A 139,636-nucleotide genomic window follows, 5' to 3' on the forward strand; every position below is an offset into this window, starting at 1 on the left:
TATTTTTATGTGGTGCTGAGGATCGAACCCAGCGCCCCGCGCATGCCAGGCGAGCGCTTGAGCCACATCCCCAGCCCCTCTTGAAATTTATAAAGCTTTAAAACAATTTTATTTTGTAATGGGCTTTGCAAATTCTGTAGCTGATCCTAACTGAGGTGGCGATTTGGGGCATCATTGAATCTGGAGAACTTGGATGACTCCCGGAGAAGGTTGAGGGGACCAGGATACACCACCTCAAATGGGTTTGCTGGGCATATGGATGACCTTGAGCTAAAGGCGACTGAGAACCAGCAGGAAAAGCTTTAAAAACCAGGCTCCGGGCTAGGGTTGTGGCTCAGTGGTAAAGTGCTCGCCTCGCACGTCTGAGGCCCTGGGTTCGATCCTCAGCACCACATAAAAATAAAATAAATACATCGTGTCCAACTACGACTAAAAAATATAAACAAATAAATAGGCACCACAGGAAAGCAGCTGTGCCTGCGACTCCAGGCTCCTGACCCCTCCCTGCAGCATGCCCAAGGTCCACGCTCCAGCTGGGCTAAGGTTCTCCCTCTGCTCCTCCTCTGGCCAGTCAACACAGGGGAGCGCATGGCTCAGGAGGAAATAGGAACCTTGAAGGAGTTGTACTTTTGGTCTCACTTCTTTAAAACCTTCAGAGAAAAGTGCCATTTCTTCCGTTTTGGATTTTCTCTGGTCTGAGACTTCAAACTGGGGCCTGCTTTGGTAAGTGACCTGGCAGCTGCCCCTGACCCTAGGATGCAGTAGGAAGGAGAGGATGGGGAGCCAGAGGGTACTGGCATTCACATGCGCCCCCTTTGCATTTTGGCTTAAAGCTATCGATGTACTTCTTTTTTCCCCCCAATAATAAGTGTGTGACTAAAGTACATTATTAAAACTTTCTCAGGGGTTGTGGCTCAGTGGTAGAGCACTTGCTTAGCATGCGTGAGGCACTGGGTTTGATCCCTGGCACCACATAAATATTAAAACAAATAAAATAAAGCTCTGGTGTCTGACTGTTGTAGGGACAAAGGAGGCAAGGCACCGAAGATGGCAGGAAACAGTTTTATTTGGCTGCAGCCAGGTTCAGGGGGCACAGCTTTTACTGTAATCAATTAATCCTCTGAACCCCGAGTTCAGGGAGTTTCAGAGTTTTATACCCAGCATTAAGGGGAGGGGCCTCAGAAGTCCACAGTCTGCAGAAGTTCACATAAAAGCAGCTTTTTCTTTCACTGTTTTGGGCAAGTTAACTCTTCAAGGACAACACCTGAGAAGGGGAGAGCCTCTTCTCCCCTCTCTCTCCTCCCCCTGCCAGCTGTTACCATGGAGCCCATTTGTAACTTATCTTTAAAATGTAGACATCTCTGTGAAGCCCAGCTCAAGGCCAGAGGCCTTGTTTGCACATTTCTTCAAAAGTCCTATACTGGATAGTTTTGTGAAAACTAGTAAGGGGGTGTCCAGCACCTGGAGGGCTGGTATCTTCTCGGCCAGTGGCCAAGTAAACAGGGTGACAGGAAAATAGGAAGTTTATCTACCATGGACTCTTTTGCAGAGACTCTTTTGCTGACAGTCCTAAAATCAGCCATGGTGAAGAGGGCTTTTCTGTGGAGAAACGGGGTGCCACTTCACGACTACAACTAAAAAAAAAAAAAAAAGTCAGACACCCATCAGGATCCCCCAGCTCTGCATCCTCTGTGGGGAGGACAAGAGAGGAGTCCTGTGCTTCTGACAAACATCCCCCCTTACTGACCCTGCAGATCAATGGGAATGAGCCCCGGGGCCTCCTGCTGTCTGCTTGGGGCTCACTGTCCTCTTCTTAGGAGTGTCACGGGAAGATGGGATCCCACTCCAGACTGTCAGGTCTCAGGCAGCCCTTGTGTGTGAGTGTGGAGTGACTCAGCCAGAGGGAACGGCAACGCAGTGGCACCCGCCCCCACCTCCTGGTCACCTGGACCCCCACATGGCTGACTCTCGGCACATCTCTTTTTACATTATGTAAATTCTCAGTCCACCTGTTGTTCAGATTGTAGGCACCATTGTATCTGAGATTATTGTCACTACTGTGTGATCAATAAGATTCCTCTAAAGATACCGCTTTTTATAAAACATAACACTAGGCTGGGGTTGTGGCTCAGCAGTAAAGCGCTCGCCTAGCACGTGGGAGGCTCTGGGTTTGATCCTCAGCACCACATAAAAATAATAAAATAAAGGTATTGTGTCCATCTGCAACTAAAAAAATAAATAAAAAAAAACATAACACACCGAGAGGGTGACTTTTATTCTAGGATCTTTAAAACAAGTATGTTTTTAATATATTTAATAAAGGCATATGTAACAAAAGAAAATAGGGCAAACATTTGCCTTTTGTAAAGAAAATTTACATTTAGAAAAGGTGTCTCTCTCCCACCTTTTATAAAGTCTGATTATTTTATTTTACTTTAGCTGGGGATGGAGCCCAGAGCCTGGCCCAAGCTCAGTTTGAGCTCTCCCACCAAGGTGCACCGCTCCACAGCCCCAAGAGGTCTCTTAACAATGGAGAAGGCTCAGGTGTAAATCAGCAGAACAACTCTCACTAAACAACCCTTGTTTACTGTACTCTTCCTGGTTACCTTCCCTTAATTCAGGCCGCCTTCCCTTTGGTTTAGCCTGAGGTGGTATATAAACCCAAATCTGCCCGCCCTTGCAGTTACTCATCTCGGGCACTCCCTGTGTACTCCTGGAACATTCTTGTAAATTTGTGTTTGTTTTCTCTGGTTAGTCCCTCTCTGCCCAAGTAATTTGCAGGGCCGCAGGTAGAGAACCTAAGACAGGTAGAGGAAGAAGGTTCTTCCTGCCCTACAAAGTTGTATTCAAATACTGAAGTGCCCGCAGGGAAAAGTAGAATCCAAGTTCTTCAGAGCAACCCAGGCAAGCAAAACCAAGGCTGGTGGCCTGGTGGCAAGGAGAGCAGGATTGACGGGACCCCAGAGCAACTCACTGACATGAGGCACCTCGCTCCCCACCACTGGGTGTGCAACTAGAGGCTGAGGACCTCTGCTGACAGATGCCAGTTGTCACCAGGACTGGATACCTGGGACATCCCCGTGGGCCATCTGGTGAGGGCTTGAGAGTTGGCCTCCTGAGCACCCACAGCTGGCAAGGACATGCCAGGTGTCCTGAGCCATTCAGAGCCACCCACTCAGTGCCTGGCTTCATAAACAGAAAGTCTGACCAGCCACCTTCTGTTTTTTGGGACGGTCACCTTCCTCATACCCTTCCCCGCGTGGGAAACTGGCAGGCTCCCTGGCAGGCTCCCAGCGTGCCCTCTGGCCCTGTCACCAGCTGCGCTCGTTGTTTTATATGTAGCCTTGCTAGGCCCTGGGACTCAGCTAAGTTGGCGCCTCCCGTCTGACTGCTTGGCTATTAAAAGTAGGCGGGCACCCTCCCCAGGTGGGCTCTGCTGGTGCTGGTCTGTCCTGTTTGCATGGCTGAGATGAGCCCGGCAGGCCAGAGACTTCCAAAGGGGTTACAAACCAACAGAGCCTGGTTGTTTGGGAGCTCCTGGGAACCTTTCTTGGGACTTTTCTTTGGGTCTTGAGGTAGCTAGCGTCTGCAGGCCGTTCTAGCTCGCTCAGTGCATCTGGAGCAAAGAGGACTTAAGAGTAAGGGAGGGAGACCCCAGAATGAAGAGTGGCATTCTTCCCTCATTTCTCAGGAGCTGCTGTCCCGGGTTTCCCAGGCCCATCTTGGATCTGTCACTGAAAGTCCCACGTTGTGAAAACCTTTCCGTTGCTCTGGCTCTATGACCTGGAGTGGGTGTGGGGCTCTGGGGGAGGGAGGGCTTGTCCTTAAAATGTGCTCCTCCACGCACATAGTTTAAGTTTGGCTTCCTACACACAGTGCACTGCAACCTAACTCCGTGTGTAAATGCACCGTAGCAGAATTGCCCTCGGAGCTGTGTTAAAAGACAAGACTGCAGATCTAGTTTTGGAGATCTTAGTTTACTTTACTTGAGATTCTAAAATCAGCAGCAGTCCAGTTCAGAAGGTTCCCCCACCTCACGGGCAGGTTGTCCAGAGCCAGAGAAAAGGAAGTGATTCAAAGAAAAAAGGAAGTGCTTGAGGAGGGAGCACTTGTTTGAACCTGGTTTGAACAGTTGGCTGAAACCTGTGGCAACAGCCCCACAGCCAATAGCGGTGCCAGGAGCAACAGGCTCCGCCTCCCAGGAGCCTCTGCCCTGTCCCCAGGGGGAGATCCCTCCAGACCCCCCCCCACACAAACCTTCCCTGTCCCTGTCTCCAGGCCCCTCACTCAGAGTGGTGGGAACATGAAATGAAGAGGTCATTCCACAGCCCGGGCCTGTGCTCCCTCCACGCACTTTCTTTTCAGAAGCGATTTACCTGAGACCCTTCGGGCCCTGTGCTGGCTTAAGTCAATAGGATGTGACATTCCTTGACAAACAACCTGTACCCTTAGCGCTGTTTCCCAGGTGAGGAATGTAATGTAATGGTCAGAACACAGACTGTCCTGAAAGGGGGCTCTTGTGGCTTTTACCCAGACCACAGATTCCAAGACCCAGGAACCCAGGATCGTTAAGAGCAAAGCCCACCAACATGAAATCTATACAAACAAGGGCCCGTTAGAACCAGTCAGCACAGGTCACTTCGCATCTCATTTCAATCTCACTGTGATGGTAAAGGCCACCCCACACCTGGGTTTCACTTGGATACCTGTGGAAAAACCAGAGGCAGGAGGGACTTGAAAATCTAATGCCATCCTACTGTCACTCAAAAGTTGAGAGGAGGTAGCTGGGCAAAACCCTCTAGAAACTTCCCGAAGACTCCAGCAAAACTGGGGAATGCCAGGTCCCTCTCCTCTTTGAGACAAACCTCCTCTCCTTGAGGGGTCATGCCTTTCTCTCTAACGGACCTTGCTGTACCTCTACTACATCCGACGTCTTGCCTGACGTCTTCTCCTGCGGGAACACCAGCGCCAAGGGACACGCTCGAGCTGTGGATTCCCAAGATCACCAAGCAACAACTCCACACGCCACCCAAGCTCCTGAACCATGAGGCATCTGGCTGGCCTGTGTCCACAGAGCGGGGGGCATAGGCCTTGGGAAGCCCCTGGGCAACACAGAAGTCCTTGCTATCCGTGGTGGGCCCTGACCACACCTGGATTGCTAGGGAGGCCACTCAGGGAGATCCCTTGGTAGGTGTGCTGACCTGACAAGACAGTAACTCAGGGTGGGACTTGTCACTCCAGAAAGGAAAACCGGTCATTGGATGTTGTGGGGCTTTGGCCACAGTGTCGAACCCCACTTAGCGGGAGGGACTAGCGGTGAGTTCAACCACATGGCCAGTGAGCCATCATTCGTGAATATACAAGGAAACCCCAACAAACCTGGGCTCCGAGGCTCAGGCAAACGTCCCTGCCTGGCACCACTCCACAGCGTCACACTTCAGTTCAGAGAGGGTGTTGAGACCTCAGGGAATACAGCAGCTTCACCTTGGAACCGCCCTGATGTCACCTTCTTTACCTCTCTCTTTCTTTGCCCAGTTCTGATTTGTGTCCTTTGCTATTTAAAAAAAAAAAAAAAAAAAGCAGAACGATGACCCTTAAGTATGGCACTTTCTTGAGTTCTGAGTCATTCTAGGGGATTGTTGGAGGTGAGGGGCATGTATGGGGACCCCTGAAGGTATAGCCAGTTAGTTTAAAGCAAGGGTGGCCTGGGATCCCTGAACGGACATCTGTGTCTACGTGAGCTCACCGTGTCGGGGACAGGCCTGTCACCTTGAGTTTGGCTGCTCCAGGTAGCTCCCCTTCCTGAGGACTCATTCTCTGTCCTACTTCACAGTGACATTGACCCCTCGCTGGCTTCATGCCCTCTGCCTCCTCCCCGAGGCATCCTCCTCCAACCTGTAGTGAGAAAGGTCTCCTAAAACTCAAATGTGACCCACCCCCTCCCTTCTTCAGCCCCTCCTCAGCCATTTGCCCCTGAGTGACATCAAAACTCCCCAGCCCCTCACACACAGACCTGCGACTTGGCCTCTCGCTGACCTCTCTTCCTTCTGACCCCAACTAGGGACCTTCCCTCTGGCTACACTGCTGTCCTGGTGGCTGCCTGAACTTGTGGGCATAACGCAGGTCACAGCTCCACTCTGACCTTCAGAATTCAGCCAGCAGCGCGTTTCCTCCTGGAAGTTCATCTGGGACCCTTTTCCCATGACTCATGACCCGTCCAGAGCCCCCGCCCTGCTGTCAGCACCCGCCACCCCTTGATGTGATGGGCTGGGACAGGACTTTGGTTTGCCCTCTGGACTGATGGCCGAGCTGTGGGAGTCTTGAGGCCGAGGACTGGCTCACATCCGTCCTGTGGTTTCAGACGCTCTCCCATCAGCTCTGGAACCCAGAAAGCTCCCGGTGCATGTGTGTGGGATGAAGCCCGACCAGTCCCTCCACCTCAGGGACTCTCCATACCTCTGTTTCCTAAGGAAGTAAGGCTTACAAACATTTATCACTCAGATTGACAGCAGTCCTCATTTGGGCTATGGGTCAAGCTACGCCCACGCACAGAACCCTGGGGAACTAGCTCTCACCCACATCTGTCCCTTCTTACTGTCCTGTGACATTTACGCACCACTGTCCTCAGATGAGAGGACTGACTATGGACAGATGGGTTATACTACTGGATTTTAACTTAGGTAATTGTTTTAAAATGAAGTGGCTTTGAAACAATCCATCAGGGGCGTGGAGTGCAGGGGTAGAGCACGTAACCTCACGTGTGCCAGTCCCAGGCTTGCGTCCCGCACCCCACAAACAAAACAAAATGACCTGGGGGAAAAGATCCCCAAATTGAAAATAATCCTAATATCCAAGCCCACGTGAACAATAGGTATGTTTTAAAAAAAAAAAAAACTTTAAATTAAAATATATATATTTTTTTATTTTTACCGCCAGTTCCTGGCACAGTTCTATTAAAACCTTTGAACTCTTCTGGGTAATGGGTCTTTTGATGCCCGTGAATGAGCCATGGGGTAGAAGGGGACACCTAGACAGCTTCAGAGTGGGAGCTGGTCACCAGAAAGACTAAGCCATGATTAGGGGTTGGAACTTTCAGCCCCTGCCCCCAGCCTTCAGGGAGAGGAGAGGGGCTGGAGCTGGAGTTGATGCTCAGAGGCCAATGATTTCATCACCTGAGTCTCTGCATGAAGTCTCCATAAGAACCCTGAGTTAGGGGGCTTGCCAGTCTGTGAACACGTGCACGGGCCAGGAGAACGCCACCTCCATCTCCGTGGGGACAGACACTCCAGCTTTGGACCCTTCCAGACCCCGCCCCACACCTCCCATCTGGCTTTTCATGTGTCTCCTTTGTAATAACTTTGACCCAAAGCAGCCCCTTTCCTGAGTTCTAAGTCTTCTGGAGAGTTACTCTACCAAACCTGAGGGGTGGGTGTGAGCTCGTGAATTTATCGTCAGCTGGGCAGAAATGTGGGTGGCCTGGGGACCCTGTTGGTGGCTGGCATCTAAATTGGGAGAAGTCTCATAATTTGGGAGTCTGACCCAACTCCAGGCAGACAGTATCAGAACTGAGTTAAATTGCTGATCATCCAGTTGGTGTTGGAGAACTGGTTGTTGGTGAGGAAACCCACCACACACTAGCTGACGGAGCTGGCAAACACAGGCAAGCACAACGGGGACCTCATCGGGTAGGACAAGCCAGCGTTTCCATTGAGGTGGGTTTGTATGTAGTGCAATTGCTGCGAAGCAGCCTCCCTCTCTGCTCTGCGTGGGGGTAGCTCAAGACTGCAGGAGGCCACTTCCCTCAGCAACACACTGGAACTAAGCACCCAGAACCCAGGACCAGCCTCAGCCCTGAGCGTGGTGTTTAAAGTGTCCTCAAACCAGTTCTTCTTTTCTTTTCTTTTTCTTTCTTTCTTTTTTTTTTTTTTTTTAAGTAAATGAGGGGCAGCATTTATTTCATAGATTTGTCCCCAGAGTTAGCAATATTTGGACATAGGACATGTTCAATAATCATTGTCTCTGCGCCCTCACAGTGACCCCTGATTGTCAAAAACTTCATCCCCGTGACCCTCTGCCCTTTATTTTTAAATTTTATTTGTCAGAGCTGACAAGTGAAGGCCATCTCTCCACAGACGGACGGAGAGAGGCCCTCTCCCCTGTAAGAGCTCCCTCTCTCACTCTTCTCCTCAACCCCATTTCCATTTCTTGGGGTGGTGGATCACTCAGCTCTTTTTGCTGCTGTAACCCAGAGTCCCGACAAGAACAATTTTAGAGGAGGAGACTTTATTTGGCTCTCAGGGTTTCAGAGGTCTCAGTCCATAGGCTGCCGGCTCCATTCCGGGGCCCAAGATGAGGCAGAGCGTCATGGTGGAGGAGTGAGGTGGAGGACATGGCACTGGGAAGCAGAGGGAGACTAAGCTTCGCTCACCCAGGACAAAATACATACCTCAAGGCCACCCATGACTCCTCTAGCCACACCCCACCTGCCTACGTTACCACCCATGTGTCCATTTGACTAGATTAGTGCACTGGTTGGGTTGAGGGTCTCATGACCAATCATCATTTCACCTCTAAACGTTCTTGCATTGTCAGACACAGGAGCTTTTGCAGGGGGACACCTCATATCGAAACCATAACAGGTGGTGATCACTGATCACTATCAATTCAGTTCTTGACAAAACATTTTTTTTTTTTTTTTGTAGTGCTGGGAATCGTCTTGTGCATGGTGGGCAAGCGCTGTACCCCTAGCTCCACTCCAGCCCCAGGCTTTACGAACTCTCAACAACTTAGTGGAAAATGTTTAGGAACTCCTTTTGAGGGTTTTTTTTTTTTTTCAACAACAACAAAAAGTGTCTAAGAGGCAGTATCAGTGGGCAAATGCTTATATGGAGTAAATAATGGAATACGAGATGGTAAGACACCAAAATGCACTCCTTTGTCAACAAATACTGCTGGAAATGCCCAGAAAATACTCAAACATTTGGCTGTTCATTAGAAATTTTCAGTGGGAAGTTTGCTCGACTGGATAAAACTACAGATGCTGTTACTGTGTCCAAAAAGGTCAGGTATCAAGGTTGAAGTCCATGAAGAACTGCTTTTCTTATGAGCCACTAAGGAATGATAACCAGATCTACAACAGTAGATCAGCTGTAAATGATCTCTTCAGGTAAAACAATGTGTTATTGAAAAAACTCAAAGTTGCTGGAGCTACATTTGACTTGGAATTAAAAAAAAAAAAAAAGGAATTCAGGATTGGGCTACCAAGGTAGTTCAGACTGGGAGCTCACTACCTACACCCCCAAAGCAGGGAAAGGATGAGCCGGAAGTGCAGCCCACAGGAAGTGGTTAGCTTGATTAAAAAGCAAACAACACCACAAAAAACGGGACCTTTAAACAGACAAGGATCTTTTCAATGTTTTGCAAGGAATGAAGAAAGTCTTTTGTTCCAGAAATTCAGTGGATCATGTGACAGACATTTAAAAGACCCATTGAGTTTAAACAAATAGACCTAGAATAAATGTCCCAAATCTGTTGGCCCTTTGTCCACAGCAAGTGGTTCTTGGCACAGCTGTTGGCTCCCCAGCACATTCTTAAAAACGTGAGCATAAACGTACGTAGGTATGTGCGCACTTGCGTACACACACACACACACACGCACATTCTGACACTTCAGGAAAAAGTGACATGCTCATCATCCTAAGAAAGTAACTGCTTTATCTTATGCAATGGACCATTTCCAAAAACCTGTTAGGAAATGTTACATTGTTGCATGGGATTTTAAGGGAGTGAGTAGCTAATAATGTGTCAATTAAAAACTCTTTCATATCTGCACATTTTAAACAACAACAACAAACTTGGAACAGAGTCTCTAATCTAGAAATCACCCCAGAGAGAGAAGTGGTGGATTTTGAAGACATTATTAAAAATACTTTGCAAAAGTAGCAGTTGACAGCACAAATAATGGAAAGTTATTCAACATATTTTGAAAACAAACAAAAATTGGTGAATTTAAAAGAGAAAGATAATTTTCTGTGGGTGAACAAGAGAGCCCTCTGCCTTCTGGCTTCCATATCGGGCTGTGTATTCTTCAGCTATGATGTCCATCAAGTCCAAATATTAAAATAAGGAATATATATATATATATATATATATATATATACATATATATATATATATATATATATATAAACCTCAGCTCACTAAGCCTATTATTACAGCAGGATTATTTTAAAAAGAAGAATGAGCCATACTCAATTGCATTATTTTCACCAACAAAATTTGATCATTGACATATTTGAGAGAAAAGTTTTTGTACCCATATTGAGAACAAAAATTAAAATAATTTCAAAATGTTGCTAACCGTATAGTAAGTCTGTCTAGTTCCATTTTTGTGCAAGTTTTATAAACGCATAATGGGTCAGAACAATAATGCATGAGTATAATTTACAAATAAAGTAACATGTTTGGCATAGTGGTGCAGACCCTGATCCCAGCTACTCTGGATGCTGAAGCCGAGGCGGAAAGTTGCAAATTCAAGTCCAGACTGGGCAACTTAGCGAGACCTGTCTCAAAATAAAAAATTTAAAAAAGCTGGGGATGTGGCTCAGTGGCAGGATGCTTGACTAGCCTATGCGAAGCCTTAGGTTTAATCCCCACCAGGAAGGCAGCATATACACATATAAAAGTTGCTCCGAGGACCTGGGGTTCTGGCTGGGTGGCAGAGTTGTTGCCTAGCATGTGCAAAGCCTTCAGTTTGATTCAAACACCAAAAAAAGCAAACTTTTTTAAAAAAGTTGGTCCAAGACTTTTTCTGGCCAACAATCCCTCCTCTCTTTACCCATCCTTTGCAGAGCGACCTGGCCTCTCTCTCTTTAAGAGGCAGGCTTTTTCCTTCCCTCTGAACTTGGATCAATAGAATGGGTGGCACTAACGCCCTGCGGTTTCTGAGGTTGTCTGTAAGAGTTATGCAGTTCCTGCCGTGATTGCTTGGGAAGCTCCTGCTTTGGGCCTTTCCACCACGTTACTGATGTAGGGAGAAAAAGAGAGGTCCTCTCCCATGCATCCCTGCGATTGCCAGACCAGAGTGAAACCATCTTGAACATCCCAGGCCTAGCTATCATCTGGCAGCAATGACACGGGAGACCCAAGCCAATTCCACATGGAGCTAAAGAACTCCTCAGCGGGGCCCCAGGTCCCTGGCCCACAGAACTGGGAGCAGAGGAGTTGGTGGCTGCTGGTGGCCGCCAGGGTCAGAAGTCTTGACCGCACAGCAATAGAAGGCTGAGGGGTGAAGTCCACACTCCGCAGCATGTGGCATTTACTCCTTCAAAAGATGTCCACTCCTTCCAATCTTCTAAAAAGCTTTTATTTATTTAAGAAATTGTGGTTAAGTATACACAACAGAAAACCTGCCCTTTTACCCTTTCAGGTGCGGGCTCGGTGCCTTGGGTACTTCTTGGTGCAGCCATCCCACCACCGTGTCCAGAATTTCCTCAGCCCAAACTGACGGCCACTAAGTGCCCCCTCCTCCCCCTCCGCCAGGCCCCAGGACCACCACTCCACCTTCCAACTTTATGACTCCCACTCCTGGGGACCGCGTGCCAGCGGCGTGGGGCGTTTCCTTTGAGTCTGGCTTAGCGGGCTTGGCCTGGTATCCCCAAGGTGTGCTCATGTGGAGCAGGCGTCCGAATTCCCCTCCTTTTAAAGACCGAATCAATTCTATTTGTACTTCCCCAGCTTCCCTCCTCTGGCCCGGTCACCACCTTTGCTGTTCCAGACGAACTCATCTGCTGTCCCCAACGCGCCTCCCACACGTCTGCCTCGGAGCCTCCACTTCCCTCTGGCTGCTCCTCTGTTCGTAGCCTTCTCAAGCCCTGTTCACGCCTCAGAGCTCGTTCGACCCCACCTTCCTGCAGGGAATAGTCCCCCCCCGCTGGGCTCCCACACACTTACCAGGTGCACCCGCAAAACTCCCGCGCCCCTGCCTGCCAGCCCATGCCAGCTCTTGGGGGGGCCCTGGCATTGTTCCTCTTACGCCTCGAGGAGGTCAGTGCCAGGCCTTGCGCTCAGCAGATGCCTGGGAAGTAAACGCAAATGTAGGAAAACAGGGAAACTCATCTCCAGTGGCCCCGGAGCTCCATCCACCCCGCAGCACACACTGTGCTGCCAGCCGTTCCGCTGGCCGGGCCAGCTCCGAGTAGACGGTGTCCAGATCCAAGGACCGATAGGCAAAAAGTCAAATTCCAACGGGGCCATTCTGGGGCTGCAGGACCTTGGCCAGCTTCGTTTTATTCCCTGAGGAATGGACAGATACCATGGGATTCCGGGGTCAGCTGAGCAGTCGGCTGTGGGAGGCCAGCTTTGCAGTCGCATGGCACACATTGGGGTTATGGGACAGTTAATTTTATGTGTCAACCTGACTGAGCAAAGGGACACTCAGCTGGTAAAATACAAATTCTGGATGTGACTTTGAGGAGGTGTCCAGAGAGGTGAGCATTTGAATCAGTAGACAGACTAGGGAAGCCTTGGCTCCCGGGTGTGGGAGTCTCATCCCATCCACGAGAGCAGAGGAGAGCGAGGCAGAGGGAGGGCGAAGTCACTCTCTGCTTCAGTTGGGACGTCTGTCTTCTCCTGCCCTGTGACATCAGTGGTCCTGGGCCTGGGGTCTTCAGACTCAGACCAGGATGGACACCTCGGCTTTCCTGCCCCTGCACCTTACAGACAGCCGAACACGGGACGTCTCCGTGATCACAGACTAATCACATCAGATCAATCTTTTTCTGTATTTTTCATATATTCTGTTTGTCCTGCTCCTCTGGGGAACCCTGGCACTGAAGGGAGGTCCCTAGATCTGTCACCTGGTGGAGGGCAGGCTGCCCCACCACCCTGTGTTGACATTTTCGCCCAAAGCCAGGTCCTTGTAACAATTGGAATTCCCAATGTTTTTCTCACCAGGGACCCTTTTCTGATAAGCCACATGGTTGTAAACAAGTCCCATTCCCAGAGAAGGCAAAGGGCAGACGTCCCTTGCCCTTTTATTTTATTTTTTAATTCGTTTTTTAATATTTATTCTTTAGTTATAGGCGGACACAATATATTTATTTTATTTTACATGTTGCTGAGGATCGAACTCAGTGCCTCTCACATGCTAGGCCTGCGCTCTACCTCTGAGCCACAACCCCAGCCCGGGGTTTTATTTTTATTCATTTATCTATTTCCTCTCTCTCTTGCTCTCTCTTTTTATTTGTATTTTAATAATTATTTTTAGTTGTCAATGGATCTTTTGTTTTATTTATTTCTTTCTATGTGGCGCTGAGGTTAGAACCAGGGTCTCACACATGACAAGCAAGTGCTCCACCATGGAGCCACAACCCCAGCCTCTCTCTCTCTTTAATCTCCTTCCTTCCTTTTTTTCTTTTTGGTGCTGGGGATTGAACCCAAGGATGCTCTACCATTGAGCTACATTCCAAGCTCTTTTTATTTCTTACTAAGTTGTCCAGGCTGGCCTCAAAGTTGTGGTCCTCCTGCCTCAGCCTCCCGCATTGCTGGGATTGCCAAGTATGTCCCTGCACCCAGCTCTTCTTTCTTTATCAGAATTTTTGTTTCCATTTAAGTGACAGAAGTAAGCAAATACATTTTGAAAAAACATAAACAATACAGATAACATAGCTATGTATCCAGAAAAATGTAAAATATCCCCTTTTCCTGACCTTCTCTCCAGCAATACCTAAGAGGAAACCCAGGCCAGGGAGAAATTGTTGCTATAGGTAGAACAGGACACCACTCTCCCCTTGAAAATCCCACATAAGAGGGCAGCCGCCCGTGGCTCCCTCCCGGAGTTACCACCTACCTTCCCACCCGAGTTTCCTCAGCAAGGGCCGCGTTCTGGCTGCTTTGCTTCCTTGCCCCGCCCTTTCTGGGCGCTGGCAGCCTGACTCTCGGCATCTATCAGAGGACCTTGTCCAGGGTCACGGCCCGCAGCGGAAGGCTGCCTCCCCACCTGGGCTGCATCTGCCGGCTGACCCGGCCCTTCCTTCCTGGAAGCCCTTCCTCTCGGTGACTCTGACCCCACACGTGGCCTGGCTCCGACGCTCGGTTGACGTGCAAGGAGCTGCCCAGAGTGGCCTTCAAGGTTCGACCTAAGAAGTGATATAATCCAGACCAAGATCAACAGAAATTGGGTCAAATTGAGCATGGCCTCCCTCAAAAAGGCTGGAACGTCAAAGAGGCTGTTTTCAGGAGAGACAAAGGCCAGGACGGTGAGACAGCAGGAAGCCGGGTGCTGTATAGAACTCCCCAGGCAGCAGGATATTACAAGTTTAAATCAAATCAAATTGCTTACTATGTGCCACATCCTGAAAGGAGCACAAAGAAAAGTAAGGCAGTGCTTCCCTTTAAGGAAAATCACAGCTACACATACTCTGTCATTGGATATATTAGCTATTAGATCTGTCATTCATGAGGTGGTAAAACCCAAAGTGGTGTCCTCTCACATCCGGGCACACTGAGCCTAGTGCCGTGGCTCACATCTGTAACGCCAGCTACTTGGAAGACCAAGGCCAGGACCATCTCAAGTTCAAGTTCAGCATGGGCAACTTAGCAAGAACTTGTCTCAAAATAAAAAATACAAAAGGCTGCGGATGTAGCTGAATGGTGGAGTACGCAGGACCAAAGTGAGGGGTTGGGCTCCTCCTGCCTTAAGTGCCTTCTCCTTGGCCCAAAATGGCTGCTGGAACTTGGGCCATTACATTGACATTCCAGCCACTGGGGAGGAGAAAGGGGACTGGAAGGCACATTCTCTCCTTAAAGGAACATGACTCCCAGAAGTGGCACACGTTACTTCTGCTGTGTCACCTCGTCCATGACAGAGAGACTTGGTTGCATCCAGCTGGAGGGGCATGTGCTTAGGTGTGGGAGAAGCGGGGAGAGGCATGGGGCATGACAAGCACTGAGAAGTGACACTTGGGGCGCAGCGCTACACTTGCTGGAGCCATGGCTGCGTGGAGGCAGCTGGCATGGGAGAGGCTGGGCGGGGCAGGGTCCCAGGTTGCTTGTCCCCACTCCCATCTTCAGGCCGACCCATCCAGGGTACTGGTTCCAGCCTGTCTGGACAGTGGCGGTTCTCGACCTCCACCCATAATAATTACACGCAGCAGCCTCAGGTCCGTTCTGCGCCAGGCTGAAGGGGGGTGATGGCGACAGTACTTTAGAGGGTGACAGATGGCAAGTAGGTCCTGCACCCATGGGGAGCACCCAAGCCCTGCTGCAGCTTGAGGGAGGGGCGAGCTGTGCGCCGAGGGGCAGGGGCCTGGAGGAGCACCCTCAGGTGCACATTGCTGCAGGCAGTGGGGCCCCTGCAGCCCTGAGTGATGTGCACTTTGTCCCCGTGGACCCCACAGCTCCCCAGTTTCTCCTGCCTCCATGGTGGGGCCAGGCTGCAGGGAGAGGCCCCGGGAAGGGGTACCTGGGGCTACTCCTGGCCCTGCAGGGCAGGCCACGTTCCGGGCGTGGCCACACCTCTGGGGCAGCCCGCCCCACTTGCGGCTTTTTCCATATCTGCCCTGAACTTTCCTTCAAACAATGAAGAGGAAATGCTCTCAACCCAGCTGGCCAGGATACACGTGTCCGCGGCTATTCGCGGGGAGGGAGCTGCCGTGCCAGGGCTGCTGCCCCGGGAAGGAAGCCCGACCCACGAGATCCAGGAAGCAATAATCCAGCACCCGCAGCCCTGGCTGCAGGCCGGTCACCTTCAGGCCACGACAGGCTGGGCGGCCTCCCTCTGCAAGCCCTGGGGTTGCCCTTCTCCATGCACCATCAGACAAGCCCACGGAGCCGGTCTGGGGTCCACGGGTCAGGCTCTACGGCATGGGTGTCCCTGACCACGCCTGGGCTCCCTCACTGCCTGACCTGGGCGGCCCTGGACTCCCCCTTGCGGGACCCTCCCTTGCCACCCTGACTTACAGGACCAGGCTCCATGGGCTTCACAGGATTGCTCCTTCCACCACCCCAAATAGGGACACGAAATGCTACGGAGACCGGGGATTTGTCACTGTGGAGACCCCCTGGCCCAGATCAGGGATGGGCAGAGTAGAAACCCCCCGCTCTGGGGTTCCAAGCTCTCCCTGAACAAACCAAGTGGCTGTCACGAGGGTCACCAGGTGTGCGGGAACACAGCACTCACACTGGGTGGCCTAGACCACAGGAAGCCAGGCAGCCAGGAAGGGTGGGCTGGCTCCCGGGGCTGCGAGGGCAAACCTGTCCCAGGCCCGTCCCAGCGTGGGGCGTTTTGCTGGCATCTTGGACACCCTTGGAGTGTGGACTGACCCTGGTCTCCACCTTCGTGTTCACATGGGCTCTCCCTGTGGGTGTGTCTGTGTCCTCAGTTTCCCTTTTAATGAGGACATAAGTCATATTACTTTGTCACTCACACCTTAATGACCAGATTTTAATTGGATCACCTCTGTAAAGACCCCATCTCTAAGTAAAGTCACACTCGGAAGGACTGGGGGTTAGAACTCCAACATACAGCCAGGCGCAGTGGCCACACCTATGACCCCAGACCTTGGGTGGCTGAGGCAGGAGGATCTCGAGTTAAAGCCAGCCTCAGCAATTTAGTGAGGTGCTAAGCAACTCAGCAAAACGTTGTCTCTAAATAAATTATAAAAAGAGCTGGGGATGTGGCTCAGTGGTTTAGCACCCCTGGGTTTAATCCCTGGTACCATACAAATTCTGGGAGCAACACAATTCAGCTCTGTCACATGTGGGAGTCCCAGGCAGTAATCGGGACATACCTTTAATAAAAAATAATTTATTGTTTGTCTGAAATTCAGACTCAACTGGGCATCTATATGTTTTTAGACTGGCAGCCCTGCTTTGAGCAACACCCACCTGTGAAAACAGCTATTCCCAACAGAACAGCAGAGATGGCTTTTGCTTTATGAAGTGATTAATCATAGGATGTCCTTAAATAGCAAATTCCTCCAGAGGCATCAAAGCAACAGAGTAAGGACCAGGCCACACTGCTGGAGCGGAAGGCCCATGTGTGTTCTAAATTTAGGACGGCAGTTGAGGGTCAGTTTACAGGGGGTGAGCTCCAGGCTTCCCTGCTGCTCCTGGGCCGGGGCTGAGAGGGGCCCACATCAGGGATGAGCTGGTGCCCCAAGCCCAGCCAGTGCTTTCTGGGGGATAAGCCCGTCTTGCCGGCCACTGCAGGGTGACAGGGAGAGGCCATGGGTGGCAGAGACAGGCAAGTGTGGTGGGAAGTGCAGGCAGGAAGGGCGGCCGCTGGAGAGAGCTCATGTCCCCTCTCTCTTGAAGACAGAGGCTAAGGACCCAGACCCACAGGACACGAGGCTGACAGTCCAGAAGCTGAGCAGCCCAGGCTTCGCTCTGGCCAGAAGGCAAGGCATGCCCACTGCAGGCCTGGTGCCCACTCTGTCCCTGCAGGCCTGGCTGGCCTCCCCCACACCCAGTGGTTCCACATCAGGAAGGCAGAGCTGGCTGGCCGGCCGGGGCTCTGCTGACGATAGAGCTTGTCTGTGAGAGGCCTGAGGACATGTCCATGGAGACAGGTTCAGTCTTCTTCGACTCCAGAAACCACTGTGGCCCACATCCCACTGGGAATAATGGCAAGCAGGTGACTCAGAGAGATAGCATCAGATGCGGTTAGAATTCGCCCACAGCGGGGGGATTAGCTGTGGTGTCTAATGGGCCTTCTGCAGTGGGACTTGACAGCAATTAAACCAGGGCCAATTAGCAGGACCAAGCAGAAGCTTATGGGAGAACAGGGTCCTGGCACCTGCACCTGGAGCCGGGCCATCTCAGCTGTTCTGCTCTGCACTTGGGCTGACCAGGGAGACAGACAGCGTTCCTGCCACGCAGCCACGGAGGCCTGTGTGACCTGGGCCAGCTGTCACATTTCACTCCAGGAGCAGGGCCAGCAGGGCTGTGTCATCCTCTCACAGATGGCTCACTCTCCCCCCTGCCACGCTCCTGCGAGTCACCCCACCCAGGAAGAGCTTAAATCCCAACAATGGCAACCAAGGTCAAAATCCCTGGAACTCAACTCTGGTGGCAAAGATCCATTCAGTGAGAAATTGGGATGTTTGTGCACTTGGGAGTTGGGCGTGACTGGCGTGGGTAAACCTGGGGTGTCCTCCAGTTACACATGTGTGTGCGAATGCTCCTGTGGACGCCGCCCCCCCTTTCACATCATCTGGCGTCCACACTCGTTGCTTCCTTGAGTGAAGTAACTCACAGAGACAAAACCTCGCAGACAAAATTCCTGCTCCTAGAGGTGACGGGTGTAGATGGTGATGGTGTAGATGATGTAGGTGATGGTGAGCATTCAGGAAGGGGCTGACTCAGGTGGGCAGCAGCAGGCAGTAGGGGGCTGGGAGTGCTCACCAGGGTGGTGTGAGGGCAGGAGCCCGATGCAGGAACACCGGATCGGAGCGAGGTCTCCAGAGAGGTGGGACGGTGGCTTCCCTTCCTCTGCAGGCTGCTGAACCACCACACAAGCCCACGGATTCAGCACTCAAGGGCTCTCAAGCCACAGAGAAAAGACTGAGGAGCCTAGTTCAATGCTGAGGGTGTCCAGGGTCTTCCAGAATGTTCCCTTGGGAATGAAGGAAGAGGGGGGCTCTTCAGAGGCTGGCTTTGATGTTTTTGTTTCTAGGCTGCACAGAAGGCCTCGTGTTGTTCAGACACACTGCAGCCAGCCTTGCGCAGCACAGCACAGGGCGTCGGTTCCTGCCCAGGGGAAGCTGAAGGTTCTTGGGAGAAGGCGGCTGGCAACCCACAAGGCGCATGTCAGAACGGCAGCTCCAGAGGTCCCAGCAGCAGGGCTCTGCAGCAGGGGCCCCAGCACCCCGATCTTAGCCACTGCCTGCACGTCCTAAGCCAGGGAAATGCCTCCTGCCACCAGGCCCTGGGCCAGGGCACCCCCTGGAGACTGCCTGATGAGCAAGTAGGTCCTGGAGGACTCAGCCCATCCTCCTTAGGGACCAAGGAGATAATTCCCCACCGGGGCCTCTGCCAACGTGGGACAGCGGCTCTGAGCACTGGGGCAGGCAGCTGTCCTCAGTGTCCATTGGGAGGCAAGTTCAATGACTCATGGCTCAGAGTCAGAGCCCAGGGCCAGCCACACCGGGACCATCTTATCCCAGACGTACTTACCACAGTGAGCAGAGGAACTCCGGCTTCTCGGACGTTGCTGGGACGAGGAAGGCAAGCCTCCCAGGCTGGCTGGAGTGCTGCTCCAACGAGGACCACATTCCCCTTCAGGAATGTCAGCTTCGCATTACGCTTGTCACTGAAGCTACCGGCAAAGTGAGGAGCGAGAGGACTGGAAATACTGTGGCCTGAAGAAAGAGCCTTTTGTTTCTCTCACATAATGGTCTGGAAGGAAGCAGCCCGAGCTGTGGGGTGGCTCCAGGAAGCTGCTTGGGGACCCACATTCTTTCGACCCGTGGTTCTTCCCTGTCCTACAGAGATGTCCTAGTCTGCAGGGCTGAAACGGCATCACTCCATTTTGGTGGAGATCTCAGAAGGGAGAAAGCGGGAGAGTGCCCAAGTCATCGCCCGTCAATCCAGTTACATGGTCTCTGTCACATCATATTGGCACTAGAGTGAGTCAACTGTTCGTCACTGTGACCAAAGTGCCCAAGAGGAACAAATTAGAGGAGGAAAAGTTTATTTTGGCTCACAGTTTCAGAGGTTCAGTCCATGCTGGGCCGACTCCATTGCTCTGGGCCTGGCGTGAGGCAGAACGTCAGGGTGGAAGGGCTGGGGGAAGCTGCTCTGCTCACGGCAGCCAGGGCCACGGGGTGGGGGGCCGGGAAGGGGCTGCAGGACAGATGCTTCCTTCCAGTGACCCCCTCCTCCACTACCTCCCACTGCCTAGTCCCTGCCCTGTCAGTCCATTCAAACTAGGATGGACTGGCTAATGTCACAGTCTGTCCATTCACCTCTGAATATTCCTGTATTAACACAGGAGACTGGGGGGACACCTCAAAGCCGCTCCACAGGCAGCCTGGGCCATGTTGTGTGCCAAGCTAAAACAGGGGGTTCTTATATCCATGGAATAAGGAGAGAAAGGGCTCTGGACAGTTAGCTGTCTTGCCCCAGGTGGAGACCCCGACCACTGGCCTGGTCCCCAGCCCACCTCGGGCCCTGAGTCCACTGACAACCAGACAAGTAGCCACTTAGCTTCCACTTTGCAGAATGACATGCTGGCATCTGCCTCCAGTCCCCGGGGGTTCCACACTGGCAGGGCTGGAATATTCTAGGCTCTCCGTAGTGTCGAGGAGAGCTACCAAGCCTGGTGTTTACCCTCTTGACCTCCCACACGGTCTGGTCAGGCCAGGAGAACTAAGGTGGGTGCACGCAGCACTGCAGAGACCACCGCGGCCGCGCCAGTGCCCTCACCTGTCGACACCTGTTGACGACCTGTTCACCAGGTTGTTCCTCTCTTTAGACGCTGAAAGGGCTCCATAGGATTGTGCCACTGCCCCACGGTGGAGAGCTCATCTGACTCCTGTCCCATGCCTCCCCCCGCCCACCGCCTGCTGCCCCCTAAGCCCAAACCCAAATCTGCCAAATCTGAGGTGAGGCAGCACATCATGGTGGAAGGACAAGGCAAGGAAAGCTGTTCTGATCGCGGCAGCCAGGAGCAGAGAGAGAAAGGGGAGGGTCCTCATGCACAAAGGGAGCCTTTCTGGCACCTCAAGTCCAGCACCGTCTTGTAACATTACCAGGAAGACCCTTGAGCAGACTTTCCTCGGCTGGTGTGAAGAGTGGCAAGGTCCCAGCCCAGGGCTCTGTTAGTCTGAGCGCACACGCAGTTGCCTTTGGCAATCCTGGGAGCCCTTCGCTGGAGACTCCGAAGGAGGCTGGCTCTCCAGGAGGCCCTGGCGGCCCTGTAGGCTCACCTGTCCCTGAAGATACCTCCAGGTGGTGCTTTGCAGAGATCAGTCTTTCCAGAGATGTGAGACCATGGCTGGAGTCTCCCACCTGTCTGGCCTCTGACTTCATTCTCTGCATCCAACTAGTCTTTGGGCCACCCAGTTAACAGATGCCCTTCCTGGAGCATGGAGTGGCCAAGACCCGGTTCCAGCCCACTCCCCAGCATGTGAATTTCCGCTCCCAGGTATATGTGCATGGACAGGTACAAACCAAACAGCAGAATAGGAGATGAAGGTCCTGAATATATAAATAACTCCTAGAACTCAACAGTGACAACAATTTAAAAATTTTTAAACGGACAAAGGACTTGAAGAGACATTTGTTCAAAGAGGATAAACAAGTAGTCAGTACACACATGAAAATATGGCCATAACTCATTAGGGAAATGTAAACCAAAACCACCAGGAGAAAGCCCCTCAGACCCACCAGGATGCTACCGTCAAAACAATAAAGATATTAGTGATAATTAATAAAAACAGAACAAGAGGTGGTTGGGAGCGGTTGGAACCCAGGTGTCACTGGTGGGAATGTAAGTGGTGCAGCTACTGTGGCCAAGGGTTCAGCTGTTCCCCAAAATTCTAGCCCAGGCTGCCACGCAGGTGAACCCTGAGGACAAGGTCAGGAGAAATTAGCCAGATGATAAAGGACCCAGTTGTGCAGCGGCACTTCCTGATGTGCTTACACCAGGCAAACTCAGGGGTGGCCGGGGGGTGGTGGCTGCCACACTGGGAGAAGGGAATAGGAAATCAGTGTTGAATGGGTGCAGTTCCAGCTGGGAAGATGGAAACGCTCTGTGGTGGACGGTGGTGACAGAGGCACAACACTATGAATGTTCCATGCTCATTGACAGATTGCACTTAAAAATGGCTAAAATAAGAGTGACACCCTCAGCCCCCAGGAAGGGACAGGCTATTTTTCTTGTCACATGAATGGCTTTTCATTAAGCGCATGCAGGACAACATGAAGGGCTGGGCATGCGGCTGGCCCGCCAGGCGCTGGAGCAGGAATCAGAGACGCAGCCTGGCTCCTCCGCGCCTGCAGTCTCCCCAAGGCTGGCTTCACGCATGGAAACCACATTAGTGAAGGGAGGAAAACTCCGGTTGAGTCATTTGCAGGATGTGGGAGTCCAGGCAGGACTTCCAAACTTGGCAGCCTGGGAGGAAATGATTTGATATTTTAGCCTCCCCTGTCACCTAGGTGCTCAGCGGGGACGACTCTGCTTCCTATCTTAAGACGTTTCCAAACAGCCATGCTCCTGAGCACCTCCACAAACGCACGTCCGGGAAGGAACAGGCTGCCCTGGCCCCGAGCCCACGGCCTCAAGTGCTCTCACAGGAAGCAGGCGCGTGATCTCGGGGCTGCGATTGGGCACTGACCTCACGATGAACAGCAGTCAAAACAGGAGGCCGGGAGGCCATGGGGGTCACCCGCAGCGCTGGCTCGGGCTGGGTGTCTCTCCATGGCAGCCCTCTCACCCGGCCCACACAGGGGCCCCGGAACCAGAGCCACAGCCCAGCCTCCCCACTTTCAGCCCGTCGACCCTTCTCGCTACCCAATTCTCTCTTGTCCCCCTTTTTTGGTGTGGCATTTCCAAGGCCACAGATGCCACAGAGCTGACTGACCAGGGACCTGGCAGGAAGGATGAGGACCATTTACAGATGGGACACTCGATTCCTCTGTCCTGAAATATCCACTCATCTCCTTTGTCCCCCCCCCCCCCCGGGGCTGGGAAGGCCAGCTGGGCCCTCCCTCTGGGGTCTCTGGGTGTGCACATTTGGGGTCCAGGCCTAAGTCGTGCTGAGACCAAGCTGTGGGCTTCCTGTCCCACAACAAATATCTCACTGTTTGCCTATGCATGTCTTTATTTTTTTAAGTGGACTTTAATTTGCTCCAACAGTTTTAGATTTACGGACAGAATTGAGATGACGGCACAGTTTTCGGGTGCACCTCACACCCAGCTTCCCCTGTTTCAACATCCCACCTTGATATGGAACATTCGTTACCATTGATAAGCCGGTATCAGTGCAGAACATTAAGTCTATAGTTTGTTCCTATTTCCTTAGGTTTTACCCAAAGTTCTTTTTCTGTCCAAGGTCCCCTGCAGGGTACCACATCCCACCAAGTCTTCTTAGGCTCCACAAGGCTGTGGTGGTCTCTTGTGTCCTCTCTCTGGAAGCTTCTTAAGGGTGACATAGTCTCCCACCCTCTGCCCTTGCGTCTCCTCATAGTGCCTAGCTGGAATTTCCTGTGACATACCTCCACTTTCAATGTTGACAACTCAATCAGACAAAAGGGACAGCTCCTGGGCTGAGTTACCCAGGTCTGTGGACAGGCTTTGTCCAGAGGGAGGACACAATGAGGCCAGGAGCTATCCTGATCTAATTCAGTGCAACCTGGGGGAGCTGGAGGAAGAAACTCCCAGCCACTTGGTTTCCACAGTAGCAGGGCCTTGCCACTCACACGTGGAGCCTGCTCCCTGACATAGGGCCTGGGACCTCGTTGGAAGCAGAGTCTCCACTGTGGTAGCATCTCGTCACAGTTTGATGACTGTCCTTGTGGACAGAATTCACTAGAACACATTCCTGCTGTCCTCATAGCTACGGTTAAGCTGGGTCTGCCCTGGACCAAAGCATTGGCAAGGCTGGGCAGAGCGGCAGGTGAGCACCCAGCCAGAGCACACCTGTGCCAGCACCACCAGGCCCTTCACCCACTTTATCTTATCCAGTGCCCCTGAACCGTTTGAAGGTAGAACAATGACGTCCACTTGACAAAGAAACCAGAGATGGTAACGTTGCCACATTTCAGATACTCTCAGAGGCACATGGCTTCAGAGCTGTTCATCTCGCCTGAGCTGTGTGGTGTCTGGGCCTCCATGGTCACCAGGCTCCCAGGAGCCTGAGGTGGGGACCCTGGTGGTGGGCAGAGGTCTGTGGGCCACAGGGTTTCTGTGGCTGCTGGGAACCAGACTGCAGCCCTCTCCCACACGTTTGGAGACATTCACCAAGACCTGCAGGGCTGCTGGGGCTGGGACTCAGGACCTCCTGTGGACAGGAGTGGCTAATTTGAGGCGAGATGGGAGGGCCGGCCCATGCTCTCAACCAGTGCCACGTGCCTGCCCCCTGTCCCCAGCAGAAGCTGCCTTCCATGAGCAGCTTCCCTCCACTACATGAAAGGTGATGACCCTGTTTGCTAGGCCAAGCCCCGAGGGAAAATAATTATTTTCCAGCAGAAATGTCTTAAAAATGACTTCTCAAAGCTCCTCCTGGTCCCTCTCATGGGTGAAGGGAAGCCCCCAGGTCTGGAATAACGCACCATTAGTGGGAGCTGCCCCTCAGCAGGCCTGCCAGTAGGCGCTGTAGGTGACCAGGAGGAGGGGTGGGGGCAGCTCCCAGCTCGCTGTGCCCAGGGCTGGTGGCGGGCAGGCCGGCCCGGCCGCGTGTCGCGCTTGTGCCTGTGCGTCTCGCGCTGGTTTCTTCTCATCTGCGAAGAAGTCCCTGGCATGAGACCCCAGTCACTTGTCGCCCGTCCAGTTCTCCTTCCAGCTCAGCTCCTCTTGATGAGGTGGCCCAAATCCCTTTGGTCCCCAGCTGCCACTGCGATGCCCAATATGCGAGGACTTCTGGTTGGCCTCACTGCCTTCAAATTCTGGCTCTGCCTCCCACCGTGCAGGTCTTCACCCCTCGGCCCTGGGCTTCTTTGGCATACTCCCATCGTAGGTGGACGTCAGGGCCCATGAAACCAGATTTGAGCTTAGCACCCAGCTGACTCGCCCTGTTATCCTGGACCTTCCCCTCAGTCCTCCAGCACCCTCCCCTTGAGTTAGTAGTGGTTCAAAGCCTGAGTCTCCTAAGTCTGCTCCAACCCACCTTCTCAAACAGATACAGAGGGGCAACTCCTCATCGCTGCCACTGAAGGTGGCTGGAGGGCTCCCTAGCTGGGAACGGCTACAGCAGCTGCCTCTCCACCTGGATTTTCCCCGACTTCCTTGTGCTCATGATTCCATGAATACCACTAAATGTGGGTGCTCATGCTCCTCCTTCTGCTGGGGTGCCTGTGAGCACTGTCACAGTGACTGGGCAGGGATGTCAGCCCTAAGCACCACTGGGCCCAGGGCATCTGCCACCTGGTGGCAGGACAACAGGACCCATGGATCAAGGTTTGTGAAGGAGCCATGGACCTTGGGCGGGGCTCTGAATCCTACCTGTGAAAAGAGGATAACGAGGTTCACCAGACTTGGATGACTTGTGTGGGGGTCCTGTTGTTGATGTTATCTGTGGGGTAGGGACTATTATCACTCCCATCCTACAGAAGAGGAGACTGAGGCCCAGGGGGGAAGAACTGTGCCTTGGGTCAATGAGCTAGCAACCAGAGGAGCTCAATCCAAACCTAAGAATCAGATGAGATAACAGAGCCTTTAGGACCAGCTTCTCAAGGCGCATCATCAGGGTATAGTACATGTTGGGGGATGGTTAATTCTGGGCCAGCTTGACTAGGTCATGTCCACAGACTGAGCAAAGCAGAGAGCTCCTTGCAGTGCATGCAGGTCTTACCTAACTCCTCGGGGGTCTGAACAGAAGGCGAGGTAGAGTAAGGGGGAGTCTGCTGTCTCTGCCTGACACTGAAGCTGGGACACTGGCCTTTTCCTACCTTCAGATTTGGTCTGAGACATTAGGTCTTCAGCCTGGTATGGTAGGAGCAGAACCTACCTGTTGGCTCTGCTGGGTCTCCGGCTTGTGTCTTAGGACTTCTCAGCCTCCATAATTTTGAGTTCATTCCTTACAATAAATTTCTTCCTATACATATGTCTCCTGTTGGTTCTTTGGAGCACAATCAGCATCAATACCAGGACTGCCTTCATGCCATGCAGCCCAGAGTCACCCTGAGCCTACAGAGTAAATTCACTGGTTCGACAATGCTTACAATGTGCTCAGGAGGGTGACCACAGGTCCTGCCCCTGCAGGATGCAGAGACAGAAGTTAGCAGCCAGCAGCAACAGCTAGCTTTCGCCATGTGACAACTAGTAAGGGACGATGTGGCTCCCAATTAAGAGAAACCAGTGAAATTCACCTATTATGGAGAGATTTATGGCCATGTCTTTTAAATATGCGTTTTTCAAACAAACATGTCGTCATAGTAACCCTCTTAAAACAAGATGTGACCTGGCTTGGAGAACCTGAGAGCTAATTATAACAGAGCTTTGTATTTAGCTACACCTTTCTTCTGAGCTTAATGGGCCTCACTCATTAAGCTCACAAACATCCTCTGAAGTCCTTAGGGGACAGATACTATTAAACCCATTTTACAGATGCAGACACCAAGGAACGGGTGAGTTAAGTGACTTTGCCACTAACTGGCAGATCAGCCATGAGCAAGTCCAGGCCAGATCTAGGTCTCCTCTATTTCCTTCTGTTTTTACGAATCAGACTCCATCCTGAATTTTGAAAGTCCTCCATCATTAAAGGATTAGCGTTTCCCAGGGTTGGGGATCAGCCACGGCTGGGGATCCCAGACTGTGCGGTCATCTGTGTGCGAAGGCTGCTGGGTCAGGAGCTGTGGAGGGAGCAGAGGTGGCAGTGGTGGGAAGCGCTGAGGTGGACGATCTGTGCAAAGAACCCGGCATGCAGGGTGGCAGGACCAAGACAGACCCCGCAGAGGCCCAGGAGGCCAGCATGTACCCTTGTATTTCATGGGACAAGAAACTGAAACCCATCTGCACCTGCCCTTGCCCCTGCCCCTCCTATGAATCCTCCACCTGTGCCACCCAGAGTGGTCAAAGCCCATTCCTTAGCATAGGTACACCTTGTCTTGGGCCTCTGCTGCAGCCTCATGGCCCTCAGGAGGCGGACCCGGGCCAGCCGTACTGTGCGTGACGTTAGACATTCTCATTCTTTAGACCCACTTCAGACCCACTGAGCCAGAACCATGTTCCACAAGCCCTTGAGGGCTTCTGAGCAGCTCTAGTTTCCTGCCTAGAACATTCTCCTTGGCCTTGTGGCCACCACGTTTTGCCTCCAGCCCATCCTGGTGCCAGCACGATTCATTCAGGCCCGTGGCAGCTCTCCTCACCCGCAGCACCCATCGGCCCTGCGACGAAAGAACATGTCTGTCTCCCTGTGCAGAGGGAAGCTCCAGGAGAGCAGGGCCCTCTGCCCAGCCACCCGACAGCGCCTAAATGAACCGTGCCTTTTGCCTCAGGTCATCGGGGGCCAGGAAGAGAATGAGTCTGGAAGTGAGTGGCAGGAAGACTTGTTCTGAGGACACTGAGATTGAGATGCCACCGGCCACATTTGGCAGGTGGAACACTGGAGAGGTGACTCCAGGAGGACGAAAGGCCTAAGGAAGAAATCCTGGAGCACGACGGGCTGGGGGAGTGAGGAGCCACAGACGCCGGATGGGAACCGAGGACAGACAAGCGAGCAGACAAGAGGCCAGTGCTGCGGAGGAGGAGGCCAGGCAACCCTGCTCCCAGAGCTGGAGTGGACGCTGGGGACCCAAGGTGGGCTACCAACAGGGATGGAGCAGCCACCGGGAGCAAACGTGTCCGTGGAACCCTGAGGGGTGGGAGGAAGGGAGATGAGGCATGAGGAGAGTTCCCGTGAAGGTCTCTGGTCACCTAGGGAGCGTAAGCAGAAATGGAGTCCAAGAGTTACAATCAGTCTATTCGGGTAGTAAGCAGAGATCCTCAACTTGGGTTTGGAGCCATTTGTGATTGCGGTCTCCTTTTTAGCTATTCTCTTTTGGAACTGGGGATTGAACCCAAGGCTTCCTGTATGTGAGGTAAGCATTTTGCCATGGAGCTACATCCCAGCCTTTAAAGCCATTTGTGGGATGTGAAATCAATTTAATGGGTGAACTTGGTGGTGGTGGGGAAGGAGGCAAAGGATTTAGAACAGGGAAGAATAAAAAATACCTCGAGTCAGAACCATCCAGCTAAGCTGCTCCTCAGCTCCTGACCCACTGACCCTGTTACTGCAATCTGAAGCCACTATGTTCTGTGTTGATTTGTTATGCAGAATATATAACCATTTGTGGATGTCACTAAAGGAACTGTCCTCCCTCACTCTGGTCTTCACCTTCTCCTTCCCTGGATCATTCCCAGTGGATATGAGCATGCTGGAATTTCTCTCATCTTAAAAATGCTCTCTGGACCTCAGTCCTATTTTCTGTCCCCATGTATCTAAAACTCCTCTTGATCATTTCTGGTTCCTTTCCCCCCATCCCTTAACTATGTCAATTTAGGCTCTTCAGCACTCCAGCCTCTCTGAAACAGCTCTCAAGTGAGAATTGACTCTTTGGAATAAAATTTAATACCTCTCTGGTATTAAATCCCCTAAGGACCAATTCAATCCTTAGTCCTCTTTTAACTTATCTGAGTTATTCACTTAGTAAATATTCACTAAGGAGCTACTAGGTGCCTGGCATTGTTTTAGATATCAGATATCTAACACTGATTAGAACAGACCCCAAATCCCTCCCCACCCTTGCAGAATATCCAAAGAGAAACAAGAGAACTCTGCAAATACTCATGGTGAGACCACTGATGTCTGAGACCAAATAAGTCAAAGTGATGGGCAGTGGGGGGAATAAAGAGGAAATAGATCAGCCATGAACTACTGACACTGGTGCCGGGGACAGGGAAGCCATTAAACTCTTCTCTACCTTGGGTATGTGAAAGTTTTTTTTAAAGCACTGTTATGTCAGGCATCATTTGCAATCCAGGCAATGGTGCATGCTGGCAGTGTGGTGTGGCCACTAAAATAGGGTGGTCCTGGCCTGAGGCGGGTCAGAGAGCCACACGAGACAGATGGGGAGGAAGAGCACTCCAGGCAGAGGGAATTGTAACCACAAAGGCTCTGGCTTAATGCCCAGAATGTTCTAGAAATAGCAAGGTCAGGACCCTGACTGCCAGCAGGCAGAGAAGAGCCCAGTAAGGGGCTGGATTCTGCCGTACCCTGGGGAATTCTGGAAAGACAGACACGCTCTGACTCAATCTCTACTGAGAATCCCTCCTTACCCCCAACCCCCAAAGCCTGCTTCTGCCAGGGCTTCCCAGGTGGTCAAGGGCAGCTCCCTGTCCCTGTTAAGGCCATGCTGTCACGCCTGACTCTTCTTCCTTCCTGCATCCTCCACATTCATGCCACAGCAAATCCTGGAATGCCATCTTCACTCCCCACAGGGCCTGCACCGGCTCCCCGAAGCCAGGCTGCCTCCGCTCCACTGGGCCTTCCTATACTGCACCCGCCATGGCCCATTCTTCTCTGGGCCTTGAGAATAAATGCTGTGGGCCATTCACAAGAGATGGGGAAACCCAGACAACTGTCTTAGGAACCTCAATAAATTCACTGCAGGCAAAACAAAACACCCCATAAATGCTACTTAGATGTTATTAAGATTAGCTCAAGTATGTTACAAAATTCTGTTTCTGCTCTTATAACAAATGATGGATGAAAAAGAAGCCAAATAACGGAAATTCTCTCTAAAATCTGACTTACAAAGGGGAAAGAAAATGAAAACTGAAATGACATTTTCATTGTTTTACCACATACTGATGTTTTCTAAAGTTACTATGTTCATTTTTGAAAAAATAAGTTTTACTCATTATACAAGGGATTTTTAAAAGGTCTTTTCTTTACATTTTTTAGGGTGAATCATAAGCAGGCAGAGTTAAATTACAGTTCAGTCATATAGTGAAACACCCTGAAGCTCATAGAGAAGATTGAGGCAGGATTCCCAATATAGGTTCCAACTTGGGAAAATGTACATTAGTTACAAAATCAAGTTGCAGAACAGCACTCATAAGGTGACACCATGTACATTATCAAAACAGATGTGTGTCCTGTTGTCTATAGAATGTATCTTATTACCATGTTACAAGTTACCTCTGGGGAGGGGGATGAATTTATGATGGGTACACGTCACTTTGATAAAAATAATTCGTTTTCAATGACACTATTAAGTACAAGGTGCACATTGTAGAGAAAGGCCTGCGAGTCCAGAGCAGACCTTGAGGGTCTGAGACCGCCAACTGCAGGGAGATCAGAACTAACCTGGGTCCTCATGTCCCGCCACGCCCTTTCCACCATCTTCCCCTCTCCCAAAGTCAACAACTGGGGTAAATAAAGAGACTCAGGTTCCAGGTGTGTGGCGTCAGAGTCAGCCATGGCTCTGAGGCAGAAAAAAGAGTGCCACTTAGAACCCCAGCAAGGTGCTAACACAGGAACCCAGCCCCTGCGCCCCCAGGTTTAAGGCCGAACTTCTCCTGCTGCTTCATGAACACCCCTGGGGGCACCTTGCTGATACAGACCCAGGAGAAACAAGGCCATTTTCTGGGGCTGGCAACTAATGTATCACAGGCATAGAAAAATGATGCAGCAGGGTACAAAATGTGCCTAACAATTTTAGAACAGGAAACGTCAAAGGCCTGTGGATTGCCAGCCACTGCAGGGATCATCCTGAGGAGGAGGTCTGTTTTAAGGGATCAAAAGGTAGAAAAATCAGGGCAATAAGTGGGAGCAGTGGGGCCTGGAAGGCATATTTATGGGACTGCTGGTCAGCAAGTTCTCAATTGTCCACCACAGACTCGGCTCAGTCCCTCCAGCTGCCCTTCAGGGATTCCCCAGAACCAAAGCAGAAAGGAACTTCTGCTCTTGAAAACCCAGGTTTTAAAGACCGTTGGGGGCTGGGTTGTGGCTCAGAGGCAGAGGGCTCGCCCAGCACGTGCGAAGCCCTGGGTTCAATCCTCAGCACCATATAAAAACAAATAAATAAAGATACTGAGTCCAACTACAACTAAAAATATTAAAAAAAAAAAAAAAAAAAAAGACAGTTGGGCTTAGAGGTGCATGTGTGGCCTGAGGTAGGTGGAGGGTGTGGGAGGTGCTTCTGGGGCTGGAGCATGGTGGGCTGTACAGGGTGCTCCCTCTGCGGCCAGAAGGCCTCTAGCCTCATCTCCTCTGCGGTCAGGGTGCCTTCACAGGTGCAGAGGTGACTAAAAGAGCATCCTTAACAAAGCTGGTTCAACCCTGGTCAGTGGGGCCAAATCCCAGCCTTGCCCATGTCACCAGCCTCCAGGTCCAGAATCAGTCCTTGAACTCTGCTGCTGGTCTGTCCCTGATTCACAGGAGCCTCTTGAACGGAGTGGACGCATGCCCTCTGCTAAGTGCAGCACAGCTCCTGGACCTGTCACCAGAGAACAAGGAGGTCCCCAAGGAAGGAGGGAGAGGGCCTGGGAAGAGCCTGGGCTTGGAAACTGAACCTGCAGCACCGTCCCACCCTGCGACTCCCTCTCCAAGGTCTTCTAAGCTCCCATCCCTGGAGGAAGCCATGCGGGAAACTGAGGAGAACTGGAGGCCGAGGTCCTGTCCTCTGGGGTGGATCGTGGATAGGAGCTCCAGGGGAAGATGATGGACAGGAAAGCAGTGGCCGCAGGGACTGAAATAGCCAGAGGACTCCAGAACTGCAGCTTGGGCGGGTGGTCTGGTGACTGCGCCTGTCCACACCCCCACTGTGCCAGACAGTACTTCACAGGCCATAGAAGTGGACATGTAACCCACATGTCCTCTACCTGGGGAGCCTGCATGCAGCAGCAGAGATGACGGGGAGGAAAGAGAAGGGGACACCTAAACAGCAGAGAACCACACTGACTCACGAGGAAGGAAAGACGAGGAGAGGGCCGACTGAGTCCTACAGCCTGCCCGAGGGGCTCCTGAAGCCACGCATCCCAGAGCATGGGGACAGGCACGAACCCTGCCCTCGTGGCCTGCGCCATTTCAAGGAGAACTCTATCCACAATAGTTCAAAGACTCACACAATTTTGCTTGTACATAAGAACAAAAACAAAAACAAAATCTCCATAAAAACATCTTTAAGACCACAACATGTGAAGAACTACAGAACCAAAATTAGCTTCAAATTAATTTAAGGAATGGGTCTTTTTCTAAAAGAAGCTATCTGAATGAAAATATTTTATTTATTTTATTCTGGTTCTGAGGATTGACCCCAGGGATTCTCTACTACCAAGAGACATCCTTAGCCCTTTTTATTTACTTGTTTGTTTTTGGGGTGCTGGGGATGAAACCCAGGGCCTCAAGCACGCTGGGTAAGTACTCTACTGTTGAGCTATGCCACAGTCTCCTTTTTCTTTTTTATTTTGAGACAGGGTCTTACTAAGTCTCCCAGGCTGGCTTCGAACTTGCAATCCTCTTGCCTCGAGCTGCTGGGATTTCAGATATGCTTATTTTTTGACATGTTTCCTCCAGCAAGCTTATCTCTAATTGTACGGGGCGGGGGTGGGGCGGGGGAACCTACTCAATCTTGTATCAAGTTAAAAGAATAACCAGTAGCTTCCATTTCTTTTTATTATTATTGAAATTAATTTATGCTGTTGGTATAAAAATAGTTTTAAAATATCCCAAACTAATATATAAGCCAGAAAATGACCTGTCAATACCAACTTATCAACTCAAACAGGGTCAATACACAGGCACCAGGTAATATGGGAACAGTCTTTCCAGGTGGCTAACTGGAGAATGGCAGTACACAGGATGAGAAAAAAATCCCTAGAACATGATAAATCTTTTTTTCTGCACAGGAAAACGGTTAATTTCATGACACACCTTTAAAAACATTAAAAACAACCACCTGGTTTACTTGATTAAGCATGAAAAGAACAATATTATAAGGAGTGACAACTTAGAAAAAGCACCCTGGGGGCTACTGAGTGGCAGAATGGTAGACCTGGCATCAAACTTTGACCAGCGCACACCAGCCCTGATGTGCGGCTTGAGCACTTGCACTCCCTCATCTGACTTCATGTTCTCAAGAGGATCAGTTAGGAAGACCCTCCGAATCACACGCAGGCCATTTCCACGCTCAGTGCCGCGACCGACCTCTTCTGGGTTTGGACCGCAAGTGACCGGCAGAACGACGGAGTTTCTTCCTCTCTAGTCGATGCAGCTTCTCAGCCTCCTGCTGCTTCTTCTGCTGTTCTGACTAAATGGAGAAAATAAGATGAGTGGAGAAAAAAAAAAAGGCCAGTGCCTCTTCTGTGACCTCAGAATGCAACAGCAGAACCCCAGGGTAAGGGCCTGCCTCCCAGCTAAGGCTGCCCAGCCACTTGGTGTGGCTGCTGGACCTGGTTCCAACAAGTGCTGGAGCTGACTTTGCAGACAGGAGTGGCAGGACAAAGTCCAACTTCTCACTATGTTTTTTTTTTTTTTGCTGGGGGTGGGGCCTGGGGGGCATGTGCTGGGGAATGAACCCAGGGCCTTGCACACTGCAGCCAACCATCTTCCAGTGTCATTTTGAAAGCAGAAATTCTAAATTCCAGGCAAGAGGAGAAGTGCCCCATCACACTAATCTGATGAACCCACATGAACATTCTTGGTGTGCTTTAAAAAGGCCCCAAGAGCTATTAGAAGAAGGTACATTGCTTCTCACAGGCCTCCTCTCCCAGAAGCCTTCTGCTAGAAGTTAGAGCAATGAGCTCATACATAGCCCCACATCTTTTCTTTTTAAATATTTATTTTTTAGTTGAGTTGGATATAATACCTTTATTTTATTTAATTATTTATATGTGGTGCTGAGGATCGAACCCAGGGCCGCGCATGGGCTAGATGAACGCTCCACTGCTGAGCCCCAGCCCAGCCCCACAGCCTCACATTTGATGGGGCTGGGGATGCAGTTCAGGAACAGAGGAGTAGCCTGCATGCACGAGGCCCTGGGCTCAGTCCCAGAGCTGCCTCACATTTGACGGCTCAGATGACACAGACCCTGTATGGGAGCCCAGCTAACCCAGGCAGCTGGTGGAAGTGTGTGTCTCTGCCTGAGGAGGCTCTGCCGAATTGAGGGTGCAGGGGAAAAGGCCGTCCCGCAGTCACGGGAAAACTACACACCTACCTAGCTGCTCTCTTCTTCCTATCCTGACCACCTTCCTGCTGTGCAATACAAAACGATCCCAATCCAACTCGGAGGTCATTTTAAGAAATTCTTACGATTTCTTCTATATAATTTAAGAGCTATCTTATTTTAAAAGTGACAATCACCCTAGTACCTTCCAATTTAAAAACAGGAGGAGAGGCTTAGTCTCCTTCCTCCTGAAAGCAGCTGTCCCTCCCTCAGCACAGCCCAGCAGGGCTGCAGTGCTTCTCCTGCGCTCTCCCACTCGACTTCTCCCACTTGACTTGGCTGAATCGAAAAGGGAATCAGCAATGTTCAATGGCACTAAGAGAGTTTACATGAAACTCGGAACAGGCACCAAGAGTCACTCTGAATGCAGTTCTGGCTTCAGGAATAAATATACGAGTAAACTGAAGAGGTTCTTGTCTGAGAAGAAAAAGCTTTTATCACTTGGCCAGCCTTCTGGCTGCAGGCAGGGAAAGCTCCATAGATGAATGGATGAAGGACAGGGAGACGTACAAATGGCTGCTGAACATGAGATGAGACATGCAAAATTCTGAGTCAGTAGGGAGCTGCAAAACAAAACCATAGCGGGATGCCACTTGCCCTGTGGAATGGCTATTAGAAAAGATAAGACAATAACAAGTACTGGTGAGGATTTGGGAAAAAGTCTGTTTCTCAAAAAGTTAAATAGTTAACCACATGAACCAGCCATTTTACTCTTAGATATGTATCCGAGAGAATGAAAAATGTTCATCTAAAAACACAGAATTTTCAAAGCAGCATTATTTGTGATAGCAAAAAAAGGGAAATATCCCAAATGTGTGTCAATGGATGAACAGAAAACCAAAATGTGGCATAAACATACAATCCAAAAAGGATAGAAGTTCTGACTCATGACACACCACGAATAGACCTTGAAAACACTGTGCTAAGAAGCCAACTGCAAAAGAAAACACTGTATAGCCGAGCGCGGTGGTGCGTGCCTGTAACCCCAGTGCCTTGGGCAGCTGAGACAGAAGGATAGTGAGTTCAAAGCCAGCTTCAGCAAAAGTGAGGCGCTAAGCAACTGTCTCTAAATAAAATTTAATAAACAAATAAATAAATTAAATTTAGAGACCCTGTCTCTAAATAAAATACCAAATAGGGCTGGGATGTGGCTCAGTGGTTGAGTGCCCCTGAGTTCAATCCCCGGTACAAAAAAAAAAGGAAAAGAAAACACTGTATGATTTTATTTATGTGAAGTGTCCAGAACAGGAAAATCTACAGAGACAAGTAGGAAGTAGATCAGCACTCACAACCAGGGGTAGGTGGGATGGGAGTATGGGGCTGCTGCTAAAGAGTACCTGGTTTCTTGTTCAGGTCATGAACATTGTCTAGAATCAGTGTGATGGTTACACAATGTAATGAGTCTATTAAAAATTAGTGACCTTTAAAAGAGTGTCTTTGGTATATAAATTGTATTTTAAAGAGAGGTAGAAACTCATTCTTCTCTACTTGGTGCCTATATTTAGGACAGAGTATGAGTGAGAAAATTTTTCAGAGAAATAAAACCATGTCATTTCACCCATCAGATAACAGAAAAGTATCTGAGAAACTTATTTCTCCCACAGTTCATAACAGGCCTTCCTACAGCTGGTTAAAGACCTCCATCTAGAAACAACCCAGAACAGAATCACCAGTGGCAAGAACTCGCCTTGGGAAGCCAGGATGCCCTAGTGAGCAAATGGATCAGAACTAGCTGCTTCCTGGTCTTCTCTGAAGTTCACCAGAGTGTCAGGTGGTTCATACCCTTAGGCGTTAGGACTTCTGCTTTATAAGGACACACCTCAGGCCCGGCAGCTACCGGGAACACAAGATGGTGGCTCAGCACCATCACAGCCAACTCTGGGTCACTAAGGCCTGCTTGCCTCAGGCCACCGGTAATTTCCCAGCACTGCTTCTCCTGGCTGTCGACCAGCAGGGGCTCTGGCTGTAGGGAAAATTCTAGAAAAGGCAAAATATAGCTTCCTTCTTGGGGAAAGCCTGGGAAGACAGGCCTGAGGACAGAGCACACAGGACACTACTGGAGGCTGTTTTTCCTTTGTAAATTAAAAACAAACAAACAAACAAAAATGATCACAAAACTCAAACTCACCCTCTTTAATGTGAATGTCAACTGTTTGCTGCCAACAGTGGTATCTGATACATTCAATGTCCCATTTTTGGCTTCGAGTTTCAAACGATCTTCAAGGGTTTTGCTGTAGGAAGTTTAAAAGAATGACATATTAATTAACATTATGTTCCATTTGAATCAAGTGTTAATTAAGATCGAGCTCATGAGGAAAAGAACTTTTAAGGAGACTAACAAAAAAATACACCCTAGGAACTTCTACTTCCTTCCCTTTGAAAGTCGGCTTGCTGAACGTGGCTGCTACCCAGCGGTTTAGCGCTTTAGCACTTTCTGCTTCAGTGGCTCTGGTGAGAGCTGACTTAAGAGGGAGACAGACACCTCTGCAGAAACCCCTGGGGGAGCATAGTAAGGAGGACCACTTGCCTTCTGGCCCCTCCTGCTTCTCCAGCCCAGACTCCAAAAAATTGTAAGTGGCAGTACCAAAGATTTCAATGATTGCTACTTATCGTACTAAAACATATTGTGAGGCCAAATAAATGCAAGGAGCAATCTATTTCTGAAGCCTGTAACTTACTGTAATGGTTGGTGGCATGCTGATTCCAAGCATTTTTACTTAGGCCATGCACAATGGAGGTATTTGAGTGTTCTGGCAACTTGCCAGCTTTCTACAATGGAATGAATGCAATCTTAGGCCTCCAGGTCAAGCCGCTGTGAAGAGCTATGGTCCTTCTGACTTCCCCTTCACTCAGCCCTGACAAGTCATCGTCTCATATGGAGAGCAGCTCAGACACCGCACGCCGACTACACAGAGAAAATGGAGCAAGCACACTCCGGACAGACGCTACCTGATCCTGTTGTGTGCGCTGCTGGCTCCCTAGTGTCTTTCCTTTCAGTTGTTTTAACTTGAATTATTTTTCCCAACATACTTTATCCTAGAGTTAAATAACACTTCATTTCTTGGTCATGTTTTCCAGACTCTTCTGGGCCACTTCAGACAACCCATGCCTGTAACTGTCTGTTGTGCCCTTCAGTTCATGATCACTAGAGTAATTGAGGAGGACTGCACTTTCTAATAAAGATGTTAAATTTGAATGTCAAACCAGTTATACCATATGCCATTGCATGCTGCTATAATAATGCTTAATTATGAATCAGAACTTTGGCCTTTTTGTTAACTTCCTTGAGAGGAGAAGAAACCTGAATGAAGCCTAACAATTAGACAGCTGATTCTTCTAGACTAGCTAAAGCGACACATGTCCATCCCTGTGATGAGACTGGGAGAGGACAGGAAAGAAAAAGGGGAAGAATGTAATTTTCTTTTCTATCTCCTCTTCAGACAAACACTTCCCCCTCGTCCCTACTCCCCCCTTGTGCCAATCCAAGCTGAATGAGCCTTTCAGTGTCGGGAATAAACACTAAAAAACTTGACGGAATTAAAAAAAGGGCTGATTTGTGTGAAATGGTTGTCTTTTCCCTGAAATATGACTTTCCTAACTAGTAACTGAGTAGAACACAGCTCCTAGAGGATCCATGGGACAAAGCAACGCTCCTTTGAAACTCTGAAACTGATGTTTGATGTTCACACCATGAGAAATTTATTTCTAGTTTATAACTACGAGTAATGTACTAAACACCTTCTTTATGTAATTTGAGACATAAAGTGGTTAGCATAAAAGTGGCACTCTTTTCTAAGCAATAATGTTATTAAGAAGCACTTTTAAAGCACTTTTCATCTTCAAAGTTCTTTACAGGCAAACTAATTAATCCTTTCAACATCCCTGAGACAGAAGTATTTATCCTTTATAGATGGAAAAAGGGAGGTAAAATGTGAAATGACTCGCCCCAGGCCACGCAAGGATCTAGATTCTAAAACCAGGTTCCAATGGCAGGACCTCTCCTTCCCAGTACTGTCAGACCATACTTGATTTATAAAGTTCTGTTCAGGAAACTTGTCCACTAAGTGTTCTAAATGACAAGTTTCCACATGACTAACAGAACAAAATTAAGATTTAATGCAGCCTTTTTTTGTTTTAAAACAAGAATTCAAAAGTGACGTGCTGGGCTGCCCGCAGCGCGAGGGTGCACTGTCAGCCTCAGCAAATTCCTCAGCCGGCTCATCTCATTTTTGTTCTTTCCTTTAACAGCTATAAACTCTGAGCTTCAAAGCTAACAGGGATCCTGAACAGCTATGGAGCCACTGAGACAAAGTGGGACACAGAGAACACTAATTTGGGAAGAAAAAGACTTTTCAAGTAAATTGTGGGAAATTACTACTCTTTTAAGAATGACCTTATTTCCTCCATGATAGAGCATATAAATTCTCGTTTTCGCTCAATGTGCTTGCGACGTGCACTTGTAAAAACTTGTTCTGTCTAGGCTGCCTGGAGAGACAAGCGAGTGTTAGAATGAGCCATGGCAGGAGATCAGACACAGACGGGGACTGTGTGGAGATTTCTACATAGGAAAGTTCTACTTCCTCCCTTTGAAAGTCGGTTTGCTGAATGTGGCTTCTACCCAGTGGCTTGGCGCTTTCTGCTTGAGTGGCTCTGGTACAGGTGACTTAAGAGGAAGACAGACACCTCTTCAGAACCCCCAGGGGAGCACAGTGAGGAGGACTGCATGCCTCCGGCCCTCCTCCTGTCTCCTCCAGCTCAGGCTGCAGGTCAGCAGGCAAGTGGGCACTCTCTACTTGATGGTAAAGTATGTTAGGGAAAAACGTAATTGGCACAAGGTGGATGACAACAAAACCCCTTCAGATTGATGGTGACACACTAAGAAAAAAGATCTGGGTTTAAAAGGCTGCAGGAGAAGTAAGATTATTCAGTACCCAACGAGAGGGCTTCCCGGGCGTAGGGCTGTCTTAAAATAATAAGGAAAAATGGGCATCAACTACAAGAGGAAAAAAGTCAAACCAGATACTAGATGCCCCAGGAAAGCTGAGAAATTTAATTAAAAATTATGCTCCTCAACGAAGTTTTTAATCACTTTGCAGGGAAGAGGAAGCAGAGGAGCAGGAGACAACATAAAAGTACATTCTTCAGAATTCAGGGACTTAAGTGGAGAAACGAAATCCACGTTTTAAAAATTTAACCTTAAGTAGACAAATCTTTCCCTATGCTATAAAGGCTGTTCAAAACTCTTTTCTTTAAAAAAATTTTTTAATTAAATATATATTTTTTTAAGTTCTAGTTGGACACAATACCTTTATTTATTTATTTTTATGTGGTGCTGAGAATGGAACCCAGTGCCTCCCCCATGCTAGAGCGCTCTACCACTGAGCCACAACCTCAGCCCCCAAAACTCTATTTCAATGCCTTCAGTCTGCACAGGTACTTCAAAGGCTCTACTGAAGAGATGTAAACTCAAGCGACCATGGAATCTGACCCTCATCTCTGAGCATAACTAAAATTTGCCAGGGCTGCTAATGCCCACTGCTGGGAGGAGGGGATGCTGCACTCTGCTGGGAGTGCACAGGGCATGAGCCCCATTGGAGGGTGACTGGCGGCATCATACCCCTCTTTTGATCCAGCTAAGTCCATCACTGGAATAGACTGCAAAGAAATACGCTGTGAATTCACAACTGTGAAAAAGGTAAGAGAAAAACGAGAAGCAGCCTGACCACTGCAGCTAGGGGAAAATTACCTCAGTGGGGGCACACCCCCGATGGAGTATGTGCAGATGCAGTAGACCTCATCAAAAAAACGTGCCATCAAAAAAGATGTCCAAAGCTTTTTTTCTGTGCGTGATTCTGGGATTTTCTGTGTGTGGACCCTGGGATTGAACCCAGGGTCTTATGCGTGCGAGGCAAGCACTCTACCAACTGAGCTAGTCCCCAGCCCTAAGTTTTACTTTAAATGAAAAGGGCACGTTAAACAATATGATAACCTGATGCATTTGTCATAAGAAAGAAAAGCCACAACTACACATAGGTGGGTGGGGATCTGTGTGGCAGTGCATGCAGCTGACAGGCTGGGAGAATGGCCACACATGGCAAGGACTCAGGAGAGTTCACCATTCAGCACACAGGCTGACTGCTGACAGATCACTGTCCACACTAACTTGACAGAAGATTCTCTTTTTTGAAACATTTAAAGTTTTGAATTAAATTATTTTCAAAATAAGATGTTTAAAATGCTTTATACATAACTTCAGCTTTATCCACTATCAGTGTGGAAAATGAGCTGAGGAGTAAAACGTGCCACCAGGAGCTGCTGAGCTCCCCAGTGAAGACAGGTCCTCAAAGGCAGGAACTGTCTTTAAAATCTTTGAATTTCTAGGACCTACCACAGGGTAGACACTTCAAAGACTGCTTTCATAAGAGAACTGAAGGGGCCACCCAGCAGCTAGTATTTACTACCCAGGAAGAGGAGACAGGCTCATTGACTGCAATGCTGGGCATTCTAAGGACGCGTCCTTGGTTCACCAACACAGGCATCATCAATGCTACCTGCAGGTCCCGCGAGGCTGCTCCAGGACTGCTAATGCCCATTGCTAGGAGGAGGGAATGCGGCACGCTGCTGGGAGTGCACAGGGCACCAAAAAGGGCCAAGTGCCCAGACCCTAACTCAGGCCAGCAAGCATGGACTTGCCAATCCTCGCTCCTTGACATGATTATTTCCACACGTGCCGACTTCTCTTCCCTGTGGCTCTGAAGAGCTATACCTCTATTGGTGGCCGTCTCCCTGGTTAGGGCTGCTGGGCTAATTTCTACCTGAATCCTCACCAAACCCCACCCTTTGTGGATTCCATTCCTTTCTCCACTTGCCCCTTTACTATGGTGATCCTCTCAGCCCACTGGCAAATCACCTCCCTCAAGTCATTGGATTGACTCCTTTTTCACTTCTAGGCTTTTGGGAAGCATCATGTACACTAATTGTCCACAACGTTCTTTAAATCTCCCACCTGTCGTCAGACTTGTGGTCTGCCTGAGAAATGGTCTCGAGGAGCTGATCCTCCCCGCCCTCAACCCCTCTGCACAGGTGCTTGCACGGCTCTCTCCTGGGAGACCACACTCCATGTCCCCGTGGCCCCCGGATAGCTCCTTAGGATTCACTGCCCATCTACTCCTCGGCCTGGCCTCTGAGACTGAAGTCAGCTCTAAACAACCAGTAGCTCCGAGATTCAATTCACTACTCTGCACGCACCTGTACTGTTCTCAAGAGAAGTAAATGGCTTACTGGACTCCAGATTGCATTTCTGTCTCGGCTTCTCCCCAGCTCACCACTGAGCTTCAGGCCTTTTGTCTTTCTCTATCTCTTGTTCTCCCATGGTTCTGTGATCAATGTGTTCCACACCCCTACCCCACAGTTCAGGCCCCCTATCTTCTGTCTAGGACTACTGTGACATCTGTGAGCTGATCTCTGTGTGTCTAGTTTCTCTCCCTCTGTTTTTCTAAAACTGAGATATTTTGCTACAGGTCTCTTGGAAATAGGGACCTTTTGCACCTCTGTTTTTACAACAAACACATACTGTGTTTATTATAAAAGTCTCTACATGATTGGCAGAGGGCTTGGGACAGATGCAACCATGTTACTCTTGAATAGTCTCATGGCTTTCCAGGACGGGCCAAGCCACTGCTGCCCAAGCTCCTGCTCTTCTCGGGAAAGTTCCTCCCTCCCACCTCCTACCCTGTGCTGAGTGCTCAGGCCTGAGCCTCTCAAAAGACCATTCCAATGTGACCTCTCACAAAGACTTCCTTAATTTCCCCCAAACTAAGTCCCCTTTTCCCTCTGCCCTCCCCCCAGGGCTTCTCACAGTTCTGAGTATACCTGCTAAGGCATGAGTCCCTGGGTCTAGGATGGCACTGGGCTCATGAAGACTTCCAAGGAATGTTTCACAGGGTGGGTGGGGAGGCTGAGAAGTGGATACTGTTACCTAACTGCAAGGCACAAAAACAAGTGCCGACAGACACATGGGTTTATCTGAAGGCACATGAGGATGCTGAGCAGAGAGGACGACTCACTTGAGCCACCATGTGCTATTTGCTTTTCCTTCACAGAAATAATTTCCAAGCTGGGCAGGTCTGAGTGAACACTTACACACAATGCACTCAACTCCATGCTGCCTTTTGTTGTCACCTGTGGTAACTCGCAGAACACACATACTTCAGTTCTCTGAAGGATAATAGCTCAATGCTTCATTAAATAATATTAAGATACTGCAAATTCAGGATCTGCCACAATAATCCAGTCATGACTAGACTTCAATAAGCAGTTTGTGCCAAAGGCTAGTAAATGGCAGGCTATTCATACCAGAGGGTTGTTACTTCAAACAACAGGATTTTTCTTCTTGGCTCACGGAAGTATCATTTCTTAAGTAGCTCTTCTTCTCAAGAAGAGTGCTTAACTAAGTAAGAGTGCTTAATTGCAGAAGGTTCACTCAGCTATTGTTTATTCTTAATATGACACTTTTATCTTGCTTATTTTTACATTAGTATTATGCTCCAACCCATAGGCAGAAGGAAGAATGTTGTGTCAATAGTCACAGCCCCATCCCAAATACCAGTACCATGGCTATGCTCCATGAGATATCACCCCAAATACCAAACTTTGTCTATCAAAGCTCCGCCTAGAGATTTTCCAACGGACTTGAGGACCTAGCCTACTCCTTGCTGAGACACTGACAACTGAAAATTGTTCAAACAATACCACTTCTTTTTGAAATTAGATTTTTTTTTCCATGATGACAAACATTTATAACATACCGTTTTAACCATCTCAAAGGGACAGTTTGGTAGCATTAGTCCTCTGCTGTGTGGCCATCACCTCCATCTGCTTCCAGAACACCTCCAGTATCCCAGACTGCAATGCTGTGTCCCTGACACAGAAGCCCCCAACACTCCTCCTCCAGCCCTGGGCAGCCACCCTCTGCTCTCCATTGCTATTTATTTGACTATTTTAGAATACTGGTTTGTTTTTTTAAAAATCTATTTTCCTGAAAAAAGCTTAAAATTTCTAGCAATTTTTCCAAGTGAACTTTTCAATAACCAAAAAAGCTGAGATGGGATAAAAATAACTGTGGTTCTGGTTTTTAAAAATAACTTTGTGTTAAGAGGTAAATAATTAGTTACCACTATTTTCAAAGGTTTCAAACCCTGGGTCTGTAAAACTTGGAACAAGACAAAAATATCTGTAGGTTAGAGAAGCTGATGGGAGAAAAGGACAACAGGAGGGTGTGCCTTTCTAGCTTGAAGTGCTCTCCCAGGTGTGCACATCCACACGCGCAGGGCCCGCCCTGTGCTTTACTGCTGTAACTACATTTCAAAAAGTTAAATGAACAAATTAGCCAGGGACCAGCTCAGCTTCCGCGGCTTCACCTCCTCACAGGCTGCCCGGCCCTTCACCCCTGCCCCGGACCTGCAGTCCCACCACCTGAGGAGACGCACCGTCTCCAGGGCCACCTGTCAGCAGCGAGGGAGGCAAGGGTGCCACAGGCTGGCTGCCACTCAGGTGGCACTCATGTGGCACTACTCACTTCATCAGCTTCTGCTTCGTGGCTGAGTCCTTGAAGCTTCTGAACTCTTCCCCCGCTTTGATCTCATAGAACTGGGGCTGCAGGACTGTCTGCTGGTCCTCCTGGACCTGGTGCTGCCATGTCCCCTTTCCCTCCTGCCGCAGGAGTTTGCGCTGCCTCCTGACTTCTTCCACCCAGTCTTTCTCATCATCTGTACTGTCGGAACTCTCTGCATCACTGGGTTTTCCTTCTGGTTCTTCCTCCTCTTCCTGAAATTAAAAATGGTAAGCAGAGAGTTCCTTTTCTCCAACCAAATACCTGTCCCACCATTTTTTTTTAAATAGCATTAGTCCATTAGAGTACGAGACACCACCCCATCACGCACATTGCACAAGTGCCTTTAATTAAATAGCTACACTTCTAGGCTGAAAGCCAAGCCCCTAGGATGGAATTAACGATACCTCAAGTATTCCTAATTTACATGAAAAATTTTATATTGATGAAACAGGAGCAAAGAGTACGTTACTTTTTCACGAAGTTCTTGTTCCTCTAAGAGTCTTAGTTTCTTCTTCCTTTTCTCACTAATTTTTGAAACAAGTGGATTCAAAAGCCTAAATTCTTCACTTTCTTCATCTACTTGGAAGTCAGGGTTCTCAAACATAACTTTAAATCGATCATCGGTGAGAATACTAGGAAGGTTCTATAAGAAAAACAGAAAAAAAGTATGTAAAAATTTAAGTTAAAATCTAAATAAAACCCGACCAGAAAGATGGCTACAATTCATTCTGTTGTAAAGTTAATAAACTACATGAGGCATACATAATCCTTGTAATTTCTTTCTTTCTTTTTTTTTTTTTTTGCTGTTTGAGGTGGGACTTGACTTTATTTATTTTTTTTTTTTGAATTTTAATATTTATTTATTTTAGTTCTCGGCGGACACGGACACAACATCTTTGTTTTGTATGTGGTGCTGAGGATCGAACCCGGGCCACACGCATGCCAGGCGAGCGCGCTACTGCTTGAGCCACATCCCCAGCCCCCTCTTGTAATTTCTTTAGAACTAGTTTCCAGAACTTTCTAATTGACTCTAGGTTTTATCTCCTACCAACAAAACACATTCTATTGATCTACTTGGCGACTGATCTATGGTACTTGGCCATTATACATAACGAGCTAAGAATAAACTCTTTTGGTTAACTTCATGCTCAATACATCCCGAAAGAATTTTCTTCAATTAATATTTCTAGTGCCAAGAAGCACTTTCAGCTGGGGGCTGTGGTGCACACCTGCATTCCAGACAGCAGCTGGGGCATGGGGGTCACAAGTTTGAGGCAACCTCAGTTAAGACCCTGTTTCAAATTATAAAGGGCCTGGGGTAGAGTTCAGTGATGGAGGGTTAATTAGCACACACCAGGCCCTGAGTTCAGTCCCCAGCACTGCAAAACAAAATACAACACCTTACAAAGAAATATATCTTTTGGGGGGGGGGGTGTTGGGGGACGACATGGCTAAAGCACAGCTATGACACTGAACTAAGAGAGTCTTCCACCTTCATATTCTGTAAGTAGAAATATGCCAATGAGTTCAGTTGACACAGTGGGTGAGGACAGGACGCAGTATAAATTTACTGAACTCCAGTAAGTTTCTTGGAAAAACAAGGATGTTTCTGTCCTTACAGGATAACTTCACCGGATCTCTTCCCTGGGCTACTGAATTGTTCTCAAAGAATGCAGTGTATTCCCCATAACTGTGGCTATTGAGACCCATATGGATAGCTCAGGGCTGACATAACCTCCTATTTGTATCATTTTAAACAGAAAGTTTCCTAAAACGTATTACAAACTTACCTGTTCACCGAAACAGATGACAGCAACCTCAGACTGGGGCTCTTACTATTCCTTACCTTTAAGCCACAAGCCTGGAAACCAGGTTGCATCACCGACTGAGGACAGATGGCAAACCAGAGCCAACAGCCTTAAGTAGAACGGGGCCAAGCAGCCTGCGGTGGAATCCGCTCCACTGAACGGGCTTTATTTTATCGACTGTTTTGTACCTGAGTTCTGAACACTATTTGTGACAGATCTACACAAACACCTGGAGATGTTTAAGATATTAAGGAATGTGGCTTAATACTTGTATATACCTAAAAACTGGTAAGGCCTTACCTAAAAATGCATGAGAGAGATTTCAACAAGTCTTCCCTGATTACAAGCTGCTTCTAAAACTGAGGGCTAAGGAAAAAACCACAGGAAAGATCTAGTTCCTGACCACAATCTCGTGAGAAAAAAAAAAAAAAAAACCTGCAACAAGGGTGCTACAAGGCCCCACACGAGGAAGTCCAGCACAGACAAGGTGCTCAGAGAGCTGGAGTGACCCATGAGACACCCAGGAAGGCTCCAGGGGACACGGCATTTGGGAGGAGGTTAGAGGGACGAGTGGGTTTCAAAAGGCAGAAATGTGAAGAAAGACTAGGGAGTGGCAAGTCCTCTGATGACATCAGAAGCTGGGTAATTTAAACAGGCATCTCTGATCAAGCAGATGGTCAAGGATTTTAAACACCATGACTGTTAGGAGAAGAAGCTCTTCAGGGGTCTTTGCCAACAAACAGAACCGTGCTCTACGAATGTAAGGTGGGCTGGTGAGGAAGACCAAGAGGCCACCCTAGGAAACAGGAAAAGAGGCAGGGTCTGAACAAGGGTGATGGGAATAAAAGGTGGGCAGACACTGTTCAGGAAAGACTTACTGAGGCACATTTCTGAGGTGCAGAACTGAGAGCTACAGCTGTGGGCAACACAGGAGGGTCAAGGGTTCAAAGCAGGTTTAGAAGCTGGGTGCAGTGGCACATGCCTGCAATCCCAGTGACATGGGAGGCTGAGGCAGGAGGATCACAAGCTCAAAGCTAGCCTCGGCAACTCAGCAAGACCCTGTCTCAAAACAGAAAATAAAAAGGGCTGGGATGTTGCTCAGGTAAGCACCCTTGGGTTTAATCCCTGGCACACACACAAAAAGCAGGGATAGAAATGGCTCTCCAGCATCTCGCTGCTGCGACTGGACTAGACAGCTGTGCTACCGTGTTAGGAAGCACCACGGGAGCACTGGAAAAAGGGCATGGGCGAGTGAAGGGTAAGGACTGACGCTCCACTTAAGACTGGTTGAGGGTGTGACAATAGACAATCATCTGACGCTGGAGGACTTCATCAGGAGTCAGGCAGTGTCTCAGGCAGTGGGAAGGCGACACTGCCAAAGATCCAGATAATCTCAAGTCAAATAGCCATGTCCCTGACTTTAAGTTAAATAAAAAAAAGCAATGGTAAAAATATTTACTAAAGTAATAATCACATTTAATAAGAGAGAAAATGTTAAAAAGAATGTTGCTGATTTTTTTTAAATAATTTTTTTTTTTTTTAGTTGTAGCAGGACTCAATATCTTTATTTTATTTACTTATTTTTATGTGGTGCTGAGGCTGGAACCCAGTTCCTCACACATACAAGATAAGCACTCTACCACTTAGCTACAAACCCAGCCCCTGTTGCTGGTATTCTTGAGATGCTTTTTTTCAATTTAAAATAAATTGCATTGCCTAAGATAGGCATGCTTTAGATGAACAATTATAAAATAAAAAAACTCCTGACCTAGCTATAAAAATAGTTCCCTCAGGGACTTTTCTTAGTCTAATTGTTTTCACAGCTGTCTTTTTAAAACAGGGGGGTGCAGGATAAGGCATAGTTAGCGATGTTTTGTAGTAGTAGTAGACAAGTGTCTGGCTAGTGATCTCCCTATAAATACACACACACACATGCTCAACACCTACCAGCAGCGTGTGAAAAACATCTGAAAGCAGTGTTCAGACCAAAGTCCAAAGAACTGCATCTGTCAATCTGAGCAGGGTGGCTACCATTAACACTGTCTCACTGTCGTCCCTGTCCCAGCAGAAAAGGCAGAGAAGGGGGACTGGTGAGGGCAAGGGAAGCGTGCTAGTAACAGGAAAGGATGTAAAGGTTAGCACCTGAGGCCCGAGGTATCCCCCTGTCCATCACGGCATCCCCCAAGTGCTCAGCACCTGCAGAATGCTAGTTGCCAGAGGGACAGCCACCCTCCAAGCACGGGGACCTGAGCAGCTGAGAGAAGACTTAAGATACTGACTGATGTTGGGCCTTCGCCAGACATTCGGCCTGCCCACCTCTGAGTTTTCATACCGCTAACTCCCTCACTCTTCACTATGAACAAGTAAACAAGGGTCACAAAGTAAAAACTATTTGAATTTTTTTCAGGAAAATCCCCTGGCACAACAAGCCCAAGTGTCCAGTCTGAAGGGCTTACCAAGCAGCCACAATGTAGGCCAGAGTCAGCCCATAGTGGGCACACAGCCCAGCATGCTCGCTGCCTGCAGGTTTCCTGGCTGCTTCCCAGGCTACCTCTCCTGTTCAGAGGGGCAGCTTCTCTGGTCACCTCCTGGGGAGAAGCAGAACGCAAGGGCACTTTGCCACTAGGGCTGAGTACTGCATTTTAACTTCACCTTTACTATACTCTCACCTGGAGAGACCCCTTGTATGGGGTATAAAACATCAGGTTGGAAACTCTACTCCTTCAGAAAACAAATTTCGTCTAATTCCTTGTCCAACATCGGAGTGAGGTGGTATGAATCCCCAGAAAAATGGGAAGGGAGATCCCAGGATCAGGTGATCAGTCCAGAAAGATCTAGAAGCAACTTCTTAAAAAAAAAAAAAAAAAAAGAAAAGTATATGTGTGTGTGTGTGTGTGTGTGTATGTATTATTTGTTGATGGACCTTTATTTATTTATACGCAGTGCTGAGAATTGAACCCAGTGCCTCACACATGCCAGGCAAGCGCGCTACCACTGAGCCCCAGCCCCAGCCCCTAGAAGCAACTTCTTTAGGAAGGTAAAATTAACAGAATATCTGACCTATGGAGATGATTTGAGATGAGACGAAGATATCTAGTAAAGAACTAGTTAGTGGTTGGTCAGTGATAACTACACAGCATGTGAGAGAAACAAAGTTGCCATCTACCTGTCTAGAAATACTATTTTATATAGTTATAACAGTGTACATGCCCAACACCTACAAAACTAAAATCATAATGTGCCTTTACCGGGAGCAAAGGTTTGGTTTAAAAAAAAAAATGCCGGGCTGGGGATGTGGCTCAAGCGGTAGCGCGCTTGCCTGGCATGCGCACAGCGCTGGGTTCGATCCTCAGCACCACATTCAAATAAAAATGTTGTGTCCACCGAAAACTAAAAATAAATATTAAAAATTCTCTCTCTCTTAAAAAAAAAAAAATGCCCAACAGTAAAAAGTTGAGGTGAAAGGAGGGAGGGTAGGGCGGAAGAGACAATAGACAGCCAATGATCTTTTTTCTTTTTGTACGAGGAGCACTTAATCACAGAGCCACATTCCTAGCCCTTTTTTACGTGTTGTTTAGAGATAGGATTTCACTTAGTTGCTGAGGCTGGCTTTGAACTTGTGATCCTCTTGCCTCAGCCTCCTGAGCTGCTGGGATTTCAGGTGTGTGCCACCGCACTCTGATTAGCCAATGATCTTAACAGAGCCCAGAGAAATGTTTTATTTTTAAAACTATTATGTATAAATGTAACTACACACACATAATTTTTTTAAACTGGTTACCAAAGAAGCTTTAAAAATAGTATATTAAAAATAATATTTAGGATATTAAAACTATCTGATCTAATGTTACATACAAATGTCTGTATGTAAACATGCCTGTTTCCTAAAGAGGTGGATACTACTTTAATATAAACTCTCAGTGGTACTCAGTAATTCCTAAGGCTAAGACGCCTCTTCCACAATGTCCTCCTAGCCAGAGCACACATGGCCTGGGAACTCACACACTGCCTTGACTGAGCTGCTGCAGATCCAGAAAAGGTGCAGTTACACAAGACTTTGCAGCACAATGGAAAACTGGCAAAAAGGAAAGTTTTGCAGAAAGACACAGCTTGAACCCAAATCAAACCCTTACAAACAAAATCGATTACAGATGCCTGCACTTCTCGAAGCTGCTCATGCATACCTAGAGCTCACTGTGTATTTGTTGAAAGAATCAATGTATTAATTCTTAGTTAGAATCCACAACACCAAGTTTAGAGGTTTGGACAAAGTCCAGGCAGCGCTTATTGACACTATGTGGTGGGCCACTTCCCACCACAGGTTCAACATCAATTGTGCAGTAATCATCTTACTAGACTTTTATCATGTTATCAGGGTTGGTGATATTCAGGAACACACTTCACTGTCTGCCTCCATTAAATTTCAGTTGTAGACAAAGCAGAACATCCCCACAAGATACTCACTTACAACCAGGAGATATCAGAGTTCCTGGGGTTTTGAAGAGCACACAGTTCAAAAGCAAGACTGATGATCTGCTGAGAGAGTTGACCATTCTTTCAAGTACTCTTTACAGTTAGAAGAAAGGATTCTTCCTTAGTTCATGGGTGATCTTTAATGTCTTCACTTTATGGCAGTTTTCCCCACTGACTATGAAGATCACTTTGCATGTATGAAGCATTCAAGTTCATTTCTACTTCCTAGTTACTATGAATTCTCAATCTTTTCCAGTTGCTCCCAACCTCAAAAAAAACCTCCCAAAGAAAATGGGGGCAAGAGAGATGATTTCTCCTTCACCTTTATCTTCACAGGGTCTTGTAAAAAAGCTCTAGCATACCACGCTGCAAGACCAATCTTCTGCAGTACTCCATCTGGGTGAGGACTCCTAAGCACAGATCACATGCGGAGTGCACACATTCCAGCAGAGGCAGCCCCACGCTCTCTCTGAAGAAGCTCCAGGACAGGGGCCGAGACTGCGGCTCAGTGGTAGAGCACTTATAGGGCATGTGTGAGGTGCTGGGTTCAATTCTCAGCACCACGTATAAATAAATAAATATCCATCAACATCTTTTTTAGAGGACATGTATATACAAAAACCACTTCCACTCAGCTTGTGAAATGACACAGGGAAGCTGGAAAGGACCTGGCCCTGTCATGTTCAGGCCTGGGTAACAGCAGCAGCAAAGTGGATGCTTCAGGAAGCGCTCATGTTTTAGACATTTCAAGGTATACATATCCAGTTAGGAAGGTGTACAGCCACAGTACATAGATGTAAATTTAAATACTAGTAAGTTTTCCTTTCAATATTGATATAGTATTCATGTAATGAAAAAGGAAGCATAAAAGTCATCTGTTTACTTAAGGAAATAAGTAAAATTAAGATTCAAACAATATATTAAAAGAATGAAGCAAACTGGATGAAGGGATGTATTGGGAGAATTAGGAGAGTAAGGAAGAGAGGGAGGCAAGGATGTAGTGAGCCTGATCCATGCAGAAAGCATAGCACCCAGAATGCCCCCATCTATCCCTGCATGTTACAGATGGAAAAACTGGGGCCCAGGGAAGCTGCAGGAACCTCCCAATATCACACAACCAGTGAGCGAGATGCCCAGAAATGACCCTGTCATTGAAGTCCCTGTGTATTGGGTAAGAGGACAGTGAAACAAAAATAAGCATAAGAACTCCATTATCTTGCATTCAGTTATCTGGTTAAAAACCAGAGAACAGAATAGACAAATACCTACTCAGGGCTTCTCACGGCTGGCCCAGGGCACAAGGTTGGGTCTAGGCTCCCACAACTCAGGCTAGTACCCAGCCACACCTGTGCCTTGCCTGTTTGCTCTACATGCACGAGAAAACAGGACTTCATGTCTCAGGACAAACTAGAAAAGTCTTCTCACTTCTGCACAATGTCAGCTAGGCAAAGTGCCAACCCTCATTCATTGTACAACTGATGTGTGTCTACCTTCACACCAGAAAAAGGCAGGTAGACAGGCAGCAGGTACATGTCAGCCTGCACACACAATAGTGAAAGGTTAAGTAAGAGCTGGTTACCTCCAGAATCACAAACAAGTCTAATAAGCACGAAGAAAAACAAACTATCAGAATATTTAACAATAAAAGTAAGTAAATTATAAGACATACATAAGACAATATACAGCTATTAAAAATATTCACAAAGAATTTCTAACAAAATGGGAACCACCTGTGTTATTTTATATACCCAGGATAAATATTTTATTATATTTTTGATTACAGTGCTTGTTATTATAGTTTATAATTTCAAGAGAGGACAAGAAGGAAATTCACTAAAATATTAATGATGTCTTTCCCTGGATAGAAGACCACGGCAGCCTTCTCCTGAGTACTCTACCTTCCAAATTTCCCATATTGAGCATATGTTATAGGCAGAAAAAAGAAAAAACTACATGCATTTTTAAAGTAAAAAGAAACAACAACAACAAAAAGATACAACTTACTATCAAGAAAAGTATAGGGAAAAAAACCTATCAATATTTCCTAAGCTTTATGAAATCTTACCTTAACTTTCTTTTTCCATGTAGATTTTTGTTTCTCCTCTTCTTCCTCTATTAATTTAAGAGCGAGTTCTTTGTTAACTTTTGGCAATTTCTAGTAAAGAGGGGGGAAAAAGCAAAGACATCTATATTTTCACTTTAAAAAAGGTTAGTAGTTCTGTAAGGAGTATAATTTCACAAACAGGAGATAGTGAATTCTTATTTTTAAAATCAATTACACTAGAAGAAATAACAGACACAAGGGATGTTATAGGTAGGCCATGAGGTACAAAAATGGCAGCCTCTGCCAGCTGCTGGGAGCGTGTGCCCTCCATATGCCTTTTCCCAGCATGTGGAAAATAAACGGGGAGATGCTGTATTTGACCTACATTAGCCATAGAGGGCCTAGGACTCATCCTGATCAACAGGAGGCCAGCTGGCAATGAAGCCTCTAACTCAAATGCTAATACTGCTAATGATAAAATGCTAATAATGCTCACTGTACGGTTTCCTGTTCCCACATGATAGATTTCAAAAGGAATTCTAGATGTGAGTCTGACAACTCTCCGGTAGCTACAGGATATCTACTGTCCTCTTGCACTCAGTGTTTTATGTTCCACATCACATCCTCTGACAAGTAGTGTAAAAGGCCAGAGCAAAAGAACCCCTCTTAAACTTTTTGAGGGTAGCGGATATAGCCAGAGGGAGAGCACCTGCCTTCTATGTGCAAGGTCCTTGACGTGATCTCCAGCACCACACACAAACATACACATATTTTAAAACAGCAGAGGAAAAGAAAAAAGAAACACTGAGGTAATTTCAGCAAACAAGTCACTAGTCTTATCCTGTAAGGGTACATGCATATTTTACATACACATACATACACAAACAGGTATTTTTACCAATGTTCAGTTATAAATATTCGTATGACTTGGTGACTGAACTTAATCAATGGTGACCAGAGACAGTGGAAGGCAAGAGCAGCCAGACAGAAAGCTCCTGCCAGGGCTGGCATCACACAGTACCATGGAAGCAGCAGGTGGCTCCAGCAATGGTGCTGGATGCCCGTTTGCAGTTCCCAATATGTCGAGTCCATCCTCATTATACTCAAAGGGACCAGCTGGCAGCCCTTCCTCAGAAGCCTGAGTCTCCCTTCCACAGGACTCTCTTCTTCCCTGCTGCACAGCTCTGAAGTGGTAACTGCCTCTCCTATCCACACTTCAGTGTTCTCTAACACCTGATTAATATTTATATTAAATTCGCTTGACCAATATAACTGGTACAGTTTGTTTCCTGACAACCTAATGAGAATTCCCATGATCCAGCCTGCGAACCTGCAGTTGTCAGAAAAACACCATGGGATTTTCTTAGTAGGGGTGACAATATTGGGCATTTTATATTATTTCTGACAACTCCATTCCCATAGAGTTCATAATGGCAAGACTGAGAAGAGTGTCCACCTTCATAGTGAACAAAACATACCAAAGTATAAATAAAATATGTAAATTAAAGACAAACAAAAAGCACCGGAAAGGATGGCAGATTTCCTAGGAAGAACACACGAAATGAAATTAGCTTTCCTCTCCAATAAATTCAATGGTTATGTACAATCTTTACCTTTAATTGGACTCTCTGTGCACGTGTTTCTTCTATCTTCTGTCGAATTTTATCTTTCCTATATTCTTCATAAGCAAATGGATTTACCATCGATTTCACCTTTTCAAAGGGAGAAAAAAATTAGGGAAAGAATGGTATTTAGCAACATGTTTCATATATGCTGGGACTACTATGCCAAAGGACAGACATAGCCCTTACAAGAAGTATATTCTATGAAAGTGCAAGTAGAGAAGAAACAGCCACAGATTGCTCATTAGCCCCTAAAACAACTGTAGCTTTGTATTTACCTTGTGATATAGTCTTATATCCATGAAAAATCCATGCATATATGCCCGAAGAAAAGGTGATCCAATGAGATGTGTAAGTCCTGGGAAAAGTTAATCAGAAGAGGGAAAGTCTTTATGAAGCCTTGATTAAAACTGAACATCTTGATTGTAATATGATTTCACTTTGGTGTAAAATTTAGGAATCAGAATTATTAATTTTCAACATCTATGGAGAAAATTTAATCTACTTCATTAGTATCATTTTAAATATCTTACTAAGCATAAAAATGTTTGTTTTTTTTTTTAAAAAAAAGGTCTTTATGAACTGTGAAAAATTGGCAAACAGGGTTCCTTATATTAGTGATTCTTAGATTTTAGGATTCTGCTAATTTAACTTAAAAAGGAATATTGGTAATCAACAGATAAGTTGAAACTTTGTACTGCAAAGGAGAAATATAATCTCCCATCATTTCCTAAAGCAAAGGACACTGTCACAACAGAAATGTAGAAAAGATATTAAATATTCCCAAGAAAGAACAGTGGACAAACGTATGTTCCGTATCAAACACACTTATACACACCAAGACCTACATTATTTATTTACATTATAAATATATTTATTTATATTGTTAAGACCTACATTATATACCCACTTCATCATAACACATAAAAGGTTCACTGCCAATCAGTGTCTGGAAACCCTGCCTTAAATGACACCTTTTGTAGGGTTTCCTAATAGATTACACTTGGAGTAGTGGTACTGGTGGGCACATAAGGACTCTCTGCAAATGTCACAGATATTATTTATTAATTGTAAATACTCACACAGAATAATGTTATAAAAATATTTATCTCAAAGACAGACCATATGAGATATACCTACAAAAAAGTAACTTTCTATAATAACAAGTAACTGTATTTCTAAGAGAAACATTACTCTGATTTCAAAATTTTAGGAACATATACCCACAGCTCTGAAAATCAGGTACTAGGCAAAGTCACCTGGCAGTACAAAACAATACGAAGTACAGAAATATAAAAAGGGAATACTTAATATCTTTTTAGGATGATTTCATAAAGTAATCATAAGACTTGGCCAGAGAACTCTTTCCCTGGAATTCATTAGGTTAATGAAACCCCAGGAGTTGGAACTTCACAGTGGATTCTTATAAAAAGAGGGCTGAACTATGACAAAATGTACCATGTTAACAACCTAAATTTCTGTACCCATTATGATTATATCTAATCTTTCCTCAGAATGATTGGTCTGATTGTCAAATTATTATTATAAGTTACAGCAAAATAATCTGTTTCCTTTATTACATTAAGTGTATAAAACTTCTATTATAGCCCAGGATTATTTCCGTATCAAATAAGGTCATAAATTAAAAAACAGCAGAAAGCTTTTCATATTTCTAAACATAATCTGACAGAAGCAGCATTTTCCAAAGATAGCTCCACAGAGTACTGGTCCTGAGAGATCTTCTAAAGAAAAAAAACTGAGGAATGTTTCATATGCCCCTCCCAATTTCCCCAGGATTTATAATGTTCCACATTAACAGGTCTAAGATGTTTGCAAGTTAAGGAATTGATTGAACTTTGCTTAACCTAACATTCACCAAACTCATCTGCCATGCTTTCTAGCATAACTGTTATTTTGTTGACTAATGTATCTATTTCTATAGTTTTTCTTAAATGGGCAATAAAGTTACATTTGAACAAAATGTATCTAAACTTATAACTAATTGCTTTCCTCACTCAAACATAGTGAAGACTGAAAAAGTACCCAAAACATACTGAAGATAGTTTAAAGGAAAAAAAAAAAAAAATCCACAAAATAAAATGACTTTTCCCCCTCCAACTTAAGGGTGTAGCTGAGTGTGACACAGGACATTACAAAGATTAATTATGTTGGAGATACTTATATTGGAGGTAATTCTGTAGAAAATGCTATGTCACCCTATTTCATTCATCAGTCATTTACTAAAGGCTGAATATTGTTCCTTCCTTTTTAGACACATTAAAAGTTAAATAACTATTCTGGTGTTAACTGGTATAAAATGATTCTGTCTGGACTAACTGCTATGAGATACAAGTTATAAATAATGCTTTAAGAACTGCTCAATTAATCTAATTATTACATGACTCTATTCTTTTAATATTCAACTGCTGTTTTCATCTAATTGTTCTAAAGGCAATGAAGTTGCCCAGACTTGTGGAGAAGGGATCCTCTAAGTTTTCCTACTCTCAATAATTTGCTATGTAGTTCTCTGCCAACAACAGAACAAGATTAGCAAAATCTACCCTCTTTATCCTACAAAGGACTGCTGGGCAATAGGATAAATATGCCCTTCCAAGAGACTGGCCTAACTGAGGTAAAAAGCATGGGGTCTGGGTTTAAGTCCCAACTCTGAAGTATATTAACACAGAACCCTTTGCAGAGTTCCTTTTATCTTCCTGTGCTTAGCTTCCTTATCTATAACATGGAATTATAATAATACCTACTCTGTGGGGTTGTGAGTACTAACTGGATGATAGGCAAATATTTTCAAAACCTTATTTGCAACTTAGCACTTGGGAAAAAAAAGTCACTCTTTTCTTGATGTAATTTTTCTATACATGGCTAGTATGTTCAAAGAAATCATTTCTCCTTTAACATATAGAAAAAAAAATCTGGAGATTGAATTTACCTAAAACTTTGTCTAAGCAGAGATTACAAATTTGGCAATTCATAACACTTTAAATATCTGATCTGATAGAGAGGGAAGATTTTGAAAATTAGATAAAGCTGACCCAGTCACCTTTAATGTTCAAAACTAAAACAAAGTGAGAAAATTTTCATAAAGATGTTATAATTCTTTTTACCTAAATTTTCAAGATCTTTCTTGGTGACAAATTTGTAATCATCATAAACTGTGCTTTCTGGGTTCTCTTCTAATTCTTCTGTCAAGTTGTCTAAGAAGGAACACCACCGCGGAGCAGGACCCAAAACCTGTGGGTGTTTATTAAAGGTTAGCAAGTGCACATTCTCGCCACATCTGTCCAGACTTAGTTACTTTACAACCATTTCCTTAAATACAATTTTAAATTCTTATTTATATCAGAAAAACTGAAAAATAACAACAGGTAATGAACAAGTAGATAATGGAAAAAAAATCTCAGTCTGAGAATCAAAGATATTAATGGATATTCTAACATTAGAACTGTCAAAATGCAGATCCATAATTCAGGTACTTATGACCTCCACCCATTCATCCATCACCTCCCTCACTCAAAGGTGTACTAGAATTATGCAAAAATATATTTTGTATATCATTGTTTTTTAAAAAAATTTATCACTCATAATAAATAAAAGTCTCAAGTGAGAATTACCTTCTTTTAAGATTTTTCAACTAACTACTTAATTATATTCCATTATTACAGCCTGCTTCATTTAATTCATTAAAAATTTAAAATCTGGAGCTCTGTGGGGGTAACCTGTAATCCTAGCAACTCAGAAAGCTGCAGCAGGAGGATCACAAGTTTGACCAATCTGGGCAATTTAGCAAGACCCTGAATCAAAATAAAATCAAGAGGTAGGGGCTGGTGAAGTGGATCAGTGGTAGAGCACTTGTCTAGCATGCGCAAGGACCTAGGTTCAATCCTCAGTACTAGAAAAAAAAATTAAAATCCTAGACTATAGTTAATAACAATGTATTGTATTACTGAAACTGCTGTGACTTTAAGAGACTTTAAGTGTTCTCATCACAAAAAACAAGTGTGAGATAATGCATGTTAACTAGTTTAATACATCCATTACACAATGCACAGTACCCCTATTTCAAAACATGCTGTACATGATTCATACAATATATACTATTTTTTGTCAATTAAAAAATAATTATTTAAAATTTTTTTTTAAGAGAGAGTGAGAGAGGGAGAGAGAGAGAGAGAAAGAATTTTAATATTTATTTTCTAGTTATCGGCAGACACAACATCTTTGTTTTTTGTATGTGGTGCTGAGGATCGAACCCGGGCCGCACGCATGCCAGGCGAGCGGGCTACCGCTTGAGCCACATCCCCAGTCCCAAAACTTTTTTCCATACATGAAATTCTTCAAATGTAACATAATGTGGCCAGGTCCCACAAGTTGTCCCAATGAAAGGCTGAAGAACTAAAGCCTGAACAGAATTTATAACCAACTAACAAAACATGTAATCCCACTATTTCCATTAACTCTGTGATTGCTGAGTACTCTTTGTTGATACAAATCTTTTCTGCAATGCCCACCCTCAAGATCGACGCTCACTCCAAGGCAAGTCTGCTGGGTCATGGAGCAGACACGCTGCTGCCAAGAGAACGCTGGGCACAGACCAGAGGGACTTCCACTGACGAACTACCTGCCCATCCCAGCAGCAATTATTCACACAGGAAAAAACCCGGTTCATAATGGAAATCATTACACCTAGCTTAACCTTCGTTGAGAACAGAGGCAGGAGGAAGAGTTAAAGGAAAACAGCCCCTGATAACATTCTCTTCAATTTAACAAAGTAGACATTAGACATGGCCATACTAATTTTAATTATATTATTTTGCCTCCACCACAAAGGGTATAGGGCTCATGAACATGAATACTAAGTCTTAATGAGCATAAAAGGAGTCTTAGAAGTTTCGTATTAGTGCAATTTGTACCATTTTTAAGAAACAAGATTTGACACACTAAGTGGTTTGACTCAATAAAAGACAAACCTTCAAGAAATACAAAGTATTTTTAAAAATCCAACGCACAACACTTTTAAAGGACCTGCTATATTATGCAGTTTTAGGACAGCAGCTTGAAGTCAACAAATATTTACACCCAATGCTACTACATATAAAGCACTTACTAAACCAGAACACTGGCCATGTGACTATGATCTCTTTGAAGGAGTACAAAACCTAGCTTAACCTTTATGGAGAAGAAAGAAATCAGCAGAACGGTGTGTGCCTGTGTGTATGTGACACGTGTGTATCACAGAATCATGTATAGCAATGAACTGAGACTGCACTTAGGCAGAGGCAAGTGTGTCTGAAAGGATTCAGGTCTGAATGAACACTTAGGCAAGCTGGAAATGTCACTAGGCAGCCTCTGAGAACAAATGCATGCATGCACTTGCCACCACGGGGGGTGTCAGTCAGTCATAAATCTGTAAGAGCCAAGCTCTACCAGATGATGCTTACTACCTAAAACAGCAAGATTTTCTTTTAGACAGTATGAAAGCACACTATTATCACTTTTCTAGAATATCATGACCCAAGACACAGTCTTCTTGGGGAGTGAAAACTATGTCTGCTTTGCTAAGTGCTGGATTTCTAGCACCTAGAACAGTACCTGCCAAACTGTAGATGCTCAGTATATATTTGAACAAATAAACCCATTCATATTATACAGGGCACATATGAATTTCATATATACAAGATACTAAAATGTAGAAGGTTTTCTTTGGCAAAAGTATTTTTTTAAGGGTTTTGGTAGAATTTAGATCTATTCTGATTCCTATGCAAGGGGACACCAGTTATCCACAATACTTCACCCTCAGTATTCTCGGGAATGGCCATAACTACAGCAGATGCCAGAATGTACAAATGCTCAAGTTCCTCATACAAACTAACATAATATTTGCTTATAACCTATACAAATCCTCCTGTGGACTTAAAGTCATTTCTAGGTTAATAATCCCCCAAATACCTGTACATGTTCAGTACAGATATAATTATTTTTAGAATATTTTCAATCTGTGGTTTTTGGCAACTGCAGCTTCATCTTTAAAGCAGTCATAAACATGGGCTTCAAAGAAAATGAAAGACTGCACTGTGTACTGACTTCTTTTGAGGGTGAGGGGTAGGAGTAACAAAATATCAGACCAGATCTGAATTTATTTTTATATAGTCTTCTTTGATAACGATCCATTCTTTTTGATTAGCTACCTGGTTTTAATGAAATTGTTCTAAACTGCCTCTCAGGAGACAGGTCTTGTTATGATAACTAATCTTTGAAATCAAATTCATAACCATTAAATTTTATGGGAGGAAATATTTCCATCAAAAACAAAATGAAAACTAGTGGTTGGCTTTATTAATCATATTTCCCTTATGCCTTTTCAGAGAGAAAAACAACATATCGAAGTGGAAATTACTGATTCAGACTGGGATTAACTGCAGGTTTTATCTGCACTAGAGTTTTCCTCAGAGGTCTACCATAAAGCTGCAAAAACAGTGGTCACCTTAACCAACAAGGAGGGCTTAACTCTGATGTGCTTACACTGACCACATATTAATGTGCAAAAACTCCTTGCTGTCTACAAAGCCATAGTGTGTTAAACCTCAACTAATTCTTGGAAATATATTAATTTACTTCTTAAATTTTGTTTACAACTTGAGGAAAACATTGTTTTAACCACAGATGGGACTATAATTATCACATTAAATGTTCCAGGTTCTCTGGGATGGATGCAGTGGAGAGGTACAGGCATGCCTTGCACCCATCAGGCCCTGGGTTTGATCCCCAGCACACCAAGTCAACCAACCAATCAATCTAGATTTCCTATATGTCATCAAATAATTGCTATATTCTATCCATTAGCCAAAACTGATTATTGCTTATTTATCTATATTTTAATGTACCTTAAGAATTTTGGTTCAGAAAACTGGGAGATTGTTCTACTCTAAAGTTATTATCTGTTAATGACCTTCCACTTTTAACTTTTAAGAATTTCCTAAAGTTACAGGAGAATAAATGTAAAAAACTAAAAAGTGACTCATCAGATTGCTAGAAAGGAACAATGATAATCTGATCAACAATCTAACTGGAAATGCTTGGTCCCCAAACATGAAAAGAATATATACTTATCGAGGTGACTTTGGGAAGGTCTCAGCTATAATGCAGCCTCTTATCTGCTGTCCCAACTCGTTTAGGGAGAAGAACCAATTTTGAAGTAGATACCATCAGACCAAGACTATCAGCTGCCCAAGATGTGAATAATACAACACTTATGCAGCTCAGTGGTAGAGCACTTGCCTAGAATGTCCAAGGCCCTAGCTTCAGTTCCCAGGGCCATATACAAAAATATTGGGTGAAACCTGGGACAGTGGTCCACAGTCAAATCCACCATCATGTCTGCATCAGAACCCATATTACTGCACCACTAGTTTGGGGGGAAAAAAAGGCTAGCAAGAGCCTCTCCATTTCGTTTCAGGTTTCAGTCCTAATAATTCAGATCAGGTCAGGTAAGGTCAGGTTTTGCCACCAGAGAGTTACAAAAATAAATTTCAGAATTTGAGAATTGTAGATAAGAGATGATGAACCTGTATATAAATATACATAGTAAAATAGCTATATATAGGTAGAGCTGGGGATATAGTTCAGTTGGTAGAGTGCTTGACTCTCATGCACAAGGTCCTGGGTTCAATCCCCAGCACCACACACACACAAAAAAAAGCTATATACAGTAAATACATACTGAATTCAGTTGTAAGTAATGGAACACTATTATGATTAATGATAATTTTTCTAATTGTACAGTTTGCCTTTCTCAGGGGGAAATGGGATTTTGCAAAATTAGATGATCAACTCTACAACACAAATTTAAAAGAAAATTTCTTTTTCCAACTTTTCCTCTACTATCAGTTGAAAGACCCACTAGCACTAGTGCATATTTTCAAATCCTGAAAGCCAAGTCTTTATTAAAAAGGATCCTGATCCTAGGACTAGAGAAACTAGTGAGAGCCAGAAGGAGTGGCCATGTCTTTAGGCAAGTAGTTACCTTGCAGCATAATGAGCTGCCTAATTGCACATCCAAGTTTACATGCATTTGCGTAATTATGAGTCATTTAAAGGTACTCTACTTGTAGTGTTTTATCCTCTGTTCCTAAAAATCAGATTTGCAAAGGAGCAATTTAATGTCAACGCTTTTAAAGATTTGTTTTTAAAAGGAGGAAAATATCTTGTGTTCTGGTTTGATTTTGATTTAGCTTTTGCAAAAATAGGCACTGAAGTGAAACAAGAAAAATAAGACTAAATTAATTTTTTTTTAAAGTAAATTGTTTATGCCACTGTCTCCTGGTCGGCAGATGGAGGAACAGGTCATCAAGAGGCCCTGTGAGCACAAACAGGCACAATGTGCCTGGGACGTAACAGCAAGGGGTGACTGACTAGATGTGCAAGCAAACACTTTAATACAATATTAAAACCAATATTTAGAACTACAAAGCTTTCTGTTAATAATGGCACCCTACCTCTCCCAAGCTTGTTAAAAGCACTGTAAATGATTATGAAAAGGAATTAATTAGGAGAAGAGTACAGTGGATTAGAGATCCCACTGGTAGGCAGGAGGGCTCAGGAGGATAGCAAACTCCCTCAGGATATGGGGCCATCACTTTGAGGCCCCAGGTGTGGGCACATGGGTGGAAGCCCAGGCTCAAAGCAGGTGACAGGGGCTGACAAGCACTTTGTTCCCACCACCCCAGTGGAGACCAGGGGACAGTTCTCTGTACAGGGGAACAAAAGCTGCCCACATGGTGGGGGAAGTGGTAACTACAGGCACAGGTGACCTGAGCAGTGGGGCCAACCTGTGGATAAGTGTCTGCCAGTCAGACTGTGGCCCTCGGTTCCCTTTCTCAGCTCCTGGAATGCCAGAAACCAAGTGAATGTAGCACTTCCACTCCACGTAGCTGAACCCCTAATGCCTTGACTTAGGAGAAAACAGAAGGTCCTGGAAGACACTCCAAGACACTGACAACTCAGAACAGTCAATAGCTGAGGGTCAGGATGAAAACTGCCAGTGGACAAGACCTCCAACAGGCAGTGTAGTGCCTCCTCGTCAAGAACAATTAAGAACAGACTGATGGGCTGGGGATGTGGCTCAAGCGGTAGCGTGCTCACCTGGAATGCACAAGGTGCTGGGTTCGATCCTCAGCACCACATAAAAATAAAATAAAGATGTTGTGTCCACAGAAAACTAAAAACTAAATTAAAAAAAAAAAAAAAAAAGAACAGACTGCCAAGCCTATGTCTGTAATTCCAGCAACCCAGGAGGTCAAGGCAGGAGGAGTGCAAATTTGAGAGCAGCCTCAATGACTCAGTGAGACCCTGTCTCAAAATAAAAAATAATAGGGGCTGAGATGTAGCTCAGTGGTAGAGCACTTGCAGGCACATCTAAGGCCCCGAATTCAATCCCCAAGTGCTGAAAAGAGGAAAAACAAAACAAAATACAGTCCACCAATGGTCCCTGTGCACTTACTCAATCTAGAGAAACTGTGAGGCACTGTTTCCTTCACTGCACATGAATAGTGAACAAAACAAGCAAGAACCCCTCAAAGGACTTCCATTCCAGAAAGGGGAACAGCAGACAGGGAAGGTCACAGGGTGGGTCAGAAGTAAGTACTGGGGAAAATGAAGTGAATGAAGTGAAGAAAGCTGGGGGAGCAGAGGGGAAGGAGAGGAGGGGCGGACAGGGAGACACACACCAAGGTGATGACTGGACACAGACCTCAGGGGGAGTGACCCAGAGACCTAGCAACTGCAAAGGACTTGAGGTCAGAACTGCTTGTCAAAAAAAGACCAGCCCAGCATGGCTTCCACTGGGAGCCAGGAAAAGGAGAGGTTGGATCATGTGGGGTCCCACAGGCCACTGCAGCCTTCACCTTTTAACTCTGGGGGAGACAGAAATCACCAGAGGGCTCTGGGCACAAGCAAAAGTAATGTGTTCTGACTTGTATTTACAGGGAGCACTCTGGCAAAGGCTGGGGACTTGCTTGTTCCAGGCATTTAAGAAAAGCTCTGCTCAATCATCAGCTGACAGTCAAGCAAACCAAGTGTAGGCTCCAGTGGCTACATACAGCAAAGAAGACAGGGTTTACAGAATTAGTCCAGCAGGGTCACTAAACAAACAAACAATGACAAACCCTGGGTAGGGAAGAGATGGAGTTCCACGATTTCCAAATTATCTGATTTAAAATATTTAGTTTTCAACAAAAAATTACAAGGCACACAAAAAATCAAGAAAGCATAGCCATGTACAGGAGTCGGGGAATAGCCAACAGGCTATCTTTAAGAGGCAGATTCCTTTAGTAAGTCAGAAAGACATTCAGCAACTGATGAATGGATGGACAAGATGTGTTGCAGCCACACGATGGAATATCACTCAATGATCAAAAAAAAGGTAAGCAAAAACAGACCACATGTCACATGATTCCATTTAAATGAGATGTCAGGAAATGCAAATCCACAGAGTCCTGAAGGAGATCAGGGGTTGATGGAGGTTGAAGGGGTAGAGTAGGAGAACAGGGAATAACAGGTAAGGGGCTGTGTGTATGTGTGTGTGTGTGTTTAATGAAATGACCCGGAATTAAACAGTGGTGCCCATGGTATACTAAACCCACTAGATTTATAGGTTTTCAGTTTAAAAGGGCAAACTTTGTAGTATAAATTATCTTTTTTTTTTTTTTTTAAGAGAGAGAGAGAGGGAGGGAGGGAGGGAGGGAGGGAGAGGGAGAATTTTAATATTTTATTTTTTAGTTATCGGTGGACACAACATCTTTGTTTTGTATATGGTACTGAGGATCGAACCCGGGCCGCACACATGCTAGGTGAGCGTGCTATCGCTTGAGCCACATCCCCAGCCCATAAATTATATCTTAATAAGCTGTTGTTTTTAAAAATTTTAGTTAAGGATCACACTGTACTACTTTATCATATCTCTTTAGCTGCCTCTAATCTAGAAGGTCCCCTCAAGCTTCCTGCCTGTAGGGTCATCTACATTGGCTAGGAGTCAGGACAGCTGACCTGCCAGCTCCCCAGTTTGTGAATTTTTCCTCACAATTGCTCCTAATAACTAGAGCCAGTTAAGAGTTTCTGGCAAGAATCTTGCAGAGAGGATGCTATGCCAAGAAAACACTTGAAACTGTTTCTTCAGTAAGTGGCTCCGCATGATTAATATTTGTGAAGTCATGTGTTTATCATTTTATTTTCATAAATCTTTATACTTTTGTATTTTTTTCATTAGTTTTGAATTTCTGATATAAAATGAGGTTCCAGGAAGGAGAGTCTAACAAGGGTTGTCTGGGGACTTTCTCTCCAGAGCCAGTTAGGCTTAAGTTCCTAAGCTACCCTGCGCTATACAGAAGAGAGGCTAGAAAGATGCAGGAAATACCTGCTGTAAATACCTGTAAATAAACTGCAAAGACAGGGAGGCAAGGGGTGGGCACACCTCATTTCTTTTCAATAGAAGATGATAAGAAATGACCTTTCAGCACAATTATCTGAAAAGACTGAATCTTTTTTCCTTATTTCACCAAATGAAAAGAGGTTAAAAGCAATCTACTCCTTTTCCTTGTTAACTTTTTAACATTTACTTGAAGAGATAGAATTTGTAAAGGAAGCTTTGAGGAAACCAAGTAACAATTTATTGAAAACTAAACTCATATATCCACTGGTGGTTTAGGAACTTTGACCTTCATCGCATTCAGAACAGGAAAGCTTAGAGAAAACCAGACACTCCTGCTAAATTTAGGAAAGGGAGAAACAAAATTAACCTTGAATGAACTACTACAGTTTATATGAGCAAAAATTTTATTCAAAACCATGAAATTTCTTTAAAAAAATCTCTTAAAGTTCTGTCTTAAGTATTCCAAATTAGATTTATTTAACCTAAGTTATTCTAATTCAAGGTAGAAATGTATAAACAAGCCAGGCACAGTGGCACATGCCTATAATCCTAGCAACTGGGAAGGCTTGAGGCAGGAGGATAAGGCCTGCCTCAAACGTGTCTCCAAAAAAAATAAAAAAAGAAAGAAAGAAAAATTTAAAAAAGATATATATATATATATAAATATATATATATAAATATATATATATATATAAAATATATGACTTTATATACATGTGTATACATGACTATAGTCTCATATACATACATATATATTCATACTGTAGTCATATATATGCAGATGCATTTTCAGTATTGCATATACATATTCATATGTATATATAGTCAAATATATGACTGGGAATGTAGCTGAGTGTCAAAGCACCACTGGGTTCAATCCTCAGTACTGAAATGCATAAACAATACATTAAATAACACTGAAAAATCCTCAGCTTCCATTTTCCTCCAATGCTGAAAAACAAAACAAAGACAATCTTAACACAGTCCCAATCTTCTTCACAGTCCACTATTAGTTGAATAAGAAAAACAGATGTTTCTTTTAAGCCCTCTCATCCATTCTTTCCTGAAGAGCCTGACCTTACACCTCAGTATAAACAACCATTTGATGTTTATCGTCATATAAGAGTTGAAATTCCAGAGCAGCTTCCTAGGGTCTGCATTAACAATGACTCTAAGCAATGTTAAAGTCCCCGCCTCTAGCCTTTTCCTCTTCCAATTTCCTAATTACACTAAAATGCTAATCTCACGCACACACACACACACACACACACACACACATATTGGGTACTAAAGGCACTAAGCCAATTTTATCACAGGAGAATGCACTTATCTCTTTGATCACACACCTGGTAATGAGCACTCTCCAAGATCTTGTTTAGTTACTTTACTCCTGCCAAGAGTCACAGATGGCTTAATGCATTACCCTTGGGTAGCACATCAGCAGTTCCGGTTTAAGCCGACTTCCTTGCAGGCAAAGTGTTGATTAATAAATTTTCAGTGTATTCTTATTGCCTTCTAAATCTTAATTCTGAAGGTTATGTAAAAAATAAGGCTATCGTAATATTTAAAAATACCCAGGGACGGAAACTAGGCAGAAACAACGGAAGTCTAAAACTTTAAAAAGGTTCTATGAACACTTGAAGGCTCCACACCTTCACAGCGCTATTCTAAGAAGGTCAAAAAACATATTGCCATCAGTTAGCAGTAATTTGTTATCTCCAAGGGTCAGGTACGGAACTAGGAAATCCTGAAGAACACATTTCAAATTCAAACAAAGTAAGATTTCCCATATGTCCCTACATAAAGGCAAAGGAGAGCCTGAAAAGAACTCAATTTGGTCTCAATCAAATAAAATGTGGCCACCATCTGCAATAAGGAAGAAAGACCCCCTGACTTGATAAGGGGTACAGTGATAGGTCTGGAAAGAGAAATTCAATCTCAGAGCTAAACTCGAGCAGCACATCACAGACCTGGAAGGGGCTCCAATAATGAACAGCACTCTTTAGGACAGGTTTACAAAAAAAAAAAAAAAAAAATTCATGACTTTTCAACACCAAGAAACTTTTTTTCCCCCCAAGGCCATAGCAACACAGTCCAAGCAAGTAGCTTAAAGACTGAACGTGACTCTGGAATAGTTTAGAGCTGCATTGTCCAACACTTCTACACTGTAGTCAGTAGCCACATGGGGCTATTCATATTAAAACTAATTAAAATTAAAATGAAATAAAATTTAAAACCAGCCCCATAGGCACACTGACCATACTTTGAACTCAACAGCCACTGATGACTAAGCAGCTACCATACAGGACAGGGTAGGTGAAGAATCTGCTCAGAAACACTGGTGATCTGCTTTGGTTCGGAGAATTGAAAAATGCAGGTATTCAGTATCCTTACTAGGAAACCACGCAAATAAATTATGATACATCTATACAACAAAACACTATGCAACTATTAAAAAGAATCAGCTCTGGGGCTGGGGTTGTGGCTCAGTGGCAGAGCACTTGCCTAGCATGTGCGAGGTGCTGGGTTTGATCCTCAGAACCACATAAAAATAAATAAATACAAGTTAAAAAAAAATCAGCTTGATGACCAGAATGATATTTTGTAAAATGACTAAAAAAAGTCTTTCAGAAGAATAGCATGACAATAGCTGGATTCTGTTATGCATGCGAGAGGGTGTGTTGTATGAGACTTCCCTCTGCAAAGAATGTATATCAAGGACTTCTTCTTAATGGCACTGGGAAGAGCAATGATGAGGGAATCCTCCTTTCTAGAACATGTAGTTTTGCATTTTTTTTTATTAGAGTATTTTTTGCCTAAAACAAAACTAATAACACCCTAAAAGGATTCAGGCATGGGTACCACGAGTACAGACATAGAGGGCAAGTTGACAAACTGCTACACTGCCAATCTGAAACACCCTTTCAAATACTCCTGGTAAAGAAGCAGAGACCCATGCCATGACTTGGGACTAAGGCCATCAGTGAACACCAGGATCAGTACTTATGTTATTAATGAGATGAGACCTTCAGAGTTCAGATAATAAAGATGATTTTTTTTCCTCCAGAGAAGTCAAGAACCTAACTCACAACCTTTCATCTTTCCATGTAGATAAATCAGAAAAATGAGGACAATTCCCTCCCAGAAAGCAGTTTAACTCTCTCAAAAGGACAGAGAACTTGACAATTTAACATTTCCAAAACCAAGTTTAGCATCTGCTCTACCTCATCTCTGTGAATGGTGCCTCTGTAGCCATTAAATTCCCCTCCTCCTCACTCACCATCTCAGTGAATCAACAAACACTACCAAGGTCCTTCCTCAATACCTCTTTTCTCTCTCACTGCTTGTCCTAATCAATTCTGATGTGTTCTCCTACCACCTTCTTCCAAAGTTAGCCACAGGTGAATAATCTAATGAATACATATGATTTCACATCCCCATAATAAAACCTTCCAAAGGTATGCTGCTCTACTTAAAATCAAAAGTAAAAATTTCAACATGGCACAAAAGGCAGTGATTTGAGCCCTGATACTTCTCCAGTACTATCTCTTGCCCTCACTACTCCCTGAAAGACCCAAGTTTCTTGTAAACAGACTGAACTGATTAAGGTTGATCTGTCTTATTTTAATTCCAGGTGTAGAGAATGGTGTCTTCAATTCTACCACAGTTCTTCCCACCTTTATTGTTCAATTCCAAAATGTCCTTTAAAATTCAATCCAAACCTTACTACTTCCTCTAGCCCTCCTACTTAAGGGAAGGTGACTTATGTGCTCTTGTAAGAGCGTGTATATTCAAGTCCCACACCACCTGCAATGTCTGCTCCTTTACTAGATCATAAGTGCCTAGGCAGCAAGGTGCACATTAAAATGTCGTTGATACCCCAGGCCTTAGTGCAGGCAAATGAAAGACGCCCACCAAGTTGCCCATGTAATGAATGAGCCAGTCCCTCCAAAGACCAAAGTTGTTAACTAATTAACATAGGCTATCACCAAGCCCACAAAGAAAACACAGACAGCATTTTTTTAAATGATCAATTTAAAAATAAACAATGCCTACAGATTGAAACAACACTGAAATACTACTCTACACCTACTAGAATGGCCAAAATGCAAAACACTGAGGACACCAACTATCAGCAAGGATACGGACCAACTGGAACTCTCATTTGCTGCCAGAAGAAATACAAAATGGTACAGACATTTTGGAAGCCAGTTTGGCAGTTTCTCACAAGAAACAGACTGCTACCATATGATCTAGCAAGCAGGCTCCTTGACTACTTACCCAAAAGAGGAGAAAATTTATGTGGACACAAAAACTTGCACCTGAGTGTTTAGAGCAGCTCTATGTCTACTGCCTAAACTAGAAGCTAGCAAGTGGGCCTTCAATAGGTGAGTGGTAAACAAACTGGTGCATCCATACAACAGATTAAGTAATAAGAAAGAAACAAGCCATTAAGTTACAAAAAGGCAGGGAAGAGGCTTTTGCATGATACTAAGTAAAAGAAGCCCATCTGAGAAGACCACATACTATGATTTCAACTTATGACATTCTGGAAAAGGCACAATCAGGGACATAGCAAAAGGTCAGGGACACCTGGGTGTATGTGTGGGCTGACCAGGTAGGGCAATGATGCTGAATAGTACTGTAATGGTGGATATGTGTCTACACACTGTCAAAAATCACAGAATGCACAGGCTGTGGACTTGGAGCAAAATGATGTGCTAATCTATGTTCACCAAGTATACCAGGCGTAGCATTCTATTGTAGAATGTTGATGGGGCGGGGGGTGTCGAGATCCATCTGTGGGCTCTATGTGGACTATCGACATCGCAGTCAGTGAGGGGATAGGTCTGGCACTAGGCACTTCCCGTAGTACCCCCACATGATTAGACCACCTGATGCAGGTGAACTTCCCCCTCAGCTCTGCCAAAGGTGCCACACAGCACTGGGGATGGGGTGACCTGCTGTAGCCGCATAGCCCCTCTAAGATGAGTATGACCTAAGATGCCAATCAACCTGCTGACTGCAAGACTTCCCAAAGCAAGATTCCATCCTGAAACCTTATCCCTGCCTTTGATGTACCCCCTTAAATAAACCAGGGGAGCCATTTCCTGTTGGCCTATCAGGGGATCCACCTTTTTGAAACTATATTTCCAACTTTGTCTTTTGTTCTTCACTAATTATTCTAGACTTTAATTTCTTAGGTGACTTACACCTCCTTGGCAGGAATAAGAACCCCCTAATGAGGTACTGGCCGCCTCCCCATGGTGGGGGGGGTGGTGCATAAAAACTCTACGATCTACTCAACTGTGCTGTGAACAAAGGTTTTGCAGCTGACTAAATGAAGGGATGCCGTCATCATGTGCAGATATACAAGAAGCATGGGTAGGCAGATCTAACCCTCCTTTCAGTATGCTGCACTACAAACATTCATATATAATTTTTGCCCACCCAAGAATACTGTCCTCTTTCTCAAGAAGGTAAATACATAAATAAGCCTAGCTGAAGATATGTACCCACATAAAGATCAAGCATTTATTCCCATTTTATCAATTTCAACAACTTCCTTCTAGAAGCGCTAGTAAGGTCAAGCCCACTTCCAATACCAAAACAAGCATGTAGGAGAGCTGAATAGAGAGGCAATGGGATGAGCAGATGAAGGGTTCCACATACTTCCTGTCACCTTTATGTATATTTGAAACTTTTTCATAAAAAATTTATAAAAATAAAGTGTTAACAGTATTTTCATTTCCTCAAACCAGCATGGACTTAATGAGCGCTTGCAGCAGTCCAGGCACCTGGGGCACAAAGCTGCTGCTGCGACAGGGGCTGCGCCCAGCAGTGGTCACCCAGCAGTGGTCTCGGCAGGCAAACTTTCTTAGAATCTGAGAACACCGAATCAAAGTAAAGGCACTGCAAGTCCTCAGACTTTATTATTTTCTATACAAGCTGGATATTTTCAAAGAACAGGGCGCAGAAGTCTTGCCTATCTGTATAATCTGCCTTGCTGCCCCCACTTCCCCCAGTTTTTTTGTGGTACTGGAAATTGAACCCATGGGTGCTCTACCACTGATCTATATCCTCTGCCTTTTGAGACAGTCTAAGTTGACAAGGCTGGCTACAAATGCGATCCTCCTGCCTCAGCCTCCCAAGTAGCTGGAATTACAGATGTGTGCCACCATGCCCAGCTACCTGCTTTCTATTGTTAAGGGAATAAAACAAAAAATAGGTAATGGGCTTATTAATCAAAGAGAGTGCCACATGATTCTCATATGCAAAAACCAATCACTACGTGAGCACAATATTCTATCCCTGCCACCTGACTGGCCACATCAACAGGACAATAGAATCTGGAGTTTACTTCCCAATCTATCTTATCTAAAACAAGAAGGTTAACACTATCAGCTAAGGGAGCACAAAGGGAGAGGAAAAGTCAGAGGCTAGAAGCCAGGCCTCTGCCACTAATAGATTCAAACCAGTGAATGAACAGGAGGTCGTCACTTATTTTCACGATAATGGACAGCTAGACATTCACCTGTTTAATAAAGCAAAAAAAAAAATTATCATTTGATATATTAAACTAACGTAATTCAATATGACATATGTACATCAAATATTTCCATATGGAAATTACATGAATTTTTGCCCACTCAGAACTGAAATAAACTTTAGAATATGTGACAGGATGCTCAGAAGATTACTTCCTGATTTTCACACATTAGTGCTCTCTGTATATTTACCATTCTTGTGCCCCAATAATTGTGATGGGAAATGAAGAGGATTTCCTTTGTTGGAAAAAATGCCATAGATACTGTTACTGGCTGAGAGTGTTTAGATTACATAGGAAGCCCCATTTCCCCTCTGAAAAGTAGCAAACAACTTGTCTGCACTGCAATAGCATGTGCGCAGCCACCTGGCATCTGTGCCTTACTTCCCATTCCACAGTCATGAATATGTAAGTGAAAAACCCCAGACAGAGCAGCACTGCCTTACATAGCAATTTCATACATAAAATTCCATTATGACAGGTTTATTGTGAACTTGGGTTAGTATGGAAAAACACTAAAAAGCAATACATTTCCCTTTCTGTTAATCAGGAAAAGCGAGTGAAAATGTTTCGAGTTTGGAATCTAACCTGCTGGGTTTGCTGGTAAGTACCCCACATTTTTTCTCCATAAAATTAGATCTTTTACCTTCCATAAGGTGTCTTGTCCTTCCAGATCTTTTCTACAGGTTTGATTTTATATCAAACATCCCTTTCTTGGATCATAAAATGAAGCATATGTCCCTTTGCATTATTATGAATCAAGACATCTAAAAAATATGCATCTCTGAACTCAGTTTAAAGTGAATCGTGTTTTTTACTCAGACTGACTTTTCTTCCTGTAAGTAGCTCTGAGAGGTGAGTGTCTCCCTGGCCCTGGTCCAACAGCTCTTCCTAGAGACTCAGTAATAGAAAACCTCTTCGCCCAATGCCCCAGCGTTCACTCCAACTCACTACAGCACCACCTTTCTTTCAGGATTTTATTTTTTCCCTACATCCTGTGATAACACAACTCTTGGCTGAGCTTTCTTCAACTCACAACAACCAGGAGAGCTTGGGTAGCATTTTGTCCTTTTCCACCCCATTCATGGGAGGGACTGTTGCCAAATCCTACTTAATATTATACCCTGGGCTTAAGACCAAAGCCTGTGGGAGGCCACCTGCCCAGGAGCTAAGCATCCCCTATCAGCCTTGTGTAAAGTGAGTGGCGGTCTGGCATCGCATGCGACTTGCTGTTTGAAGTAAGTGGCCTTCACCTTTGCTCGGCAAAGAAGTCTGCTTCAGCTCTGGACTTGGGCATTACCCCTGCTTTGAAACCTTATCCCCTGCCTTATTTGTGAAGAACATTCTATCGAAACTCCTTTGTGTGTCTCCCCACCTCCCCCCATAAAAATAAAGAGATTCCAGGGGCACACTCTCTTGTCTTCTAGCATGGAAGCTGATCTTAAGGTCACAGAGCTGTCCTATCCTCTGAGTCCTATGCTTTCTCACTGTTTTCTTAGCTTAATGTTGCAGCCAGCTCTTCTGATCCCAGCTCATCTCATCAGTGCAGGTTGATGGCAAGAAAAACCCCTACAACTCTCTCTTTTTTGTAATTAACATGTTGCTGCTAAGGCCCATTTCACCCATTGCTAACTTATGTTGTGAATCTTTCCCCTTCTCCTACTCTACCCATTGTATTTAATGTTTCTCAAGTTCAATTTCATTGGTTTAACCTCTTATAGAGATCGGGTTCTAAATCAAGCAGAAGGACTAAATGGAATACAATTAAAATAAACTTGAGAATCCCTTTGGAATAGTTTCCTCTGGTGTTGGAGTGACACCAGATACAATGAATAACTTTCATCCTGTGACCATGTCACACCAAAAGAAAATCCCACGTTGCAAGTTACCAAGAGCACACTCAAGGTGGCATCACTATGCGCTGGGAAATAACAGCCTTTTTAAACAGTATTCCTCACCTCAGCACAGAACACTAGAAAGAACAAGAGAACTGCTTTCTCAGTGCGCTCCCCATAGGATGCATAACTAGCACCACTGGAGACACAGCAGGCACAGGAGACTGATAGCACATGGCAGTTGCTCTCCCCTCTCAAGACATAATATGCCCATGGAAAGGCACAGGTGGCCTCATCATTCAAACCCCTAGAGAGTGTAAGTGTATGCTCCTGCTCTCCCTCTCTCCCTGTCCAAGAAACTAGGGTTCAGAGAGGATTCAGAACTTATTTAAAGTTACAAAATTTCTAAGTGGCAAAGGTGGTTTTCTTTTTCTTTCTTTCTTTTTTTTTTTTTTTTGAGAGAGAGAATTTTTTAATATTTATTTCTTAGTTTTCGGCAGGCACAACATCTTTGTTTGTATGTGGTGCTGAGGATCGAACCCGGGCCGCACGCATGCCAGGCGAGCGTGCTACCGCTTGAGCCACATGCCCAGACCCACAAAGGTGGTTTTCAAACTCTGGTCCAACTAATTCCAGTATCTAAGTTCTTCGCTGTGATGCAGGGTAAGGAAATGCCTCCTAGATCCAGTTCTGCCACCAACTTGTTATCTGACCCTGAACAAACAACTTGAATCCTGGCTTAGGGGACCTCAAAGATCCTTTCCAATTCTTCAAAAGCTTCCCTTTCCTATGTGTCTAATTTACGCTCTGTCTTGGATATTCTTTGTATACTGGTCAATTCCTCAGGGATAGTTTCTTTGCATCTGGTACAACTTCAAGAGAATATGTTGTTAATAAACTATAAAACAGTAACTTCTAACAAAATTACTTCTGTCACCATGTCTAACATCTCTCTGCTTAAATGAGCATTTTTAGGTAGAAATTTTTAGGATTTTACATGGACACCTATATACTCAGAGCCATTTCAACATACACCAGCAGGCCAATAAGACCACTCACCTGGGCGCTCTGCACAGTATCTTATGAGCAAACATGCATGAGCCACGGTTGGCTTTGAGAGGGCAGGGATCGATAGAACCCATCATGGTTAGTGATCACATTTGAACTCAAATCCTTTTTTTTTTTTAATGTATTGGGGAGCCCAGGGGCACTTTACCTCTGAGCCATATCCCCAGTCTTTTTTATTTGCTAAGTCAGGGTCTCACTAAGTTTCTGAGGCTAACCTTGAGTTTGTGATCCTCCTGCCTCAGCCTCCTGAGTTGCTGGGATTACAGGCACGAGCCACAGCCTTTACCCAAATCTTAAGGAGGAAAACACACAGCACTTCGAGCACTCCCTTGGAAAGCACAGTTAGAAAAGTGACAGGTATTGTTTCCAATCTTTTAAACAGGTAAGTCTATTGTGCCCTGCAAGTAAAGGCAACTTTTCACAAATTCCAGAAAAGCTATAACAAAAGCCCTTGCTTCCATATTCTCCTTTCATATTTTTCTAGGAAAGAGTCTGGTTAATCTGTGCTGCTAAGAGGCACAGAGGCCTGGTCAACCATGGACATAAAGTAGAGCAATAGGCATATGAGATATGTCAGTGAAGAAAGAGAGACTGGCTCGCTGTTCAACTGATCAACTGTCTTGGAAAAGCAAAACTGCACTGTTGGCCACCACTCACTCTGCTGTTCTCCAAAATTTCCAAATAGTGTCATTTACCATTTTCCCTAGGTGTGTATCTTCGTTAGATAGAAGACTGAGTCCTTGGTCTTAAACTTTTAAAGAGTGGAAAAAATATAAACATATACAATACCTATATACAATATCTATGTAAGAAGGAAAATGATAAAATATCTACCTAAAAAAAGACTAATATTAAGTACTTGACCCTGGACTGCCCTAAGCATTTTCCTTGGCCACTGAGCCCCAGCATCCTTTTTCTTAGCACCTAGCTGTATGTCTGCGACCCTCCCATACTGCGAGCTCACAAGGGCAAGGGATAGACTAACTCACCAGCACATTCCCAGGGCACAGTGCTCAGTGCATCCTTGCTGAAACGCTGGCCTCCCACACTTACTTTATAATACAGGAAAATCCAAAATAAAAATAGGAAAAAGAGCAGAAGTTATCCACCTAGGATTTTCAGATACTTAATTTCAAGATATTGTCAAACCTAATATTAAACTAAACCAACATTTAATTTGGATGGCTGGCAAAGTGACATCTGCTTTAAGAGTTAAAGAGTGAGGCTGTGTTCTTAGCCTTCAGGAAATGTACACCACAGCACGCCAGAACATGAATATTTTAAATACCGGACTTGAAAAAGATGTCATCTATAAAGAGGATCCCACAGATATGACCAAAAACTAGCCACAAAGAGACAATCTGACATAGTGACTGACTTTACAACTAAACAAATTCAATTTACTACACACAGGGCAGTTAAAATCGTTTGTACCCAAACTTGCTTTTGGCACAAAAGTACTCAGAGAAAAAATACTGACTAAAAAACAAACAAATCCCAACACCTAGTTTTGTTTCTTTGTTAAGCAACAACAAAAAATGTGCGAGACTGCAATTACCCATATATTTACCACAACATTTCTCAGTCACCTGTCTACAAATGGCTTCCAGATGCTCTTAAGCTATTGCTCCCTGCCACCTCCAACACTGTGCAGCATATGCTGTGCACTGCCTTTGGCTTTGCATGTCTCCAGAAGGGTTGTGGGGGGTGTTTTGAAGTTCTGGGGATTCGGCCCAGGGCCTCATGCATGCAAGGGGAGCACTCTATCACTGAGCCGCACCCCAGCTCTGTGTAGTTAAAAATTAAAGTAAGCAAGTATTTCCCAAGACTTCATCTTTTTCCACACCCAGTCTCCTCTATTTTCAAGAGAGAGTTTGGGGTGTTTTATGAATTATGCTGGAGAAATTCAAGGACCATTTCATACTAGAAACAAAAGCACTAGTGTAGGTTAGATATCATCCTTCCTGTTTCTAATTCTGCCCCATCTGCAGGGACTTTGGTTCCAAAAGTACTTTCCAAGTTTTAAATTAAATAATAAATGCTAAAATAATCAATCATTATGTTTTGTTGATTCATTATAAATAAAACATTTTAGCAGATATAATATACAAGTTTTTCCTAAGAAAAAGTTTTAAAATAAATACCTAACAACCAGTATAAAACCTGGGTGCAGTGACACTGCATATGATCTTTATAGGAGCTTAAATTTATATGTTTAGAACAAAACCAGAAACTTACATGCTTTGCTAACTCAATCCTTTTTGTTCTTCTAAATCAAAGAGCTTCCAAAACAATTAATAATACATTTTCCTTTTACACATCCACATTACCAAGCAAGCAGATACCCAATGACCAAGTGCCCAGCAGCTACAGAAGCTAACTGTGCATCAGAAGCTTGGAACTTGCAAACATTTCTACAGCAACAGTATCAACCTCAGGGCTGGGTTTGGGGGTGGGTGCCACAGGGGACTGGATTCCCTGGAGTCTACACAGCTGCCAAAGGTGTCCGTTATGACACACTAACCTGAGATTAAATTAAATTTTAGAGGAAAACAAAATATCCTGGCATTAGTCTCTGGAGCTGAAATGAGTTAGACTCTGAAGCAAGCAAGCAAACAGCACCTCAGAGTCCCACCTCTGAAGGAAAAGAGGAGGTCACTCAGAAAATGGGACAAGTGCTTAAAAAAACCCATTTGGTTGCCCAGGACTAGTTAGTTACTTAGCTACTGAAGTGGCAGCAGGTAGTATAAATCAGGAACTGCCTTAATCTACAAAGACTTCAGGTATTCAAGAAAGATGGTATCAGAAAGGCAAAACTGAACAGGCTGAAAGTACATTGAGCTGTCTTCATTTTTACATGGCCCAAAAGTGGGGTGGAGAGTATTTCATGCATGATTGATAAGATATTAATACAAATCGGTCTAGACTGCCTACACTTGGCACAAATCATGTCTTAAACACACACTTCTCTGGTTCCATAGGCCTCAGATGAAACTTCAAGCCAAATATCAGCTCTGTGAGTCTGATAAAATCTTATGAAAAATGGCAGCCTTTCAGACCCCTGGGCTCTCCGCACTTTGATGGAGTATTACAAAGAGCAGGTTCCAAGCAAAGACAAGTGCTGCTATAAAACATGCAGGGGCAACAGGACAGAGGCCTGGTCAGGAGGGAGCATGGCAGTGCAAGCTGCACACAGCACTCGACTTTGCAGGAACTGAGCCACACGCACAGGCAGCTGACGAGGGCTCTGGACTTTTGTCACAGCTTCCTGTTACGAAGCTGAAACTAAAGGGTCCTATGTTACATTGATCTAGAGAGCAGTTTCTCACCACCTGGCTATTACCAGCTCCTCTCACTCCTGCTGCTTCAAGTTTCCATCATTTGGAACAGCAACAAGAACCCAAAGAAACAGACCCAGGAAATCAGAAGTCTCCTACAGTTCTAAAATAACATATACGTCACAAGCCAAGCAATGAAATATAATGGAGGTAACTAAAAATGCTTTTGGTGATTTTAATACCTTGGCACTATATTTCTAAGGTTAACTTAAGGAACCCAGATACAAATTTGTATAGTAAATAAAATTTCACATGTGTAACATTATAAATATAAATTGAAAGATAATACATTCAAATATTAACAGTAGTATAACATCCAAGTATTACTAGTAGTGACAGCAGCATCAGGATGATTTTTGTACTTTTTAAATGAATTTGTTTAATTAATTAATATTTTTATGACAGCAGAATGCATTACAATTCTTATTACACATATAGAGCACAATTTTTCATATTTCTGATTGTATACAAAGTATATTCACATGTCTTCATACATGTACTTTGGATAATAATGTCCCTCACATTCCACCATCATTTCTAACTCCATGCCCCTTTCCTTCCCAGCCACCCCTCTGCCCTATCTAGAGTTCATCTATTCCTCCCATGCTCCCCTCACTATGAATCAGTCTCCTTATATCAGAGAAAACATTTGGCACTTGGTTTTTTGGGATTGGCCAACTTCACTTAGCATTATCTTCTCTAACTCCATCCATTTACCTGCAAATGCCATGATTTTATTCTCTTTTATTGCTGAGTAATATATTCCATTGTGTATATATGCCACATTTTTTTTTTTTATCCATTCATCTAATGAAGGGTATCTAGGTTAATTCCATTTTAGCTATTGTGAATTGTGCTGCTATAAACATTGATGTGGCTGTGTCCCTGCAGTGTGCTGCTTTTAAGTCCTTTGGGTAAAGACCAAGGAGAAGGACAGCTGGGTCAAATGTGGTTCCATTCCCAATTTTCCAAGAAATTTCCATACTGCTTTCCATATACTTTTAAAGCACTGAGAATAGAAAAATGCATAGATTGCCTGCAAATCAAAAAAGCTGTGTCTATTTCTACAAAAGGTCATTTTATAAAATGCAAAAATATCAAAGAAAAATAATTTCTAATATTCTTCCACTTTTCGTGGCCTGGGGATGACCTCAGCATCCACACATTTGCCCAAGCAGAAACCAGGTGTCATCCTTGATCCTTTCCTCTTCCTTTGCCTCACACCAAATGGTCATCAAGTCTACAGCCTCAAAAGCCCTTCCGTTTCCGTCCTACTGCCCCAGCTTCACGTGTCTTCATGGAGGGCTTACTGCCAGTCTCCAAAGCCCATCTCCACCCCACACAGGTGGATCTGGCCCACACAGGTGGATCTGGCCTGCTCAGCCCCTCCTGAGGAGGAAAAAGCCTTGCCTTCACCTTCCTGGTAGCCCATTTTTTACATGGGGAAGAGACCTAAGATGAAGCCGAAGATGAGAACATGGTAAGCTCTCTTTGGAGGAGGATGAAGACAGCTGTCTTCCCTGACTTACCTCAAGCTGGTGTGTTCTGCCTCTCCCCACGGCTCCCCAAAGGGGCAGAAATGGGGAGAAAATGAGGTAACCCTGGGCTGAGGAGAGGCATTTCTTGTGATCTACACAAGTCTTAACCACTGAACACCTCTGAGATACACCCTGGACACTTCAAGGATTACGAACCCTCTGAAATGACTGCCTGCCAAGTTGGACTTCTTTTCCCAAATTATCTTAGCGCTAAAAAGGGAGGCCTGGCGCAGCCAGGCAGGCACTCTTGTTCTCCTGTAGACCACCCCAGCCCGCTCCTGTCCAACCCATTCTCCTCATGGCAGCCAAAGTAACCTTTCTAAAACACACATCTGATCTATCCTCTCTGGGAGGACGCTGCCAGCACTCCGGACCTTTGTTCCTATACCTGGCCATGAGACTCTTCCTCACCTGGCTCTTCTCCCTGAGCACTGAACTCACCACTCCCTCTCCTGCCAAGATCCCCGCCCTTTCTACATCCCACTCAACCCACCCCTCCATCTGGCCCACATAACCAACCTTGAGTCTTTCCACGTCTTTCCTGGGCACTGTCACACGGCCAGCACACAGTACTGTGCCTGACACGCAGCTGACGCAACCAACATACACTTGTTCAACAACCAATACAAGGAAAGGTAGGTCAACTGATGGGAATATGGAAGCCGCTGAGCCCAGGAGAAAGGAACACAGGTAAACCCAAAGACTCCAATATGAGTGGCCTTCATTTCATTACCAATCAAAAGAAGTATCACAAAGTGCTTTCAACATTGGTTTCCTGAGACCACAGCAACTCAAGTGTCAGGCGGAATACTTCACATAGTTGAGCTACTTCAAAAGAACCATCAAAAATAGAAAGTAATTTCATCAATGGAGGTGAAAGAGGTCATGGAGAGCTCACTTCCCTCAAGTTCTGATCTGCAAATCCCTCCATTTTTCTTCCCCCCAAATCTCAGTAATTTAATGCCAACTTTATACTCTGTACCCTTTTGCTTTGGAAATGACATTCCTCTATGTTTCTTTTCACTATAAACTAAGAGGTAAAGTGGGGAAGGTTCTAGCATAAAAGAAGAATGCTTTAAGGAGGAAAGAATCAGGGCAGATTATCAAGGGCCATGTCGACCTCAGATAGGTCTCGCTTCTTTTAGACACAAACTGCGCTGGTATGACAGGACAAGTTCAGGCTTCCAGATTTAGGTCTTTTGATCAACAGCTGAAAGTTTAAGATTCTGAAATGCTTGAAACCAAGAATAACTCTAAAGGATAAATACTTAGAATGTCTACTTTAACACGATATAAAACAGTTTCCCGTAAGAGTGTCTGGACTTCACCCGTTTCAGGAGGCAAACTCAACCCATGAGTGAGTCTGCTGTGCGTCACGGACACAGCCACACAAAGCCCAGTCCCCCCACACCTGTTCAAAACTGACCCCTTCACTCGCCTTGTTGATATTATAACTCTGACTTGTATTTCTTACCGGAATGTAATAGATGCCCATCTTGGGGGTTTCACTGGCAGTGAAAAGCATTCCTAAAAATAAACACACGGGGGAAAGTAAACACATGGGGAAGTAAACAGCAGGGGCAGTACCCTTCTCTACTCAGGGTCTCATTCCAAAAGGCCTGCGGCGCACCCTGTGCAGCGTCCAGCAGAAGCACCACGCCTGGAAGCCAGGCTCCCCTGGAGCAGGTCCTGCTTCAGCTGCTGCCCCTCCTCGACACAGGACCTCAATCTTCACAATGGCCAACTCCCCCATCTGGGAAACACCAGGCTGTCCTAGCTAAATTCACAACAAGTTCTCACAATGAGGTGCTCAGAGTTACACCAAGTTTAGCAAAATGCTCAGTTTCAAACAGATGAATTAAAGGTAGTTTGGTGTACTATTTTATTAGAGTAATAATGAGGAATTAAGAAAAACTTCTTTCTGTTAATTAGAAAGAATGATTAGTTTAGTCTCTGAGGGCTGAGCACTGTCAGCAAGCACGACTGAAGGAAGGCCAGTTTTCTGGAATTCCGTAAATGACTCTTCTTAACCCTAGTAGCAGTGACTACCTAAAGAGCCATTATTCTTTGGCTCTAGACTATTTGATACCAGATATTCAGATGTCTCAGCTTTGTTATCTTTTCTCTTCTACTTTTCAACACATTCCTCACTCCCCAAGTTTTCTGGGGGGCAACTCCCCAATGTGGTGAGACACACTTGCTGAGCCTCCTTGTAGTCTCGGTTCCAGACTGCTGCACTCTAAAACTGAACTCAGCAAACACTTGGCTGGTCCAGGATAATACACCAAGCACTCTCATATAGAGTATCTTAGCAAACACACAACTCTCTAAAAAAGAAACATCATCTAGTCCTTTATCAGAAACACTTGAGAAGCACAGAAGCACTGCCTTGAACAGCTCAGGCTCTGAGAAAAAAACTGCACCACAGGGACAGCAGGGATGGGCTCCCCCTGTGTACACTCCTGACTGAAGTGAGCACGTGATTTCCATGAGTTCAGAGGACGCTGCTATAGGATAAAAAGCTACTTTACGTTTAACAGCATTCGTGGTCTCCGACAGCCCTGTAAAGGAGGCAAGAAAGCTGAGGCTGGGATATTGGTGTAATTATTAACCCTGAAGTAGGTCTTTCTTGAGCCCAAAGCCCATCTTTTGTCTCTGCCAATGGTTTCTCAAACCAATGATCCTTCTTCCAGAGGTCTGGACGGGACTCAGGCACACGTAAGCTTTCTAAGCTTCCTGTGTCATGAATCTGATGCACATCAATGTCACAGAGTCCCACTGCCTCTGTAAGTGCCCTGACCTGCACAGAGCAGCTGCTTGACACATGAGAACCGCACAGAGGGCTGAATAAGCAAGAAGAGCAAGGCGGTAAAAAGAACCAGAAAGGCAGAATCATTTCTCAATATCCTGAGCACCTTACTACTAGAAAAACATTCCAAAACAATCACCATGATTAGGCTTTAATTACTCCAAAATGAGTAAGTGAGCAGATAAAGAAACAAGGAGGTTTTAGCTTTTCGAAAATATGATTAAGCTCATAGTGATTAAGCATAAAACATATGGAGTGGCGCGGAGGGTGAAAGGTGTGGCAAAGCAAGAAAAAGCAAAGCCTGTGAATCAACCACGCTCAGGCCCAAGCCACTGAGAAGAGGTGAGGGACTCATCTGCCTGCGCCTGCCGTCGCACAGAGCCCAGCGATGATTGGTTTATGTCTGATGACTCTTGTAAGTTATCTGACAATACAATGTTCCTCTGTCCAAAATGTCACTTCTACCTACAATAAAAATTAATTAAAAAAAAAAAAAAAAAGAAAAAAAGAAAGCATTTGGAGACGCAAAAAAAAAAAAAAAAAAGAAAATGTCACTTCTAAAAATAAGAAAACCATACTTGGTAATAGAGATTCCCGCTAACAAGCGAACCAGCCTCATCCTTACCAATTCAGGGAAGGTCAGCTAGCTGCAGACTGACCTCAGCCTGTAGCAGCCTTGCATCATTTTCATCAAAATATTTAAACCTAAACTTAAGCCTTTAGACCTCCCTGTCATTTTAGATAAAAACAGAGCTGGAGGAACTAGTTAAACAACATCTTGAGAATCAATCATACATGTCCAGGAGGGGATGCTCTACAAGACTGCTGGCCTGATCTTAGAAAGGTCAATGACATGGAAAAGGGAAAAAGAGATGGGGGAATGATCTGGAGTGAGGTTCTCTCACTACTCTCTGCCACTCTTCAGACTGTCACTCCCTCTCCAGCATATCCCACTCCTCGCCCCTGTCCTGACCTCAGCTCACCTGCTTCATTCACTTCACACTGAGCCCAGATCCTTTATTTTATTTTGCAATACTGGGAACTGAATTCAGGGCCTCGCAGAGGCCAGGCAAGTGCTTTACCACCAAGCTACCTTTCCAACCCACAGCCCCCATCACTTCAATAACCCAAATAGGGTTGCAGCATTTTCACCTGCAACGTATTTCTGAACTCTCCAGGATGCAACTACCTTCCCACTGTATAAGAGCCTTCAAACTCTCACAGGGGAAATGCAAATAACAAGATCCCCAGCTACTTCTCTCTCTCTTAACGTGTTAACTAGGATAAGCCCATTTCAGAAAGATTCTAATCAAAGCCCTGCCACACACCAGCAGGGTAACCAGTCCTGGCAAATTATCCAGTTGCTTTGATCTAAGAGGTAAGAAAAAAACAGACAAAAAGAAAAAGCCAGGTGCATAGTAGCACATAGCTATAATCCCAAATTTTGGGAGACTAAGACAGGAGGATCACAAGTTTGAGGCCAGCCTCAGCAACTTAGCAAAACCCTAAACTTAGTGAGATTCTGTCTCAAAATTAAAAAATAAAAAGCACTGGGAATGTAGCTCAGTGGTAAAGCGCCCTTGGGTTTAATCCCCAATACCTGCCCCACAAAAAAAAGAAAGAAAGAAAGACTGTGGGTCACTGAATATGTAGGGTTATAAAAATAATAAATTTATATTACAGCATCCAGTATCCAGATTGACAGTATCAATAGCATTCAATTAAGTCTCAGTTCTTCCCTTCCTGTTCCAACCTCTGTGATACCTATACTTTCTGATCAATGCTCACTGAAACTCTCATGCCTAAAGTTCTTCTGAGTTTCAAAAATTTTAGTTTGTTCAGGGTTACTTGTCCACTCCTATGACGTTTTCTCTGCTGGCTCCTTCTCTCTAAACAATCCTCCTGTCTCACTCCAAACATTCCTCTTTGGTGATCTTACTCACTACTGATTCTTCTGAGATAATCTTTATTTACATGCCTCAAAACTTTCTCTCTGCATACCTGTTCATCTCTGGATAGTTGCTACAGTGCACCAGATGCAGCTCTTTGGTGAAGGTCTGTGGCCGGTGCAGGGCTTGGTGCATGAGACACCTGGGAAGGATGTTAAGAACACATTTCTGGGCCCTATCAGTCAGTACAACTAGAAAACACAAAGGCTCTGCAGCTGAAAAGCTCTCCAGGTGACTTTGATGGGCCACCAGGTTTGAGACTCACCAGGCATTCCCACTGTCCCAATACCACCTACACTCAAATGTTAGAAAAAGAACCCATAAACTTTCTCTCCACTTGCTGGCTCACCTATCCTCCCTGTCTCAACTTCAAGCACCACTTCCTGTCATTTTAGTTTCAAACCAATCCACCCTTTTCCAAAACAGGTGCTCTGATGACAGACAGACCCCAAGTCACTCAGTATGTCACTTCTAGACCTTCTCCACCTGTTCCCACCTCAAGTCCTCCCAGAGTCACCACAACTCAGGTGTGAAGTCTCCCATCCCCCTTGTTATTCTTTCACAAAGATTGTATAACAATCCCTCAGTGGATCACCGACCCCGTCTCCCTATAATTCAACCTCACTCACTGCACCAAACTCAATGTCAAACAAAATCTCCTCTAAGGCTCTTCTCTTAGTACTCTGGGTAAAAAGTGTTCCCTATAATGTGTGTCCACACATACATGACAGAACTCTTTGTGCTCTGCTATGTATACCTGCATTAGAATTATTTGTGTGTGCTCACACCTGGAATATACTACTTCAGAGTAGAAACCATTCTCATTCTTCTCTCATACCCCCAAAGTCTTCACATTGCCTTGAATGTATTGTTCAAAATGGAAATCTATCATATTGTTTTCTGAATGGCACACAACAGAGAACAAACCCAAACCCCATGGCTTCATGAGCCATATGTGTATTGTTAGGCAATTCCAGCCTCCTCCAATCTCTAACCTCAATTTCCACCCACTATTACTAATCACATAAAAGAGTTAAGGAGCACACCAAAATAGCATTTCACCTGCCGCCTACCTAAATATTGTTACTAGTTTCTACTAATAGCTAGGTGGGATGAGGACTGAGTCATTAAAAGTATCTTCTTCTGAATCATGCATATCACTTCCTGTTTTTTATTCTTCCAAATAAAATACCCAAATACCAAGTCAAACTCTATCTTAAGAAGTAAAATTAGTTTAAAGCTAAAAAATGTAAAGCCAACATTTGTCTCACCAAACACTGTGTGCTACATCATACTTACCTGAGTTGGGATATAGGCAAACATCATTAAGGTCATGTTCTGGTTCCAAGGAAGTAAATATTTTCCCCTAAAACAGAAAGCAAAGAAGGATTATTTAAATAGTTAAAGGTAACTTTTAGCAATGTCACATAAAGAAAATGGAGACGTAACTCAACCACCTGCTGCTACATAAATAAATAAAACAACCTAATGAAGAAATCTATATTTAAAAAAATCTTAGAGAATTTGTGTATCAATTTATCAAATGTTCTCATTTTAGAAATGAAGAAATTGAAGCCCAAATTGGAGAGGTGACTTGTCCAAAAAAGCCCTAGGGTTTTAAAGATGATACCTATATGTTGAAAAGGGGCAAAGTATAAAATAAATTGCACATTAACTCTACAAAAAATTTGCAACTTTACAAAAAATCTGTGACATATTCCCAACTTAATTTGTACTCAAAGAACCCAGAGGAGAACAGCCACCATGGTAAATGAGGACATCTGCCATTCCTATACTTCAAATTCAGGGCACAGGGGACCAAGACAATGGATGTGAAATACAAAAGAAGTCTACAAATACATAAGGCCTGAGTTATTATGTAGAAAAGGCCAAAATATTCCTATTTTAAATGTGACGTAGTGTGCTAATATTTAAAAAAGGAGGAAAGTAAAAGAAAAAACTGACAGAAGAAAGTGGGTGTGGAGAAGGGCAATGAGAAAGATAAACAAGGCAGGCAAGTCACGCAAAGCCAAGCAACCTGGGAGTTAGTCAAGAGGAAGTATTTAGTCATAAGAAACAAAAAATGCCAAAGTAAAATTTACTGTAGCAATTACAGTGTGACGGTTTGAAGTTTTAAGTTGCCAGCTCTTGCAGCTATTAGTTTTTACTAGAAAACCAACATCTGGCCACACGAGTCCCCAGGGTGGGAGGGAGTGGCACTGCAGCCAGGCAAGGGGGTCACTTCAAGCTCCGTGAACAGCAGCAGCCAACAGTGACACTCACACAGCTCTCTCTCTCTTCCTTTCCAGGTTCCTAAGATAAAAAGGAAGAGGAGAGGAGGAAAGGGAAAGGAAACTATAGTAGAAAAAGAAGGGGTACCACAGTTACAGAAATCCATACTGTGGGAAACTCGACACAGCTGAAGAGTCTGGGGAACACACGCTAATATCTGAATTGATAAGTTGCTGCCTTTAGGTAGGACAGAAGCCAGGCCAAAGTAACTTCCTCAGCATCAGTATGTATGGATTTTTTTTAAATAAAAACATATGCATTTGTAGTAATTAAAAGTGTTTTCTTTCATTCATTCATTCAGGGGCTCTTTACCACTGAGCGACAGTCCCAGCCCTTTTTGTTTTTTATTTTTGAGACACAGTCTGGCTAAGTTGCTGAGGTTGACCTTGAACTTGCAATCCTCCTGCCTTAGCGTCCTGAGTCCCTGGGATGCCACCCTACTGCAAGAATAGTGTTTTTAACACTGAAGAAGTTTGGACTGTCAGAAAAGCAGCAGAAAAAAATCCTGATCTAAGACACGCTGAATCTTCCTGAGAAAGCAAACTTCCTGCAAACTCAAAGCCCACAGTGCACACAGCTCAACTGATTCCTGGGCACTTATCAGGGTAATTGTCCCTGAGTCACTTCAAGAGTCACAAGGAACTCACAGAACTAGGGCTCAAGAGGCAAAACCCCCTAAGAACAGCTCTAAACTTCCAGAGCAAATGCAGAGGGGGGAAAAAAGGAAAGTAAGTTCAACACTTCAGGAGTCAAAAAGTGGAACTTAAAAAACCAAAGTAATGGTCTGAAAACTAGAGACAAGGGAACAAGATGACAGGGCTGAGCTCTGCAGCTTCCTGTGAGACCAGCAGCTACCTCTGGGTGATAAATGCAGAGGCCATGGGCCTTCCACCCACCCTCATCTCAGGGATAAGCTCTGTAAAAGTGACACTTTTTTTTTTTTTTTAAACTACAGATGCTATTTTGCAGATATTATATTATTTTAAAAAACAAATTTAAGATTATAAGTTTCTAATTAATTAAATGCAAAAAAACTCTAAAAACAATTGTTAGACTGAATACATTTTTTTTCCTGACTTACTTGATAAACTTACCTTCTACTATTTAAAATGAAAAAAGCAGGGGCTGGGACTGTGGCTCAGAGGGAAAGTGCTTGCCTCACATGTGTGAGGCTCTGGGTTTGGTCCTCAGCACCATATGAAAATAAAACAAAGATATTGTGTCTACCTATAACTAAAAGTAATTTTTTTTAATAAAATTAAATAAATAAATAAAATGAAGAAAGCAGAAAGGGGTTAAAGCCAGTAATACTGGATTTTATTATTTTTAAAATAACACTAAGAACCGAGGGAAGGGATATCAAAATATTCAAGAGAAAATATTATTTTTTAAGAAAAATATTGTTAGAAATCGTTATAAAGGTGCCGCCTCTAAAAATCCACCTGTTCAAGGTGGGAAACGTATAAAACTGGGATTTACAATAACACTGACATGGAAAGATAACTCATGGTCCATGAAGAACCTTCCTTGGGTGGTGACAAAGGCTTAGGATCTCAGGTTTAGACTTTTTAAAACAATGGTTTTCTATCCACCTAACTCAACATCAAAAATGCACCCCAGGACTAGCAACCCTGGAAAACCTCAGGAGAAGGTGCAAGCACGACTGCTCCCCTTAAGCACAGACATCACATAAGCACCTGGCCTCCTCCTAGGGCTCCAGCGTGGATCCTCATAATCTCCTGCTCAGGAACCCACATCATTCAAAAGAGGCAATGGGAGCACAAGAGCATTGGGAACACACACAAATAAAAACGGGAGTAATTCCAACAAAAAAATACATACTGAGTTCTTATTCCACATTTTGATAATTCGAGAGTCTGCAGACAAAATCAGATCTAATGACTCCTGGAAATGAACTGACTTAATGGGTAGACCATACTGGTGATCTTTAACTAGCAGTGGCTTATCAGAGCGAAGATCATATAATAAAACCTGAAAGAAAAAAACAAGTTACTTCTGTTGCAACAAACTAGACCGTTTACCTTAGAAAGAAACATGGATGTTAGAATGATAGCCATTTGTTTATTTCATTACCTTTTCATGAACACAATCAACACCCTTACAAAGAGTCCTAACATTACCAGCAATAATCTAGTAAAGTCTTTTAAATTACCCTTAGAATGTATAGTTTATGAATTCAAAACTGAGTCATTTTTACGTACACTAAGCTTGAAAACTCCTGATCTATACTAAGAAAGAAATAACTGGAAGTCCATAATTATTTTTTTCATTTGTTAATTCAACAAATATACACACTGAGGGCCTACTATGTCCAATTGCTGCTATCGCAATTGATGTGTGAATGAAAGACATAATGAAACAGGCCTGGGAGGTTAAGGCCAACAGTGGCAGCATGGCACAACTTTGGTAGCAGGGAAATCTCTTCCAACCCCTGTTGTTAGAGGCAAGGGGGCCTAGGGAAGGTAGAATCTCAGTCCTAGGTGACAGGCCCCCTCTAGCACAGGATGATACAGACAGTATCTATTAAAGGTGGGTTTCAGGTCTCTTGTGGACTTAAAGAAAACTTTCAAGCATGTGGGCTCTGCCTTCAAGGAAAGACAGACCTCAGAGTAGTCCTGCTGATGGAGGTTCTGAGGGTCTCACTCCAAGGGATATGGCTAACAGTGCTATGTGACCAAAAGGTCCCTTTCATACACAAATCTTGAAAGTATCTCCTGACCACATTTCCTGTTTGCAGGAATTCTCAGGTCCTTTGACATGTGTTTAAATCCACTATGAATTTCCAAGAATAGGAGCTGGACAAAATTCCATATTTCCATTTCTTGACCACAGATCTCTGTTCCGCACTCTCTGGAAAATGCCATTCCAAACCCCAACCAAGAAAACCCCTGGGCCCTCCTGGCCAAATTACAGTGTTACATTGTGTGCAGGTTCTGACAGACATGCATGGGACAGCAAATTCCACCATTATGTACAATTACAACGCACCATCAGAAGAATATGGGGGGAAGTGCCTGTGCCCACCCCACTGTTATCTCTAACTCCACAGTACTCAGACAACGCACAGGGGAAATATTTCTTCTTTTGTTTTGTTTTGTAGTATTGGGGATTAAACTCGGGGTCTCATGCATGGTAGACAAGTATTCTACCGGTGAACCACACCCCACCAGCCTCCTTCCCCCCACCACCTTTTATTTTTAATTAGAGCATTGTTTGTACATGCTAACTGGGTTCATTTTGACAAAATCATACATGCACAAAACCCCACATCCCTTTTAAGTTTTTGAGATGGGGTCTCACTAAGTTACCCAGGCTGGCCTTGGACTTGTGATCCTCCTGCCTCAGTCTCCTGAGTATCTGGAATTACAAACATGTGCATCATGCTTGGTTTTGTCAAGCTTTCCTCAGGTATTAGAAGAATCCAGCATTCTGGAGTATCCTCACCACTCAGGCCAAACTTTATTGTCCAATTCTGTGTTCCCACAGTATGATTCTCCTGACACATGCTTCTGAAAGACCAACTTCCATATGACATTTCAACTTAAACATTATTTACCTGCCCTGTAGATGTTCCAACTGCCATGGTCAAAGCACCATTAAATTTCAAAGCAGAGATGGTTGGTAAACTGTTTATCCTGAAAGGCAAAATATTCATGTTCCATGAATATACTGTCAAACCTCTTTCTAAGTAACAAAGTCATTGCTAAACTTCACTTCAAATCTAATAGGGAGCTGGGCACAGTGGTGCATACCTATAACCCCAGCAACTCAGGAGGCCGAGGCAAGAGGATAGCAAGTTCAAGGCCAGCGTTAGAAACTTACCCAGACCCTGTCTCAAAAAATAAAAAGGGACGGGGATGGAATTCAGTGATAAGAGTACCTCCAAGTTCAATCCCAGTACCAAAAAAAATTCTAATGGGGAATTTCTAGCCTTTTGTTTGGAGGGTAAGTGCAGCCACACTTTTATCATCAAAATTTGAAATACATTTTACATACAAATGCAATCTATATTTACCTTCCATTTTAATTAAACCATGATAAGGTATTCTCAGAAAAAAATCTGTTTTTACTTAAGGAGAAAACAATTTTATTTTTGGACTTGGGTATACACATTTTCATTTCATAATTTGCTACATCCAGGTAAAACAGAAGATTATCTCCAAATAAGGACCCTAGGATCTCTAAGAGTATCAAACACATCTCTAGAATGTGCTTCTTACCCACCAACCGGGAATTTCTGCACAAAAAGCAATGATCCAAGTGCAAATAGTGACGGACACGACTCAGAAATGGACAAGCATTCCTGCTTTCCATGTCTAAGTGTCCTTGGCCCAGGTCCACCAGGCTGCTGGCACTGAGCAACAGCTTTGCCTCTTCTGCCACCCAGAGCCTCAGCCTGGAACCGCCATGGAAGTGGCTATCAGAAGGAAGCCTGAGGCTTTGCCTCCTCTTCAAAGTGAACCTTGGAAAATTCTTTAGCACACTGATACATTTTTTTCTACTTACTCAAACTTTGTTTCTTATTAAAATTTTGCCATTGTCTTCATAAAAAGTGCTACAGAATTATTGTATTTTGCAATTTTTGTGGTGAATGAGAACTTTGGTCCATTAAATAAAACAAAATATTGCTGATGAACACCAAAGTCACTGATCTTTGTTCACTTACTTTGTAACCAATTTATTTATCTTTCATATTAATTAATTCTCACAGGTTTTCAGTTGATTCTGTTGGGCTTCTCAGACAACAATTTCTCCTGCAAATAACGATCTCCTGCCTCCCCATGCATATTTACACTTTTTTCTTTCTTTCTGTATGGACTCTACCTTCCAGAACTTGTTAAATAATGGAAGTGGTGGCTTACAAGGTTTGTAGGAAAAAAATAAAATCAAGCAATTAAAAAACAAAAACAAAAACACCTAAAACTGAATCAGTAAGAAAACTACTTTTAACATTTTCGTATACCTCCAGATTTTTTCTTCTGGCTGTACACAGGCAACTGTGATTTACTTTCCCACTGCACCATATACTTGAAGCATCCTTCCCTGTTAATAAAGTATGCTTCTGAAACAATTCTTAAAAGGCTGAACAGTAAACATGCCATTGATGGATGCTTTTCATCTGTAAATTCAATAACAGCAACTAGATCAAAAAACTATTGTTCTATATAGAAAGAACTTAGAATAATGCCCAGTGCTATGTATTTGCTATTATTTCTACCAAGCTTTATTAAACAATATCCTCTGGCTCTTTCTAACACGTTAAAATTAGTAATAAGAAAGCAAGCTGTGGCAGCCATACCTGTAGTCCCAGCTACTAAGGAGACTGAGGCAAGAGGATTGCTAGAGCCTAGAAATTTGAGGCCAACCTGGGCAACATATAAAAACCCATCTCAAAAAAAAGAGAGAGATGTTAGTAACTGTGCTATGGTGGATGCCCTGGGCTGAGGAGATGGGAGAGTGTACACTATGAACAAGTGAACAGACATTTAAATGGATACTAGGTTTTCTGTAAAGACAATTTAGCAACGTATCAAATGGCTTAAAAATATGCTGTTAAACTCAGCGTATTTCAGATTCTAGATATTTTCCCTCAGAAAATAATTACCAAATTATAAACACCCAGCTGATAGCAACAGTGGTCTGGTTACTTAAAGATATCTTCCTACATATACACAGATCATTTTTACTTTCCATTTTGTATTTCTAGAACTTTTTAATAATTTTTTTCACTAAGAATAAATTTTAAAATAACATTTATTAAAAAAAAAAAAAAACTCCATCATGACAGCTAAAAATACCCTACCTCTAAGACTAAAGAAGCCAGTAAAAAATGTTTGTGAATCAATATTCTATTTTTTTAAATAAATAGAATAAATACACTCTTGTTTCTAAAGACCACAGTTAACAAAATATATTTGTTACAGGAATTGAACCCCAGGGTCTTGCACATGCTAGGCAAGTGTTCCACCCCAGAGTTATATCCCCAACCCATCCCCCACCCCTTATAATTTTATTTTGAGACAGGGTCTCACCAAGTCTCCCAGGTTGGCCAAACTTGTAATCTTCCTGCCTCAGCCTCCTGATTCGCTGGGATTACACATGTGCACCACCACCACTGCCCAGCAAGATTGTTGTTTTTTTTTTTTCACATCTCTTCCTTAGATTTTCTATAATGTTACCTCCATTGCAGTCACTACATTAAAAGAAGGAACAGTCTTAAGACAGACTACAACAACCTGTCTTTCTATATACTTTTTCCTAGATGTAACAATCGACAACAGAACTTATTCCAGAACCCAAGCCTCTATTCTACCTCAAGGAACAGTCAATGTTTAAGAGTGAGAGAAAATTAGTCTCTGCTTTCTAGGGAGTAGGTAAAGATCTTTAAGTTATAATCAATTTTTTTACCTTCCAAAAATAAGCAGGTTTCTGATTTGCTTTCTTTCATGCCTGTATGATAAAATATTAATGTGCATTTTACACTGATTTATTCTATTAGTAAATATAGGAATGAATTTTCCAATTTAAAATTACTTAATATTTTGTATACCACACCAAAATTAATAAAGTTGTTTGTTTGCTTTAAAAAGACTCAATAAAAATCAGGACAAAAAAAAATGTTTCTATGCTCACTTTAAATCTCATAAAAAAAAAGGTGAAAAAAAATTATTCTTTATTTCTCACATAGAGAAGAAATACATATTAGAAAGACACATCTTCCTAACTTTGTGATTCTTAATTTTTTTTTCCCTAGGTCAAAGGTGTTTCACATGAACTGATTTAAAAAATAAATAAATATATAAATTCTTCCCTCCCTTTCCACCCCAAAAAAGGAAAGTGCACAAAATTTTGTAATAATTCAGAGAGTTCACAGTCTTTATATCCTGGAGTCATCAAACACTCCACATTCCATATTATATGACTATAAAACATATATAAAAATCTTACTGAACTGAAATGAGGATGAACTGGTAAAGGCACTAGAGCCCAGAGAAAAGGCAATTTCTCAACTGACTGTGGCAACAAATCCCATGTTAAGGATTTGCCCAAGAGTATTCTCTACAGGAGTTCACACATGCACAGGATGACACCACTGCCACTCTGATGAGTGGGAAGAAACAAGGGCTTTTTCTTCTTATTTAATTCAAGTCTCTATTCTTTTGTTAGAGGTTTTTAACTCCAACTATGTACTCCTCTTCTAAATGTGTTTAGTGTAGGAATTAGACAAATACGAGCAAGAAAAAATTAAAAACTTGCTTTCCTTCCCTTAGCATTCAAAGCACATCTTTTTGCCTGTTAACAGGAGTAGTACGTCCTTGGTCATACAGTAGAATCAGAATATAAATCTCTATAATACACTAACAAATTCCACAGAACTAAGACGTCTGTGTAGTATTTGAGAAAGGAATTCTATTTGGCTAGGCACAGTGGTGCATGCCTGGAATCTCAGCTACTCCAAAAACTGAGAATCACATGATCGAGGTCAGCATGGACAACTTGAACAACACCCTCAAAAAATTTTTAAAGGCCCAAGGACACTCAGGACACTTGCCTACTATGTGCAAGGCCCTGGATTCAATCCCTAGAACTGAAAAGAAAGAAAGAAAGAAAAAAAGAAAGGGAATGGAAGGCAGAAGGAAGGAAAGGAGCAAAAAAGAAATTGTATCTGAATCAGCCACTTAGCTTTTACATGAGAGCATTTTTATGTAAAACAATTTCAGTCACTACAATTTTTCCCTAAAGAGTTTAATCCTGCAGCAATTTATTGTAATTTCATATTGATACATTTGCTTAAATCAGAAGGTTCATATTAATTATATCACAAATTAACTTCTACTCACTCTGAATCTGCTGTGACACTATTTAACGCACAGTCTAACAGGCCGACTCTATTTCGAGTTCTTGGGTCCCAGCACTCCACTCGACCCTACACAAATGAAAACCAATTTTAAATGAAAGTTACTACTATAAGAATTTTAAACATATTCAAAATAAGATTTATTAACACTGATTATCTCATGGGAAATAAAAATTTAACTTTTTACCTTATGCCATTTTTAGTACTGTTTAACTATTATTTCATGAGCTGATTTCCTTTTTTAATTAAGGAAAAAACTGGTCATAAGTTATCTCTAGATTATGGGATTTAGTATCTGGAAGGTATAGAAGAATACATTTTTTGTTATATACCTCTGGTATATGTGCATCTTTTTTAAACTCTTGAGTATTTCTCATTATCCCAATGAAAAAATGCAAATCTGCAGGGGGGAATATATATATATATATATATATATATATATACACACACACACACACACACACACACACACACACACCCAACAGTACAGGAAATTGAATTGAAACTAGGAGCACTCTGCCACTGAGTTACATCCAAGTCCTATTTACTGCTAAGCTGCTCAGGCTGGCCTCAAACTTGCAATCCTCCTGCCTCAGTCTCCCAAGTCACTGAGATTACAGGTGTGCACCACCATGCCCAGATATCTAGAAAAATTCTTGACAAACATGAAGCACCCTGATTCAAAGTTACTATAGTTTAAAAGTACAGTGTGTGTTCGATATTTGTTGAATGCTACTATATAACACATGACACCATTCTATATACTTTTCTAGTTTATGTTGTTTTTATATAGGTTATTTCATGTGAATGTCATCCACACTTCTGAAGAGTTGCTAAGGTAAGTACAGTCATATATTGCTTAATGATGGTAATACAATCTGAGACCCACATCACTGGGCAATTTTATCCTTATATAAACATTATAGTTTGTACTAACACAAACACAGCTATAGCATTGCTGGGCCATAGCCCATAGAGTCCATCATTGACACAAATGTCATTAAGCAGCCTGTGACTGTATTACTGTCTCAGCAATGAAGAAACTCAGTCTTAGGAAAAACAACTAATTCACAGACATGAAGTCATCTAATAAATGAGAGTTGAGATTCCAAAAAATATTGCCTCCCATAAAAAACAGCGTGGCTGTCTGCAGTGCTCCTCTTGGGCCAGCAATCCCAGGGTAGTGGCAGGTTGGACTTAGTTATCTACACCTTCCCTCAAGTACTCAGAACAGTCTCTGTGGCACCCACTCTGATGCATGCATGACCAGCACAGTCAACAGTTGTAGAGTAGCCATGTCTCTGTGTACAAAGGTCAATGTAATATGCAAACAGCAAACCAGAGCCATTACTTCATTATCATCCTGCTCTGAGGAATCAAGCAACTGTCTTTAAATAAAAATTCCATTCACAATCAAATGTGAAACAAATACTGAAAGAAATAAAGTCAGTGACTGGGCAAAGAGCAGGGATATGGCGGCAGGAAAGATGGTTGAATGAGATGAACATCACTACCCTAGGTACATGTATGACCACACATATCGTGCAACTGTACACTGTGTACAACGAGAAATGAAAGTTATGCTCCATTTGTTTACAATGAATTGAAATGCATTCCTCTGTCATGTATGACTAGAACAGAAAAAAAAAAAAAAAGAGAAACAGAAAAAGAAACAAGGTCAGCACATGCTTACCTCAATTGTTCCTGTGGCAAACAAGCCATGCACTGAATTTATGTCACAAACATTGTTCTCCCTAAAACAGTAAAGCAACAAGGAAGAAAATACTAGTTAGCGTCTATTTTTGAGAAAAGAGGTATTCAATAAACTTTCTAAATAAACATTTAATACAAATTCCAGGGAGACAGAAGATGTGCATATTCTCTCATCACCTGCAAGTGAAAAATGAAGGCGTTAAGCCTGGGCTAGCAGCCACCAGAGCTTCCAGTCCCCAAGGTAACAGGTAACACCCTGCTTACCCGGTGACAGACAAGACAGGCTTTCCTTCTGAAACACTATTCCACCATCTAGAAAAGAAAGGGTCATTCTGCTTTCTTCCAAGGCAAGTCTCAGGAACACAGGCTATCACTACAGCAATCTTGAGACCCGAGTATGCTATCTAAGCCTCATTTTCATTCTCTATCAAGTAGATATTTCACCTACCTCACTGGATTGTTGTGAGGACTAAATGAAAGTGACTGCAAAGTGTTCAGCAATATACATAGTATGAAGACACACAATACACCAGCTTTTATTATAATAAACAGGAAATCATGAAACTAAAGAGCAGGTAACGTTTTGTTATGCAATAATGTATTGTGAAGCTATAAACTTTTTTAAAAAAGAAAATAAAAGCACACCAGGCATGGTGGCACATGACTATAATTCCAGCAATGCCTATAATCCCAGTAACTTGGGAGGTTGAAGCATCAGGATAGCTGGTTCAAAGACAGCCTGGAAAATTTAGCAAGCCTGTCACAAAATAAAAAATAAAAAGGGATGGATATGTAGCTCACTGGTAGAGAGCCCTAGGTTCAATCCTCTTTACCACAAAAAGAAAAAGAAAGAAAAGCAATTCAGGCCAACGTGAAACAAGTTTACTTGTTTTCATAAATCACCGTATGCTCTTCTAACCTTTAAAAATATTCTCAAAGCAATAAGACAAATTCAACAAGTTCTTCCTTCACACAAATGAGAAACAATCCAGCTCCTATGTGAACTCACTGTCTGGCCTTGCGCAAACCACTAACTCCTCTGATACTAGGCTGCTCTCTCTGTAAAGTGAAGACACTGGGACCTACTACAATATCTGATGTCAGTTTAAAATGAGCCAATATAAGTAAAATGGCAGAATAATGCCTCGCATGTGGTGTTTTCATTCTCATGGTTATTTATTATTCAATAAGATGATAACAATAAGTTCATTCCTAAAGAATTTCTCTTTGAATAAAATATAAGTATAGCTTATAGTGTATGATAAAAGGAAAAATTTTAAAAACTCAAATGTCTGCTAATAACATAAAAAATAAAAATTTAAAAAATTATACAACAATCAAAATTTTCCAAGTGAGAAAATGTGGAACAAAACCAAATCATAAATGAAAACTTAACACTGCAAATAAAAATATCAAGCTGAGTGTTTCTGTTTGTTTTGTTGTTGTTGAGCTCGGGGGATTAATTCAGGGCTTCATGCATGTGACCCAAGTAGGAAGTCAATGAGCCATATCCCCAGGCCTAAGCTGAGTCCTTTCAAAGGAAATAGGACTCAGCTTAGGGTTGGGGAAGTTTTAAAGTGAGAATTGAAATTTTTAAAGAAATCACCAGGTCTCTTAGTGAAGGTTTTGTTTAAGAAAAAAAAAAATTAAACTAAGTGGAACAAAGTTCTACTTAAGTATAATACAGGTTATCTGATTAAAAACTTGAGCATCTAGCACCATCTCCTGGTCAAAATAAATATAGCATCACTTCAAATAATACTCACGCAGCATTAGTTTGTAGAGGATTCAGATATCGTCCTTGTTCTAAATTTAATCTGTAAACTTCAGAGCTGCAAAGAAATGAAGAAAGCTAAAAATACGGCAAAGTACAATAAACTTTTATTTAAATAAATATAAATTTCAGAACTACATACATATATCACTTATAAAATATATGCATGATTAATTATCATCATCATAACTCATCACTTTCCTTTGCAAAACTGATAAAAAGATTTATTTCAGATCTAAAATATATTCATCTTATTTACAAACCCGTAATGTATAAAGGTAAGTTAAACTATTTGTTGAGGAAATATCATAAAGTAATTAGACTATTTACAAATAACACAGAAAATGCAAGATTCAAAGGTATATATAATATATGTAATATAAAATAAAAGATTAGAAGGAAATACATCAAAATACTAGCAAAGGTTTCCTCTGGGTGGTGTAATTATGGATGAATTTTCTTTTTCATACTTTTTTTACATTTTCAAAATTTTCTATAAGGGATAGGAATTTTCTTTTTTAATATCTTTTTAGTTAGACACAATACCTTTATTTTATTTATTTATATGTGGTGCTGAGGACTGAACTCAAGGCCTTACATATGTTAGGCGAGTACTCTATTGCTGAGCTACAACCTCAGCCCCTGAATTTTCTTTTATATTTATAAAAAGGTGACACTTAAGGATAAGAAGTTTTAGAATACTATATAACAGGGCTAAGAAATGGACCTCACCAACAAAATCCTACTAGGTTGCAGATATAGCTCTCTGTATTTAGAGAATAGGCAACAGAAGTCAAGGGTGACATCCTAAATGATTTAGTCTCCTTGAAACATAAAGCAACTTAAAAGCAGGGATCATGTATTATTCTTCCGTAAAGCTGCTCCCAATGTTTTTTAACTAGAGTCCATAACTACATATGACCTCAATTACAAAATGGTTCAGAGAGAAATACATTACTGATACTGAATAAAACTTAAAGCAGAACTACAAGTTTGGAAAAATAAAGAGAAATCTGAGAAACAGAGTAAAATAAACAATATGTAAAATAAACAAATATGTATCTTGTACATTGTGGCAACTGGGCTATAGTGAACAGGCTTATATTTCCTAACAGCATTTCCTGCTTTAACCACTGTAACATAAAACTACCATAAACACTTTTAATGTTAGAATATTTTATTAAGCAGAACAACAGGTATTAAAACGTTACGATACCTCTTATACACAAAACGCATCAGTGTGTAACTAGGAGACTTATTTTTGGCTTATTCCTTGGTTTCTTTTTTCTTTTTTTGGTACTGGGGATTGAACCCAGGGGTGCTTAACCACTGAGTCACATCCCCAGCCCTTTTTATTTTGAGACAGTGTCTCACTAAGGTACTTAGGGCCTCGCTAAATTGCTGAGGCCCACTTTGAACATGTAATCCTCCTGCCTCAACCTCCCAAGCAGCTAGGATAATTACTGGCATGCACCCACCACACCCCACAAAGATTTTTTTCTTTAAAATAATAACCATGTATCACTTTATCTGTTAAGGCTATTTAAACAGAGAAACTATACAGGAAATTTATTAAGAGAAATTGTTTGTGAAGTGAAAAGGAAAAAGAAAAAGAGTAGATCCAATACCTTGCACCAACAAAGTACAAATCACAGGATGGATAGTGATAAGAGAAATCTCTCCCGAACTTTGGTATTCTGGTTTTGTAGTAAAAACCTGATTGTGAATGAAATTCAATATATCTATCATTATGTAAGAAGACAATCTGAAAATAAAAGAAAATCACTTTACTTAGGTTTCTACATAAAGTTTTTATTTCATCATCACCAAAGCAAGAAAAAAAAACCAAAAAAACAAAACTGATCGCTCTCACACTTACTCTCTCTAAACACACAGACATCCCACACACTCCAGTGGAATTAAGAATCACAACCCTGGGCTGGGGCTATAACTCAGTGGCAGAGGACTTGCCTTGCATGTAAAAGGGACTGGGTTTGATCTTCAGCACCACACATAAATAAGTAAAAAAAAAAAATAAAGGCCCATTAACAACTAAAAATATTAAAAAAAAAAAAAAAAAAACTGAAGAAAAAGAATCACAACCCTTCTCTGTTTCCTGATGCCTTCCTGCACCTCAACATCATCTCTGAGAGCCTTTCCTTCTAACCAACAGAACTAAGACAAATGCCTTTCGCTGTCGTGGCTCCAGCACATTCTAATGTGGAATGATGTACACTAGTCATAAGAGCACCTTTCTGCTTCACTGAAGAACACATTCTAATAATCCCACACAGTTACACAGTTTGATAAACTCATTTAATTTTAATATACTACAAAGGTAACTGAAAACCCTACAGGTAGCATTTAATTGCAAATTTGTCAATATTAAAAAATATATATTTTAAAATTGTATGTCCCCAAAATACATGATAAAATCTACCACAGATAAAAGGATAAACCGAAAACTCACAGTTCTCAGAACTAAAGACAATACACGAACCATGTCAGGGGCTGGGATTGTGGCTCAGCGGTAGAGCGCTCCCCTAGCATGAAGCATGTCAGCTAAGAAAATTCAATTTTCCTTCAAGTCGACTTTTTTTTTTTAATGGTGCTGGGATTGAATTCAGGGCCTTGCACACAGTAGGAAAGTGCTCTACTATTGAACTGCACCCCCAGCCCTTCTTCACAATGCCATTTAACATCACTAAATAATGCTTTTATTTTAATAAATTTATTTTAGCTGGTACATAAAAATTATATATTAATGGGACATCATGATGTTTCATAAAAATTTTTCACTTTAAATTGAATAAAGGCTTTATTAACATTTTCTAATTGTAGAAAATGACCATAAGAATTGAAAGATGGACCAACAGCATAAAGAAAAGCAAACAAATAAATCTGTTTAGTTGTGTTCTGAATTTACCAGAAGACACCACAACCACTTGCTGGGTCAAGAAAATGAAATGTACAACAGTGCTAATTTACTCTTATGAATCAGAGAGCAAAAACAACCTGGCAACAAACCTAAGTTCAAAAATCAGAATTACAAATCTAGTACATAAGATGGTCTAAAAAAAATGACTGCTTCCAATTCTTAAAAATGGAGATAAAGTCTCATCAATGGAAAGCTAAATTAGAGAGGCCAAAAGTCATCTCTACCTCAGTTGTCCTAAAAAATACTACACATCACACATGCACCAAACTACAAGTATATTAAGAGAAAAAAGATAGGTTATCTACTAATACACAATCTTCTTTAACAACTGAAAATTGAATATCTTTATCCTTATAAATTCCACTCACTCATTCCTTTAATATAACCAGCACAAATCCATATTGTCAAACATACCTTTGAATAGTCATCTGATAAAATTTCAAAGGTGACAACTGAAAAAGAAGAAATAGGGGGAAAATGGAATTATCAATCAACATTCTTTAAAAAAAAAAAAAAAATTTGAGGCAAAGATTCTAATTAACGCAGAAATTATATAGAAATACTGTTTAACCCATATAAGAATAAAACTGCCACGTTGCCCCCAAAATGACAAATGGAAAATTCAATATAAACCATCTAGATTTTTATAGAACGAAGCAAATCCACAAAATATGACTTCTAAATTTTGTCAGTATTTTACCCAGATGTTCAAAATAATTAAGACTTTCAAATATACATTTAAAAACATTTTAAGTATTGATTAAAAAATGATAACAGAGCTGGGGTTGTAGCTTATGGTAGAGCACTTGCCTAGCATATGTGAGGCCCTGAGTTCAATCCTCAGCACTACATAAATATAAATGAATAAAGTGCCACAACACTTTTATTTTATTTAAATCAGTCAGGGTCACTCAAGGTGGATTTGAGTTAGCACGAAAATAATTACACACAGACAGATCCAGTGACAGCTCTAGACCTTAGGGGTCCTTTGGAAAGACAGAGAGCCACCTGGATTCTTTATTCTTACATAGGGGGCACACAAGGGGAGGTTCCATGGAACACTCTATCCCAAAAAAGATTAAGGGGTAATATTACAAAGGAACAAGAAGGCAACCCACTCCACTGGGTAACACCCACTCCCAAAGCTTTGCTCCTCTGCTGAGGGGAGATGGGGATCCTCCTGCTTAGGGAAGCCAGTCTCCACATTTCCATCGCTCAAAGCTAGGGGGCACTCAGCTCCCGACTATAAAGTTAGTGTGCCCATCTACAACTAAAAATATTTTTTAAAAAGGGTAACAATAACTCTTTACCTATTCATAGTTTATCTGTTAAATAAAAGTAAAGAATGAAAACCACTGTACTAGTGGCACACAGAAGTTCTAGTTTTCAAAAGGCAAAGGGTGAGACAAGTTAGAATGCGCTTGTAATTCTAAGGAAACTCCCCCGGGTGTGGTGGTACACACCTGTAATCCCAGCAACTAGGGAGGCTGAGGCAGGAGGATCACAAGTTCAAGGCCAGCTTCAGCAACTTAGTGAGGCCCTTAGTAACCTCCCATTAACTTCTTTTCCCTTAATCCCCAACACAGGGCCAGCTAATAAAAGTTGAACTTCCCCATTTTAATGTGCCTTCCATGCTTGGCAGAACCTGAGAATGACTCTCAGTGACCTTTACTCTAGTACAATTCTTGCTCCTCTGTGAGTGTGGGAGGACCCTGTGACTTGCTGAGACACCACTCCTCTGAAATGTTACCTTATATATCAAAGGGGAGATTTATAATCATAGGAGCCTATAGAAACAGTTTCCTTTGCTGGTAGTGAAGGGAAAGTCAGAAAGATGCAAAGCACTAGAAGGATCTAATGAGCTGCTGCTGGCTTAAATGTGGAGGTGACCACGGGACAAGGCATGCAGGCAGCTTTAATAAGCCAACATAGCCAGCTGACAGCAAGAAATGGGATCCCCAGTCCTACAACCACAACAAACTGAAGTCTGCCAACAACCTGAGTGAGTCTGGAAGCACAGTCTTAGGTTCAGTCCTACAAACAAGAGCACAGCTGGCCGGCACCCTGATTCAGCCCTGAACACAGGACACAGCAGAGCCTGGAAGGACTTACTGACTTACAGAACAGCAAGCTGCTAAAGGGTTCTTTAAACCACCGTGTTTGTACTAATTTGATACATAACAATAGAAAACTAATATACAACTGTTGTGTTTAGATATGAGGTGTCCCCCAAAAGTTCCTGTGTGAATGCGGGACTATGTCAGAGGTGAAATGATTGGATTATGAGAGTTGTGGGTTGATGGGCCCAAGCTAGTTCTAATGGACAACTGGGCATGGCTGGAGGAGGTGAGTCACTGGGGGTGTGCCCTGGAAGGGTGCATCTTCCCTGAGGCTCCTTCCCTACTTTCTCTCTGCTTTCTGGTCACCATGAGGTAGGCAGCACTTCACCATGCTCTTCCACAGTGATGTCCTGACTTGCCCTGGGCCCAGAGCAATGGCCAACCACTGAACCAGGAACTAAAATGAACTTTTCCTCTTCTAAATTGTTCTTCTCAAGTACTTTGGTCACAGTGACAAAAACTAACTAGCACAACACCCCATTTCCATTTTGAAAGGCAGAAAAGTAGATAAATATCAAAAGTTATTTTTACAAACTCAAAGTTATTATCTTACTCACCTTCGGAATCTAAACACCTTTCAAACTTCAAGGATAACTGATAGGTGTCATAACACCGAACCCGGGGTTTATATGTTCCTATAAAAAAAAAATTAAAGTGATGTAAAACCTAAAGATAGACTTTTCATAGTCAGTATCCTGTAGAACTAGTGAGGATACCTTTTGTTCAGAGGTAGGCAGTATTCATTGTGACCAAATCAAACAAAAGGAACTAACTTAAAAGCAGTCCAAGAAGGAAATGAGCAAAGGACAAACAAGCAAGTCATGGAAAATGAATTACAAATAAAAGGCCTCAGGAAGAGCTAATGAAAGTAGACTGAGACCATGAAGCCGTTTTTGTCCACCCCAATGGCAAAGATGAAAAAGATCTGTGCTGGTGGGAGTGGTCTGACATACTGCTGCTGAACAGTGTAACTCACACAACTTCTTCAGAGGACAATCGGGTAATACCTGTAGGATATGTCATGTCTATGCACCTTGAAACTACATTTCAACTTACACAAACTGAATCTAAAGAAACATCCTCAAGAATGTACCAAAGATAGGAAGAGCAGTTGCTGGTACACTATTTATAATGGCTAGAAACTGAAAGCAAATAAAATGTCACCTGACAGGAAAATGCTTAAACAAACGGTGGCAAATCTACGCAAAGGAACATTATGCACCTCATAAAGAGAGGAACAGACCCGTAACCCCTGGGGTGGAAAATGACACGTCCTGCAGAAGGAGAAAACAGAAGGGAGTGCCACAGAAGAGGCACTCCATTCTGTAGAACTGAACGCTGGTGGTGGTAGTACTCTGTGCAGGAAAAGGTGGAGGAATAAGTACTGACTTCATAATGATGGTCTATCTCTGAGCAGTGCAATTCTGACGACTTTCACATTTTATGCTATGTATTTCTGTAAGTTTGTGTTCTATATAAATTTATCACATTGGCAATGAGAAGAAAAAAGTTGGTTTTTGAAACAAAAAATCTTAAAAAAAAAAATGAGACAGTTTTGTTTTTTGGCCTGAATCAACACCTAAGATTTCAGGGACATAGTTCAGTTGGTAGAGTGTTTGCCTTGCACACAGAAGGCCTTGGGTTCAATCCCCAGTAACACACACACACACACACACACACACACACACACACACAGAGGATGGGGGTATACCTTGGCAGTAGAGAGTCCCTAGGTTAAATCCTCAATACCACAATAAAGCCTAAGATTTCATTTTAAAAAAGAAAAGTTCAGGGCTAATGATACAGCTCAGCTGGCAAAGTGTATGCCTACCATGCACAAGGGCCTGGGTTCCATCCTTAGTACCGTCAAAAAATAAATAAACAAACAGAAGTTGAAAAAACAGTAAATATACTTGGAGCCCACTGTTATATGATGACCATTTAAAAAGATCTGTACATTTGAGTGTCCGAAGGGCCATATGGAAGAATGAATATATGCGGGGCCTTCATTCCCATTTTGTTTGTTTTGGTTTTGTTTTTGCTTTTTATTTTTTTTATCATTTACAAGGTTTTCATGTTTTACTTTGACCATCACAAAATATGTGACAAAAAAGATAAACATAAATAAAAGCAGTCCTTTTATTTCTTGTTTTTTTCCCCTCATTCCCAAGAACAATTCTGGGTTATGCAGGTTATGTCCATTTGTCAAAGCTCAACAAATTGTAAACCTAAGACATACGCAAGGCTGGAAATGCAGCTCAGTGTTAGAGCACCTGCCTAGCATAACAAGGCCTTGAGCTCAACCTCCTGTACTATACCAAGCACGACACATACAAAACCTCCATGTATTTCTAGTTAATGACATACACACTAAGGTACATACAGGTGAAGTAAGGCAACACTTACTACTTGCTCTGAAATGCAACAAAAAACTAGATAGAGCCAGGCATAGTGGCACACACCTATAACCTGTTAATTGGGAGGCTGACAGGAAAATCACAAATTCAAGGCCAATCTGGGTAACTTAGCAAGACCCTGTCTCAGGGCTGGGGATGTGGCTCAAGTGGTAGCGTGCTCGCCTGGCATGCGTGCAGCCCGGGTTCGATCCTCAGCACCACGTACAAACAAAGATGTTGTGTCCGCCAAGTACTAAAAAATAAATATTAAAAAAAAAAAAATTCTCTCTCTCTCTCTCTCCCTCACTCTTTCTGAAAAAAAAAAAAAAAAAGACCCTGTCTCAGAAAAAGGGCGAGATGAGCAGGGTACAGAACCCCTGGGTTCAATCCCCAATACAACAACAACAACAAAAACAAGATGGATTGATGGATGCACAGAAAGAGAAATAAATAGGTGAGACAGTAAATAGTAAACGATTTATTTATTTATTGCTATAAATAGTCTACTATTAATTGCAGAATCTAGGCAGTAAATAACTGGGTGCTCACAGTACAATTTTTTTCAATATTTCTTTATGTCTGAACTTTTTTACAATAAAATGTTAGGGTAAAAAAAAGTGACCTTTCCACCACAGCATTTCATACTATAAAATGTATGTAAATCATAACCAAAAAGATGCTTACCAGTTGCTAAAATATACTGTCCATCTTTTGACACCTTAAGAGTGGTACACACAGTAGGCATTTCAAAATCCTGAATAAGTTCAATTCTCCTACGGACATCTTCAAAGAGAGAGAAAAAATAACCAGTTTATTTATTTATTTTTTAACATAACTTTATTTTTTATGTGGTGCTAGGAATCGAACCCGGTGCCTCACATATGCTAGGCAAGAGTTCTACCACTGAGCCACAACCCCAGTCCCATGAATCCATTTTGTTACACAAGAGAACAAGGGAATAGGAGAATTAGATAAAATCAAAATCTGTAAGTATTAAAGCAGTTATTTTTGTTATCTTTTGAATTAAAATTTTAATTTTCTAACTTTAGTATTATATAAAACCTACTCTTACCTTGTGATCTTTACCCCACATCCAGAAACCCATCAATCTTTGATTTTTATACACTCAGTTTTAAATGAAATATAAGGGAAGCCAGGTATGGTGGCACACACCTGTAATCCCAGTTTTAGGAGGATAAGATAGGAGGCTCACAAGTGCAAAGCCAGCCTCAGCAACTCAGCAAGGCCCTAGCAATTCAGAGAGACCCTGTCTCAAAATAAAAAATTAAAAGGGCTGTGGATGTGGTTCTGTGGTTAAGCACCCCTGGGTTCAATTCAGTACCAAAAAAAAAAAAGAAAGAAAGAAAGAAAGAAAAAACAAGGAAAGATAAATTTTTTATCCATGACAAAATGTAATAGAGAAAAATGTAAAGAAAATCTGTCCACCAATTTCTGATTTCATAATCAGAAATCTTACATTCTGATTTTTCCCTGCTGGCATTAAGTTAAAGAATCAAAATATTCCCATTAATACATATAATTATGATGTACCAATAAAAAAATGTAGGGAAAAAATTATATTACAAAAGAATCAAAATCTTCTGTTTATGTTCATACACTCTATGTGTATAATTCTTTCATTCAGAAAGAAAAATGCTTATTATTTCAAAAACAGACAAATAGATTTAACTTAAAAAGATTCTGATACACTGGAGAACAAAACAACTGTTGGAATGTCGCTGAGCACAGTGGCACACAGTGACTCAGGAGGCAGGAGGATCAGCAAAAGCTTAGTTGCACTAAGCAACTCAGTGAGATGGTCTCTAAATAAAATACAAAATAGGATTGGAGATGCAGCTCAGTGGTCAAGTGCCCCTGAATTCAATCCCTAGTACCCCTCAAAAAAAAAAAAAAAAAATGTTGGAATATTCAAAGAGGTCCTCCTTGGGCTTCGAGTTCTCATACATCTTGCTGATTGTGGCAAGACTGCAAGGCACTGACACTCTTATATCTAGACCATTTTTCAGGGTTATTTATACAGCTGGAAACCCTGACAGATGCAATTATATGTCCCTTTTAGACAAAGAGCAGACTTCCTTATTGCCTGCTATAAAAGCAGTGGTCTTCCCAGCTCAGGGTGCCTCAGCTGCAACGCAAATCCACTGTCTAGGGAGCACCCACCTGCATGGTGCTGAATATCCCCGTGGGACTCTAGTGGAAATTATCATGAGTATGCTGACACTCACTACACTTGCTGTGCTCTAAGTAATAAAGTCTCTATCTCTGACCCAGGAAGTAAGAGGTTAATTTATTAGTTTTTAAGTAGAATAAAATCAAATCCCACACCTCCCAGGAACATATCAACCACAACAAAAAGCTTCTTAAAAAGAAAAAGGCAAAAGTGTTTATTTTCCACTATAGTAGTCCCTTTGCATTTTGTAACTCCTTACTTACAACAGGCGAGCCAGAGCTTTATAATACGGATCACTAACGTCACTGAAGCAGAAAGAGACAATACTCACCAACATCTTTCTTCTGCAGTGCTCTCTTTTTCCTATCAGACAACCACTTAAAGAAAATAAAGAGATTGTATTTTAAAACAAATTCACCTAAATTGTTTTCTGCTTACAAAAGTAGTAATACATTAGAAAATTCAAACCTGATAGGAATATATACTTCTACATAAGATGAAAATATTATATGATCCTAATACTACTACCGTGAAGAGATCTTGTGGATTTTTTCTTGTATATGCTTACATACATTAGACAATGAGTTTCTCAAAGTCCTATGTTTCACATGAAAGAAAACTAACTCATCTAAACAATGTAAGGGAAAATAGTAAGCCTCAAATATGTAACTCATATATGGAATAACTGCATCTATTTAAGTGAAAATTTTACATAAAAGTAGAAAGTCTGAAATATCTCTTTTTTCATAAAGAATAAAGCAGATAAATAACTGGCCAAATAGCTGACTGGATAATAAATAAATGGTAATTTTACAGTCATACTCACTGATACCAGGTTTTGTTCTATACCCCAGCCTAGCAAGCAGCACAATTCTGTTGCCTAACTGGGTGACAAGAGGAAGCACTTGTCAATTATGATTATCCTAAAGCAATGGCTCCTGACCAGGGCAGTTCTGTTCCCCAAAGGTCATTTGGCAATTCCTGAAAATATAGTTGTCACAACTGGGGTGGGGGTTTATCCTCCTGGCATGCAGCAGGTCAAGACCAGAACAATGCCAAACATCCTATGATAAATGCATAAGACAGGCTCCAGGAACAAAGAACTGACCAGCTCAAAATGTCCATATGTCAATAATGGTGAAGAAACGCTGCCATAAAGGAGTGAAAGAAAAGCAAAAGAAAAATGAACATATGTCTCCTCTAAAAGTACAAGTCAATGTATATCCCCTATTCTATGACATAATAATCTTCAGGACTCTCTGGTTATGCAGATTCACCACTCAAGTCCCTAAGTGACACCTGAGGCAGTGTCTACATAAGGAACAAGATAATACTTTGAAGAGCCCAATTTTGAGCCAGAGCTCCCTCCCATCTTCTTAATGGACTGACACAGATTTATGCCAGTGATTGTATTACTCTGATTTTACTTTAGGCAGTAATATTGTAATTAAAGGTTCTGTTGAGTACATTTTGGGGCATTCAATGTGTTCTTTCACATCAATTTATCACAAGCAGAACAAAGGTATATTACCAAGGTGCCCCCCCCCACCGTATACTAGAATACAATTTTCTTAGAAGTTTTGCTTACAAAGGCAAAAATTCATAGAATCATAGGGCTCATCCTTTTGAGCAAATGAGTGTGGGGCAAAGAGGTGAAGACTGAGATATCCTTCTACATGGGGGTCTGGGACCTGGAAGGCCAGGAATTCTCCACACAGTGAAGAAGGGAAGGAAGAAAAGTTCATTCAGGAGTTTCTATATAAAAGCTGACAGCACACAGGAAAAGGAGTCATCATGGGACAAGAAAAAAGAAGCCTAAAAATGTTTCTAAAGTTCATGAAAGAACCAAAAGCTTTCACTAAATTAAGCCATCCTCTCAATATTCTATAAAGTTATACCTAAAAAGGATTGTACTACATGTGGTAGTGCATGCCTGCCATCCTAGGTACTCAGGAGGCTGAGGAAAGAGGATCACAAGTTCCAAGTGTGGGTGACTTAGAAAAAAACCTTGTCTCAAAACAAAAAAATAAAAAGAGCTGGTAAAGCAACCCCAGTACAAAAAAAAAAAAAAAAAAAAACACCTTACCAAATAGTGTAATCAGAAACCTAGCCCCACCCCCTTCTGCACCCCAAAAGCAAGCAAGCTCTGGGAAGGCTGGTGGCCTCACTCTCACTGCATAGGTGCCTCTCTCTTGCTGGAAAGGGGTCGGGGGAAGACCCTATTTACTCTTACATTTGAAGGAGGTAGAGCTAGAATGTACACTACTATTTACTACTCAAGGTTCCACTTGATACTTATTAGAACTTCAAACTTTCAATATCAAAAATAAGACTTCCCCACTCCCAACCATTCATCACTAAAAGCACTTTTTATCATCTGAAATTGTTTTCTCGTTTGCTCATTTGTTCATTATCCTTTTCCCCAACAGGGAACTTTATCTAACACGTTCACCATGTACCCAAAAACTTAGAGCTGCCTTGGCTAGAGATGTGGCCCAACAATAGAGGGCTTGCCACTTGTCCAGCATGGGTAAGGTCCTAAGTTCAATTCCCAGGACAGAAAAGCAAACAAACAAACACAAAAATGGAACTCTCTGCACATACTAACTCTCAACAAATGAGCAAAATGAAAAAACAAAATGAGAAAGATCACCTGTGTTAAGAACAACTTTCGGAAGATGAGGAATCAGTTAAACCATTGGTTCCAAATTTCTCAGTGATGACGGGTACACTGAAGAAGAGCTACGTTGAAGTAGAGCTACCTTTATTTTGTTTTCCAACAGTGGCATGCTATCAAGTGGTACATTTTGAAACCACTTTCTAACAAGTGCAGTCTTGAGCTAAGGCTGTAAATTTTCACCTTCCTAAGAATGGAGACCTGCGAAAGGAAATGAGCGTCCACAAAGTTTTCTCTCCCTGGAAGTGCTTGAACAGAGGCTTAACTACCACTTATAAGAACTAAAAACCAAGCTTCAAAGCCTACTGTGTGACCCTGGATAAATCATCTTTCCCCTGGCGAGAGCTTCGCTGAATACTTCAAACATGAAAAGACTGAAGAAGTACTACCGATTTGTCCAGGCCTTTCTGACTTCGACGTTTTAACACCGTGGAATCAAGTTCAGCAAGATTCGAATACACTGTCCGTAAATGCTACAGGTGCAAAGTCTGGATCTCCCTTGTCCACCGTTGTGACCCTAGGACCTCGCTCATAATAGGAGCTCAACAAAAATGAACGGATATGAAAACCGGGAGAACATTCAAATAGGGGAAGAGAGTTCTGTCAAGCCATCTGTCCACGTTTTCCTGCACGGCGTGGGAATGGCTGTGGACATGTACACAAGCCCAAGGGACGCGACCTCTGTTCTGGTGAACCTCACAAAAATTCCAGCAAAGCTCTTCGACCCTGATCACCTCCCGGTCCAGGTTCTGGTGCGGTGGCAGTAGCGCCCTTATTTACCAGGGCCGACGAGACCCCCAGCTCACAGCCACTCGCCCCTGGGCCTCCACGAATCGGGGGCCAGTAGAGGCCCCGCTAAGCCAGGCCAAGGCCAGGGCCAAGGAGAGCGGCGGCTGGTGGTCGAGGAGTGCCCCCAGGAGTTCCGGAGTGAGGGGCGTGGACGGACTCACCTCGGGAAGGGACTTGCCGCAGCTGAGACTGTAAATCTTCACCTCGTTGAGGCTGGAGACCTGCATGGCTGCACCAAGAAGCGACGGCACCTGCCGCAGTCCCAGCTCCTCCGGCACCTGAGCAGCACACCAAGAGAACCCGAGCGCGACGCGACGCGACGCGGCGCACGGCGTGCGGCGGCCGGCGCGGGGCGATGACGCACTTCCTGGCTTCGGACGCGCACTTCCCGGAAGTGGGAGACGTAAATCACCGCGGCGGTGTAGTGGAGAGAACCTGCGAGGCCCGGCGAAGAGGCGCGGGCGGGCGGCTGAGCTGTTGCTGGCACTGCCAGATTCTGCTTTTTCACCTCTCAGTTTCCCGAAGTGCAGGAAGTGGCCTTTTGGTCTCTACCGCTAGCCAGGCCGAGATGTCGCGGTCCTGGGCAGGGGCGGGTGGGGTCAGCGAGCGAAGCCCACCGGGCTGCGGATTCGGAGTGGGTGTTGGTTTCTTGTTGTCGCGGTTCCGTTTTCACTCCTCTCGCGTTTCTGTCCTTGGGGAATTGCTGGCTCTCAAAGCTGCAGTGGCGCCCGCCTGTGCCTCCCAGCTCCTCGGAGGCCGAGGCAGTACGAGCGAGGTTCCTGACCAGGCCTGTCTCCAAAAGGAGGGTGGGAGAGGCCTGCATGATCCCCAGTAGCAGGAAGGGGAAAAAAGCGTGTTAAATGTTGTTTTTGTCTGTACTTAACATTCATCTGATGAAGGAAGTAAAAGAAAAAAGCACACAGAAAAGGAAAATAGTAAAAAGAAAAAAAGAGAAGGAGATGATGATGATTGAGGGAAAAGTGGGTTTGAACCTGATGTCTTTTGAGGCGGGCGTGCCAGCAGTGACAGCACAACTCCTCAGTACCATATTTCTCCTTTTCTGAAAGTTTTCACAAACTTCCTATGCTGACTTTTAATACACAGAAAACTGCCTCTGCTGTTGTCTAATAGGAGGACTTGAGAATTCTTAGACGAAAACTGCAGGGCAACACTAGTCCTTTTGAAGGCGGAACATTCTCCACTTCCCTTACTAAGCAGTGTTGGCATTCTTCCAGACCATAGATTGGAGAAATTAGTGGATTCAAGGTTAGTGTCCCAAAATGCATGGTAGCTCTACTACTCTATATAGTCATTGCTTATAATAACTTAGTACATAGTGCCTCAAATCCAAAGGGGGGTTTTAAAAGTCATTTATTTTCTCAAAACTAGAGCCTTCTCTGATATCCAGATCCCAGTTCCTGCCTATTTGAATATCACCAGGATGGCTTACCAGCTCCACACCTAGCCTGTCTACAACTACCTTCCTTAGTTGAGCTCATCTTGACCTTCTACTGTACTCTCTTGGTTAATTGTATTAGCTGTGTCTTCACAACCACCCTCAACCCACTCCAATCTCTGATCCCCACAGTCAGTATCTAAACTGTGTCATTTTTAATTCTGAAATATTCCTTCAAAACTCCATTCCATTTTCACCCCTCCTGCCCAAGTTCAAATATCCATCATTTTTGAATTAGCACATTTCCATCTGATCTCCCTAAATCCTTTCTTTGAAAATCATTTCACTGCCATACTTCCTAAAACCCAAACATATCATTTCATCTCCCTTGCATCTGAATTAGGCTGAGCATTTTTCATGAACTGTATGTCATTTATCCACATTCTCTACCCTGCCCAGCCACCACTACCCAGTACCTGACAGTGTCTGGCCTATATTAAGCATTATCAAAAATTTACATTTAGCATCATAAATAGGGATAAATTTCTAAGCTCTGTCCTTTTTCCTCAAATCCAAGACCCTCACTTACAGTTAAAAATATCACTGGAAAAAGCAGCAAAATAAAAACGTGGACCCTCATTGCTAGTAGAAATGTAAATTGCTTGGGCTGAGGCTGTGGCTCAGTGATAGTGCACTTGCCTGGTATGTGTGAAGCATTGGGTTTGATTCTCAGCACCACATATAAATAAATTAAAGGTCTATCAACAATTAAAAAATATATTTAAAAAGGAATGTAAAGTGCAGACGCTATAAAGAACAATTTGGTTGTTCCTTAAAAACCTAAGTGTGAAATTATTTTTTTCATTTTTATTTTTGGTTATTAATGGACCTGTATTTTATTTATTCTTATGCGGTGCTGAGAATCAAACCCAGTGCCTCATACATGCCAGGCAAGTGCTCTACCACTGAGCCACAATCCCAGCCCACTAAGTGTGAAATTATTATAATAGAACATTGAAGATCAGACTCTGGAACCAGTCTGGCAGGGTTCAAATCCCAACTGCGATTTTTAGCTGAATGACCTTAAGTACCTTAACCTCTGTGTGCCTCTGTGCCTGAGTAAAATGGAAATAACAATAGTATCCGCGGAAGTTACTATGAGGATGAAATATATTCTTTTGTAAAGTGCTTGGAATCCAGTGCATGGCACATAACAATCATGGAAGCATTTGTAAAATAAAGCTGAAAATAAATGCACATAACTAAATAAACAAAATTTATCCAAATGCCATTAGCATTTCCTTTTTTAACATAAAAGTCATCTAAAGCACACAGAGCTGGGATGCAGCTCTGTGATACAGCTCTTGCCTGGCATTGTAGGTTCAGTCCCCAGAAACACAAGTGTACAATGTAAGGAGCTCTTGTAGCCTCACAGAGTTGTGCGACCATCACCATGGTCAATTTTAGAACATGCCATATTGTATCGGTACCTAACAGGGTGGGGACCTCTGGGCTGGGCAACTGCCTGGTGGTCAATACGGGGCTGACCATCTGCTTTTTTCAGCAACCACTGACCATACAGATTCTCAACCTAGATGCTCTCTCCATGTCACTCAAGGTTTGGTTGTTTTTGTTTTTTTATGTTACAACTATCTTTGAAATTTTCATCAAAATTCTACCTTCTGCCTGAGCCTTTAAGAAAGTCCTCAGGCCTGCCCTCCTCCCTAGGGAGGCAGTGAACCTTCACAGACGGCAGGCTTTGTAGAGATGATAAAATCAGCTTGTCAAACAGGCATAACGATAGAAAATGCATATTTTCCAAAATATGCAGGATGGCTTTAAAGAAATCTTGAATGATTTTACACACACGTGCACACACACACACACACACACACAATATTTTATTACACAAGAATGTGTAGTAAAAGCCCACTGGAATGTAAAACACTTGGAAGTGTTGTAGGTGAGATTTCTAGGTATATCTTACTTCTGATTTTGATAATCAAGGGCCCCAGACCACTTTGCCTCCCTCAATTCAATCCTATTTCTAAATCCCTAGATGGGCCTGCCGCTTCATTAGTGTTGGTGTCATTATTCTGGTTTTGAATCTGCTGATCTAGATTCTAAAATGCCTCCCAGATCTTCCTACCCAGGCCCCACCAGCTCCTCAAAACTCACCTGCTAAATTTTTGACTTGTTTTCTTATGCTTCACTCTATAAATACCTTTACATCAATTATGGTTTTCCTGATAAACTTTTATTACCAGAATACAGCCTGCAAGTGCACTAATAGTGAGCTCAAATGTAGCACTCTATTAAATGTCCACACTGGATAGTTGCCATCAGGCACTAGGGTTTCCTCAGGCCACCAAATCACCTCGAGGCTAATAAAACTGTCATTTTTAAAGAGCCCACAAATCTTTATTGCTCTTCAGGTGGGCTCTCTCTGAATGTGTTGTCACTCTCTTAGTCCCTTTCCCCATCCTGTTGGTTACTATAGGAATATACAGTGGTGTTCTGCGCTCACACGTCCCCCCACCCCAGGCTTCTGCAATCCACACAGAGACCCATCTTGTTTCAGATGTTCCCTCATTACTCCTTCATCCTTGAATTTCCGCCCCCCCCCCTTGGTACTAGAGATTGAATCCAGAGGCACTCTACCAGTGGGCTAGACCCCCTAGCCCTTTTTATCTTTATTTTGAGACAGAGTCTCACTAAGTTTCCCAGGCTGGTCTCAAATTTGCCATCCTCCTGCCTCCGCCCCCACCCACCCCCATCCCTTTAACCCCACCAGTCACTGGGACTGCAGGCATGCCCCACCACACCACACCTCACCCTTGGATTATCCTAGTGATTTTGAAGCAAACCTGTGTCAGTTGTCTTTGTGGGTCACAATGTACTTGTGTGACCTCCCTCCTTCATACAAAGCTGACAACAGGATTGGGCCTTGTTCGTGTCTGTGTGCCCAGTGCCTGGTATAGGGGGCATTCTCAGTAAATACTTATGGATAAAAATGAACCAGTTGTCTCCCTGTCTTAGTCCATTCTGGTTGCTATAACAGAACCCCTTAAACTGCACGGCTTCAGACAACAGAAGCTTCTCCGTTGCTGAGGCTGAGAGTCGAAGACCATGATGCCTTGGTTCTGGTGTCTGGTGAGGTCCTGCTTCCTTCCTAGACGTCTTCTCTCCATGACTTCACAGGGCGGAGGGGACAATGAGCTCCCTTGGGCCCATTTTAGAAGGGGCCCAGTAAGCTCCAAAGAAATACCCCCAATATCATCACCTTGGGGTTCAAACCATGACACTCCTTGTCCTGACCTGCTTCACACTCCGTGCAATTCGGCCTCGGTGATATTGAAAACAGCGTGCTTCGGGGCCCATGGTTCCTTAATGTGTCAAATACAGCCACTTCCACCCTTGTCTCTCCCAAAGCAGCACAGTTAAGTGTTGGGAAACACACTCCGGGGACACACAGCATTTTCTCCAAGATGAAGTGAGTCATGCTGGGTCCTCAGAGCCAGAGCAACTTCCTCTCCTCAATCACTGGCCTGAGGGTTTGACCTACTTCTCTCCTGGGCTGCTTCCATCGAGGACACGGCTGTAATGCAGGATGCAGGGTGTCTCGTATCATGTCTAACACAGCATCCAGTCCCCAGGCACCAATGAACTTGACTGGAATGCTGTACTAGATGCTACTCTTGGGGCAAGGTGCACCACACTGCCTGGGTCTGAGCACTGGCTCTGCCTCCTGTTACCTGTGGACAGCAAATTAACCCAACCCTCTCTGCCTCTCCATCCTCATTTCTTAGATGAGGATGCTAACAGTACCCTCTTCAGAGGGTTGTTGTGAAGATCTATAAGTTTATGCTGCTAATCATTGAGTCCAGGCTGGTTTTTTAAAATATTTTTTAGTTGTTGATTGACCTTCATTTTATTTATTTATATGTGCTGCTGAGAATGGAACCCAGTGCCTCACATATGCTAGGCAAGTGAGCTACCCCTGAGCCCCAGCCCCAGCTCCAGGCTATTTTTACACAGGATGTGCCCTGTGTGCCAGTGTGTTTAATTGGCAGTATTTTTTCCTCTGGGGGTATATGAAGTAAGGGCCCATATTATAATTAGTGGTTATTTTGTCATTATTTTTTAAGAGAACCACCTTACTTTGTTGCCCAGGCTGAACTCCAGGCTCAAGTGATCGTCCTGACTTACCTTCCTGAGCAACTGGGACTACAAGCACCATCACTGCGCCTCGGGATTTTTAGATTTAGCAAAACACAGTACAAATAAAAAGTGTGTTATATTAAGCACTATGCAGGTCTTGGCTAGTAAGGAACAAAAACATGAAGAAAAACTTACTAGTTTATAGATTCCAACTAACCTAAAATGTTCTGGTGTTAGCTGCCATTCCAGAAACCTTTAAATTACATTGGGATTCCTCTACGAGGGGCCAGTGGGTGGCCAGGTCCTGTGTACTCATTCAGGTATCAGATTCAGTCTCCTCTGCTCCCACTGCCTTGGGAGGCCTGGTGCAATCCTTTTTTCTGGACTTCTGTCACAAGAGAGAGTGTCTCCATCAAGCACATCTTATTGTGGCACAATTATTTCTCCTACAGACAAAACACATATGAAGATCTTGGTGGCTCCAGACCCTTCAGCACATGGCCCCTTCTTCCTTACCCAGCCTGTGTCCCAAGCTGCCACCTACCCCCTGCCACTCACCACACTCTCCCCAAATCAGAGTTAGAGCTTGGAAACCCTGAGAGCTGGGCATTGTGGCTCACGCCTGTAATCCCTGCAACTCGGGAGGCCATGGCAGGAGGATTGCATGTTTGAGATCAGCCTCTGCAACTTAGCAAGACCCTGTCTCAAAAAAGGAAAAAAAAAAAGACTGGAGATGTAGCACAGTGGTTGAAGAAGGAGAAGAAGAATGGGGGTCGGGGGAACCATGAGACCCTTCCTCATACTTCATGCCTTTCCTCCTGCTCATCTGGCTACTACTAAAACCCTCCCTGGCTACTAGGGAGGTTGAGGCAGGAGGATCTCTTGAATCCAAGAGTTCAAGACCCATGTAGGTAGCAAGAACCCATCTCATAACAGAACAAGAGACAGAGAAAACTCCCCGCTCTACACACCTGGGTAATGCTCAGGCATGTCACCTCCAGGACTCCCTATGCCCAAGTTCTCCCCATGTATGATCTCACTGTTTCTCCCACCAGAGTTTTACAGGTGTGTTCCCAAAATAACCTTCAGGGGTCTTTTTTATTTTGATGATCGTTTTAGCAATTGAGATGTGCGAGTCTGATTCTCTGCTTAGCCTTGTTCTGAGAAGTGCTGCTGCTTGATTTCAGTGCCAAGTTCATATTTAAAGTTCCAGGTCACTGGTGCCACGTGCCACTACTTTTATTGTCTTGGCTCAATGGGAAAGGGGGATGGTAGGAATTAATATCACAGGGATAAGTTTGAGCCAAGAGAAAGTCAAAGGATGTCACAGGGAGAGAGAAAGCAAAAGGTCTCTTGTCATAGCAGTGCTACTTATCCATTTAGCAAAGAGGCCTCTGACTTTCATCAAAACAATATGAGTCCGGGCTGGGGTACTTCCACCAAGGAGCCCTTGCCCAGCATGTGCGAAACCCTGGGTTCAACCCCCAGTACTGAAAACAGAAAAGTGAATCTTTTATCAATTTGAATTATATTGGTTAATTTGAATTATATTGGTTTGGAATTTTACAATTTTGCTTTAAAACAAGTAATAAAGATTTCCCAGAAAATAATGCAAGTGCTAAATGCATAATAAGTTGTCTAGTGAAGTTCATGTTTATTGATTTGTGTGTGCGTGCTGGGAATAGAACCCAGGGCACATGTATGCTAAGCACTGCTCTACCACTGAGCTACACCCTAATCCATATTTGTACATCTTTAAGTAGCAAATTGCAAACAATTAAGTCTTTTTTTTTTTTTTTTTTGGTACTGGGGGTTGAACCCAGCAGCACTTCACCACTGAGTCACAAAATTTTTTATTTTGACACAGGATCTCACTAAGGTGCTTGGGCCTCACTAAGTTGCTGAGGGTGGTCTCAAACCTATGATCCTCCTGCATCATCCTCCTGAGTCACTGGGATTACAGGTGTGCAAAATTCAAACAAATAAGTCTTAAATGCAACACAGTGTCCTGTATTGGATCTCAGAACAGAGAAAAGACATTAGCAGGAAAATTGGTAAACGTGCAACACAATCTACACTTTAGTTAGTAGAATTCTACCAATGTTAATTTCTTAGTTGTTTTGATTTTGTCTTGGTACTGGGAATTGAAATCAGGGACACTTTATTTTGAGATAGAGTCCTGCTAAATAGCCCAGGCTGGCCTTGAATTTGCAATCCTCCTGCCTCAGCCTCCGGATTACAGGCCACCATGCCCAGAAAATTATCGTGGGGTGGATGCCAGCATCTCCTTGGGGGTTCTTCTTGCCCAGGGGAATCCAAGCTACCCTAAAACTTAAAATCTCAAATAATTAAAGAATAACAAAACACAAATACTCAGAAATATATTTACAAAAGGCAAAGCCCCCAATAGACCTGGTCCACATGGATTCTGGAACTAGACAAAGCAAAAATGGCTCCGGTGGCTTATTTAAGGGGGTACATCAAAGGCAGAGTTAAGGTTTCAAGGGTGGAGTCTTTCTTGGGGGTGTCTTGCAGTCAGCAGGTTGATTGACATCTTGGCAGGTCACACCCATCACGGGTGCTGTGTGGGATCTTTGCCAGAGCTTGAGAAGGAGGTTTACCAACATCAGGGGTGCTACAGGGAGTTCCCAGTGCCAGACCTGTCCCTCAGGAGGCTACTATGTGAAACAGTCCACACACAGCCCATGGACAGGAAGTGACAGAAAATTTCTTAGTTTAGATAAATAATGCCATCTTACCCACTGTGTTTACAATAGGGGGAACAGGAAGGAGGACAAACAGGAACTCTGTGTAGTATTTTTACCAGCTTTTATCTACATCTAAAATTATTTCAAAATAAGTTTAAAGAAAAAATTAAGTCAACACTGAGAGTCTGAGATGTCCACTTACAAGACTGCACGCGGTTCAAGTTTGAAGAATACTATCTTATATTGTGATCTTTTATTTACTTATCCATAGCCTGTGGATTCCCAAACCACAAGATCTGTCATCAGACTTCTGAAACTTTGACAATGCCTCACCCTGTAGATGCTCCATAAGTGTCTATTAAGAGAATTAATGACACTAATAAAATAATCAGGGTGTATTGTGTGCACAGAGGCATTCTGAGTCAAATGTTATACAAGTTACCTCATTTAACCTTCGGCCCAATCTTGAGGGAGGTGGTTTTAATTTTCCAATTTTACACATGAGGAAAATGAGACATGGATTGGCAAATTAGAAACTTACCCAAAGACGTTAAAATCGTTGGATCTTTATAAGGAGTTTATGAGAAATACCATTTGCTCAATTTTTTCCATAGGTTTGAAAGCTCACAAAGAAAAACAGAAACAAACGTGTCCTACTGTCCCCCTCCTTCCTCCCCGCCCCCTGCCTTCTCCTCCTCTTCCTTCTCTGGCCCTTTTGCTATCCTATGGTTACATCGCAGACCAGTCACGCTGGTTGTTTCAAAAGGAAAAGAAGGTGTGGAAGGCAAGTAGAGTGTCCCACAGATCCTTCGGGAAGGCCTGGAAGCAGGCTTAGAAACCCTGCAGAAATGAGGGAGGTGGGGCTGCAGGACCCCGTGGGAATTCACCCTGAGGACACTGCGCCATCCCCAAAGGCCCTGGCTCCACAGCTTGCTGCCCAGCCCCAGCTTCAGAAGAGTGCTCCTGTCTGTTCCTCGGCCAGCTGCAGGACAGCTGAGAAGCAAGAACCGTGTTTGCAGCGTTTGCACTGAGATTCTTCTGTGGACTTTGGGCAAGAGGGGTTCAAATGCTGGGCAGTCACAGGTGACAGTGTCCGCTACCATACACTCTGGGCCTGTGGTCAGTGTGAGTGAGTGCTTTTGGTCCCCTTCCTCGTTTAGCATACTGTCCCAGGAGCTGCAGGCTCAGGGATTGATTTCCTGTTCTAAAGCCATACATGTGCATTTTTCCTAGAGAAGAGATGAAGTTCTCATTAGATTCTTCAAGGGATTGGGACCCAAATAAGAAACAAGCCCTAGCCAACTTCAGAGGCCCACACCACACCAAGCAACACTTCACTGAGGCCAGTTCGGTTGTCATTGATGGTATCACCCAGCCCAAGGATCTCCTTGTTTCTTCTAGAACCTGCTTGTTTGCTTTATTTGTTTATTTATTCATTCATTCATTTATGTATTTATTTTTGTACCAGGGATTAAACCCGGGGGTGCTTAAATACTGAGAACATCCACAGCCCCTTTTAATTTTTTATTTTGAAACAGAGTCTCACTAAGTTGCTCAGGGGCTGGCTTTGAACTTGAGTTCCTCCTACCTCAGCTTCCTGAGCCTCTGGGATTACAGGGGTGTGTCACCACGCCTGGCTAGAAACTGCTTTCTTACCAGGCAGCATTACAAGAAGCTTATGGGGTCTTCCAACTTCACCCTTAACAGACCCTGAATCTTCCCCCTCCCCGATCTCCTTTACACCATTTAATGGGATCATCAAACATATTCACTTTTCACCCTCCACATCAAGTCCACCAGAGAGTCTGACCCACTTTATCTCCAAAGCAGACTGTCTGTATTGCTGCATCACCACTGCTACGCTCCATCCAAGCCACCCCACCTGCGGCCTGGCTGCTTCCAGAGCCTTCTGGTTGGTCTGCCAGTGTTGACTCCTCCCAGGGGCAGTCAGTTCTCACCCCAGCCCCCTCAGAGGAAGCTTTTAAAAATAGTGCATGATGCTGGGGATGTGGCTTAGTTGTAGAGCACGTGCCCAGCACGTGTGAGGAACTAGGTTCCATCCCTAGCACTAAGAAGAAAAAAATAGTGCACCAGGTATTGCTTCCTTGGGCAAAACCCAGAGCACTCACCTTTGAATCTAAATTCCTTCCTGTGTTGGCAAGACCCAGCACAGCCTTGCTTCGGCCTGTCTTGCTGGCGTCACCTGGGTCGCCGTTTACTAGTTTCCATGCCTGAGGACCTTAGCACTTGCTGTTCTCTCTGCCCAGCAGGCTTTGACCCCAACTTTTCCATGGCTGGCCACTTTGCACCATCCGGATCCTGGCTGAAATGCACCCCCTCAGAGATGCCTTCTGAGACCCAAAGTGTCCCCTCCCACTGCCTAGCAGCCTCTATCTTGTCGGTGGGTTCTATTGTCTTCTTTGCACTATTGATTGGAAATGACCTTGCTCTTTGACACTTGTGCTTTCTTCTATGCTATAAGCCCTGTGAGAACAGGCACCTGGTCTATCTGAGCACTACATGTGCAATGCTGAGAACAGAACAAATAGACGTATTTATTGGATGAATGCAAGGCAGATGCTGATCTAAGGGATCACCAAAGACCTGGTTCCTGTCCTTCCGACTCTTGCTGATCTCAGTCTTTTCTATGCTGCTCAGATCCCTGTCCCTCTGTCTTCTGTATCTGATTATCCCTGGAGAACTGGAATGTCTGAAAGAACTGGTCAAGGCTTGCCCACCTAGGATTCCAAGCCCACCCACCTCCATTTCCCCGAATCATCACGTAGCTTTGCTGGGAACCTAAATGTTTCCTATTCCTTAAAAATACCATGTGCAGGAGCTGGGCACATGGCTCAATGATAAAGTACTGTCTAGCATGTGTGAGGCCCTGAGTTCAAACCCCAGCACTACAAAAACAAAACAGAATACCATGAGCAACTGGACTAGTTTTCTATTGCCATGTAACTGGTGACCACAAACTTAGTGGCCAAAAACAACACCCATTGGCTAGCTCACAGTTCCAGAGGCCAGAGGACTGGCATAGCACCACTGGATTCTCTTCTAAGGGGATAGATGCAGAGAAGCCTAGGTGCTGGCCAGGTGAGTTCTTATCTGGAGAAAAATAAGCTTCCCAGCTCATTTTTGTTGTTGGCAGAATTTATTCTTTCACAATTGCAGGACGAAGGTCCCACTTCCTGGCTAGCTGTCAGCTGGGGCCACGTGCCGCAGCTCCCAGAGGTCATTCTCCCAGCCTTCCCACATGGTGTTCTTTCAGGCCAGCCGACTGAGGCTCCGAATCTCTTCCACACACAGTAGGGAAAACTCTGCTGTTGTTTTGCTTGTTTACCTGTTTGTTCCTTTGAACCCAGGGATGCTCTATAATTGAGCTGCATTCTCAGCGCTCCCTGCCCTTGTTTTTCTTTTCTTTTTTTTTTCTTTAAGAAAGAGTGAGAGAGAGAGGGAGAGAGAGAGAATTTTTTAATATTTATTTTTTAGTACTTGGCGGACACAACATCTTTGTTTGTACGTGGTGCTGAGGATCGAACCTGGGCGGCACGCATGCCAGGCGAGCGCGCTACCACTTGAGCCACATCCCCAGCCCCTTGTTTTTCTTTTGAGAAAGGACCTCTCTATGTTGCTCGGACTGGCCTCAAACTTGTGATCCACCTGTCTTTGCTTTGCAAGTTGCTGGGGACAGGGTGTGCGCCACCGTGCCTGGCACTTCTTTCATTATGGAGTTATGGTCTGAGTGTGTTAACCAGGTAGCTCCAAGTCCTGGTAGCTGGGACTACATCCTGCACCACCTGGCCAAGCTTAGTTCTCTCATTTTCACAGGACAACAGAGAACAACTTTAGGAATCTACTTCTTTCCCTCCTGATTTTTGTTCTTTCTCTTCCTTTCATCAGCCAAACATTCAGTGGACCAAACATTAGACTTTGGCACATTTTAGGAATAAAAGGCTGGAGCGAACACAGCCCAAGGTCCACGGAGTTTCAGAGAAAGAGAAACAAGGCCAAGGAGCGTGACAATAATCAGCCTAGAAGACCCCTTAGACTTGGTCGTGAAGATCCTCCTAGGACCCGGGCCCCAAACCAGACCACAGTAAACACCAACCCAGCCACCAATAGAGGACATTCCCTCATTCCACTTTCCACCTTAATCACAAATCTATCAGCTGTAGAAATAAAACCAAATGCAAGCACAGGCCAACTGTACCATACAGTATACAAACTGGCCACCAGGAGCGAACACAGTTCACAGTGCCCGAATGCTTTTTATAGACTTTACCTTTATGAGGAAATTGGTGACTGAGGTTGCGTCTCTCTCGCCGTCATGGGTTTTCACAGCTGGGTAACTGGACTGTAACGCTAGGGAACATTCACCTCTCTCAGAGCATTTGTCATGATCAGGTTGTAGCAAAAGACAAAAGCCATTGATTCCAGAAGAAAACAACTAGCTTCATGGGTGACTTGCCTGGGGCCTTCTGAGCTGTCAGCTCCACGGAAACAGAGGCAATACCAGCGTGAGGTGTCAAGGCCCTGCTTGGAGGGGCCCACACCTGGTTGAACAGCCTGCCGTCACCCCACTGTAAAGAGAAACAACACGAGTGGTCATCCAGTGGGAGGGGTAAGAAAACAAGTGGGGGAGATTCACAGAGACTGGGAGAAAACCTTCCCAAAACGTACATCTGAGGAAGGACCAGTGTTCAGGATATACAAAGAACTCCTAGAACTAAATAATCAGAAAAAGAATCCAGTATAAATATACCAGTGTATTAATAACCAATAAGCACATGAAAATGTCTTCCATATGATTAGTCATCAGGAACATACAAACTAAACCAACATGAGCTGACATTACACACATACCTGAATGGCTAAAGTTAAAAATGCCCGCAATACCAAGTACTGATACAAGGGAGAGGTACTTCCCCAGTGCTGGGGTATGTGACTGAGCACAGTCACTTTGGAAGACCTAGGAATGATCTACATAAGTCGAGCACATGTGTGCCAGACGACCTAGCATTTCACTCCTAGATACACACTTACTAGAAATGTGTATGTATGTTCTCCAAAAGGCAAATACGAGCATGTTCACAGCAGCGTGATTTACCATGGCCCAACACTGGAAACAGAAGCCCACCAAAATACAGTATGGTGCATCAGACAGGGAATCCCATACAGTGGTGAAAATGCAAATGATTGTCACACCCAAGACCAAGGAATCTCCCCGGCATAATCCTGGACGGAAGAAGACAGGTCATGAAAAGAGACGCTGTGAGGTTCTATTGGGACAGGCAGAACGAATCGATGGTGAGAGGTCAGGACCGGGACCGGGGGAGAAGAGGGCAGAGGAGCTTCCGGCCTCTCTAGTGCTCCGTTCTTGATAAGAGTGACGATGGCTCAGCCAGGTACCGTGGTACATGCCTGTAATCCCAGCTACTAGGGAGGATGAAGCAGGAGGACCACAAGTTTGAAGCCAGCCTCAGCAACTTAGTGAGACCCTGTCTAAAAATTTAAAAATATAGCCAGGCACAGTGGCGCACGCCTGTAATCCCAGAGACTCGGGAGGCTTAGACAGGAGGATTGCGTGTTCAAAGCCAGCCTCAGCAACTTAGCAAGGCCCTTAAGCAACTAACAGATCCTGTCTCTAAATAAAATATGAAATAGGGCTGGGGATGTGGCTCAGTGGTTGAGTGTCCCTGAGTTCAATCCCTGGTACGAAAAATAATATATATATATATATATATATATATATATATATATATATATATATATATATATATATATAAAGGGCTGGGGTTGAGGTTGTAGAGCACTTTCCTAACATGTACTCTGGGTTCAATTTCTAGTACTGCAAAAAATAAAAAGAGTTCACAGCAAAATGGAGAAGGTGGTACAGGCAATTCCTATGTCCTTGCTTCCCCCTCCATTGACTTCCACCATGCGCCACTTTTGTCACAATGGATGACTTACACTGACTTGTCGTGACCACATGAAGTCCATACTTTATGTTAGGATTGCCCCTTGTCTGATGCATTCTGTGGCTTCTGACAAACGTGCAGTAGCACCTCCCCACACCACAGTGTCACAAGGAGTAGTTTCACTGCCCTAAACATTTGTGCGCCGCCTCTTCACGCCTCCAGCTTCTGGAAGTTATACACAGTACTGTGGGAGCAGGGGGAATCTCCCTGCAACGTGCACCCAGAACACAGGGCTTCTTAATCTGGAGTTCATGACATGGGTTTGGGGGACCCCAATCTTCCTTGAAAATGTTGTATGAAAAAAATAACATACGGGTATAGTATGCACTGTTTTTTGTGGGGGGATGAGAGATCAGAAGATCAAAGGAATCTTAGCCACCCCCCTCCAAAAGTTCTAAGCCTCTAGTGCAGAGTAAGAGGGCAGCAGGGACACTGGGGACAACATGTAAAAGGAAAGAGCATCCACCATCCACGAGGACCCGGGTGGTCACCACAGACACAGGAGCCCGAGCAGATCTGGGGTCACGGGAGTCACAGAAGGGAGCAGGTGGACTGACAGCGGCCGCCCACCTCTTTGGGCTCACACACAGAAAGGGCATTGTTTCCAAGGAGGCTGGGTGGGCGGACTGAGCCAGAGAGAACCTAGTTGTTGTGCCTTACTGCCCCTCCTCATCCTCATGGCACTGTAGAGGAACATAGTCTTTGTCCTTCTTGGTCACCTGCCCCCTGGCCTCTTTGCTGCCTTCCATCACCGACCACCAGCTTCAGGAGGTTGGGGGCCTGGTCTGTTGGCCTGGACATGGTGGGTGGGTGGAGACAGTGACCCAGGCCTCCCTCTCAAGGGCTTGAGATGGGAAGGGAAGCGGGGAGATTGGATGGAGGCTAGCAGGGGCCTCAAGGCCAAGCACGGTGGTTTTGGGACCTGAGACAATTAAGCTTATCTGGAGCGGGGGAAGGGTCAGCAAAAGACGAAGGAAGCAGGTAACTGGTGGGGGAAAGGAGAGGATTCTGGGCCAGCTCCTGTGGAGGTGAGGGCCTGAAAAGAGCAGCCAGGCATCCTCTGAGATAAGAAAAAGAGTGCGGGACGCAGCTCAGTGACGGGGGCACTCCCGCTAGCATGTGGGATAGATAAATAAATGAAAGAAGTGATACAGAGGTGAGACTACGAGCAATGTGTATATCTGGCCTGTGGCCGTTGGCTTCTGGCACAGACGCCTGACTTCCTTGGGCTTCCTCGGTGATAGGAGCATCTTTGGTTATGTTTGCTCTTAGCCTTTGGTTCCTGACTCAAGAGCTTGTAAGATCTTGGAATTTCCAGAGTGAGGAGACTGTCGTTTTGTAGGCTAATAAGGTGACTCTTGGGGGACCCTAAACAGCTTCAGGATGGGCCTGTCACCAAAGAGACCAGCACTATTGTTGGTGCCCTCCTCACCTCTGGGAGGGGTGAGGTCTGGAGGTTGAGCTCATTGCCTGTGGTCATTGATGTAATGCATTATGCCCTCACAGTAAGGCCTCCATGAAACCCCTGCAGGAAGGGGTGCAGAGGGCTTCCTGGGGAGTGAGCACAGAGAGGTTCTGGGAGGGTGGTATGGGAAGGGGGAACAGAGAGGTTCTGGGAGGGTGGTGTGCCCTGAGAGGGCATGGAAGTTGTGCAGCCCATCATCCCCCACATATGTCTTCCATTCTTTATAGTAAAATGATAATAGAAAGTAATCTGCCCCCTTCCCCGAGTTCTGTGAACCATTCTAGCACACTATCCAGGCTGAGGAAGGGCTGACAGGAACCTTCCGCCCATAACCACTTCCTTAGAGACAGGGGGAAACCTGGGGTCTCTGGCTGGCATCTGCCTGGGGCAGTCTGCGAACGGTGCCCTTCCTTCAGCCATGGGGTCTGCGGTAACTACAGGCAGTTGGCATCAGAGCTGGGCTGAACTGCAGGACACCAGTTGGTGCAAGTTGAGAACGGGTTGGTGTGAGGAGGGAAATCCCACACGCTTGGGGGTAAAGAAAGTTCAGAGTGGTGTTTTAGTCAGCTGTTTCACTGCTCTGACTGAAAGACCCAGCGGGACAATTGTGGAGGAGGAAAGGAGGACTTGGAGGAATGGGAGGGCTCTCGGTTTCAGAGGTCTCGATCCGTAGGCAGCAGGCTCCATTCCCTGGAGCTCCAGGTGAGGCAGAACATCATGGAAGAAGAGTGTGGCAGAGGGAAGCAGCTCACGTGTTGATCAGGAAGCAGAGGGAGAGGTCTCCACGCTCCAGATACAAATATATACCCCATAGCCCCACCCCCAATGAACCACTTCCTCCAGCCACACCCACTTGCCTCCAGCTCCCACGCAGTGAATCCCACCAGGGATTAATCCACTGATTGGGTTAAGGGTAGAACCCAATCATTTCTCCTCCAAACCTTGCATTGGCTCCCATATGAGCTTCTGGGGTCACCACATCTAAACTACAACAGGTGGGGTGCGCGGGGAGATAAGTGCATAGACCTGTGGAATTAGAAGGACAGGCATCCCGCTTCTCGCAGTGGGAGGCGAGATCACCGACGGTGACGATGGCAGAAGCTCAGAGAAGGAGCTCTAGAAACTCGTGCATGCTCTGAGCTAAATCATTTTGGTAAAGTTAGAAACAAACTAGAGGAGGCCCTTGTTCTCCTGTGGTGCCTGTTTCCCTGTTGCAGCGCCGGGGATCACACCCAGGGCCTCGCACAGCTTGAGCCCCCACAGAGCTGCACCCCGATCCCGAGAGGCCTTGTAGCTGCACCCCGATCCTGAGAGGCCTTGTTTTGGACTAAACTCTGCACTGGGCACCAACAGACCAGGCTAAAAATCAAAACGGGGTCTCTCAGGCTAAGGTTGCGGTCACCAAGTTGGAACTAACCTGTTCACAGGACAGGCCAGCCGGGAAGTGAGAACAGCCAGCTTTCCCCAACAGGCCCCTTTCAATCGCTGATAAGGAAGTTTTCTTTGTCTTTGAGCCTTACAAAAAAACAACTGAAGAAATCAGATGTTATCCAATCAGCTCTTTTTCTATTGTTCTGTCCCCACCTTATACAGAAAGTCACTTTGCAAAGGATCAATGGCTTTTGCTCTGTTTCTGCTTTGTCAGCCTTGGCCTATAGAGTAAACCTCCTCAGCTGGGCCCCTGGGAACTCTGACTCTATTTCACGGAATGAAGTGTCACCTGGGTCACCTGGTTCTCCAATGGAAAACAAAGCCAATTAAGGCCAACATACTAAACTGCTATAATTTTGTTCTTTTTTTCATTAGAACATTAAACCACCTTGTTTTGTATTTTTGGTGCTGGGGATTGAACCCGAGGCCTGGCACACACTCCACTACTGAGCTACATCCCCTAACTTTGTCTTCTTTTTACGAGGGTGCCAGGGATTGAACTCAGGGCCACTCAACCACTTAGCCACATCCCCAGCCCTATTTTGTGTTTTATCTAGAGACGGGGTCTCACTGAGTAGCTTAGCACCTTACTTTTGCTGAGGCTGGCTTTGAACTCACGTTCCTCCTGCCTCAGCCTCCTGAGCTGCTGGGATTACAGGCGTGGGCCACTGCACCTGGCTCAATTTTGTCTTTTGGCAAGAATCATTTACCTATTTACTGTCTCCCCCACTAGCAGGGAAGTCCCCTGATATCAGGGACTGGCCTGTCTTTCTGACGATTGGTTCCCATAGCCTCGGACCCTCCTGGGCTGGGGTTGGCACTTGCTCAGTGCGTATTGGAGATGGTGTGATGGGTGAGTGGCTGAGGAAAGGGACAAGATTGCTGCTGTCAGCACTGCTGTGGGGCCCTTCCCAGCTCCGCTGGGCCAGAGAGTGCAGGCGAAGAGGCCCTCCTCCACTGACCTCAGGGAGAGCATGATTGGCAGGGGAGAAAGGGACATGGCAGTCCAACACGCTGGGCAGAGGGAGGTGCAAACCACCACAGGGGCTCAGTCTTGGCCAGAAAAGAGCCGGAGGAGGGAACAGCCAGGGAGAGCAGAGGCGTGTGCACAAACATGTGAGAAGGAAGTAGGCTAGCGGGTGGGAAGCACAGCAGGTTGTGGTAAGAGTTGGACACTGGCATTCAAGATCTCAGAGGTGGAGCAGTTTCAGGCAATGACGAGGTGCAGGGCGTGGCCACGGGAGTAGGCAGCCAAATGGACAAAGGAAAGGTCCTCTGGGCGTGTGACACACACCTGTAATCCCAGAGCCTCCAGAGGCTGAGGCAGGAGGATTGCAAGTTTGAGGCCAGCCTCAGCAACTTAGCAAGGCTCTAAAAAACTCCGTGAGACCCTGTCTCAAAATAAAAAAATAAGAGGGCTAGGGATGTGGCTCAGTGGTTAGGCATCTCTGAGAAATCTGCCCCCCCCCCAAAAAAAAAAGAATGGTCCTTGGAGATGGAGCCCAGAGGCAGGGGTTGGGTATTGTCCACAGGACACTAAAGCACCCTTTCTTGGGCTAGAGACATACTGCACCAGTCAGACCCCTGGGTCTGCACTGAGCCAGGAGAGAGCAGATGACAACCTTTCATTCATTCACTCACCATTCATGAATTCATTCAGGAAACAATGTAGATTAGCTTCAGCCCATGATGAGCCCAGCAGCCCCAGATCCCCTTCTGATGGCTTATCATATCCCGGGGACCTGACGTCACATACACAGCTGTCTTTCATCCCATTCTAGCAGGGGCAGAGGGGTTTGGCAGGAGGGCAGGACCCTTAGGAAGCAGGGGCTTCTGGCAGGCCTGGGGGAATCACAGTCCGGTGCAGAGGTGAGAGGGGCCCAGGACTCACCATCCCTCATAGTGTCCTTGGGCACAAGGCAGGGCAGGAAGTGGAGGCCGGTGGCTGAAGCAGAGAGTTTGCCTAGCTGGGCGATGGCCCAGGGAGTCCTGGGGACCTGGGATGGAGGGAGGACACAGCACTCTGGGAAGAAGGAAAGTGAGAGAGCAGGGTGTGGGGAGGCAGGGATGACCTGCAGGAGGGCACAGGCTGAAGAAACCACCTTTGGACAGTTCCAGCTGTGACAGGAGCTCAGCTCCGGCCCCCCCAGACCCACAAACACATTTTTTTTTTCCCTGAAGAGATCTCACCCCTGCTTTCAAACATCTGGAAGTTCCATTTTGTTCACTGTGTGGGAAGTGGGGGCCAGGGTTCCTCGGCTTTATCGTCACGGTGGTGGTTGCTATTTTGCAGTTCTGAGGCTCAAACCCAGGGCCTTGCCCAGGCTAGGCAAGCTCTTTACCACCGTGGTACAGGCCCAGACCCATGTTCCATGGCTTTTGTGTAGGTTCCTTTCTCATATTTGTATATAAAGTTCTCCATTATTATACAATTTACAAATGGATGCACCTGGAAAATGATGCTAAAAAGCCAAGATGCTGTCCACTTGTTACATTGTGTCACACCCACCCATCAGTGTGCTTGCTATTCCATAGAACAAATGTACCCGGAGGTCGGAGATCTCTCACAGGGCACAGATGTCCACAGGTGGCTGCTGCAGTTCTAAAACGGAAGTTGGAGAGCTCTTTAAGGAAAGGGGGAGTTGGAGCCTCCTCTGCCTGGGTTGTCCTCCCAAGGTGCTGGAGTGAAGGGGGCGGGGCCTCTCCCTAAGCTGGCAGGAAGCTTTCGGTGGGGTAAAAGGACAGGGGTGACAGGATCCAACACATCCTCACCACCCTGTTCTTGGCTCTGCTTGCAGATTTCCTCCCACTGGCCTGTGGGAAGCATGGGTTCCCTCCGTCAGGCCAGGTGGGACAGCCCACAGTGCAAGCCTTGCCCAAGGACTCATTTTGTGTGGGACACTGGGCCAACACTGGGGCACGGAGATGATTCGACAACAGGACTGGATGAGCTGGATTGTCATCATAACTGGCTGCAGGCTGAGGGCCCAGGGAGAGCACCAGAAGCTGGGCTGGGGGTCCAGGTGCTGAGGCACAGTGACTCTAGCCACCCACACCGTGGCTCACTCCCCAGAAATGCTGGCTGCTCGTGTCACCAAAGTAGAGGCCAAGTGTGTGGAGATCCCAGCATTTCTGACCTCGAAAGCTGTAACCAGTGTCTTCTTAGAACCTCAGTGTCAGCAACGTTTCCAGTTGCTGGTGAGTTGAAGATACATTATTAGGACAATAAGCAATATATTTACATACTGAACATTTTAAATATATGAACATTTAGTGTATTTGTTAAATTATTAAACATCATGTTTTTCAGAGTAATTATGAAAACCCACTCATGGTCAAGCAGATGCTGGCTACCTACTATGTGTCACACACAGTGCTGAGCCTGAATACAGAGGAGGCTGGGTGACTCTTCCGTCCTGTAGCTCAGGGAGCACGGGTGGAGGCAGACGAGGCAGCAGGACTGTGGCCTCCACACCAACAGCCTCGATGATGGGACATGCTCAGAAATATGGTCTCAAAGGTAGGTCATGCCTTAGCCAGGCACCATGGCCCACGCCCGTAATCCCAGTGGCTTGGGAAGCTGAGGCAGGAGGATCACGAGTTCAAAGCCAGCCTCAGCAGTGGTGAGGCCCTAAGCAACTCCCTGAGATCCTGTCTCTAAATAAAATAGGGCTGGGATGTGGCTCAGGTGTTATGTGCCCCTGGGTTCAATCCCCAGTACCAAAAAAAAGAAAGAAAAATTAGGCCATGCTTGATCTGGCTTGCTTTCTTTGCTGTTAGGTTATGTTTTTCAGTAGATGGCACTTGTTGTTGCTTTAATTGTTATTAAAAAAAAATGGTGCTGGAGAGCAAACCCAGGGCTTCATTAATTTTAGGCAAGTGATCTTCCATTAAGCTATACCCCCAGCCTCTCTTTCTTTGTCTGTCTGTCTCTGTCTCTCTCTCTCTCTCTTTGTACTGGTGATTAAACCCAGAGGGGCTTTATTTCTGAGCTACATCTCTAGTCCGTTTCTATTTTAATTTTGAGACAGGGTCCTTGCTGAGGTTGGCCCCCAGTCTCTGGGATTACTGGGGTGTGCCACCACACCCGGCTGTACTTTCTTTCTAAAATACCTTTATTGAGGTATAATTCACATACTGCATGATTTATTAATTCAGCTGTACAATTTAATGCTTGTGAAGTATTCACAGAGTATGCAAATGTTCTGATTTTAGACCATTTTCAAAACTCAAAAAAAAAAAAAAGAAACCTTGTACTTACTAGCAGTCACTTTCCATGTTCCCCCACGGCCCCCCCAACAGGCAGCACTCGTCTGCATTCTGTCTCTCTGGACTTGCCTATTCCAGTGGCTCTACGTAGAGGAGAGCATACACTATGGCTTCCTGACTTCCTCTACTGCTGTTTTCTGGGTTCCCATGTAGAAGAATATATTGATATTCTATTCCTTTTTATTGCTGGGTAATATTTTATTAAAGGGATATGCTACGTTTTATTTATCTCTTCATCTGCTGGTGGGCATTCAGGTTGTGTTCACTTTAGGCTATTATGAAGAATTTGCTGCCTGGGGCAGGCCTCTCACAGAGCCCTTCTTTAGCATGTGAGCCTTGGATATAATTCCCAGCACATGCACAACAAATTTCTGGATCTATGATTTGCAAATACTTTTCCCATTCTGTGGACTGGCTTCCCACTTTATTAATGGCATCCTTGGAAACACAAACTTTTTAAGATTCTTTTTTATGATACTGGAGATTGAACTCAGGGCCTCACACATACAGGGCAAATGCTGGACCACTGAGCTACATTCTCAGTCCTTTTCATTTTTTGAGACAGGTTCTGGCAATTGCCAAGCTGACCTTGAACTTGTGATCTTCCTGCCTCAGCCTCTGAAGTAGCTGAGATTACAGATGTACACCATCGAGCGTGGCTACCAAGGTTGTTTGTTTTTGAGAGGGTCTCACTAAATTGTTGAGTCTGGCCTTGAACTTGCAATCCTCCTGCCTCAACCTCCTGAATTGCTGGGATTACATGCACATGCTACCAGGATAAGCTCACAAAAGTTTTTTTCTTTCTTTTTTTTTTTTTTTTGTTGAAGTGCATGTTATCTATTTTCCTTTGTTGTTTGTGGGTTTTGATGTCATAGCCAAGAATTGTTCTCTCTACAAGATCATGAAGATTTGCTCCTATATTTTCTTCTAGATTTGCATCATTTCACCTCTTACATTTAGGCCTGTCATTCACTTTGGGTTAATTTTTGTAAATGGTCATGGGAGTTCGTGGAGGTGTTCCTGTGACTTAGTTTTCTTGGGGAATTGAGAAGCAAAGTCCTCTGCTGAGGGGAAGCTGGGAGGAGAGTCACTGGATGGTTGAGGAGACAAAGAGCAGACTGAGAGGGCAGGAGAGGGAATGGACCAGGGAAATGCTGTACAACCTGGTTACTGGACTGCATTGAAGGCTAAATTTAGGTTCTGAGTCATAAACAGAGCTTATGAGCTGTCAGTACAGAGTTTTGCTTTACCCAGCCCTGCAGCTGCATGGGGCAGCAGAGAATCGGGTTTTACCAGAGTTGGATGTTTGCCATCCAGTAAAACAAAGCAAGCTCAGGTAAGAGAGTTTTAAAGACCATGCAGCATGAGGAGTGGAGGGAAGGCATGAGGGGTGATGGACAGACAGAGGAGGATAGATGGATTTTGATCCTGGCGGGTTGGAAATGTAGAGTACTAGAGAAGGTAGAAACGGGTGTGGTAGTATTGGGAAAAAATTCAAAAGAATATTCTACTAGCCCAGAAAACCCTCCCTACAGAAAAAGAAAGCAGTTTAATTTTGTTTATTTGTTTAATTATATATGTATTGATTGATTGATCAATATTGGGGGATTGAAACCAGGGGTGCTCTACCACTGAGCTGAACCCCAGCCCTTCTTATTTTTAAATATTGAGTCAGGGTCTTGCTAAGTTGCCCAGGTCAGCTTCCATCTTGTGATCCTCCTGCCTCAGTCTCCCAAATCACTGGGATTACAGGTGTGCACCAACAATGCTTGCCTCCATAGTATTATTTAATCATCATTAAACCAGACTGTAACTCACATCACAGGTGGTCAGCTGCTGACAGAAATGCACCCTCTGGATAGTCAAGCAGAGAGAATCTACTACAGGCATGTTTTCAGGGAAGACAAGACCGGTGCTCAAGAAGGAGGGCTTCAAAAAATAAATAAATAAATAAATAAAAATAAAAAGAAGGAGGGCTTCATTTTTATGTATTATGCGTGTTTTCACTGGTCCACCTCGGCCATCTGTGTTGGTTAATTGCCTTTATCTGAAGAATGAATGAAAGTTCTCCTCCTCTGTGACCCTCAGGGGCTAGAAGGAACAGGGCACTGTCTTCCTGAAGCTTACATTTCTAAGCAGTAGCCCCAGGCCTTTGAGTAAAACATCTGTGGACTGTAGTGTTGGCTGCAGGTCTAGCTGGCTTTTTAAAAGATTTTAAAAGAGATAGTCATAGAATCTACAAATACACTTTCTCCAGCAAATGCTCTCACAGATGGCAAGGGGTCTGGAGGGCTCCCTCTCTCCTGGCAAAAAGAACAGTTCCATTTTTCCATTTTGTTCTGACAAGATACATATGTAAAGAGACAAGAGGCGAGGATGTGGCCAGAGTCCTTTCAGGGTGCGGTGACATCATCAATCATAAGACATGGGTAGGGATGGCATGAGGGGGGGATTTGAAGGGAGAAGAAGTGGCTTGGGGGTCTTTAGGTCATGGTGAAATGAGAGGTGGTGGGCGACATGGCCAAGCTGCCTTGTCTAGTGCAGTGGCCAGCACATAAAAATTAGGGCTGGGGTTATGGCTCAGGGTAGAGTGCTCGCTCAGTGCGTGCGGGGACTAAAAATAAATAAATAAAATAAAGGTATCATGACAACTACAACTGAAAAATGAATCTTTAAAAAAAAATTAAAGTGAAGCCTTGCACTCCACTCTCAGCTTCACTCGCCTCACTGACGTGCCCATAGCCGCGGGAGGCAAAGGGCTTTCTCATTGGGTGGTGCAGACATAAAACCGTCCCACCATCACAGAAGGTTCTAATGGCCAAACTGGACTCTGCACTGCAGATTCACAGCAGGGTGGGGTGGTTGGTGAGGGTGGAGTGAGGAGAAAGTCCTGGAAGGAACAAGAAGGAGCCAGGACTGGTGCTGGCAGGCGCGGGGTGGAGACGCTCCTGTCAAGGGCCCTGAGCGTGATTTACCAGCAGCTCTGAATGCACCAGTGGTCCAGGCGGTGTTTTCTAAACACCAGTGTCCACTAAATGGAAACAGGACACCTTGGAGACATAGGTGGCTCCAGTGCCAGACCTGGAGGTAGCAAAGGCTCATGATGCCTTCAACTCACTCTTGAAAGGTTCAAAATGATAATAATGTAACATAGAAGCTAATACACATGGTAATTGTATTATTTGATGTTTACACACATATATACCCATAAATGCATACCTACATCTTTCTCTCTGTACACATGGTCCCATCATATATCTATACATCAATGGGAGTTCTTTGTACTAGTCTTACAACTTCTCTATGAGATTGAAATGATATTAAAATAAAAAGTTACCAGTCAACAGGAGGAAAATCTCCTCTGCAGACCTCCATTGGTAACTTCTTATAAAGCCTTCAGTGTCAACCACGTCCCCAAAGCCCCACCTCTAAATACCATTGTTTCCACTCTCCCGATGGCTCGTAATGGGAATTCAGCTCAATTAGAGTTTCAGAAGGGACAAGACATATTCCAACCATAGCAGCATTGTTATACATAGAATTTCTTACAAAATTGAAATCTTGATTTTGGATTTCCACTCAATATTCTATGATAATTGGTGTGTGTGTGTGTGTGTGTGTGTGTGTGTGTGTGTGTGTTTCTGGCATTGGAAATTGAACCCATGGTCACTATACCACTGAGCTACATCCCCAGTCCTTTAGGATCTTGATAGGTTGCCTAGGCTGGCATTGAACTTGGTGATCTTCCTGCTTTAGCCTACTGAGTTGTTGGGATTACAGGTGTGTGCTACCCACGGGGCTTCTGTGTTTTTTGATATTTTTCTAAAACGTGTGTATGTGTGTGTGTGTGTGTGTTGCTGAGACTCAAATCCAGGTCCTGGCATGTGCTAGGCAAGCACTCTACCACTGTGCTATAGCCCCAGCCCTAAAGCATTTTTTAATGACATCATGATAATATCCTTATTTATTCAATCCCCTTTTGTTGGACAAAGGTTATTTCCAATTTTCAGCCTTAAAAACATAATTGAGTGTGAATGTTATTCAACCATAAATAGACAATTGATGCTGATCTACTGTGTTATATATCTTCATGACCCTTTCAAACCATTTGAAATTTCTAAAACATGATAGATCTAAAAAGGACAAAACACTTTCACTTAGTTTCCCAGAGTCTTAAGCATTTAAACGCCTTGCTTTCAAAGCAGATGGGGTGGTACATGCCTGTGATCCCAGTGACTCTGGAGGCTGAGGCAGGAGGATCACAAGACCAAGGTCAGCCTGTATAATTTAGCAAGACCCTCTCTCAAAATAAAAAGATAAAAAGGATTCGGGATGTAGCTCAGTGGTAAAGTGCCCCTGGGTTTAATTCTCAATATCCCCCCAAATAATAATAATAAATAAAATCTAAAACTAAGAGGAGAGACACCAAAATTTTAAAATAACTAAATAGCTTCTGGTTTTAGATTCAATGAGCCAAACTGTGCCCTGAGCACTCAGCACTAAGAACCTGACAGTGAATGAATCGTGGTGGTTCTCGGCTTCCTGAAGCCTGGAGTGAAGTGGTGGTTGCCCCACTGTGCGCACCCAGGTCAGGCACATTGAGCCGCTGTGTGCGCATTCTCTCATGCCATTTTCATCACAAATCTTTACTTCTTCAACGCTGGGGACTGAACCCTGGGCCTTGCTCATGCTAGGCAAGTTCCTGTCACTGAGCTACATCCCACTCCAAGACTTAATCCATTTAACTCTTTCTCTTTTTGCAGTGCTGGGGATACAACACAGGGCTCATTGCAACTTCTAACCAGACTTTTTTCTTTTTGACTCTGAAGATTGAACTCAGGGGTGCTTTACTACTGAGCCACATCCCCAGCCTCCACCTTTTTTTTTTTTTTTTTTTTTTTGTGGCAGGTTCTCACTAAATTGCTAAATTGCCCAGGGTGGCCTTGAACTTCTGATCCCACTGCCTCAGCATCCCAAGTCACTGGAACTACAGGTGTGCACCATCAGGTCTGGCTCTAACCAGATCTCGAAGTCCCCATTCTCTCGAAGTAGAGGGGCGCTGAGAGATTGAGTAACAATCTAATAATAAGTGGCAACACTGAGATTTGAGGTCAGATCCTTCTTCTGACTCCAAAGCCTGAGCTCAAACTCAATGAGCAGGGGGTGCAGGTAACTCTTCGCTGGAGCCCATAGACTCTTCCAAAACCCTGGTTACACTTGACTTCCGTTTTTTTTTTTTTTTTTTTTTTTTGTAGCTTTCTGCAGCTCAAGACTCTGATCTTGCAGTGATAATCCCCCCACTGGCGCCCCCAGCCTGGTTAACCTTCCAGGTTAATGACATCAAAGGTGTGTTTGAGGCAACTTCATTAGTGACAAGAGTGCCATATGTTTACAGCAGGGCAGAATCAGTACCTCCCTGAAGACTCCAGGCAGGAGAAACAGGAATTTGGAAATGAATAAGAGGAGGAAAGAAGCAGATAAGGATAGAACCTTTAAAGGTAGCTCTTACTAAAAGCACACTTTTGCTTATTGCTGAATTTAATTCCTAGGAAAACGTAAGACAGAAACTTTTTTATTGTCCGCACTTTACAGCCCACTGAAAAGTCCACCCAAGCTAAGAGACTCGTGTACATTCCCTCAGTGAATGAATGGGAGGCCCAGGAACCCACCTGCAGGCAGAGAGGTAGTGACCAGCGTTGGGCAGGGCTGAGAGGAGTGATTTAGACCTTCAGGGCAGCAGGCACTTGAAGTTCAAGTCCCAGGCCTACCACCAACTGTGTTCCTGATCAGATCCCTTAATCTCCCTAAGCCTGTTTCCTCATCTGTGAAATGAGGATTGTGGCATTTCATGAATGTTTATTCCTCATTCTTATGCAGGTATCACGTTCTGCTGGTGTTTTGTACTCAGACCTTAGTGAGTTGGAGCTGCTCACTCTCCTGTTTACCAGATTTACTTTGCTCTACTCTAGTCTGGAAATGGATTTATCTTTGTATGCCCCTCTGTGCCTTTCAGATACTAAGGAAAGGGAGGAAAAAAAAAAAAAAAAAACTTGTTGAATGAGAGAATAAGGAGGCTTTCCTTTAACTGTCTACATTTTCCCCGGCCTTATTTTCTCCAATGAAAAAGTGACAACCAAGCAGGGCATGGTGCCAATGCCTGTAATCCCATCTTCTCAGGAGACTGAGGCAGGAGGATTGCAAGTTCAAGGTCAGTCTCAGCAATTTAGCAAGGGTCTAAGCAACTTAGTGAGACCCTATTTCTGAATAAATAGATAGATAGATAGATAGATAGATAGATAGGGCTGGGGATGTGGCTCAGTGGTTAAGCACCCCTGGGTTCAATCCTTACTGCAAAGCAAAAAAAAAAAAAAAAAACAAAAACTGCCGTCATGGATGGTCCCTCTCCTAAAACCATAAGCGTTTTGGGCAGAAAGAAAACAAAGGACAAAGTACTTTGGCCCCTTGAAAAACAGGATGCTTTTCAAGGCATAACCATAGCACATCACACATAATCTGTGAAGCCCTAATGCACGTCTGAACAGGTGGGAGAGTGAGAGGAGAGGGGAACTTGGACTCAGGCGCCCTTGCAAAAGTGCTGTTCTCTCTTCGCCTCTTAGCAGGCCTACAAAGTGGGTGCAATTGTGTTCTTTTTCAGATGGGAAACCTGAAACTCAGCTAGGGTAAGCAGCTTATCCGACTGTCTGATTCCAAAGCCTAATCTGTCCCTAGAACACCGTATCAACTCTCGTGGGACAATTCCACTTACATTTCCCACCCTGCGTAGAGCTGTCCCTCTAGAAAAACTTCTCTGGGTTCTTCTCAGCAAAGCCTAGAAAATGCCATGAGCCCTTGAAGCTGCATTTGGAAATGCATTTGGAAATTCCACAAGCCCTTAGTTGTGAGCTTTTCAAAAGAGCACCCTCCGATGCTGCTGTCTGATAGGGGACACCATTTGGGAGCGGCTGGAGAGCAGCAGAGCGACTGGGCCAGCCTGGTCCTTCTGGTTCCCAAACCTGACAGGACTGTTCGCTCTTGCGCAGACTTCAGCTGGCTCAATGCATGACCCGTGCCAACTGCAGAAACTTTGGAGGAATAATCTAACCAGAGTCAAGCTCCTAAGGAGACAGAGATGACTCAAGGCGGATTTGCTCCCCATTCCTTATTCCCAGGGAGAGTATTCATTATGCCTGGTTCTTCATCTTTTTATGCCCTGGGGAGTATTTTAAAAGCAGTGACATTTTAGGCTTTTAGCAGCAGATGTCAAAGACTGAGATGTGTGAGAAGGGGATAGAAAATGGATAGTTTACTGCCACTCTAGGCCAAAGTACAGAAGAGAAGTGCCTACATCACAGCGTGGAAATGACATGCTCCAGTCTCCTGCTGTACCATGGGAGCAGGCGCCACAGCTCTTGGTGGATTTCTCCGGATTTCTCTGTGTCACAGTCTGATCTTGCTTTATAAGGAAGCTTGGGGAAACCTCCCGTCAGTGCACAACTCTC

The 139,636-nt window shown here is 44.2% G+C and overlaps 1 protein-coding gene across 1 annotated transcript; it reads right to left on the bottom strand.

Moving 5' to 3' along the window:
- Window positions 1-30,795: 30,795 nt before the first annotated feature.
- Nol10 (nucleolar protein 10) lies at window positions 30,796-111,037 on the bottom strand. Its single transcript, XM_076833442.1, has 21 exons — window positions 110,885-111,037; window positions 107,589-107,634; window positions 105,751-105,849; window positions 103,228-103,305; window positions 100,965-101,002; window positions 99,241-99,377; window positions 97,605-97,670; window positions 95,819-95,879; window positions 94,109-94,194; window positions 89,824-89,902; window positions 88,089-88,238; window positions 85,254-85,320; window positions 80,671-80,723; window positions 56,553-56,679; window positions 53,709-53,788; window positions 53,422-53,520; window positions 51,830-51,919; window positions 43,953-44,126; window positions 43,448-43,695; window positions 35,999-36,101; window positions 30,796-32,955 (listed from the first exon to the last, which is right to left on the bottom strand). Exons 1-21 carry the CDS (start codon window positions 110,948-110,950, stop codon window positions 32,836-32,838), a joined length of 2,067 nt encoding a protein of 688 aa, XP_076689557.1. The 5' UTR covers window positions 110,951-111,037; the 3' UTR covers window positions 30,796-32,835.
- Between the last annotated feature and the right edge of the window lie 28,599 nt (window positions 111,038-139,636).

This window comes from Callospermophilus lateralis, chromosome 14, assembly GCF_048772815.1.
Source record: "Callospermophilus lateralis isolate mCalLat2 chromosome 14, mCalLat2.hap1, whole genome shotgun sequence".
Classification (NCBI taxonomy): Eukaryota; Metazoa; Chordata; class Mammalia; order Rodentia; family Sciuridae; genus Callospermophilus; species Callospermophilus lateralis.

Excerpts from the sequence above, each read along its gene's own strand:
- Nol10 (XM_076833442.1), bottom strand. The coding sequence starts at position 110,950 with ATGCAGGTCTCCAGCCTCAACGAGGTGAAGATTTACAGTCTCAGCTGC. Across the intron at positions 88,239-89,823 it reads TTGGAACATCTACAGGGCAG|GTTTTATTATATGATCTTCG; the intron begins GTAAATAATGTT and ends TTTTTCTTTCAG. Across the intron at positions 51,920-53,421 it reads CACAGAGAGTCCAATTAAAG|AAATTGCCAAAAGTTAACAA; the intron begins GTAAAGATTGTA and ends CCTCTTTACTAG.